Source organism: Engystomops pustulosus, unplaced genomic scaffold, assembly GCF_040894005.1.
Source record: "Engystomops pustulosus unplaced genomic scaffold, aEngPut4.maternal MAT_SCAFFOLD_152, whole genome shotgun sequence".
Lineage (NCBI taxonomy): Eukaryota > Metazoa > Chordata > Amphibia > Anura > Leptodactylidae > Engystomops > Engystomops pustulosus.
The window spans coordinates 26,881-171,059 of NW_027285032.1; the positions used below are offsets into that span (position 1 = coordinate 26,881).

Here is a 144,179-nt window from a genome sequence, read left to right on the forward strand (position 1 = left end):
CAGGGGGAGAGAATTCAGATAATGTGGTAATTCTGGCTTTATGACAATTCTTTACCCCAGGACAAAATACCATTTTTGGACCTGAGCCGGGGCAGTCCCAATACAATACTGGCAGGTAGATTAGGCAGGGTAAACAGTACAAGCTTTTCCTGGTGATCAGGCTGAAAACACTAATCAAAATTTTCCACGGAATGAGTAATGGCCTTTAATCCTCAAGGAGATTATCAATGGCCGAGATAGGAATCGGATGGATCAGCTCTTTTAACTCCAAAGAGCCGTCACGTGCAAATTTAGTATCAATGAGGTTCAAGGCCGAACCACAGTCAATCACAACATTAATCTCCTCCCTGTTACTTCACAGGTGAGATCTGGCAGAAAACAGAACTCCAGAAGATTTTATAAATCCCAATATAACCGGATTACATCCAGAGTCCTGCTGGGAAGAGGTCCAACATTCCCTCCGTGACTGCGATTGGGACGCCTCTTGTAATGTTCTATAAAGTGACCGAATTTCCCACAATAGAAACACTGGGGCAGATTTACTTACCTGGTCCTGTCGCGATCCAGCGGCGCGTTCTGTGTAGAGGATTCGGGTCTTCCGGCGATTCACTAAGGTAGTGCGCCTGATGTCCACCAGTTCACTGAAGTTCCCCAAGCCAGGCCGGGTTAAGGTAAGCGCGTGTCAAGAGACAAATTTTTTTTTTAAATGCGGCGGTTTCTCAGAATCCGTTGGGTTTTCGTACGGCCACGCATGCCCGATTTCCGTCGCGTGCATGCCGGCACCGATGCGCCACAATCTGATCGCGTGCGCCAAAATCCCGGGGCAATTCAGGGAAAATCAGCAAAAAACGGTAAAATTCAGGTAAAACTACGGAAAAACATGATTCAGGCCCTCCAAGCTGCATGGGCTCATCAATCAGCTGGACAGGTTGGTTTAGCTACACAGAAACGCCTGTGAGACTCCTCTGCCCGTCTCTCTCGCCCGAATAGCAGACGTAATGGTGTCCTCCAAAGATATCGGCTTAGGAAAACCAACCATAAGATTTTTAATTTTATTACTTAAACCTCTCAGGAAAAAACTTTTTAGTGCAGAGGAATTCCAAGCTGTATCTACCGACCACCTACGGAATTCAGCACAATAGGTTTCCGCACCCATTTTACCCTGACGCAAGGACCATAACTTACCCTCTGCCGTGGACTCCCGGTCTCAGGGATCTCATACAACAAACCAAGAGCTTTAAAGAAGTCCTCCACAGACTGTAGGCACAGGAAAATGCCCAAATCTGTGCTGAACCTCTCAACAAAGTCATAACTGTTCCATTACCTGATGACTGAGGTCTGATCCAAAAATACAGATTACAAGAACATTCAAACCAGAAAAAATCCTCAGTAAAATGTTCCGGCCGTCCTACTTTAGGATCCGTTTTCTGCGTTTTCTAGTTTTTTCCATCTGAGCGACCAGAACCTCCAGGATGGCCATGGTGTAACGGCCAGGTAGTAACTTTTTTTGGGCTGACGCCTTCTCCCGTGCTTCCCATGTTATGGGGGAGAACTCTTCCCCAAGACATATCGTTCCTCCAGAGAGGCTTGTGCTGCAAGTGCCGGGGGACCTCTGACAACTACCTCAAAGCAAGATTTATGTACGACCTGGTCTTCAAAAGAGGATCCTGACTGGGGACATTCTTCTCGTGTGGCTGGGCAACCTGGGGACATTCGAGATTTTGTGGGTTCCTGTGCCTCTTGTGCTTGCAATAAAAAACCTCACGACAAAAATGCTGGTCTTCTGTTGCCGTTACCGGTGCCTACCTGTCGTGGTCCCATGTGGCTATGGACTATTACGGATCTACCGACATCATCTGGCAATACCGACATGTGGGTGGTGACCGACAGCTTTTCCAAAATGTCCCATTTTGTCCCCCTACCAGGTTTGTTCCACGTCTTCCAAGTCTCTTCTTTCAGCACATCTTCCTGCTTCATGGCCTTCCCCGGCACATCGTTTCGGTTCGTGGTGTTCAGTTTGTGTCAAAGTGGTGAAGGTGAATCAAACTTTGGGTTGTTACCTCCTCCACTATTGGGGACATTTACTTACCCGTCCGAGTCGCGATCCACGATACGGACTCTCCGACGATGATGCACTGTGCCGCGACCCACGTAGATCCTGCGCCCAATATCCTGCATGTGTCGCTCCCCGCTCAGGTCCACCGGTATTCGCCTTCTTCTTCCTGGTGCATGTAAGTGCTTGGCTTGTGACACAAATATAAATGTTAAATTCTGCGGTTAGTTTGAATCCATCGGATCGCCCGCCCCCCCGATTTGTGTCGCGTGAAAAATGCGGCCGTGGGACCCTTAGTAAATAAGCCCCTTTGTGTCCGCCTATCAGGACGACTGGGTTTCTCTTCTAACATGGGCGTAATTCTCCTACAATTCCCTGGACTCCACTTCTGCCGGTTCCGCTCTCTTCTTTATTAATTATGGACTGCACCCATGGCCTCCTCTTCCGTTACCTGTGTCTGCTGATGTTCCTGCAGTGGAGGACTTGGTATAGGATCTACAAGCCATCTGGGAACATGTCCGTACCTCATTGCTCCAAGCTTCAGCTCAGACCAAGCATCAAGCGGACAAAAGACGCAGAGCCTCTCCTGTCTTAGCTCCCGGTGTCCTCCAGATACGTCCGGCTGAAGATCCCTGGCTACAAATTGGGACCCTGGTTCTTGGGTCCATTTGAAGTCCTCAGTCGCATCAACCCGGTGGCTTACAAATTGCGACTGCCTCCTAGCATGCGCCTACCCAACTCCTTCTACGTTTCTCTCGTCAAACCAATCATCTTCAACCGCTTCGCCGGGCAAGTTCCTCCTCCTCTGGTGCCACAGGCTGATTCCACCAATGTCTTCGAGGTGAAGGAGATCCTGGATATGAAGACGGTGAGAGGTAGACGGTTCTTTCTTGTAGACTGGAAAGGATTTGGTCCTGAGGAGAGTCTTCTTCAACGTTTTCTCAGGCCCAGGTAGAGGCCAAGGGTGGGGGGGGGGGGGTTGGAGTGTCCCCTTTCAGCAAATATTATTATCATCTTATTACCTTATAATTTACATTATTATAACATTACAGCCGTATGATATAATAATACAGGACTTGCATAACATACAGAGCTACAAACAAGCACTTACAAACATAACAAAAGCCATAAGTCAAAATGTCCTCCATTCCCCAACCCCATCTCTACTTTTCCTAATACCCTAATACGTATAATAAAGTCATAACAATTAACAATACAAAATCAAATAACAATACAGAACCATAACCATAAAGCCCAGGGTCGGCGCCTGTAAGACCCACATCTCTATGTACTGATAACACAAAACAAAAATCTACTGTGCAGCTTCAGCCCAACACCAGGAGAGGAGATGACAGACTAAGGGACACTAAAGGAGAACCCCCTCCAAAGGAGAGAGGTCCTCCCCGTGCCCAGCCTCTCATACTCCAGAGAGCGCACCTTCACCAGGAGGAAGAGGACAGACTAAGGGACACTAAGGAGAGAGGCCCTCCCCGTGCCCAGCCTCTCATACTCCAGAGAGCGCACCTTCACCAGGAGGGGAGAGTACAGACTAAGGGACACTAAGGAGAGAGGTCCTCCCCGTGCCCAGCCTCTCATACTCCAGAGAGTGCACCTTCACCAGGAGGGGAGAGGACAGACTAAGGGACACTAAGGAGAGAGGCCCTCCCCGTGCCCAGCCTCTCATACTCCAGAGAGCGCACCTTCACCAGGAGGGGAGAGTACAGACTAAGGGACACTAAGGAGAGAGGTCCTCCCCGTGCCCAGCCTCTCATACTCCAGAGAGCGCACCTTCACCAGGAGGGGAGAGTACAGACTAAGGGACACTAAGGAGAGAGGTCCTCCCCGTGCCCAGCCTCACATACTCCAGAGAGCGCACCTTCACCAGGAGGGAGAGGACAGACTAAGGAGAGAGGTCCTCCCTGTGCCCAGCCTCTCATACTCCAGAGAGCGCACCTTCACCAGGAGGAAGAGGACAGACTAAGGGACACTAAAGGAGAAGCCCCTCCAAAGGAGAGAGGTCCTCCCCGTGCCCAGCCTCTCATACTCCAGAGAGCGCACCTTCACCAGGAGGAAGAGGACAGACTAAGGGGCACTAAGGAGAGAGGTCCTCCCCGTGCCCAGCCTCTCATACTCCAGAGAGTGCACCTTCACCAGGAGGGGAGAGGACAGACTGAGGGACACTAAGGAGAGAGGCCCTCCCCATGCCCAGCCTCTCATACTCCAGAGAGCGCACCTTCACCAGGAGGGGAGAGGGCAGACTAAGGGGCACTAAGGAGAGAGGTCCTCCCCGTGCCCAGCCCCTCATACTCCAGAGAGAAGCACCTTCACCAGGAGAGGAGAGGACAGACTAAAGGGCACTAAGGAGAACCCCCTCCCCGTGCCCAGCCTCTCATACTCCAGAGAGTGCACCTTCACCAGGAGGGGAGAGGACAGACTAAGGGACACTAAGGAGAGAGGCCCTCCCCATGCCCAGCCTCTCATACTCCAGAGAGCGCACCTTCACCAGGAGGGGAGAGGACAGACTAAGGGGCACTAAGGAGAGAGGTCCTCCCCGTGCCCAGCCCCTCATACTCCAGAGAGAAGCACCTTCACCAGGAGAGGAGAGGACAGACTAAGGGGCACTAAGGAGAACCCCCTCCCCGTGCCCAGCCTCTCATACTCCAGAGAGCGCACCTTCACCAGGAGGAAGAGGACAGACTAAGGGACACTAAGGAGAGAGGTCCTCCCCGTGCCCAGCCTCTCATACTCCAGAGAGTGCACCTTCACCAGGAGGGGAGAGGACAGACTAAGGGACACTAAGGAGAGAGGCCCTCCCCGTGCCCAGCCTCTCATACTCCAGAGAGCGCACCTTCACCAGGAGGGGAGAGTACAGACTAAGGGACACTAAGGAGAGAGGTCCTCCCCGTGCCCAGCCTCTCATACTCCAGAGAGTGCACCTTCACCAGGAGGGGAGAGGACAGACTAAGGGACACTAAGGAGAGAGGCCCTCCCCGTGCCCAGCCTCTCATACTCCAGAGAGCGCACCTTCACCAGGAGGGGAGAGTACAGACTAAGGGACACTAAGGAGAGAGGTCCTCCCCGTGCCCAGCCTCTCATACTCCAGAGAGCGCACCTTCACCAGGAGGGGAGAGTACAGACTAAGGGACACTAAGGAGAGAGGCCCTCCCCGTGCCCAGCCTCTTATACTCCAGAGAGTGCACATTCACCAGGGGGGAGAGGACAGACTAAGGGACACTAAGGAGAGAGGTCCTCCCCGTGCCCAGCCTCTCATACTCCAGAGAACGCACCTTCACCAGGAGGGAGAGGACAGACTAAGAGACACTAAGGAGAGAGGCCCTCCCCATGCCCAGCCTCTCATACTCCAGAGAGCGCACCTTCACCAGGAGGGGAGAGGACAGACTAAGGGGCACTAAGGAGAGAGGTCCTCCCCGTGCCCAGCCCCTCATACTCCAGAGAGAAGCACCTTCACCAGGAGAGGAGAGGACAGACTAAGGGGCACTAAGGAGAACCCCCTCCCCGTGCCCAGCCTCTCATACTCCAGAGAGCGCACCTTCACCAGGAGGGGAGAGGACAGACTAAGGGGCACTAAAGAGAGAGGTCCTCCCCGTGCCAAGCCTCTCATACTCCAGAGAGCGCACCTTCACCAGGAGGGAGAGGACAGACTAAGGGACACTAAGGAGAGAGGTCCTCCCCGTGCCCAGCCTCTCATACTCCAGAGAGCGCACCTTCACCAGGAGGGGAGACGACAGACTAAGCGACACTAAGGAGAGAGGCCCTCCCCGTGCCCAGCCTCTCATACTCCAGAGAGCGCACCTTCACCAGGAGGGGAGAGGACAGACTAAGGGGCACTAGGGAGAGAGGCCCTCCCCGTGCCCAGCCTCTCATACTCCAGAGAGCGCACCTTCACCAGGGGTTGAGGACAGACTAAGGGACACTAAGGAGAGAGGCCCTCCCCATGCCCAGCCTCTCATACTCCAGAAAGCGCACCATCACCAGGAGGGAGAGGAAAGACTAAGGGACACTAAGGAGAGAGGTCCTCCCCGTGCCCAGCCTCTCAAACTCCAGAGAGCGCACCTTCACCAGGGGGGAGAGGACAGACTAAGGGACCCTAAGGAGAGAGGTCCTCCCCGTGCCCAGCCTCTCATACTCCAGAGAGCGCACCTTCACCAGGAGGGGGGAGGACAGACTAAGGAGCACTAAGGAGAGAGGTCCTCCCCGTGCCCAGCCTCTCATACTCCAGAGAGCGCACCTTCACCAGGAGGGAGAGGACAGACTAAGGGGCACTAAGGAGAGAGGCCCTCCCCGTGCCCAGCCTCTCATACTCCAGAGAGCGCACCTTCACCAGGGGGGAGAGGACAGACTAAGGGATACTAAGGAGAGAGGTCCTCCCCGTGCCGAGCCTTTCATACTACAGAGAGCGCACCTTCACCAGGAGGGAGAGGACAGACTAAGGGACACTAAGGAGAGAGGTCCTCCCCGTGCCCAGCCTCTCATACTCCAGAGAGCGCACCTTCGCCAGGGGCGGGGGAGGACAGACTAAGGGACACTAAGGAGAGAGGTCCTCCCCGTGCCCAGCCTCTCATACTCCAGAGAGCGCACCTTCACCAGGAGGGAGAGGACAGACTAAGGGGCACTAAGGAGAGAGGTCCTCCCCGTGCCCAGCCCCTCATACTCCAGAGAGCACACCTTCACCAGGAGCGGAGAGGACAGACTAAGGGACACTAAGGAGAGAGGTCCTCCCCGTGCCCAGCCTCTCATACTCCAGAGAGCGCACCTTCACCAGGAGGGGAGAGGACAGACTAAGGGACACTAAGGAGAGAGGTCCTCCCCGTGCCCAGCCTCTCATACTCCAGAGAGCGCACCTTCACCAGGAGGAGAGAGGACAGACTAAGGGACACTAAGGAGAGAGGTCCTCCCCGTGCCCAGCCTCTCATACTCCAGAGAGCGCACATTCACCAGGGGGGAGAGGACAGACTAAGGGGCACTAAGGAGAGATGTCCTCCCCGTGCCCAGCCCCTCATACTCCAGAGAGCGCACCTTCACCAGGAGGAAGAGGACAGACTAAGGGACACTAAGGAGAGAGGCCCTCCCCGTGCCCAGCCTCTCATACTCCAGAGAGCGCACCTTCACCAGGAGGGGGGAGAGGACAGACTAAGGGGCACTAAGGAGAGAGGTCCTCCCCGTGCCCAGCCTCTCATACTCCAGAGAGCGCACCTTCACCAAGAGGGAGAGGACAGACTAAGGGGCACTAAGGAGAGAGGCCCTCCCCATGCCCAGACTCTCATACTCCAGAGAGCGCACCTTCACCAGGAGGAGAAAGGACAGACTAAGAGACACTAAGGAGAAAGGCCCTCCCCGTGCCCAGCCTCTCATACTCCAGAGAGCGCACCTTCACCAGGAGGAGAGAGGACAGACTAAGGGACACTAAGGAGAAAGGCCCTCCCCGTGCCCAGCCTCTCATACTCCAGAGAGCGCACCTTCGCCAGGAGGGAGAGGACAGACTAAGGGACACTAAGGAGAGAGGTCCTCCCCGTGCCCAGCCTCTCATACTCCAGAGAGCGCACCTTCACCAGGAGGGGAGAGGACAGAATAAGGGACACTAAGGAGAGAGGCCCTCCCCGTGCCCAGCCTCTCATACTCCAGAGAGCGCACCTTCACCAGGAGGGGAGAGGACAGACTAAGCGACACTAAGAAGAGAGGTCCTCCCCGTGCCCAGCCTCTCATACTCCAGAGAGCGCACCTTCACCAGGTCACCCAGAATGTTCCTAACCACCTCATCCACCGGGAGGATTTTACGCTGCGTCGACACTAAGCACCGTGCGTTCCACGTGTGGTACCTAACCACTAGACTAACTAGGAATAACGTGCAGCGGTCCCGGCCACCCAGGCCTCTGAATGCTCCATAGGCCCACTCCGCATAGGAGAGACCGGCCAACCCGGGCCAATGGATGGAAGCGCCCACCCGGTTGTACACCTCTGTGTTATAGGGGCAATGAAGTAGGAAGTGGTCCATGGGGCAGCAGGGGGAGAGGCTGATTGGGCAGCAGGGGGAGAGGCTGATTGGGCAGCAGGGGGAGAGGCTGATGGGGCAGCAGGGGGAGAGACTGATGGGGCAGCAGGGGGAGAGGCTGATCGGGCAGCAGGGGCATAGACTGATGGGGCAGCAGAGGGAGAGACTGATGGGGCAGCAGGGGGAGAGGCTGATGGGGCAGCAGGGGGAGAGACTGATGGGGCAGCAGGGGGAGAGGCTGATCGGGCAGCAGGGCCATAGACTGATGGGGCAGCAGAGGGAGAGACTGATGGGGCAGCAGGGGAGAGACTGATGGGGCATCAGCGGGAGAGGCTGAGGGGGCAAAAGAGGGAGAGACTGATGAGGCAGCAGCAGGGGGAGAGACTGATGGGGGAGCAGGGGGAGAGACTGTTGGGGCAGCAGGGGGAGAGACTGATGGGGCAGCAGGGGGAGAGGCTGATGGGGCAGCAGGGGGAGAGGCTGATGGGGCAGCAGGGGGAGAGGCTGATGGGGCAGCAGGGGGAGAGGCTGATGGGGCAGCAAGGGGAGAGACTGATGGGGCAGCCGAGGGAGAGACTGATGGGGCAGCAGGGGGAGAGGCTGATGGAGTAGCAGAAGGAGAGACTGATGGGGCAGCAGAGGGAGAGACTGATGGGGCAGCAGGGGGATAGACTGATGGGGCAGCAGGAGGAGAGACTGATGGGGCAGCAGAGGGAGAGACTGATGGGGCAGCAGGGGGAGAGGCTGATCGGGCAGCAGGGGCATAGACTGATGGGGCAGCAGAGGGAGAGACTGATGGGGCAGCAGGGGAGAGACTAATGGGGCATCAGCGGGAGAGGCGGAGGGGGCAGCAGGGGGAGAGACTGATGGGGCAAAAGAGGGAGAGACTGATGAGGCAGCAGCAGGGGGAGAGACTGATGGGGGAGCAGGGGAAGAGACTGTTGGGGCAGCAGGGGGAGAGACTGATGGGGCAGCAGGGGGAGAGGCTGATGGGGCAGCAGGGGGAGAGGCTGATGGGGCAGCAGGGGGAGAGGCTGATGGGGCAGCAGGAGGAGAGGCTGATGGGGCAGCAAGGGGAGAGACTGATGGGGCAGCAGAGGGAGAGACTGATGGGGCAGCAGGGGGAGAGGCTGATGGAGTAGCAGAAGGAGAGACTGATGGGGCAGCAGAGGGAGAGACTGATGGGGCAGCAGGGGGATAGACTGATGGGGCAGCAGGAGGAGAGACTGATGGGGCAGCAAGGGGAGAGACTGATGGGGCAGCAAGGGAAGAGACTGATGGGGCAGCAGAGGGAGAGACTGATGGGGCAGCAGAGGGAGAGACTGATGGGGCAGCAGGGGGAGAGGCTGATGGAGCAGCAGAAGGAGAGACTGATGGGGCAGCAGAGGGAGAGACTGATGAGGCAGCAGCAGGGGAGAGGCTGATGGGGCAGCAGGGGGAGAGGCTGATGGGGCAGCAGGGGGAGAGGCTGATGGGGCAGCAGCAGGGCGAGAGACTGATGGGGCAGCAGGGGGAGAGGCTGATGGGGCAGCAAGGGGAGAGACTGATGGGGCAACAGAGGGAGAGACTGATGGAGCAGCAGAAGGAGAGACTGATGGGGCAGCAGAGGGAGAGACTGATGGGGCAGCAGGGGGAGAGACTGATGGGGCAGCAGGAGGAGAGACTGATGGGGCAGCAGGGGGAGAGGCTGATGGGGCAGCAAGGGGAGAGACTGATGGGGCAGCAGGGGGAGAGGCTGATGGGGCAGCAGAGGGAGAGACTGATGGGGCAGCAGAAGGAGAGACTGATGGGGCAGCAGGGGGAGAGACTGATGGGGCAGCAGGAGGAGAGGCTGATGGGGCAGCAGGGGGGAGAGACTGATGGGGCAGCAGGGGGAGAGACTGATGGGGCAGCAGGAGGAGAGACTGATGGTGCAGCAGGGGGAGAGGCTGATGGGGCAGCAGGAGGAGAGGCTGATGGGGCAGCAAGGGGGAGAGACTAATGGGGCAGCAGGAGGAGAGACTGATGGGGCAGCAGGGGGAGAGACTGATGGGGCAGCAGGGGGAGAGACTGATGGGGCAGCAGGGGGAGAGACTGATGGGGCAGCAGGGGGAGAGGCTGATGGGGCAGCAGAGGGAGAGGCTAATCGGGCAGCAGGGGGAGGGGCTGATGGGGCCTCAAGATGAAAGGCCTGGTGAGTACTGAAGCAGAGGCAAAAGCAGACTTCAACTTGGAGAAGGCCTCTTCAGCTGTAAGAGACCAGGCACATGGATTGGCACCCTTTTTCGTGAGTGCCACAATGGGAGACATCAGAGTTGAAAAATGCGGAATAAACTGCCGGTAATAGTTCGTAAAACCCATGAATCTCTGTATGGCTGTCGGAAATTATATAACCAAGGAATGGAAGGCTGTGCTGGTGAATTTCTCCAGTTTGGCGTACAGATGATTGGCAAAGTCGACCAAGAACTTGACGTACGTGTGTCTGGTGGGATTCAAGGTCTGGAGTACACCAAGATGTCATCTAGGTAGACCGCGACACACGTATAGAGAAGGTCCCGGAAAATGTCAATAACCAATTCCTGAAAGACTGCAGAGGCGTTACACAGTCCAAAGGACATTACTAAATATTCAAAATGCCCGTCATGGGTATTAAACGCCGTCTTCCACTCGTCACCTTTGCGGATCGGGAAGAGATTGTAAGCCCCACAGAGACCCAGCTTGGAGAACACCCTGGAACCGCATGGCGATCAAAAAGTTCCTTAATCAACTGCAGGGGGTAGCGGTTTTTAACCGTGATATTATTCAGCCCACGATATTCTATACAGGGACATAAGGAGCCTCCTTCTTGGTGACAAAGAAGAAACCTATGCCAGCCGGAGAGGAGGACTTGCGTATAAAAACCCTTCGGCAGGTTCTCCTTGATGTATTTGGACATGGCAGCCGTCTCAGGAACAGAAAGTGGATAGACACGACCTCTGGGAGTGGCACCTGAAAGGAGATCCACAGGGCAAAGTCTCTGCTTGTTTTTTAGAGAAGACATTCACAAAGTCCCAGTAACAAGCTGGCAGACCCTCCGGAGACTTGGAAGACACAGAAGAGGTCAGGACCGGGAATTGGTGCCACCATGCATCAAGATTGGCATTCACGGCCTAAACGCAGGATCTCACCAGTCTTCCAATTGAGGACCGGAGCATGGAGTTAAAGCCAAGGAAGACCCAGCAGAAGATCTGATGTGGAGTGAGGCAGGACATAGAAGACCAGTCTTTCTTGATGTAGGAGTCCAACTTGAAGGCGGATGGGTTACGTGCGGTTCCGGACTGGATCGCAAAGAAGCTGTCCACTTACAGAGGAAATTACCAGGGGTGACTTGAGGGGAACCACCGGAATGTGATGCCCGGAGACCAGAGCGGCATCTACAAAGTTCCCGGCGCAACCAGCATCCAGGAATGCGGAAACTTGCTCAGAAGGGCCGGTGCTGACACAGAGGAGCACGGGAACAGTCAGGCGTGGAGAAGCTGAATTCACATCTAAGGACGCTTCTCCCAGAAGCCCTAGGTGCTGGTGTTTCCCAGACGTTGGGGACGGACTGGGAAAGTCCGTTTGGGACTGGCAGAGTACAAGCAGAGATTTTCTTGGAAACGTCTGGAACGTTCCCAAGGCATAAGTCGGGTTCTGTCAACCTGCATAATGTTCATCTGCTGACTGTACGACCAGAGGCAGGAAAGGCTTCTGGAAGACCGGAGCCAATCGAGGTAGACGTGGAAGCCGGACTAGAGGCCGCTCGTGCCGTAACTCTTCAGCTCATTCCAAGAACCGCACGTCTATCCAGGTGGCCAAGGTGATGAGACCACTCAGAGTAGCCAGCAGATCACGGGCAGCCAAAGTATCTTTAACTTGTGAGAATAGTCTTTCTTAAAAGTCGCAGTCACAGAGTTCAGATGCTACGGTGCAGAACTGGACAGTGTATTCACTGTGAGAAAGTGTGAGGTGTTGTGTGGGAGAACCGCACAGGCAGGCAGATAAACTGCAGGTGGTAAAAGCCCTGGATTTGTCTGCAGTAACCCAAGGGTTAATACAGACATGTGGTAAGCAGGAGTAGTCTGTTTGGTCCATGTTGGCCTAGCTAACATGGACACATTGGTAATGTTTGTACTGGGCGGCTTATTATGGAGTAGGGGTAGGCTGGTAGTGGGACTCCTACTCCACCCGGGCTTCGGTCCTGGGTTTCTGTATAGCCCACAGGTGCGGGTCACAGGGGCAGGGTCACAGTTGCGGGTCACAGGGGCAGGGTCACAGGGGCAGGGTCACAGGGGCAGGGTCACAGGGGCAGGTCACAGGGGCAGGGTCACAGTTGCGGGTCACAGGGGCAGGGTCACAGGGGCAGGGTCACAGGGGCAGGTCACAGGGGCAGGTCACAGGGGCAGGGTCACAGGGGCAGGGTCACAAGTGCGGGTCACAGGGGCAGGGTCACAGGGGCGGGTCACAGGGGCAGTGTCACAGGTGCGGGTCACAGGGGCAGGGTCACAGGGGCAGGGTCACAGGTGCGGGTCACAGGGGCAGGGTCACAGGTGCGGGTCACGGGTGCGGGTCACAGGCCTCGTTAGAGCCTGATTTAGTCTGCAGGCCAGAAGCAGTAGGAGAGGCACTACCTGGAGAGCTGAAGGCTGGACCGTGTTCACACAGCAAAGGTAACTGAGTGCCTCCTGTACTACTGCTGGCCAAGAGCGTGTGCCCGGCAGCCTGGTACCCGTATAGCAAGGACCTGATATTGTATTAGGCAGAGCCCGCCACAAAGCGGGATGGTCTTGCTGCGGCAGGGTACCACCAGGTCGTTCCACAGGTGCGACTAGGCCCGCAGTGGCAGCCGAGGTAGTAATACAGGAGACAGTCTGTGTCCGGGGTGATAGCGGGATAACAGCACAAGCATGCACACTAGGACTCATGTCAAGAATCACAGGAGCTGGCACATGGATCAGGAACGGACTGGCACACGGATCAGGAACACAGGAACAGACTGGCACACGGGACAACAGGCTACACAGGAACGCAGGATACACAGAGGAGCTTTCTCTTCAGGGGATGGCTTGAAGATCCGGCAAGGGTCACAGGGAGGGGAAGGAATTTATATCAGGCCAGCGCAAATTATCGGAGAGACAGTGTTCAGTCCACCTTCAGTACTGACACAGAACCCAGAGTCCGGAGACTCCAATCCAGAGCTGCAGCTACCACAGTTTGGACACAGCTCCATCCCAGCGTCTACTACCGGGCTGCACCTACTACCGGGCCGCATCTACTACCGGGCCGCATCTACCACCGGGCCGCATCTACCACCGGGCCGCATCTACTACCGGGCTGCACCTACTACCGGGCCGTGTCTACTACCAGACTCCATCTACTACCAGACTCCATCTACTACCGGTCCGCATCTACTACCGGGCCGCGTCTACTACCGGGCCGCATCTACTACCAGACTCCATCTACTACCGGGCCGTATCTACTACCAGACTCCATCTACTACCGGGCCGCGTCTACCACCGGGCCGCGTCTACCACCGGGCCGCGTCTACCACCGGGCCGCGTCTACCACCGGGCCGCGTCTACCACCGGGCCGCGTCTACCACCGGGCCGCGTCTACTACCAGACTTCCATCTACTACCGGGCCGCGTCTACTACCGGGCCGCGTCTACTACCGGGCCGCGTCTACTACCGGGCCGCGTCTACTACCAGGCCGCGTCTACTACCGGGCCGCGTCTACTACCAGACTCCATCTACTACCGGGCCGCATCTACTACCAGACTCCATCTACTAGCAGACTCCATCTACTAGCAGACTCCATCTACTAGCAGACTCCATCTACTACCGGGCTGCATCTACTACCGGGCTGCATCTACTACCGGGCTGCATCTACTACCAGACTCCATCTACTACCGGGCCGCATCTACTACCAGACTCCATCTACTACCGGTCCGCATCTACTACCGGGCCGCGTCTACTACCGGGCCGCATCTACTATCGGGCCGTGTCTACTACCAGACTCCATCTACTACCGGGCCGCATCTACTACCAGACTCCATCTACTACCGGGCTGCGTCTACCACCGGGCCGCGTCTACCACCGGGCGGGGTCTACCACCGGGCCGCGTCTACCACCGGGCCGCGTCTACCACCGGGCCGCATCTACCACCGGGCCGCATCTACCACCGGGCCGCATCTACTACCGGGCCGTGTCTACTACCAGACTCCATCTACTACCGGGCCGCATCTACTACCAGACTCCATCTACTACCAGACTCCATCTACTACCAGACTCCATCTACTACCAGACTCCATCTACTACCAGACTGCATCTACTACCAGACTGCATCTACTACCGGGCCGCATCTACTACCAGACTCCATCTACTACCAGACTCCATCTACTACCGGGCTGCATCTACTACCAGACTCCATCTACTACCAGACTCCATCTACTACCGGGCTGCATCTACTACCAGACTCCATCTACTACCGGGCCGCGTCTACTACCAGACTCCATCTACTACCGGGCCGCATCTACTACCAGACTCCATCTACTACCAGATTCCATCTACTACCGGGCTGCATCTACTACCAGACTCCATCTACTACCAGACTCCATCTACTACCAGACTCCATCTACTACCAGACTCCATCTACTACCAGACTCCATCTACTACCAGACTCCATCTACTACCAGACTCCATCTACTACCAGACTCCATCTACTACCGGGCTGCATCTACTACCGGGCTGCATCTACTACCAGACTCCATCTACTACCAGACTCCATCTACTACCAGACTCCATCTACTACCAGACTCCATCTACTACCAGACTCCATCTACTACCAGACTCCATCTACTACCAGACTCCATCTACTACCAGACTCCATCTACTACCAGACTCCATCTACTACCAGACTCCATCTACTACCAGACTCCATCTACTACCAGACTCCATCTACTACCAGACTCCATCTACTACCGGGCTGCATCTACTACCAGACTCCATCTACTACCAGACTCCATCTACTACCGGGCTGCATCTACTACCAGACTCCATCTACTACCGGGCTGCATCTACTACCGGGCTGCATCTACTACCAGACTCCATCTACTACCGGGCTGCATCTACTACCAGACTCCATCTACTACCAGACTCCATCTACTACCGGGCTGCATCTACTACCAGACTCCATCTACTACCAGACTCCATCTACTACCAGACTCCATCTACTACCAGACTCCATCTACTACCAGACTCCATCTACTACCAGACTCCATCTACTACCGGGCCGCATCTACTACCAGACTCCATCTACTACCAGACTCCATCTACTACCGGGCCGCATCTACTACCAGACTCCATCTACTACCGGGCCGCGTCTACTACCGGGCCGCGTCTACCACCGGGCCGCGTCTACCACCGGGCCGCGTCTACCACCGGGCCGCGTCTACCACCGGGCCGCGTCTACCACCGGGCTGCATCTACTATCGAGCTGCGTCTACTACCGGGCCGCGTCTACTACCGGGCCGCGTCTACTACCAGACTCCATCTACTACCGGGCCGCGTCTACCACCGGGCCGCGTCTACTACCGGGCCACGTCTACTACCGGGCCGCGTCTACTACCAGACTCCATCTAGTACCGGGCCGCGTCTACTACCGGCCGGCGTCTACTACCGAGCTGCGTCTACTACCGGGCCGCGTCTACTACCGGGCCGCGTCTACTACCGGGCCGCGTCTACTACCGGGCCGCGTCTACCACCGGGCCGCGTCTACCACCGGGCCGCGTCTACCACCGGGCCGCGTCTACCACCGGGCCGCGTCTACCACCGGGCCGCGTCTACCACCGGGCCGCGTCTACCACCGGGCCGCGTCTACCACCGGGCCGCGCCTACTACCGGGCCGCGCCTACCACCGGGCCGCGTCTACCACCGGGCCGCGTCTACTACCGAGCTGCGTCTACTACCGGGCTGCGTCTACTACCGGGCTGCGTCTACTACCGGGCGCTCTCATGTTTCAGGTAGGTAGTTCTGTCTGTTGCTTTGTGGTATACTGAAGAACCACCTCCTGGTCAGCCCTGACTCTCTTCTGCCATCTTGTGGTAGTGTGCCAGTACTGCATCAATTCCATATTACACAGAGGGAATGTGGGGTACAAGGGGAAGGAGCAGGACCATCTTCTGGGCCGCTGGAGGCCGGAGGTCTCTGGAGATAGCAGTGACCAGTAGCCATGGGCCTCAGGGGTAACGTCTGCAGATGTCCCCTCAGTGGGGGGATTCATGAATGGCCAGTGGCTACACAGGGTCAGCCTGTGCCTCATGTGGGGTCACTAGACATCCCTGCTGTGTTATTTGGGGTTCTCCCTGTACCTGCCCTTCCCCCCGGAGTGGACACCATCAGTGAGAGGCCAGGAAGACGTCTAAGAAACACAATTGTGACATTTCCTGATGAGAAAGGAGAAGTGATGAGAGAACAATGGAGAACGCGGCTCTCACACTCATCCTCGTCCTGGCGCCCTGTCTGACACACGGTAACGTATCCTCAGCATCAGAGAAGACGCTAAGAGATCCATATACAAGGCCCAAGATGGTGCCTAGATGCCCTGTATATAAGACGCCCCGATAATAGCACTACAAATCAGACGATAGAGACTGTCCTGTACTGGGGAGATGATAGAGGCTGTCCTGTACTGAGGAGGTGATAGAGACTGTCCTGTACTGAGGAGATGATAGAGACTGTCCTGTAGTGAGGAGATGATAGAGACTGTCCTGTACTGAGGAGGTGATGTGATAGAGATTGTCCTGTACTGAGGAGGTGATGTGATAGAGACTGTCCTGTACTGAGGAGGTGATGTGATAGAGATTGTCCTGTACTGAGGAGGTGATGTGATAGAGACTGTCCTGTACTGAGGAGATGATAGAGACTGTCCTGTACTGAGGAAATGATAGAGACTGTCCTGTACTGAGCAGGTGATGTGATAGAGACTGTCCTGTATTGAGGAGGTGAGGTGATAGAGACTGTCCTGTACTGAGGAGGTGATAGAGACTGTCCTGTACTGAGGAGGTGATAGAGACTGTCCTGTACTGAGGAGGTGATGTGATAGAGACTGTCCTGTACTGAGGAGGTGAGGTGATAGAGACTGTCCTGTACTGGGGAGGTGATGTGATAGAGGCTGTCCTGTACTGAGGAGGTGATAGAGACTGTCCTGTACTGAGGAGGTGAGGTGATAGAGACTGTCCTGTACTGGGGAGGTGATGTGATAGAGGCTGTCCTGTACTGAGGAGGTGATAGAGACTGTCCTGTACTGAGGAGGTGATAGAGGCTGTCCTGTACTGAGGAGGTGAGGTGATAGAGACTGTCCTGTACTGAGGAGGTGAGGTGATAGAGACTGTCCTGTACTGAGGAGGTGATAGAGACTGTCCTGTACTGAGGAGGTGATAGAGACTGTCCTGTACTGAGGAGGTGAGGTGATAGAGACTGTCCTGTACTGAGGAGGTGAGGTGATAGAGACTGTCCTGTACTGAGGAGGTGAGGTGATAGAGACTGTCCTGTACTGAGAAGGTGATAGAGACTGTCCTGTACTGAGGAGGGGAGATGATAGAGACTGTCCTGTACTGAGGAGGTGAGGTGATAGAGACTGTCCTGTACTGAGGAGGTGATAGAGACTGTCCTGTACTGAGGAGGGGAGATGATAGAGACTGTCCTGTACTGAGGAGGTGATAGAGACTGTCCTGTACTGAGGAGGTGAGATGATAGAGACTGTCCTGTACTGAGGAGGTGAGATGATAGAGACTGTCCTGTACTGAGGAGGTGAGGTGATAGAGACTGTCCTGTACTGAGGAGGTGATAGAGACTGTCCTGTACTGAGGAGGTGATAGAGACTGTCCTGTACTGAGGAGGGGAGATGATAGAGACTGTCCTGTACTGAGGAGGTGATAGAGACTGTCCTGTACTGAGGAGGGAAGATGATAGAGACTGTCCTGTACTGAGGAGATGATAGAGACTGTCCTGTACTGAGGAGATGATAGAGACTGTCCTGTACTGAGGAGATGATAGAGACTGTCCTGTACTGAGCAGGTGATGTGATAGACCAACATGGGAAGAGAAAAAGAACTGGGCCGCACATCCACACATCACACAATGATCTCCTGCCGCTAGGCTACATTATATAACGAACTCGAGGTTCTTAGTTACATTTTGATCAAATTGTATAAGCCACTAACCCCTTCACGGTGACCTCTTTATGGTGGGTCCCTACGCTATTTTGTGTATGTGATGTGATAGAGGCTGTCCTGTACTGAGGAGGTGATGTGATAGAGACTGTCCTGTACTGAGGAGGTGAGGTGATAGAGACTGTCCTGTACTGGGGAGGTGAGGTGATAGAGACTGTCCTGTACTGAGGAGGTGATGTGATAGAGACTGTCCTGTACTGAGGAGGTGATGTGATAGAGACTGTCCTGTATTGAGGAGGTGAGGTGATAGAGACTGTCCTGTACTGAGGAGGTGATGTGATAGAGACTGTCCTGTATTGAGGAGGTGAGGTGATAGAGACTGTCCTGTACTGAGGAGGTGATGTGATAGAGACTGTCCTGTACTGAGGAGGTGAGGTGATAGAGACTGTCCTGTACTGAGGAGGTGATGTGATAGAGACTGTCCTGTATTGAGGAGGTGAGGTGATAGAGACTGTCCTGTACTGGGGAGGTGAGGTGATAGAGACTGTCCTGTACTGAGGAGGTGATGTGATAGAGACTGTCCTGTACTGAGGAGGTGAGGTGATAGAGACTGTCCTGTACTGAGGAGGTGATGTGATAGAGACTGTCCTGTACTGAGGAGGTGAGGTGATAGAGACTGTCCTGTACTGGGGAGGTGATGTGATAGAGGCTGTCCTGTACTGAGGAGGTGATAGAGACTGTCCTGTACTGAGGAGGTGAGGTGATAGAGACTGTCCTGTACTGGGGAGGTGATGTGATAGAGGCTGTCCTGTACTGAGGAGGTGATAGAGACTGTCCTGTACTGAGGAGGTGATAGAGGCTGTCCTGTACTGAGGAGGTGAGGTGATAGAGACTGTCCTGTACTGAGGAGGTGAGGTGATAGAGACTGTCCTGTACTGAGGAGGTGATAGAGACTGTCCTGTACTGAGGAGGTGATAGAGACTGTCCTGTACTGAGGAGGTGAGGTGATAGAGACTGTCCTGTACTGAGGAGGTGAGGTGATAGAGACTGTCCTGTACTGAGGAGGTGAGGTGATAGAGACTGTCCTGTACTGAGAAGGTGATAGAGACTGTCCTGTACTGAGGAGGGGAGATGATAGAGACTGTCCTGTACTGAGGAGGTGAGGTGATAGAGACTGTCCTGTACTGAGGAGGTGAGGTGATAGAGACTGTCCTGTACTGAGGAGGTGATAGAGACTGTCCTGTACTGAGGAGGGGAGATGATAGAGACTGTCCTGTACTGAGGAGGTGATAGAGACTGTCCTGTACTGAGGAGGTGAGATGATAGAGACTGTCCTGTACTGAGGAGGTGAGATGATAGAGACTGTCCTGTACTGAGGAGGTGAGGTGATAGAGACTGTCCTGTACTGAGGAGGTGATAGAGACTGTCCTGTACTGAGGAGGTGATAGAGACTGTCCTGTACTGAGGAGGTGATAGAGACTGTCCTGTACTGAGGAGGGGAGATGATAGAGACTGTCCTGTACTGAGGAGGTGATAGAGACTGTCCTGTACTGAGGAGGGGAGATGATAGAGACTGTCCTGTACTGAGGAGATGATAGAGACTGTCCTGTACTGAGGAGATGATAGAGACTGTCCTGTACTGAGGAGATGATAGAGACTGTCCTGTACTGAGCAGGTGATGTGATAGACCAACATGGGAAGAGAAAAAGAACTGGGCCGCACATCCACACATCACACAATGATCTCCTGCCGCTAGGCTACATTATATAACGAACTCGAGGTTCTTAGTTACATTTTGATCAAATTGTATAAGCCACTAACCCCTTCACGGTGACCTCTTTATGGTGGGTCCCTACGCTATTTTGTGTATGTGATGTGATAGAGGCTGTCCTGTACTGAGGAGGTGATGTGATAGAGACTGTCCTGTACTGAGGAGGTGAGGTGATAGAGACTGTCCTGTACTGGGGAGGTGAGGTGATAGAGACTGTCCTGTACTGAGGAGGTGATGTGATAGAGACTGTCCTGTACTGAGGAGGTGATGTGATAGAGACTGTCCTGTATTGAGGAGGTGAGGTGATAGAGACTGTCCTGTACTGAGGAGGTGATGTGATAGAGACTGTCCTGTATTGAGGAGGTGAGGTGATAGAGACTGTCCTGTACTGAGGAGGTGATGTGATAGAGACTGTCCTGTACTGAGGAGGTGAGGTGATAGAGACTGTCCTGTACTGAGGAGGTGATGTGATAGAGACTGTCCTGTATTGAGGAGGTGAGGTGATAGAGACTGTCCTGTACTGGGGAGGTGAGGTGATAGAGACTGTCCTGTACTGAGGAGGTGATGTGATAGAGACTGTCCTGTATTGAGGAGGTGAGGTGATAGAGACTGTCCTGTACTGAGGAGGTGATGTGATAGAGACTGTCCTGTACTGAGGAGGTGAGGTGATAGAGACTGTCCTGTACTGAGGAGGTGATGTGATAGAGACTGTCCTGTATTGAGGAGGTGAGGTGATAGAGACTGTCCTGTATTGAGGAGGTGAGGTGATAGAGACTGTCCTGTACTGAGGAGGTGATGTGATAGAGACTGTCCTGTATTGAGGAGGTGAGGTGATAGAGACTGTCCTGTACTGGGGAGGTGAGGTGATAGAGACTGTCCTGTACTGAGGAGGTGATGTGATAGAGACTGTCCTGTACTGAGGAGGTGATGTGATAGAGACTGTCCTGTACTGAGGAGGTGATGTGATAGAGACTGTCCTGTATTGAGGAGGTGAGGTGATAGAGACTGTCCTGTACTGAGGAGGTGATGTGATAGAGACTGTCCTGTATTGAGGAGGTGAGGTGATAGAGACTGTCCTGTACTGAGGAGGTGATAGAGACTGTCCTGTACTGGGTCCTGTATGTGGTGTCCGGTCCCGTGGGGTCGGGGCTATTTGGGGATAAGTTGTGGTGACCCCTCTCGCCCGTCTCGCCCGTCTCTCCTGCAGCCTGCACCTTGCTGTCTGTTACCCAGAAGCCCCTGGTTCCTGCACTGACTGAGAATCAGGTGAAGATAGAGTGTGCGATCCGGCTCCAGAGTGACGCCCCAATATGGGTCACCTCCACCCTGCACCGTGCCGGAGCTCCGGAGACACTGGACCTGCTGTCACACCCCGCTGAGAACACAACCCTGACCCATGAGATCACAGTCACCCGGGGGACGGGCGTGTACATCTGCAGGGCGAGGTGTGGAGCCCACCAGAAGGAGGGAGACGGAACCTACATATATGTACGAGGTGAGAGAGACTCGTACATCAGTCTATCTACAACACCCCCCACCGGGGCCTGGAGGCAGCTGGTGGTTGCGGCCTAAGCACGCTTGTGTCACGGTGCTTGGTATGGGGACCGGAGGGCTGTCCTACAGCCTGGCAGCTCTCCAGCAGGTGGTGTGTGCAAGAAATATGGAGGGAGAGGCTGCTATAGCGGTTCTCCCTGGGGCAACCCCTGAGGTGTCTGTAGGATGAGTCCCTGGGTAATGGATGGGGAGCCCGTGGTGGTAACAGCTGTATCCAGGGATCATACGGAGGCAAAGTTGTGCAAATCAACTTACAGTTCTTTATTCGAACAACAGCAGCAACAGGCCAAACGATTCTGTACAAATGGCCGGATTACTGGGAAGGATCCGGATTACTGGAGTGGTCATGGAGAGGATCCTCAGGAGTTGTGTCACCACCCTGGTAGTAGGTGCAGGCTGGGATGTAGCTGTGTCCAATCCTGGAAGCTGCAGCTTTGTCCTGGGTGTTCTGTGTGTATCTCACCATCTCTCTGTATATGCTCTGATAGATGATCTCCTAGATCCTAGGAGCTTGCGCTCAGTAGCAAGGCTTGGGCCTAAGAGACCTGTTCCTTCCTGTCCAGGGGGCTTTGTTATTCCCTGGTCAGATGATCTCACTCTCCAATCACACTCTATTTACAAAGGTGGAACATCATTGGATAATAAACATTAAATAGAATTAACCCTTGCCTGTTCAGGCAGAATCTACCGCTGCTGAGTGCCTGAGGGCGCGGTCACACGTTGCGCTTTGGTTGCGTTTTCATTGCGTTATAAAACAGCTGACGAGAGGTGATTTGGCTAATTAAATTACTATTTACCCTTGTTAACGCTATATTAACGCACACGTTAACATCGCGTTTACAATGCGTTTTGTAAACGGAAATGTTAACAGTAATGTCATTAGGCAAATCCCCTCTCCTCAGCTGTTGTAATGCGTTTTAAAACGCAATGAAAACGCAACCAAAGCGCAACGTGTGAACGCGCCCTAAGACCTATGGCATTCTTCTGATGAGCTGATCAGACTCACTTGAGGGGTCCTATAGGCAGAGGTTCATTCACAAGCACTCTCTTGCCTATACATCGGCAGGGGTGTTGCATATCTATATCAGCCTGCAGGGGGCGGGGCTGGCTCATAGCTCCTCCTTCTGTCCGTATCACCCTGAAAGGAGTCTAGCAGGCTAATAGTTTCTCCTTCTGTGTGTATCACCCTGAAAGGGGTGTAACAGGCTCATAGCTCCTCCTTCTGTGTGTGTGTAACAGGCTCATAGCTCCTCCTTCTGTGTGTGTGTAACAGGCTCATAGCTCCTCCTTCTGTGTATATCACCCTAAAGGGGGTGTGGCAGGCTCATAGCTCCTCCTTCTGTGTATATCACTCTGAAGGAGGCGTGGCAAGCTCACAGCTCATCCTTCTGTGTGTATCACTCTGAAGGGGGCATGGCAAGCTCATAGCTCCTCCTTCTGTGTATTTCACCCAGAAGGGGGTGTGGCAGGCTCATAGCTCCTCCTTCTCTGTCTGTGTATCACCCTGCTTGGGGCGGGAAAGGCCAATAGCTCCTCCTTCAGCCTGTATCACCTTGCAGGGGAAGGGGTGAGTTCATAGCTCCTCTTTCTGACTGTGCAACACCCCTGCCAGTGCATAGGCAGGCTGGTAATTGCGAATAGTGCCCTCTCTAGGTGAGGAGCTGTTAGGGGGAGTCATGAACCATCTAAGAAGGTTCTAGAACCTGGGTATTGTGTAATTGCAGCTGGAGATAATGCCTGGCAAGGTAACAATTAACTGGTGTATGTAATCATCAATGATGTGGGTGTTATGTCAGCTGGAATGTGATTGGAGAGGTGCTACCACCTGACCAGGGGGAGTATAAAACCCCTTCTGGGCGAGAGCACATGGTGTAATCACAAGGAGAGTGAGCAGCACACCTTCAGTGTTACCACCACGACTAATCCTATTAGAACTACTAGTGCCTCAGGCCCACTGCCTGGCACCAAGGGCAAGTCTGGAGACTTAAGCCCAGAACTGCAGCTTCCACCTCATGAACTCCGTTCCACCTGAATCAACCCAGTCTGCATTTACTATCAGGCTGCGTGCACCTTTCCTGTGGACCGGCTCTTCATGACTCTTCCAGCATCCAAGAATCTGCTGTTTTATCGTGTTCGGCCCTTGCCTGCTTTTCTATAAAGAACTGTAAGTTGATTTGCACAACGTTGCCTCTGTCTGATCCCTGGATACGGCTGTTAACACCACAGGCTTCCCCGTCCATTACCCAGGGACCTATCTTACAGACAGCAGCCTCTCCCTCCATATTTCTTGCACACACCACCCATGGAGAGCTGCCAGGTTGTAGGACAGCCCTCCGCTCCCCATACCAAGCTCCATGACCACAGCGTGCCCTAGGCCGCAACCGCCAGCCACTTCGGTATTCTGGGCCCCGGCTGTCTCCAGGCCCCAACAAAAGGCCCCGGTAGCAACTGTATCACCCAGCAGGGGAAGGGGTAAGCTCAAAGCTCCTCCTCCTGTCTGTATCATTGTGAAAGGGGCGGAGCAGGTTCATGGCTCCTCCTTCTGTCTGTCTTATTACATCTTCCTGTGTATAAGAACATTAAAATTCAAGTCTTTATTAATACAATTAAAATATATGGGCAAAGGCTACAAATTCAGATAAGCCCAAAGTAGGCACAGACCAAGTGCCAATACGGAGCTTTAGGTGTTGATCCAGACATTGGGGGTTGTTTATCATACACCGGCGCTCATGCGCAGCCCGGTACATCAGGAGCCTTCCGGGTCCTGCGCGGCGTTTATGTGAAAATTCGCCATCAGCAGCGAGTGCACAGGTGTGGGGTCAGTAACGCCCCGCGCCGGCCCACCCCCCGCTCGCCTGATTGCGCCCCCCTTCATGCCCCACTGGCGGAGGTGGTGCACTAGGGAAAATAATCGAGTGCTAGCAATAAGCCATAAGTTAGAATTTGCGATTAGCTCAAGACTTCTCCGCCACTGACCTGATAAATATCCCCCGGGGTGATTTCACACGTTATACAATGTTAATAACTAATGAACGGGGGACACGTGGCTGCACTTCAGCCGTGGTCATAGGGGCTTATTTATCAGATTTAAAGTCAGAATATTCCTAGTTGCCCATGGCAACCAATCACAGCGCAGCTTTCATTTTACCAGCCCCTTATGAATATTTTAAAGCGAAGCTGTGATTAGTTGCCATGGGCAACTAGGAATATTCTGACTTTCAGACCGCTTGATAAATCTGCCCCATACACTCCTACTCCAGGGTTCCGTGGACCGCACTTTCATCAGGTATTCCACATTTAAAAGGGGATTGTGTCACACGCAATCAGATTTTTATCACGCCGGCTTTCATGTGACAGAAATCAGGGGGTGTGGCCGTCGGATGATCCGACTGATTCGGACTGAGCACAGGATTTAATTTTAAATTGTGTCGCAAGACAATGCACTTACATGCACCAGGAAGAAGAAGGTGAACTCCGGGGACCTGAGCGGGGAAGCGACACATGCAGGATATCGGGTGCAGGATCTTAGTGACTCTCCGCACAGCGCATTATACACGGACAATGCACTTACATGCACCAGGAAGAAGAAGGTGAACTCCAGGGACCTGAGCGGGGAAGCGACACATGCAGGATATCAGGTGCACGATCTTACTGACTCCCCGCACAGCACATTATACACGGACAATGCACTTACATGCACCAGGAAGAAGAAGGTGAACTCCAGGGACCTGAGCGGGGAGCGACACATGCAGGATATCGGGTGCACGATCTTAGTGACTCCCCGCACAGCGCATTATACACGGACAATGCACTTACATGCACCAGGAAGAAGAAGGTGAACTCCGGGGAACCTGAGCGGGAAGCGACACATGCAGGATATTGGGTGCAGGATCTTAGTGACTCCCCGCACAGCGCATTATACACGGACAATGCACTTACATGCACCAGGAAGAAGACGGTGAACTCCGGGGACCTGAGCGGGGAAGCGACACATGCAGGATATCGGGCGCAGGATCTTAGTGACTCCCCGCACAGCACATTATACACGGACAATGCACTTACATGCACCAGGAAGAAGAAGGTGAACTCCAGGGACCTGAGTGGGGAAGCGACACATGCAGGATATCGGGCGGCACCATCTTAGTGACTCCCCGCACAGCGCATTATACACGGACAATGCACTTACATGCACCAGGAAGAAGAAGGTGAACTCCGGGGACCTGAGCGGGGAAGCGACACATGCAGGATATTGGGCGCAGGATCTTTGTGACTCCCCGCACAGCACATTATACACGGACAATGCACTTACATGCACCAGGAAGAAGAAGGTGAACTCCAGGGACCTGAGCGGGGAAGCGACACATGCAGGATATCAGGTGCAGGATCTTAGTGACTCCCCGCACAGCGCATTATACACGGACAATGCACTTACATGCACCAGGAAGAAGAAGGTGAACTCCGGGGAACCTGAGCGGGAAGCGACACATGCAGGATATTGGGTGCAGGATCTTAGTGACTCCCCGCACAGCGCATTATACACGGACAATGCACTTACATGCACCAGGAAGAAGACGGTGAACTCCGGGGACCTGAGCGGGGAAGCGACACATGCAGGATATCGGGCGCAGGATCTTAGTGACTCCCCGCACAGCACATTATACACGGACAATGCACTTACATGCACCAGGAAGAAGAAGGTGAACTCCAGGGACCTGAGTGGGGAAGCGACACATGCAGGATATCGGGCGGCACCATCTTAGTGACTCCCCGCACAGCGCATTATACACGGACAATGCACTTACATGCACCAGGAAGAAGAAGGTGAACTCCGGGGACCTGAGCGGGGAAGCGACACATGCAGGATATTGGGCGCAGGATCTTTGTGACTCCCCGCACAGCACATTATACACGGACAATGCACTTACATGCACCAGGAAGAAGAAGGTGAACTCCAGGGACCTGAGCGGGGAAGCGACACATGCAGGATATCGGGTGCAGGATCTTAGTGACTCCCTGCACAGCGCATTATACACGGACAATGCACTTACATGCACCAGGAAGAAGAAGGTGAACTCCAGGGACCTGAGCGGGGAAGCGACACATGCAGGATATCGGGCGCACGATCTTAGTGACTCCCCGCACAGCGCATTATACACGGACAATGCACTTACATGCACCAGGAAGAAGAAGGTGAACTCCGGGGACCTGAGCGGGGAAGCGACACATGCAGGATATCGGGCGCAGGATCTTAGTGACGCCCCGCACAGTGCATTATACACGGACAATGCACTTACATGCACGGGGAAGAAGAAGGTGAACTCCGGGGACCTGAGCGGGGAAGCGACACATGCAGGATATCGGGTGCAGGATCTTAGTGACTCCCTGCACAGCGCATTATACAAGGACAATGCACTTACATGCACCAGGAAAAAGAAGGTGAACTCCGGGGACCTGAGCGGGGAAGCGACACATGCAGGATATCGGGAGCAGGATCTTAGTGACTCCCCGCACAGCACATTATACACAGACAATGCACTTACATGCACCAGGAAGAAGAAGGTGAACTCCAGGGACCTGAGCGGGGAAGCGACACATGCAGGATATCGGGTGCAGGATCTTAGTGACTCCCAGCACAGCGCATTATACACGGACAATGCACTTACATGCACCAGGAAGAAGAAGGTGAACTCCAGGGACCTGAGCGGGGAAGCGACACATGCAGGATATCAGACGCACGATCTTAGTGTCTCCCCGCACAGCGCATTATACATGGACAATGCACTTACATGCACCAGGAAGAAGAAGGTGAACTCCGGGGACCTGAGCGAGGAAGCGACACATGCAGGATATCGGTTGCAGGATCTTAGTGACTCCCCACACAGCGCATTATACATGGACAATGCACTTATATGCACCAGGAAGAAGAAGGTGAACTCCGGGGACCTGAGCGGGGAAGCGACACATGCAGGATATCAGACGCACGATCTTAGTGTCTCCCCGCACAGCGCATTATACAAGGACAATGCACTTACATGCACCAGGAAGAAGAAGGTGAACTCCGGGGACCTGAGCGGGGAAGCGACACATGCAGGATACCGGGCGCAGGATCTTAGGGACTCCCCGCACAGCGCATTATACACGGACAATGCACTTACATGCACCAGGAAGAAGAAGGTGAACTCCGGGGACCTGAGCGGGGAAGCGACACATGCAGGATATCGGGTGCAGGATCTTAGTGACTCCCCGCACAGCGCATTATACATGGACAATGCACTTATATGCACCAGGAAGAAGAAGGTGAACTCCGGGGACCTGAGCGGGGAAGCGACACATGCAGGATACCGGGCGCAGGATCTTAGGGACTCCCCGCACAGCGCATTATACACGGACAATGCACTTACATGCACCAGGAAGAAGAAGGTGAACTCCGGGGACCTGAGCGGGGAAGCGACACATGCAGGATACCGGGCGCAGGATCTTAGGGACTCCCCGCACAGCGCATTATACACGGACAATGCACTTACATGCACCAGGAAGAAAGTGAACTCCGGGGACCTGAGCGGGGAAGCGACACATGCAGGATATCGGGTGCAGGATCTTAGTGACTCCCCGCACAGCGCATTATACACGGACAATGCACTTACATGCACCAGGAAGAAGAAGGTGAACTCCGGGGACCTGAGCGGGGAAGCGACACATGCAGGATATCGGGCGCAGGATCTTAGTGACTCCCCACACAGCGCATTATACACGGACAATGCACTTACATGCACCAGGAAGAAGAAGGAGAACTCCGGGGACCTGAGCGGGGAAGCGACACATGCAGGATATCGGTTGCAGGATCTTAGTGACTCCCCACACAGCGCATTATACATGGACAATGCACTTATATGCACCAGGAAGAAGAAGGTGAACTCCGGGGACCTGAGCGGGGAAGCGACACATGCAGGATATCGGGTGCAGGATCTTAGTGACTCCCCGCACAGCGCATTATACACGGACAATGCACTTACATGCACCAGGAAGAAGAAGGTGAACTCCGGGGACCTGAGCGGGGAAGCGACACATGCAGGATATCGGGCGCAGGATCTTAGTGACTCCCCACACAGCGCATTATACACGGACAATGCACTTACATGCACCAGGAAGAAGAAGGAGAACTCCGGGGACCTGAGCGGGGAAGCGACACATGCAGGATATCGGTTGCAGGATCTTAGTGACTCCCCGCACAGTGCATTATACATGGACAATGCACTTATATGCACCAGGAAGAAGAAGGTGAACTCCGGGGACCTGAGCGGGGAAGCGACACATGCAGGATATCGGGTGCAGGATCTTAGTGACTCCCCGCACAGCGCATTATACACGGACAATGCACTTACATGCACCAGGAAGAAGAAGGTGAACTCCGGGGACCTGAGCGGGGAAGCGACACATGCAGGATATCATGCACACGATCTTAGTGACTCCCCACACAGCGCATTATACACGGACAATGCACTTACATGCACCAGGAAGAAGAAGGAGAACTCCGGGGACCTGAGCGGGGAAGCGACACATGCAGGATATCGGGTGCATGATCTTAGTGACTCCCCGCACAGCGCATTATACACGGACAATGCACTTACATGCACCAGGAAGAAGAAGGTGAACTCCGGGGACCTGAGCGGGGAAGCGACACATGCAGGATATCGGGCGCAGGATCTTAGTGACTCCCCACACAGCGCATTATACACGGACAATGCACTTACATGCACCAGGAAGAAGAAGGTGAACTCCAGGGACCTGAGCGGGGAAGCGACACATGCAGGATATCGGGTGCAGGATCTTAGTGACTCCCCGCACAGCACATTATACACGGACAATGCACTTACATGCACCAGGAAGAAGAAGGAGAACTCCGGGGACCTGAGCGGGGAAGCGACACATGCAGGATATCGGGTGCATGATCTTAGTGACTCCCCGCACAGCGCATTATACACGGACAATGCACTTACATGCACCAGGAAGAAGAAGGTGAACTCCGGGGACCTGAGCGGGGAAGCGACACATGCAGGATATCGGGCGCAGGATCTTAGTGACTCCCCACACAGCGCATTATACACGGACAATGCACTTACATGCACCAGGAAGAAGAAGGTGAACTCCAGGGACCTGAGCGGGGAAGCGACACATGCAGGATATCGGGGGCAGGATCTTAGTGACTCCCCGCACAGCGCATTATACATGGACAATGCACTTACATGCACCAGGAAGAAGAAGGTGAACTCCGGGGACCTGAGCGGGGAAGCGACACATGCAGGATATCGGGCGCAGGATCTTAGTGACTCCCCGCACAGCGCATTATACACGGACAATGCACTTACATGCACCAGGAAGAAGAAGGTGAACTCCAGGGACCTGAGCGGGGAAGCGACACATGCAGGATATCGGGTGCAGGATCTTAGTGACTCCCCGCACAGCACATTATACACGGACAATGCACTTACATGCATCGGGAAGAAGAAGGTGAACTCCGGGGACCTGAGCGGGGAAGCGACACATGCAGGATATCGGGTGCAGGATCTTAGTGACTCCCCGCACAGCTCATTATACACGGACAATGCACTTACATGCATCAGGAAGAAGAAGGTGAACTCCGGGGACCTGAGCGGGGAAGCGACACATGCAGGATATCGGGTGCAGGATCTTAGTGACTCCCCGCACAGCGCATTATACACGGACAATGCACTTACATGCACCAGGAAGAAGGAGGTGAACTCCGGGGACCTGAGCGGGGAAGCGACACATGCAGGATATCGGGTGCACGATCTTAGTGACTCCCCGCACAGAGCATTATACACGGACAATGCACTTACATGCACCAGGAAGAAGGTGAACTCCAGGGACCTGAGCGGGGAAGTGACACATGCAGGATATCGGGCGCAGGATCTTAGTGACTCCCCGCACAGCACATTATACACGGACAATGCACTTACATGCACCAGGAAGAAGAGGGTGAACTCCGGGGACCTGAGCGGGGAAGTGACACATGCAGGATATCGGGCGCAGGATCTTAGTGACTCCCCGCACCGCGCATTATACACGGACAATGCACTTACATGCACCAGGAAGAAGAAGGTGAACTCCAGGGACCTGAGCGGGGAAGTGACACATGCAGGATATCGGGGGCACGATCTTAGTGACTCCCCGCACAGCACATTATACACGGACAATGCACTTACATGCACCAGGAAGAAGAAGGTGAACTCCGGGGACCTGAGCGGGGAAGCGTCACATGCAGGATATCGGGGGCAGGATCTTAGTGACTCCCCGCACAGCGCATTATACACGGACAATGCACTTACATGCACCAGGAAGAAGAAGGTCAACTCCGGGGACCTGAGCGGGGAAGTGACACATGCAGGATATCGGGGAAGGGATCTTAGTGACTCCCCGCACAGCGCATTATACACGGACAATGCACTTACATGCACCAGGAAGAAGAAGGTGAACTCCGGGGACCTGAGCGGGGAAGTGACACATGCAGGATATCGGGGGCATGATCTACGTGGATTGTGGCACAGGGCATCATCGTTGGAGACTCCGGATTGGGGATAAGTAAATGTGCCCCTATGTTGTAAATGATCCCTGGGAGGGAATTCACCCACTAAGCCTGTATTCAGACTACTTTGAGCTTAACTGGATTTGTAGCCTTTGCCTATATATTTTAATTGTATTAATAAAGATATGAAATTGATTTTATATACAGGCAGATTTACAAAAACATAAATTGCAGTACTATAGTGTTATTTTTTGATTCCCCTGTAGATTCCCTGTATGTGGCCCCCTCCAGCTCTTCCTATAAGCTCTGCTGTGCCCTCATCATACTGTTCATCCTCCTTCTCCTCCTGGCCGGATCTGGGACTTACCTGGTGCTGACATTCTTCTGGAAAAGAGAAGTAAGACAATATCATTGTACAGTACTACTACTCCTATCCTGTATCTATGGGCACAGCACAGTACTACTACTCCTATCCTGTATATATGGGCACAGCACAGTACTACTACTCCTATCCTGTATATATGGGCACAGCACAGTACTACTACTCCTATCCTGTATATATGAGCACAGCACAGTACTACTACTCCTATCCTGTATATATGGGCACAGTGCAGTACTACTACTCCTATCCTGTATATATGGGCACAGCACAGTACTACTACTCCTATCCTGTATATATGGGCACAGTGCAGTACTACTACTCCTATCCTTTATATATGGGCACAGCACAGTACTACTACTCCTATCCTTTATATATGGGCACTGCACAGAACTGCTACTCCTATCCTGTATATATGGGCACAGCACAGTACTACTACTCCTATCCAGTATATATGGGTACAGCACAGCACTACTACTCCTATCCTGTATATATGGGCACAGCACAGTACTACTACTCCTATCCTGTATATATGGGCACAGCACAGTACTACTACTCCTATCCTGTATATATGGGCACAGCACAGTACTACTACTCCTATCCTGTATATATGGACACAGCACAGTACTACTACTCCTATCCTGTATATATGGGCACAGCACAGTACTACTACTCCTATTCTGTATATATGGGCACAGCACAGTACTACTACTCCTATCCTGTATATATGGGCACAGCACAGTACTGCTACTCCTATCCTGTATATATGAGCACAGCACAGTACTACTACTCCTATTCTGTATATATGGGCACAGCACAGTACTACTACTCCTATCCTGTACATATGGGCACAGCACAGTACTACTATTCCTATCCTGTATATATGGGCACAGCACAGTACTACTACTCCTATCCTGTATATATGAGCACAGCACAGTACTACTACTCCTATCCTGTATATATGGGTACAGCACAGTACTACTACTCCTATCCTGTATATATGAGCACAGCACAGTACTACTACTCCTATCCTGTATATATGGGCACAGCACAGTACTACTACTCCTATCCTGTATATATGGGCACAGCACAGTACTACTACTCCTATCCTGTATATATGGACACAGCACAGTACTACTACTCCTATCCTGTATATATGGGCACAGCACAGTACTACTACTCCTATCCTGTACATATGGGCACAGCACAGTACTACTACTCCTATCCTGTATATATGGACACAGCTACATATGGGCACAGCACAGTACTACTACTCCTATCCTGTATATATGGGCACAGCACAGCACCACTACTCCTATCCTGTATATATGGGCACAGCGCAGTACTACTACTTCTATCCTGTATATATGAGCACAGCACAGTACTACTACTCCTATCCTGTATATATAGGCACAGCACAGTACTACTACTCCTATCCTGTATATATGGGCACAGCACAGTACTACTACTCCTATCCTGTATATATGTGCACAGCACAGTACTACTACTCCTATCCTGTATATATGGGCACAGCACAGTACTACTATTCCTATCCTGTATATATGGGCACAGCACAGTACTACTACTCCTATCCTGTATATATGAGCACAGCACAGTACTACTACTCCTATCCTGTATATATGGGCACAGCACAGTACTACTACTCCTATCCTGTATATATGAGCACAGCACAGTACTACTACTCCTATCCTGTATATATGGGCACAGCACAGTACTACTACTCCTATCCTGTATATATGAGCACAGCACAGTACTACTACTCCTATCCTGTATATATGGGCACAGCACAGTACTACTACTCCTATCCTGTACATATGGGCACAGCACAGTACTACTATTCCTATCCTGTATATATGGGCACAGCACAGTACTACTACTCCTATCCTGTATATATGGGCACAGCACAGTACTACTACTCCTATCCTGTATATATGGGTACAGCACAGTACTACTACTCCTATCCTGTATATATAGGCACAGCACAGCACTACTACTCTTATCCTGTATATATGGGCACAGCACAGCACTAGTACTCCTATCCTGTATATATGGGTACAGCACAGTACTACTACTCCTATCCTGTATATATAGGCACAGCACAGTACTACTACTCCTATCCTGTATATATGGGCACAGCACAGTACTACTACTCCTATCCTGTATATATGGGTATAGCACAGTACTACTACTCCTATCCTGTATATATAGGCACAGCACAGTACTACTACTCCTATCCTGTATATATGGGCACAGCACAGTACTACTACTCCTATCCTGTATATATGGGCACAGCACAGTACTACTACTCCTATCCTGTATATATAGGCACAGCACAGCACTACTACTCCTATCCTGTATATATGGGCACAGCACAGCACTAGTACTCCTATCCTGTATATATGGGCACAGCACAGTACTACTACTCCTATCCTGTATATATGGACACAGCACAGTACTACTACTCCTATCCTGTATATATGGGCACAGCACAGTACTACTACTCCTATCCTGTATATATGGGCACAGCACAGTACTACTACTCCTATCCTGTATATATGGGCACAGCACAGTACTACTACTCCTATCCTGTATATATGGACACAGCACAGTACTACTACTCCTATCCTGTATATATGGGCATAGTACTACTACTCTTATCCTGTATATATGGGCATAGTACTACTACTCCTATCCTGTATATATGGGCACAGCACAGTACTACTACTCCTATCCAGTATATATGGGTACAGCACAGTACTACTACTCCTATCCTGTATATATAGGCACAGCACAGCACTACTACTCCTGTATATATGGGCACAGCACAGCACTACTACTCCTATCCTGTATATATGGGCACAGCACAGTACTACTACTCCTATCCTGTATATATGGGCACAGCACAGTACTACTACTCCTATCCTGTATATATGGGCACAGCACAGTACTACTACTCCTATCCAGTATATATGGGCACAGCGCAGTACTACTACTCCTATCCTGTATATACAGGCACACTACTACTACTCCTGTCCTATTCTATCTTGCAGAGCTCTGAGGTCGTGGAGTCAGCAAGGTCGGGGGCAGCGGTGGAGGATGCGGGCAGCTCTCTGTACACGGTGAGGGGCTTCTCTGGGGGGCTCCTGTGTGTATAGGGCAGGGGCGGACTGGGAATTTAAAATGGCCCTGGAAAAAAATATAAAAGTGGCCCCATCTTATGGGCGGAGTCAAAACAAGTGGGTGTGGTCAGATAATGTGGGTGGGGTTATAACAGACAAATTGTTGGTAGATGGCCTTAATGCAAAACAAGAACATCTTTTGCTAGTAAGTGAATCTAATGTGACTTGTCGATCAGTAAATTATGCCTTAATTACCTTTCCCCTGTGCCATACATGTAGAATTCAGAGAAAGAATATATTGATACTGCCTCCTATGTACAGGAATAATGCTACAATAGCACATTCAATCCTGCCTTCTATATACAAAATAAAACTACTACAATACCTTCTCCCATATACAAGCCAACTACTATATATATATAACTACTATAATACTGCCCCAATGTACAAGAATATAACTACTATAATACTGCCCCAATGTACAAGAATATAACTACTATAATACTGTCCCCTATGTACAAGAATATAACTACTATAATACTGCCTCCTATGTACAGGAATATAACTCCTATAATACTGCCCCCCATGTACAGGAATATAACTGCTATAATACTGCTCCCTATGTACAAGAATATAACTACTATAATACTGCTCCCTATGTACAAGAATATAACTACTATAATACTGCCCCCTATGTACAGGAATATAACTACTATAATACTGCCCCCTATGTACAAGAATATAACTACTATAATACTGCCCCCTATGTACAAGAATATAACTACTATAATACTGCCCCTATGTACAAGAATATAACTACTATAATACTGCCCCCTATGTACAAGAATATAACTACTATAATACTGCCCCCTATGTACAGGAATATAACTACTATAATACTGCCCCCCTATGTACAAGAATATAACTACTATAATACTGCCCCTATGTACAAGAATATAACTACTATAATACTGCCCCCTATGTACAGGAATATAACTACTATAATACTGCCCCCTATGTACAGGAATATAACTACTATAATACTGCCCCCTATGTACAAGAATATAACTACTATAATACTACCACCTATGTACAGGAATATAACTACTATAATACTGCCCCCTATGTACAAGAATATAACTACTATAATACTGCCCCCTATGTACAAGAATATAACTACTATAATACTGCCCCCTATGTACAGGAATATAACTACTATAATACTGCCCTCTATGTACAAGAATATAACTACTATAATACTGCCCTCTATGTACAAGAATATAACTACTATAATACTGCCCCCTATGTACAAGAATATAACTACTATAATACTACCACCTATGTACAGGAATATAACTACTATAATACTGCCCCCTATGTACAAGAATATAACTACTATAATACTGCCCGCTATGTACAAGAATATAACTACTATAATACTGCCCCTATGTACAAGAATATAACTACTATAATACTGCCCCCTATGTACAAGAATATAACTACTATAATACTGCCCCCTATGTACAGGAATATAACTACTATAATACTACATATATACACAGAAGCGAACATGAAAAAAATCAGTATTTACCATATACAACTACAGAAAACACATGAGATCCTCACCTATTGCATCCAGTGACCTCAGGTGACGTCTCCTCGGATTGTATTCGTTCCTCATCTTCTCCATTAGTTCCACCATCACCTTGTTTCTTCCTCCAGGTACACAGCGTTCCTGCAGAGTTTACCACACAGACGTCTTATGTACTGCACTTTCCCATTGTCCCTTCTTCTGCTACCACCAATACTGTGCCCCAAATACTGTAATAGAGCCCCCTACAATATTAATACCACACAAATAGTGCCCCATAATGTAACTGTAATGGTAAGGGTAATTTATTTCTTCTTTCTCTCCTTTAACCCCCCCCCCCCCCCGCCCCACCCCAGTATTGATAGAGCTCCTACTATGACCCAGGCATAAAAATAATGGCCCCAGCCAGCCCCAGATATATAATTAATTCCCCCCGGCCCCAGACATATAATTAATGCCCCCTGCCAGCCCTAGATATAGAATAATGCCCCCCGCCCCAGACATATAATTAATGCCCACTGCCAGCCCTAGATATAGAATAATCCCCCCCCCCACCCCAGACATATAATTAATGCCCACTGCCAGCCCCATTTATACAATAATCCCCCCCCACCCAAGACATATAATTTATGCCCACTGCCAGCCCCATATATACAATAATCCCCCCCCACCCAAGACATATAATTTATGCCCACTGCCAGCCCCATATATACAATAATCCCCCCCACCCCAGACATATAATTAATGCCCCCTGCCAGCCCTAGATATAGAATAATGCCCCCCCCCCTGCCCCAGACATATAATTAATGCCCCCTGCCAGCCCTAGATATAGAATAATGCCCCCCCCCTGCCCCAGACATATAATTAATGCCCACTGCCAGCCCCATATATACAATAATGCCCCCCCCCTGCCCCAGACATATAATTAATGCCCCCTGCCTCCCCCCACCCCAGATATATAATTTATGCCCACTGCCAGCCCCATATATACAATAATCCCCCCCCCCCCGACATATAATTTATGCCCACTGCCATTCCCAAATATAGAATAATGCAGCCCCCCTCCCCAGACATATAAATAATGCCCCCCGTTCTGTAATTTAAAAAAAAAACATCATACTCACCCCTTTGGTGCAGTTTCTTCCCGTCTTCCTCGGTGGCTTGGTGTAGAGGCGCGGGATAGTGACGTCACTGCTCCGCGCCTCCACACCAAGCCGCGGAGCTACACGGAGGCCGGCGACAGCTGACAGCTGGTAAGTCAGCCTACTCCACGCTACACAGGTCGCGCAATGACGTCGATTGCACAACCTGTGTAGCTGGGTGTATACACAGACGCAGAAGCAGCGGTGCTGCGCTGCGTCTGTGTACTAATCAATAGTAACGGCATCGTACGATCGTACGATGCAGGTACTATGGATTATGTGAAAAGTTTTAGGGAGTGCGGACCGGCCCCGCACCAGCTCCGGACCGGCCCCAGACCGGCCCAGGACCGACCGGCCCACCGGGAAAATTCCCGGTGGGTACAATGGCCAGTCCGCCCCTGGTATAGGGGGCGCTGCTCACCTCATGGATGTGGGTGGACAGTCTAGTAGACACAATGGAGTCCCCTTTATGAGAGTCTTATGGATACGTTATAGATGGGGGGGGTCATAGGGACAGGTTAGGGTGGGGGTCCCCACGTCATATCACCCCCTCACTGACTATCACTCCCACCATGTTATCACAGAGCCTGGAGCCCAGGACAGAAGACGTCTACAATATCCTGGGGGACAAGAGCCGAGGGAAGGAGCGGCCCAAGGTAAGTGATGTTCTGCAGCAGAGGAGATGTAAATTGTGAGGTTCTGCAGCAGCTGAGGCGTGTCATTCATCTGGTTATTTTCTATAAATCCTCAGCAGCACCAGGTGCAGGTCCATGACAGCAGAGATTACACCGTGACCCTGACATTGACCTTTCACAGTGTGACCCTGACCCCTGGTATAACCCTGCCCCTTATATTATAGGGAATGGGCACATACACGCTGGATAAGCCCCCAAGCAGACCCCCGGGGAGAGATTAGTCATGAGGCTCCTTGTCATTGTTCTATCTCGGCCTTTGGAGCTTTGCTGATTTTGGGGGGCCTGGAGGCAGCCGGGGCCCGGAATACCGGAGTGGCTGGCGGTTGCGGCCTAGGGCACGCTGTGGTCACGGTGCTTGGTATGGCGACCGGAGGGCTGTCCTACAGCCTGGCAGCTCTCCAGCAGGTGGTGTGTGCAAGAAATTATATGGAAGAGAGGCTGTGGTACTGGTTCTCCCTGGGGCAACCCCTGAGGTGTCTGTAGGATGAGTCCCTGGGTAATGGATGGGGAGCCCGTGGTGGTAACAGCCGTATCCAGGGATCAGACGAAGACAACGTTGTGCAAAATAACTCACAGTTCTTTATTGAACAACAGGCAACGGCCAAACAATAACAGCAGATTCTTAAGCTGGAAGAGTCATGGAGAGCTGGTCCGCAGGAAGGTTACATGTAGCCTGGTAGTAGCTTCAGGCTGAGTCCGGGTGGTGGATCTCAGTTCTGGGCTCGAGTCTCCGGACTTGCCCTGGGTGCTAGGCACTGGCCTGAGGCACCTGTGGTTCCTGGAATTAGGACACTGGCTGTGGCAGACAGACCATGAGGTCTGGTTCTGTCTGCAGACTAAACAGACTGAAAAACATGTGCTTCCCCCCAGCAGGGGTTTATGTACTCCCCTGGTCAGGTGGTAGCCCCTCTCCAATCACCTTCCAGCTTGTATTCCAAGAACATCATTGGACAGTCACATATCACAGTGTTGACTGTTGCCTTACCAGGCAGTGGCTGCAGCTGAAATGACTCAATATTCCAAGTTCTAGAAACATCCTAGAGAGATGATCAGTCCCCCTAAAAGCTCTTGACCTGGAGAGGGCGCTATTCGCAACTACCACCTTGCCCATGCATTGGCAGGGGTGTTGCATATACATGCTCCTTGTCAGTAAAACCCCCGACAGCTCCAGGACCTGCAGTGATGTCTTAAGCATGTGACTGATCACATGCTTCAGGTCATCTAATTACATACCAGGAATGGGATGTAGCAGAGTTCTTTGTGTTTGAATATAGTAGAACTGTGTATGTATGAAAGTGTGAGGGCACAAATAAAGCCACAGCTTAGGCTCCCATCACTGGCTCTAATGAGTGGGTCCGATCCTGCACACACAGCGCAGGGTATATACAGTGACACCTTTTTGTACAGGTAACAGGTGATCCGTTGTCTCTTCAGCTGTGCTAAAAGTATTTTTTTATCAAGTGCCACCTGACCAGTGGAGTATAAAAACCCGTGGCGGGCACGAGCACATGGTCAGTCAGAGCAGAAAGTCACACCTCTTGGTCTGAAGTTCTAGTACATTCCAGGAGCAGAGAGAGAAGCAGGTCTAGTGGGCGGCTCCTGCAGAGCTGCCATCCAGACCCACTACCAGGAAGCAGAGGATGCTCAGGCCACTGCCTGACACCTTGGGCAAATCAGGAGACTAAGTCCCAGAGCAGAGGTCCACTGTCCGGACTTGGCTCCATCTACCAGCCCAGCCTGAGGTTACTACCAGGCTGTGAGCAATCCTTCCTGCGGATCAGCTATCTCCCACCAGCATTCCAGCTCTGCTGATTCTGCTGCTGATCAGGTTAGGCCGTTGCCTGCAGTTTGAAGTTGAATATAGAACCATGAGTTGATTTGCACAACGTGCCTCTGTGTGATCCCTGGATCAGGCTGCTTCACCATCACCGGCTCCCCTTCCTCCATCACACAGGGATTCCCATACACACCTCAGGGGTCGCTCCAGGGAGAAAACTCTTCCATCAGCCTCTCCCCCATATTTCTTGCACTCCTCTGGACCGGGTAAGTAAATTATCTCACATATCACCTCACATAATACCGCACACATAAGATGTCATATACGTATTGCCTTTAGTAACCAATCAAAGCTCAGAACTCATCTTAATGACCTGTAGCAAAATAGAAAATGAGCTGTGATTGGTTGTTAAAAGCCGAGCTGTGATTGGTTGCTAATTGCCACAGCAGCAGTAGACAATGGCTCCTGTATATGGGGGGTAATAAGTGGATTTTGAAAGTGCAGGGTGAAAATTTCGGCTCAAAATAGAGTCTATGATGTTCCCTGAGTCACACAGAGCAGCTGTGCAAAATTTGGCGATTGTAAACGCGACAATGCAGATTCCTATACATAAATACACACAAATATATACATATACACATACATACATACATACACACATATATACATACACATACACTCACCGGCCACTTTATTAGGTACACCTGTCCAACTGCTCGTTAACACTTAATTTCTAATCAGCCAATCACATGGCGGCAACTCAGTGCATTTAGGCATGTAGACATGGTCAAGACAATCTCCTGCAGTTCAAACCGAGCATCAGTATGGGGAAGAAAGGTGATTTGTGGCCTTTGAACGTGGCATGGTTGTTGGTGCCAGAAGGGCTGGTCTGAGTATTTCAGAAACTGCTGATCTACTGGGATTTTCACGCACAACCATCTCTAGGGTTTACAGAGAATGGTCCGAAAAAGAAAAAACATCCAGTGAGCGGTAGTTCTGTGGGTGGAAATGCCTTGTTGATGCCAGAGGTCAGAGGAGAATGGGCAGACTGGTTCGAGCTGATAGAAAGGCAACGGTGACTCAAATCGCCACCCGTTACAACCAAGGTAGGCAGAAGAGCATCTCTGAACACACAGTACGTCGGACTTTGAGGCAGATGGGCTACAGCAGCAGAAGACCACACCGGGTGCCACTCCTTTCAGCTAAGAACAGGAAACTGAGGCTACAATTTGCACAAGCTCATCGAAATTGGACAGTAGAAGATTGGAAAAACGTTGCCTGGTCTGATGAGTCGCGATTTCTGCTGCGACATTCGGATGGTAGGGTCAGAATTTGGCGTCAACTACATGAAAGCATGGATCCATCCTGCCTTGTATCAGCGGGTCAGGCTGGTGGTGGTGGTGTCATGGATCCATCCTGCCTTGTATCAGCGGGTCAGGCTGGTGGTGGTGTCATGGATCCATCCTGCCTTGTATCAGCGGGTCAGGCTGGTGGTGGTGGTGTCATGGATCCATCCTGCCTTGTATCAGCGGGTCAGGCTGGTGCTGGTGGTGTCATGGATCCATCCTGCCTTGTATCAGCGGCTCAGGCTGGTGGTGGTGGTGTCATGGATCCATCCTGCCTTGTATCAGCGGGTCAGGCTGGTGGTGGTGGTGTCATGGATCCATCCTGCCTTGTATCAGCGGGTCAGGCTGGTGGTGCTGGTGTCATGGATCCATCCTGCCTTGTATCAGCGGGTCAGGCTGGTGCTGGTGTCATGGATCCATCCTGCCTTGTATCAGCGGCTCAGGCTGGTGGTGGTGGTGTCATGGATCCATCCTGCCTTGTATCAGCGGGTCAGGCTGGTGGTGGTGGTGTCATGGATCCATCCTGCCTTGTATCAGCGGCTCAGGCTGGTGGTGGTGGTGTCATGGATCCATCCTGCCTTGTATCAGCGGCTCAGGCTGGTGCTGGTGGTGTCATGGATCCATCCTGCCTTGTATCAGCGGGTCAGGCTGGTGCTGGTGGTGTCATGGATCCATCCTGCCTTGTATCAGCGGCTCAGGCTGGTGGTGGTGGTGTCATGGATCCATTCTGCCTTGTATCAGCGGGTCAGGCTGGTGGTGGTGGTGTCATGGATCCATCCTGCCTTGTATCAGCGGCTCAGGCTGGTGGTGGTGGTGTCATGGATCCATCCTGCCTTGTATCAGCGGCTCAGGCTGGTGGTGGTGGTGTCATGGATCCATCCTGCCTTGTATCAGCGGCTCAGGCTGGTGGTGGTGTCATGGATCCATCCTGCCTTGTATCAGCGGCTCAGGCTGGTGGTGGTGGTGTCATGGATCCATCCTGCCTTGTATCAGCGGCTCAGGCTGGTGGTGGTGGTGTCATGGGTCCATCCTGCCTTGTATAAGCGGGTCAGGCTGGTGGTGGTGGTGTCATGGTGTGGGGAATATTTTCCCATGCCCATGTCCATCCCTTTATGAGCACAATGTACCCTGTAACATCTGATGGCTACTTTCAGCAGGATAATGCGCCATGTCATAAAGCTGGAAGCATCTCAGACTGGTTTCTTGAACATGACAATGAGGTCACTGGACACAAATGGCTCCACAGTCACCAGATCTCAATCCAATAGAGCATCTTTGGGATGTGGTGGAACGGGAGATTCGCATCATGGATGTGCAGCCGACAAATCTGCGGCAACTGTGTGATGCCATCATGTCAATATGGAGCAAAATCTCTGAGGAGCTTCCAGCACCTTGTTGTATCTATGCCACGAAGAATTGAGGCAGTTCTGAAGGCAAAAGGGGGTCCAACCCGTTACTAGCATGGTGTACCTAATAAAGTGGCCGGTGAGTGTATATATATACATACATACATATATACATACATACACACTTATATATACATATACACACATACATACTTATACATACACACAAGTATATACATATACACAAATACATGCATACATCCACACATATATACATACATACATATATATGCAACACCCCTGCCAATACATAGTCAGGCTGGTAGTTGCGAAGGTCAGGTGTTGTTAGGGGGAGTCGCGAACCCACTATGAAGTTTCTAGAACCTGGTCATTGTGTAATAGCAGCTGTAGATCCTGCCTGAACAGTTACATGGGTGTAAGTTATTGACCAATGATGTTTCTGCCATGTACACTGGAGTGTGATTGGAGAGAGGCTACCACCTGACCAGGGGGATAAAACATGGACAGAGTGAAGAGAGAGACAGTGTGTAGAACACCTTCAGTACTGACACTTAACCTAATCTTAGTATCATGGTTTATACGGTTGAAATAAGATACATGTCCATCAAGTTAAACCAAGGAAGGAGGAGACTCCAATCCGGAGCTGCAGCTTCCACAGTTTGGACGCATCTCCATCCCAGCCTGCATCTACTACTAGGCTGCACCTACTAACAGGCTGGTGCACTATTCCTGAGGACCCCTCTCCATGACCACTCCAAGTACCAGAATCTGCTGTTATTGTTTGGCCATTGCCTCTTGTTCAATAAAGAACCACGAGTTCATATGGATAACATTGCCTCCGTCTGATCCCTGGTTGCGGCTGTTACCACCACGGGCTTCCCCATCCATTACCCAGGGACATATCCTACAGACACTCAGGGGTTGCCCCAGGGAGATTCAGTACATCAGCCTCTCCCTCCATATTTCTTACACACACCACCTGCCATGTGGCATATATATATATATATAGTGGTAAATCTGTTTTATATATATATATATATATATATATACTGTATACACCTGATATCTTTTTATTTTTTAGACAGAGAAGACAAAGGTGACTGATAACGATGTGTACGAGAACGTGCAGCCGTGATATTCATGGATCGGGAAGCGTGGGACCTGTGGGACCAACATCTCTGATGCCTGACACTGAATGGAAATTACTATTTGTTGTTACTGTAGAGCAAGGGGGCGGGTCATTGATAAGGGGGAGGGGCTTCTTAGCATCTGAAAATGTCATGGTCCCAGTATATGTCCAATGAGGACAAAAATAGCACATGACCTCTCTCCTCTAAGACCCACATTATGGTCCAGGGGCATCTGCTACAAATGGAGATTATTGCAGCAAATAGCGGCAGCTCCTTTCTCCTCCCCTCCTGTGCCCCCTCTACTGTATATCTCCTCCCCTTCTGTGCCCCCTCTACTGTATATCTCCTCCCCTCCTGTGCCCCTATACTGTATATCTCCTCCCCTCCTGTGCCCCTATACTGTATATCTCCTCCCCTCCTGTGCCCCCTCTACTGTATATCTCCTCCCCTCCTGTGCCCCCTCTACTGTATATCTCCTCCCCTCCTGTGCCCCCTCTACTGTATATCTCCTCCCCTCCTGTGCCCCCTATACTGTATATCTCCACTCCTCCTGTGCCCCCTATACTGTATATCTCCTCTCCTCCTGTGCCCCCTATACTGTATATCTACTCTCCTCCTGTGCCCCCTCTACTGTATATCTACTCTCCTCCTGTGCCCCCTCTACTGTATATCTCCTCCCCTCCTGTGCCCCCTCTACTGTATATCTCCTCCCCTCCTGTGCCCCCTATACTGTATATCTCCTCCCCTCCTGTGCCCCCTCTACTGTATATCTCCTCTCCTCCTGTGCCCCCTCTACTGTATATCTCCTCTCCTCCTGTGCCCCCTCTACGGTATATCTCCTCCCCTCCTGTGCCCCCTCTACCGTATATCTCCTCCCCTCCTGTGCCCCTTCTACTGTATATCTCCTCCCCTCCTGTGCCCCTTCTACTGTATATCTCCTCCCCTCCTGTGCCCCCTCTACTGTATATCTCCTCCCCTCCTGTGCCCCTAAGCATGCAACCCCTATAGTTACAACAATTAGAAGTCCTATATAGGGGAAGATTGTCCCAAGTGGAGACAAAGGACACCATGTAATACCGAATCTCAGTAATAGATGGCGACACAAGCAGAGAAATGTACAGTTATAAAATCTACACTACAGGACCTATAGTATATGTATATAATCCAGATTAATAAACTTTTGTCACTATTGTACAAGCACTGTCACCTCCTGTGTCCTCCTCCTTTTATAGATTGTAAGCTCCTGTGACCATTGTACAAGCACTGTCACCTCCTGTGTCTCCTCCTTCTCATAGATTGTAAGCTCCTGTGACCATTGTACAAGCACTGTCACCTCCTGCCCCCCCTCCTCCTCATAGATTGTAAGCTCCTGTGACCATTGTACAAGTACTGTCACCTCCTGTGTCCTCCTCCTCCTCATAGATTGTAAGCTCTTGTGACCATTGTACAAGCACTGTCACCTCCTGTGTCTCCTCCTTCTCATAGATTGTAAGCTCCTGTGACCATTGTACAAGCACTGTCACCTCCTGCCCCCCCTCCTCCTCATAGATTGTAAGCTCCTGTGACCATTGTACAAGTACTGTCACCTCCTGTGTCCTCCTCCTCCTCATAGATTGTAAGCTCTTGTGACCATTGTACAAGCACTGTCACCTCCTGTGTCCTCCTACTCATGCATTGAAAGCTCCTGTGACCATTGTACAAGCACTGTCACCTCCTATGTCCCCTCCTCCTCATAGATTGTAAGCTCCTGTGATCATTGTATAAGCACTGCCATCTCCTGTGTCCTCCTCCTCATAGATTGTAAGCTCTGTGACCATTGTACAAGCACTGTCACCTCCTGTGTCTCCTCCTCATAGATTGTAAGCTCTGTGACCATTGTACCAGTACTGTCACCTCCTGCGTCCCCTCCTCCTTATAGATTGTAAGCTCTTGTGACCATTGTACAAGCACTGTCACCTCCTGTGTCCCCTCCTCATAGATTGTAAGCTCCTGTGACCATTGTACAAGCACTGTCACCTCCTGTGTCTCCTCCTCATAGATTGTAAGCTCTTGTGACCATTGTACAAGCACTGTCACCTCCTGTGTCCTCCTCCTCATAGATTGTAAGCTCCTCTGACCATTGTACAAGCACTGTCACCTCATGTGTCCTCCTCCTCATAGATTGTAAGCTCCTGTGACCATTGTACAAGCACTGTCACCTCCTGTGTCTCCTCCTACTAATGGATTGTAAGCTCTTGTGACCATTGTACAAGCACCGTCACCTTCTGTGTCCCCTCCTCATAGATTGTAAGCTCGTGTGACCATTGTACAAGCACTGTCACCTCCTGTCCCCCCTCCTCCTCGTAGATTGTAAGCTCCTGTGACCATTGTACAAGCACTGTCACCTCCTGTGTCTACTCCTCATAGATTGTAAGCTCCTGTGACCATTGTACAAGCACTGTCACCTCCTGTGTCCCCTCCTCCTCATAGATTGTAAGCTCTTGTGACCATTGTACAAGCACTGTCACCTCCTGCGTCCCCTCCTCATAGATTGTAAGCTCTTGTGACCATTGTACAAGCATTGCTACCTCCAGTGTCTCCTCCTCCTCATAGATTGTAAGCTCCTGTGACCATTGTACAAGCACTGTCACCTCCTGTGTCGTCCTCCTCATAGATTGTAAGCTCCTGTGACCATTGTACAAGCACTGTCACCTCCTATGTCTCCTCCTCCTCATAGATTGTAAACTCTTGTGACCATTGTACAAGTACTGTCACCTCCTGTGTCCTCCTCCTACTCATGGATTGTAAGCTCTTGTGACCATTGTACAAGCACCGTCACCTCCTGTGTCCCCTCCTCATAGATTGTAAGCTCCTGTGACCATTGTACAAGCACGGTCACCTCCTGTCTCCTACTCCTCATAGTCTGTAAGCTCCTGTGACCATTGTACAAGCACTGTTAACTCCTCTGTCTACTCCTCCTCATAGATTGTAAGCTCCTGTGACCATTGTACAAGCACTGTCACCTCCTGCATCCCCCCTCCTCCTCATAGATTGTAAGCTCTTGTGACCATTGTACAAGCACTGTCACCTCCTGTGTCTCCTCCTCCTCATAGATTGTAAGCTCTTGTGACCATTGTACAAGAACTGTCACCTCCTGTGTCCCCTCCTCCTCATAGATTGTAAGCTCCTGTGACCATTGTACAAGCACTGTCACCTCCTGTGTCCCCCCTTCTCCTCATAGATTGTATGCTCTTGTGACCATTGTACAAGCATTGTTACCTCCAGTGTCTCCTCCTCCTCATAGATTGTAAGCTCTTGTGACCATTGTACAGGCACTGTCACCTGCTGTGTCCTCCTCCTCATAGACTGTAATCTCCTGTGACCATTGTACAAGCACTGTCACCTCCTGTGTCCCCACCTCATAGACTGTAAGCTCTTGTAACCATTGTACAAGCACTGTCACCTCCTGCGTCCCCTCCTCATAGATTGGAAACTCCTGTGACCATTGTACAAGCACTGTCACCTCCTGTGTCCTCCTCCTCATAGATTGTAAGCTCCTGTGACCATTGTACAAGCACTGTCACCTCCTGTGTCCCCCCTCCTCATAAATTGTAAGCTCTTGTGACCACTGTACAAGCACTGTCACCTCCTGTGTCTCCTCCTCCTCATAGATTGTAAGCTCCTCTGACCATTGTACAAGCACTGTCACCTCCTGTGTCCTCCTTCTCATAGATTGTAAGCTCTTGTGATCATTGTATAAGCACTGTCACCTCCTGTGCCCCCTCCTCCTCATAGATTGTAAGCTCCTGTGACCATTGTACAAGCACTGTCACCTGTGTCCTCTCCTCCTCATAGATTGAAAGCTCCTGTGACCATTGTACAAGCACTGTCACCTCCTGTGTCCCCTCCTCCTCATAGATTGTAAGCTCCTGTGACCATTGTACAAGCACTGTCACCTCCTGTGTCCTCCTTCTCATAGATTGTAAGCTCTTGTGATCATTGTATAAGCACTGTCACCTCCTGTGTCCCCTCCTCCTCATAGATTGTAAGCTCCTGTGACCATTGTACAAGCACTGTCACCTCCTGTGTCCTCCTTCTCATAGATTGTAAGCTCTTGTGATCATTGTATAAGCACTGTCACCTCCTGTGTCCCCTCCTCCTCATAGATTGTAAGCTCCTGTGACCATTGTACAAGTACTGTCACCTCCTGTGTCCTCCTCCTCCTCATAGATTGTAAGCTCTTGTGACCATTGTACAAGCACTGTCACCTCCTGTGTCCTCCTTCTCATAGATTGTAAGCTCTTGTGATCATTGTATAAGCACTGTCACCTCCTGTGTCCCCTCCTACTCATGCATTGTAAGCTCCTTTGACCATTGTACAAGCACTGTCACCTCCTGTGTCTCCTTCTCATAGATTGTAAGCTCTGTGACCATTGTACAAGCACTGTCACTTCCTGTGTCCTCCTTCTCATAGCTTGTAAGCTCTTGTGATCATTGTATAAGCACTGTCACCTCCTGTCCCCCCTCCTCCTCATAGATTGTAAGCTCTTGTGATCATTGTATAAGCACTGTCACCTCCTGTGTCCCCTCCTACGCATGCATTGCAAGCTCCTGTGACCATTGTACAAGCACTGTCACCTCCCGTGTCTCCTCCTCATAGATTGTAAGCTCTGTGACCATTGTACAAGCACTGTCACCTCCTGTGTCTCTTCCTCATAGATTGTAAGCTCTGTGACCATTGTACAAGCACTGTCACTTCCTGTGTCCTCCTTCTCCTAGATTGTAAGCTCTTGTGATCATTGTATAAGCACTGTCACCTCCTGCCCCCCCTCCTCATAGATTGTAAGCTCTTGTGATCATTGTATAAGCACTGTCACCTCCTGTCCCCCCTCCTCCTCATAGATTGTAAGCTCCTGTGACCATTGTACAAGTACTGTCACCTCCTGCGTCCCCTCCTCCTTATAGATTGTAAGCTCTTGTGACCATTGTACAAGCACTGTCACCTCCTTTGTCCTCCTCCTCAAAGATTGTAAGCTCCTCTGACCATTGTACAAGCACTGTCACCTCCTGTGTCTCCTCCTCCTCCTCATAGATTGTAAGCTCCTGTGACCATTGTACAAGCACTGTCACCTCCTATGTCTCCTCCTCCTCATAGATTGTAAACTCTTGTGACCATTGTACAAGTACTGTCACCTCCTGTGTCCTCCTCCTCCTCATAGTCTGTAAGCTCCTGTGACCATTGTACAAGCACTGTCCCCTCCTGTCTTCCCTCCTCCTCATAGATTGTAAGCTCTTGTGACCATTGTACAAGCACTGTCACCTCCTGTGTCTCCTCCTCCTCATAGATTGTAAGCTCGTGTGACCATTGTACAAGCACTGTCACCTCCTGCGTCCCCTCCTCATAGATTGTAAGCTCTTGTGACCATTGTACAAGCATTGTCACCTCCTGTGTCCCCTCCTCATAGTTTGTAAGCTCCTGTGACCATTGTAAAAGCACTGTCACCTCCTGTCTCCTCCTCCTCATAGATTGTAAGCTCCTGTGATCATTGTATAAGCACTGTCACCTCCTGTGTCGTCCTCCTCATAGATTGTAAGCTCCTGTGACCATTGTACAAGCACTGTCACCTCCTATGTCTCCTCCTCCTCATAGATTGTAAACTCTTGTGACCATTAAACAAGTACTGTCACCTCCTGTGTCCCCTCCAACTCATGCATTGCAAGCTCCTGTGACCATTGTACAAGCCCTGTCACCTGCTGTGTCCTCCTCCTCATAGATTGTAAGCTCTGTGACCATTGCACAAGCACTGTCACCTCCTGTGTCTCCTCCTCATAGATTGTAAGCTCTGTGACCATTGTACAAGTACTGTCACCTCCTGCGTCCCCTCCTCCTTATAGATTGTAAGCTCTTGTGACCATTGTACAAGCACTGTCACCTCCTGTGTCCTCCTCCTCATAGATTGTAAACTCCTGTGACCATTGTACAAGCACTGTCACCTCCTATGTCTCCTCCTCCTCATAGATTGTAAACTCTTGTGACCATTGTACAAGTACTGTCACCTCCTGTGTCTCCTCCTCCTCATAGATTGTAAGCTCCTCTGACCATTGTACAAGCACTGTCACCTCCTGTGTCCTCCTCCTCATAGATTGTAAGCTCCTGTGACCATTGTACAAGCACTGTCACCTCCTGTGTCCTCCTCCTCCTCCTCCTAGATTGTAAGCTCCTCTGACCATTGTACAAGCACTGTCACCTCCTGTGTCCCCTCCTCATACATTGTAAGCTCCTGTGACCATTGTACAAGCACTGTCACCTCCTGTCTCCTACTCCTCATAGTCTGTAAGCTCCTGTGACCATTGTACAAGCACTGTCACCTCCTGTCCCCCCTCCTCCTCATAGATTGTAAGCTCTTGTGACCATTGTACAAGCACTGTCACCTCCTGTGTCTACTCCTCCTCATAGATTGTAAGCTCCTCTGACCATTGTACAAGCACTGTCACCTCCTGCGTCCCCCCTCCTCCTCATAGATTGTAAGCTTTGACCATTGTACAAGCACTGTCACCTCCTGTGCTCCTCCTACTCATAGATTGTAAGCTCCTGTGACCGTTGTACAAGCAGTGTCACCTCCTGTGTCCCCTCCTCCTCATAGATTGTAAGCTCCTGTGACCATTGTACAAGTACTGTCACCTCCTGTGTCCTCCTCCTCCTCATAGATTGTAAGCTCTTGTGACCATTGTACAAGCACTGTCACCTCCTGTGTCCTCCTCCTCATAGATTGTAAGCTCTTGTGATCATTGTATAAGCACTGTCACCTCCTGTGTCCCCTCCTACGCATGCATTGCAAGCTCCTGTGACCATTGTACAAGCACTGTCACCTCCTGTGTCTCCTCCTCATAGATTGTAAGCTCTGTGACCATTGTACAAGCACTGTCACCTCCTGTGTCTCCTCCTCATAGATTGTAAGCTCTGTGACCATTGTACAAGCACTGTCACTTCCTGTGTCCTCCTTCTCATAGATTGTAAGCTCTTGTGATCATTGTATAAGCACTGTCACCTCCTGCCCCCCCTCCTCATAGATTGTAAGCTCTTGTGATCATTGTATAAGCACTGTCACCTCCTGTCCCCCCTCCTCCTCATAGATTGTAAGCTCCTGTGACCATTGTACAAGTACTGTCACCTCCTGCGTCCCCTCCTCCTTATAGATTGTAAGCTCTTGTGACCATTGTACAAGCACTGTCACCTCCTTTGTCCTCCTCCTCATAGATTGTAAGCTCCTCTGACCATTGTACAAGCACTGTCACCTCCTGTGTCTCCTCCTCCTCCTCATAGATTGTAAGCTCCTGTGACCATTGTACAAGCACTGTCACCTCCTATGTCTCCTCCTCCTCATAGATTGTAAACTCTTGTGACCATTGTACAAGCACTGTCACCTCCTGTGTCCTCCTCCTCCTCCTCATAGTCTGTAAGCTCCTGTGACCATTGTACAAGCACTGTCCCCTCCTGTCTTCCCTCCTCCTCATAGATTGTAAGCTCTTGTGACCATTGTACAAGCACTGTCACCTCCTGTGTCTCCTCCTCCTCATAGATTGTAAGCGCGTGTGACCATTGTACAAGCACTGTCACCTCCTGCGTCCCCTCCTCATAGATTGTAAGCTCTTGTGACCATTGTACAAGCATTGTCACCTCCTGTGTCCCCTCCTCATAGTTTGTAAGCTCCTGTGACCATTGTAAAAGCACTGTCACCTCCTGTCTCCTCCTCCTCATAGATTGTAAGCTCCTGTGATCATTGTATAAGCACTGTCACCTCCTGTGTCGTCCTCCTCATAGATTGTAAGCTCCTGTGACCATTGTACAAGCACTGTCACCTCCTATGTCTCCTCCTCCTCATAGATTGTAAACTCTTGTGACCATTGTACAAGTACTGTCACCTCCTGTGTCCCCTCCAACTCATGCATTGCAAGCTCCTGTGACCATTGTACAAGCCCTGTCACCTGCTGTGTCCTCCTCCACATAGATTGTAAGCTCTGTGACCATTGCACAAGCACTGTCACCTCCTGTGTCTCCTCCTCATAGATTGTAAGCTCTGTGACCATTGTACAAGTACTGTCACCTCCTGCGTCCCCTCCTCCTTATAGATTGTAAGCTCTTGTGACCATTGTACAAGCACTGTCACCTCCTGTGTCCTCCTCCTCATAGATTGTAAACTCCTGTGACCATTGTACAAGCACTGTCACCTCCTATGTCTCCTCCTCCTCATAGATTGTAAACTCTTGTGACCATTGTACAAGTACTGTCACCTCCTGTGTCTCCTCCTCCTCATAGATTGTAAGCTCCTCTGACCATTGTACAAGCACTGTCACCTCCTGTGTCCTCCTCCTCATAGATTGTAAGCTCCTGTGACCATTGTACAAGCACTGTCACCTCCTGTGTCCTCCTCCTCCTCCTCCTAGATTGTAAGCTCCTCTGACCATTGTACAAGCACTGTCACCTCCTGTGTCCCCTCCTCATACATTGTAAGCTCCTGTGACCATTGTACAAGCACTGTCACCTCCTGTCTCCTACTCCTCATAGTCTGTAAGCTCCTGTGACCATTGTACAAGCACTGTCACCTCCTGTCCCCCCTCCTCCTCATAGATTGTAAGCTCTTGTGACCATTGTACAAGCACTGTCACCTCCTGTGTCTACTCCTCCTCATAGATTGTAAGCTCCTCTGACCATTGTACAAGCACTGTCACCTCCTGCGTCCCCCCTCCTCCTCATAGATTGTAAGCTTTGACCATTGTACAAGCACTGTCACCTCCTGTGCTCCTCCTACTCATAGATTGTAAGCTCCTGTGACCGTTGTACAAGCAGTGTCACCTCCTGTGTCCCCACCTCCTCATAGATTGTAAGCTCCTGTGACCATTGTACAAGTACTGTCACCTCCTGTGTCCTCCTCCTACTCATGGATTGTAAGCTCTTGTGACCATTGTACAAGCACTGTCACCTCCTGTGTCTCCTCCTCCTCATAGATTGTAAGCTCTTGTGACCATTGTACAAGCACTGTCACCTCCTGCGTCCCGTCCTCATAGATTGTAAGCTCTTGTGACCATTGTACAAGCATTGTTACCTCCAGTGTCTCCTCCTCCTCACAGATTGTAAGCTCCTGTGACCATTGTACAAGCACTGTCACCTCCTGTGTCCCCTACTCGTTCTCATAGATTGTAAGCTCTTGTGACCATTGTACAGGCAATGTCACCTCCTGCTTCTCCTGATAGTGTCCTAGGGAAGGAGAACTCCCATCATTGTGCGCTGCCTGAAGACAGGAAATGAACATTTCAGTAAGTACATTTTAGTTTCTTCTTTGTGGTGTCCCCCATGATGTGTACATGGTATAATCCACACTGCTACATTGTATATAATCAGCAATTCACAATCTATGGAAGACATGACATGAAGTGCTATATACATTACATAGCAGTATATACAGAGGGATAGAGAGAAAGAGGGGTGTATACATCAGTGTATATATAGAGGGGCGTATACAGCAGTGTATATATAGAGGGGGGTATACAGCAGTGTATATATAGAGGGGGGTATACAGCAGTATATATATAGAGGGGGGTATACAGCAGTGTATATATAGAGGGGGGTATACAGCAGTATATATATAGAGGGTGTATACAGCAGTGTATATATAGAGGGGGGTATACAGCAGTGTATATATAGAGGGGCGTATACAGCAGTGTATATATAGAGGGGGGTATACAGCAGTGTATATATAGAGGGGGGTATACAGCAGTATATATATAGAGGGTGTATACAGCAGTGTATATATAGAGGGGGGTATACAGCAGTGTATATATAGAGGGGGGTATACAGCAGTGTATATAGAGAGGGGCGTATACAGCAGTGTATATATAGAGGGGGGTATACAGCAGTGTATATATAGAGGGGGGTATACAGCAGTGTATATATAGAGGGTGTATACAGCAGTGTATATATAGAGGGGGGTATACAGCAGTGTATATATAGAGGGGGGTATACAGCAGTGTATATATATAGAGGGGGGTATTCAGCAGTGTATATATAGAGGGGGGTATACAGCAGTGTATATATAGAGGGGGGTATACAGCAGTGTATATATAGAGGGGGGTATACAGCAGTATATATATAGAGGGTGTATACAGCAGGGTATATATAGAGGGGGGTATACAGCAGTGTATATATAGAGGGGAGTATACAGCAGTATATATAGAGGGGGGTATACAGCAGTGTATATATAGTGGGGGGTATACAGCAGGCTATATATAGAGGGGGGTATACAGCAGGTTATATATAGAGGGGGGAATACAGCAGTGTATATATAGAGGGGAGTATACAGCAGTGTATATATAGAGGGGGGTATACAGCAGTATATATATATATATAGAGGGTGTATACAGCAGGGTATATATAGAGGGGGGTATACAGCAGTGTATATATAGAGGGGGTATACAGCAGTGTATATATAGAGGGGGTATACAGCAGTGTATATATAGAGCGGGTATACAGCAGTGTATATATAGAGGGGAGTATACAGCAGTGTATATATAGAGGGGGGTATACAGCAGTGTATATATAGAGGGGACTATACAGCAGTGTATATATAGAGGGGGGTATACAGCAGTGTATATATAGAGGGGGGTATACAGCAGTATATATATAGAGGGTGTATACAGCAGGGTATATATAGAGGGGGGTATACAGCAGTGTATATATAGAGGGGAGTATACAGCAGTATATATAGAGGGGGGTATACAGCAGTGTATATATAGAGGGGGGTATACAGCAGTATATATATATAGGGTGTATACAGCAGGGTATATATAGAGGGGGGTATACAGCAGTGTATATATAGAGGGGGGTATACAGCAGTGTATATATATAGAGGGTGTATACAGCAGTGTATATATATAGAGGGTGTATACAGCAGGGTATATATAGAGGGGGGTATACAGCAGTGTATATATAGAGGGGCGTATTCAGCAGTGTATATATAGAGGGGAGTATACAGCAGTGTATATATAGAGGGGAGTATACAGCAGTGTATATATAGAGGGGGGTATACAGCAGTATATATATAGAGGGTGTATACAGCAGGGTATATATAGAGGGGGGTATACAGCAGTGTATATATAGAGGGGGGTATACAGCAGTGTATATATAGAGGGGAGTATACAGCAGGGTATATATAGAGGGTGTATACAGCAGTGTATATATAGAGGGGGGTATACAGCAGTGTATATATAGAAGGGGGTATACAGCAGTGTATATATAGAGGGGAGTATACAGCAGTGTATATATAGAGGGGTGTATACAGCAGTGTATATATAGAGGGGCGTATTCAGCAGTGTATATATAGAGGGGAGTATACAGCAGTGTATATATAGAGGGGAGTATACAGCAGTGTATATATAGAGGGGAGTATACAGCAGTGTATATATAGAGGGGGGTATACAGCAGTGTATATATAGAGGGGAGTATACAGCAGTGTATATATAGAGGGGGGTATACAGCTGTGTATATATAGAGGGGGGTATACAGCAGTGTATATATAGAGGGGGGTATACAGCAGTGTATATATAGAGGGGGGTATACAGCAGTGTATATATAGAGGGGTGTATACAGCAGTGTATATATAGAGGGGGGTATACAGCAGTGTATATATAGAGGGGAGTATACAGCAGTGTATATATAGAGGGGGGTATACAGCAGTATATATATATAGAGGGTGTATACAGCAGGGTATATATAGAGGGGGGTATACAGCAGTGTATATATAGAGGGGGGTATACAGCAGTGTATATATAGAGGGGAGTATACAGCAGTGTATATATAGAGGGGAGTATACAGCAGTGTATATATAGAGGGGGGTATACAGCAGTGTATATATAGAGGGGAGTATACAGCAGTGTATATATAGAGGGGGGTATACAGCAGTGTATATATAGAGGGGAGTATACAGCAGTGTATATATAGAGGGGAGTATACAGCAGTGTATATATAGAGGGGGTTATACAGCAGTGTATATATAGAGGGGGGTATACAGCAGTGTATATATAGAGGGGAGTATACAGCAGTGTATATATAGAGGGGGGTATACAGCAGTATATATATAGAGGGTGTATACAGCAGGGTATATATAGAGGGGGGTATACAGCAGTGTATATATAGAGGGGAGTATACAGCGGTGTATATATAGAGGGGAGTATACAGCGGTGTATATATAGAGGGGAGTATACAGCAGGGTATATATAGAGGGGGGTATACAGCAGTATATATATAGGGTGTATACAGCAGGGTATATATAGAGGGGGGTATACAGCAGTATATATATAGAGGGTGTATACAGCAGGGTATATATAGAGGGGAGTATACAGCAGTGTATATATAGAGGGGGGTATACAGCAGTGTATATATAGAGGGGGGTATACAGCAGTGTATATATAGAGGGGGGTATACAGCAGTGTATATATAGAGGGGAGTATACAGCAGTGTATATATAGAGGGGGGTATACAGCAGTGTATATATAGAGGGGGGTATACAGCAGTGTATATATAGAGGGGGGTATACAGCAGTGTATATATAGAGGGGGGTATACAGCAGTGTATATATAGAGGGGGGTATACAGCAGTGTATATATAGAGGGGAGTATACAGCAGTGTATATATAGAGGGGGGTATACAGCAGTGTATATATAGAGGGGGGTATACAGCAGTGTATATATAGAGGGGAGTATACAGCAGTGTATATATAGAGGGGGGTATACAGCAGTATATATATAGAGGGTGTATACAGCAGTGTATATATAGAGGGGGTATACAGCAGGGTATATATAGAGGGGGGTATACAGCAGTGTATATATAGAGGGGAGTATACAGCGGTGTATATATAGAGGGGGGTATACAGCAGTGTATATATAGAGGGGAGTATACAGCAGTGTATATATAGAGGGGGGTATACAGCAGTGTATATATAGAGGGGAGTATACAGCAGTGTATATATAGAGGGGGGTATACAGCAGGGTATATATAGAGGGGGGTATACAGCAGTGTATATATAGAGGGGGGTATACAGCAGTATATATATAGAAGGGGGTATACAGCAGTATATATATAGAGGGGGGTATACAGCAGTGTATATATAGAGGGGAGTATACAGCAGTGTATATACAGAGGGGGGTATACAGCAGTGTATATATAGAAGGGGGTATACAGCAGTATATATAGAGGGGGTATACAGCAATGTATATATAGAGGGGGGTATACAGCAGTGTATATATAGAGGGGAGTATACAGCAGTGTATATATAGAGGGGAGTATACAGCAGTGTATATATAGAGGGGAATATACAGCAGTGTATATATAAAGGGGGGTATACAGCAGTGTATATATAGAGGGGAGTATACAGCAGGGTATATATAGAGGGGAGTATACAGCAGGGTATATATAGAGGGGGGTATACAGCAGTGTATATATAGAGGGGAGTATACAGCAGTGTATATATAGAGGGGGGTATACAGCAGGTTACATATAGAGGGGAGTATACAGCAGTGTATATATAGAGGGGGGTATACAGCAGTGTATATATAGAGGGGGGTATACAGCAGTGTATATATAGAGGGGAGTATACAGCAGTGTATATATAGAGGGGGGTATACAGCAGTGTATATATAGAGGGGAGTATACAGCAGTGTATATATAGAGGGGGGTATACAGCAGTGTATATATAGAGGGGGGTATACAGCAGTGTATATATAGAGGGGAGTATACAGCAGTGTATATATAGAAGGGAGTATACAGCAGTGTATATATAGAGGGGGGTATACAGCAGGTTACATATAGAGGGGGGTATACAGCAGTGTATATATAGAGGGGGGTATACAGCAGTGTATATATAGAGGGGAGTATACAGCAGTGTATATATAGAGGGGGGTATACAGCAGTGTATATATAGAGGGGGGTATACAGCAGTGTATATATAGAGGGGGGTATACAGCAGTGTATATATAGAGGGGGGTATACAGCAGTGTATATATAAAGGGTGTATACAGCAGGGTATATATAGAGGGGAGTATACAGCAGGGTATATATAGAGGGTGTATACAGCAGTGTATATATAGAGGGGAGTATACAGCAGGGTATATATAGAGGGGGGTATACAGCAGTGTATATATAGAGGGGAGCATACAGCAGGGTATATATAGAGGGGGGTATACAGCAGTGTATATATAGAGGGGAGTATACAGCAGGGTATATATAGAGGGGAGTATACAGCAGTGTATATATAGAGGGGGGTATACAGCAGTATATATATAGAGGGGGGTATACAGCAGTGTATATATAGAGGGGAGTATACAGCAGGGTATATATAGAGGGTGTATACAGCAGTGTATATATAGAGGGGAGTATACAGCAGGGTATATATAGAGGGGGGTATACAGCAGTGTATATATAGAGGGGGGTATACAGCAGTGTATATATAGAGGGGAGTATACAGCAGTGTATATATAGAGGGGAGTATACAGCAGGGTATATATAGAGGGGGGTATACAGCAGTGTATATATAGAGGGGAGTATACAGCAGTGTATATATAGAGGGGAGTATACAGCAGTGTATATATAGAGGGTAGTATACAGCAGTGTATATATAGAGGGGAGTATACAGCAGGGTATATACAGCGCAGGACATGGAGGAGGTGAAGGAAGTGAAATGCAGAAGGGAGGAGGAGCCAGAACCGGAAGTAAACAATCGGGGAGGAGACACCGGAGCGACACATTACACACTACACATTGTATCTTATTACACTTTGTATATTATTATACACTACACTGTATACTTATATATTACACACCACACTTATACTTATACTTAATTATTACACACCACACACCGTGTATACAGTCACCTCACCTTCTCCTGATAACCATGTAACACCCGGACCCCGCACCACAGCGAGTGTATCCAACCAGGTATCTAATCCTGCAGCCAGTCACGTGTCCTCGGGTCTGTATACACGGGAGTAATACCTCCTGTCTTACTATTAACCCTCCTTATACCCCCCTGTCTTATTATTACCCCTCCTTATACCCCCCTGTCTTACTATTACCCCTCCTTATACCCCCCTGTCTTATTATTACCCCTCCTTATATATCCCTGTCTTATTATTACCCCTCCTTATACCCCCTGTCTTATTATTACCCCTCCTTATACCCCCTGTCTTATTATTACCCCTCCTTATACCCCCTGTCTTATTATTACCCCTCCTTATACCCCCCTGTCTTATTATTACCCCTCCTTATATCCCCCTGTCTTATTATTACCCCTCCTTATATCCCCTGTCTTATTATTACCCCTCCTTATACCCCCCTGTCTTATTATTACCCCTCCTTATACCCCCTGTCTTATTATTACCCCTCCTTATACCCCCTGTCTTATTATTACCCCTCCTTATACCCCCCTGTCTTATTATTACCCCTCCTTATATCCCCCTGTCTTATTATTACCCCTCCTTATATCCCCCTGTCTTATTATTACCCCTCCTTATACCCCCCTGTCTTATTGTTACCCCTCCCTATATCCCCCTGTCTTATTATTTCCCCTCCTTATATCCCCCTGTCTTATTTTTACCCCTCCTTATATCCCCCTGTCTTATTATTACCCCTCCTTATACCCCCCCCTGTCTTATTATTACCCCTCCTTATACCCCCTGTCTTATTATTACCCCTCCTTATACCCCCTGTCTTATTATTACCCCTCCTTATACCCCCCTGTCTTATTATTACCCCTCCTTATACCCCACTGTCTTATTATTACCCCTCCTTATATCCCCCCTGTCTTATTATTACCCCTCCTTATATCCCCCCTGTCTTATTATTACCCCTCCTTATACCCCCCTGTCTTATTGTTACCCCTCCTTATATCCCCCCTGTCTTATTATTACCCCTCCTTATATCCCCCTGTCTTATTATTACCCCTCCTTATACCCCCCCCTGTCTTATTATTACCCCTCCTTATATCCCCCTGTCTTATTATTACCCCTCCTTATACCCCCCCTGTCTTATTATTACCCCTCCTTATATCCCCCTGTCTTATTATTACCCCTCCTTATATCCCCCTGTCTTATTATTACCCCTCCTTATACCCCCTGTCTTATTATTACCCCTCCTTATACCCCCCCTGTCTTATTATTACCCCTCCTTATACCCCCCTGTCTTATTGTTACCCCTCCTTATATCCCCCCTGTCTTATTGTTACCCCTCCTTATATCCCCCTGTCTTATTATTACCCCTCCTTATACCCCCCCCCTGTCTTATTATTACCCCTCCTTATACCCCCCCTGTCTTATTATTACCCCTCCTTATACCCCCTGTCTTACTATTACCCCTCCTTATATCCCCCCTGTCTTACTATTACCCCTCCTTATACCCCCCTGTCTTATTATTACCCCTCCTTATATATCCCTGTCTTATTATTACCCCTCCTTATACCCCCCTGTCTTATTATTACCCCTCCTTATATCCCGCTGTCTTACTATTACCCCTCCTTATACCCCCCTGTCTTATTATTACCCCTCCTTATACCCCCCCGTCTTATTATTACCCCTCCTTATACCCCCCCGTCTTATTATTACCCCTCCTTATACCCCCCTGTCTTATTATTACCCCTCCTTATACCCCCCTGTCTTATTATTACCCCTCCTTATACCCCCCTGTCTTATTATTACCCCTCCTTATATCCCGCTGTCTTACTATTACCCCTCCTTATACCCCCCTGTCTTATTATTACCCCTCCTTATACCCCCCCCCGTCTTATTATTACCCCTCCTTATACCCCCTGTCTTATTATTACCCCTCCTTATACCCCCCTGTCTTATTATTACCCATCCTTATATCCCGCTGTCTTATTATTACCCCTCCTTATACCCCCCTGTCTTATTATTACCCCTCCTTATATTCCCCCTGTCTTATTATTACCCCTCCTTATACCCCCCTGTCTTATTATTACCCCTCCTTTTATTCCCCCTGTCTTATTATTACCCCCCCCCTCATATCCCCCCTGTCTTATTATTACCCCTCCTTATACCCTCCTGTCTTATTATTACCCCTCCCTATATCCCCCTGTCTTATTATTGCCCCTTCCTATATCCCCCTGTCTTAATATTACCCCTCCCTATATCCCCCTGTCTTATTATTACCCCTCCTTATACCCCCTGTCTTTTTATTACCCCTCCTTATATCCCCCTGTCTTATTATTACCCCTCCTTATACCCCCTGTCTTATTATTACCCCTCCTTATATCCCCCTGTCTTATTATTACCCCTCCTTATATCCCCCTGTCTTATTATTACCCCTCCTTATACCCCCTGTCTTATTATTACCCCTCCTTATATCCCCCCTGTCTTATTGTTACCCCTCCTTATATCCCCCTGTCTTATTATTACCCCTCCTTATACCCCCCCCCTGTCTTATTATTACCCCTCCTTATACCCCCCCTGTCTTATTATTACCCCTCCTTATACCCCCTGTCTTACTATTACCCCTCCTTATATCCCCCCTGTCTTACTATTACCCCTCCTTATACCCCCCTGTCTTATTATTACCCCTCCTTATATATCCCTGTCTTATTATTACCCCTCCTTATACCCCCCTGTCTTATTATTACCCCTCCTTATATCCCGCTGTCTTACTATTACCCCTCCTTATACCCCCCTGTCTTATTATTACCCCTCCTTATACCCCCCCGTCTTATTATTACCCCTCCTTATACCCCCCCGTCTTATTATTACCCCTCCTTATACCCCCCTGTCTTATTATTACCCCTCCTTATACCCCCCTGTCTTATTATTACCCCTCCTTATACCCCCCTGTCTTATTATTACCCCTCCTTATATCCCGCTGTCTTACTATTACCCCTCCTTATACCCCCCTGTCTTATTATTACCCCTCCTTATACCCCCCCCGTCTTATTATTACCCCTCCTTATACCCCCTGTCTTATTATTACCCCTCCTTATACCCCCCTGTCTTATTATTACCCATCCTTATATCCCGCTGTCTTATTATTACCCCTCCTTATACCCCCCTGTCTTATTATTACCCCTCCTTATATTCCCCCCTGTCTTATTATTACCCCTCCTTATATTCCCCCTGTCTTATTATTACCCCTCCTTATACCCCCCTGTCTTATTATTACCCCTCCTTATACCCTCCTGTCTTATTATTACCCCTCCCTATATCCCCCTGTCTTATTATTGCCCCTTCCTATATCCCCCTGTCTTAATATTACCCCTCCCTATATCCCCCTGTCTTATTATTACCCCTCCTTATACCCCCTGTCTTTTTATTACCCCTCCTTATATCCCCCTGTCTTATTATTACCCCTCCTTATACCCCCTGTCTTATTATTACCCCTCCTTATATCCCCCTGTCTTATTATTACCCCTCCTTATACCCCCCTGTCTTATTATTACCCCTCCTTATATCCCCCTGTCTTACTATTACCCCTCTTTATACCCCCCTGTCTTATTATTACCCCTCCTTATATCCCCCTGTCTTAATACCCCCCCCTGTCTTATTATTACCCCTCCTTATACCCCCCTGTCTTATTATTACCCCTCCTTATACCCCCCTGTCTTATTATTACAGTGATATATGATGGAGATGTCTCAGTTGCTGCGGCTCCTCTTTTTCTTCCTCTCCTCGGTCGTGGTCTCAGAATCCACCATCTTTGCTGTAAGTCACTGCTGCATCTCCCCCTCCCCCGTAGTTGCCCCTGGTGCATTATCATGTTATTACATCTCGATGTCTCCTCCAGTATAAGAACACGTCCGAGGCCGAGGAGTTTGCAGATCTTCCTGCACAATTTGGTTTCCCGCTGCCCCTGGATGGACTGAGGGTATGTCAGGCACTGGACACGGGGGGGTTGGACTTAGGGTATGTCCGGCACTGTACACTGGGGGAGGGGGGGGTGGACTGAGGGTATGTTTGGCACTGTACACTTGGGGAGGGGGGTGGACTGAGCGTATGTCTGGCACTGTACACTGGGGGAGGGGGGGTATGTCCGGCACTGTACACTGGGGGAGGGGGGGTGGACTGAGGGTATGTCCGGCACTGTACACCGGGGGAGGGGGGGGTGGACTGAGGGTATGTCCGGCACTGTACACTGGGGGAAGGGGGTGGACTGAGGGTATGTCCGGCACTGTACACCGGGGGGGTTGGATCGAGGGTATACCCGGCGCTGTACACAGGGGGGGGGGGGGGTGAACTGAGGGTATGTCCGGCGCTGTACAGGGGCTGGGGCAGAGGATGGATGGATGGAGGATATGTCCGGCGCTGTACAGGGGCTGGGGCAGAGGATGGATGGATGGATGGAGGGTATGTCCGGCGCTGTACAGGGGCTGGGGCAGAGGATGGATGGATGGAGGGAGGGTATGTCCGGCGCTGTACAGGGGCTGGGGGCAGAGGATGGATGGATGGAGGGTATGTCCGGCGCTGTACAGGGGCTGGGGTAGAGGATGGATGGATGGAGGGTATGTCCGGCGCTGTACAGGGGCTGGGGCAGAGGATGGATGGATGGATGGATGGATGGATGGAGGGAGGGTATGTCCGGCGCTGTACAGGGGTTGGGGCAGAGGATGGATGGAGGGAGGATATGTCCGGCGCTGTACAGGGGCTGGGGGCAGAGGATGGATGGATGGATGGATGGAGGGAGGATATGTCCGGCGCTGTACAGGGGCTGGGGCAGAGGATGGATGGATGGAGGGTATGTCCGGCGCTGTACAGGGGCTGGGGGCAGAGGATGGATGGATGGAGGGTATGTCCTGCGCTGTACAGGGGCTGGGGCAGAGGATGGATGGAGGGAGGGTATGTCCGGTGCTGTACAGGGGCTGGGGCAGAGGATGGATGGATGGAGGGTATGTCCGGCGCTGTACAGGGGCTGGGGTAGAGGATGGATGGATGGAGGGTATGTCCGGCGCTGTACAGGGGCTGGGGCAGAGGATGGATGGATGGATGGATGGAGGGAGGGTATGTCCGGCGCTGTACAGGGGCTGGGGCAGAGGATGGATGGATGGAGGGTAGGTCCGGCGCTGTACAGGGGCTGGGGCAGAGGATGGATGGATGGAGGGTATGTCCGGCGCTGTACAGGGGCTGGGGCAGAGGATGGATGGAGGGAGGATATGTCCGGCGCTGTACAGGGGCTGGGGCAGAGGATGGATGGATGGATGGATGGAGGGTATGTCCGGCGCTGTACAGGGGCTGGGGCAGAGGATGGATGGATGAATGGAGGCTATGTCCGGCGCTGTACAGGGGCTGGGGGCAGAGGATGGATGGATGGAGGGTATGTCCGGCGCTGTACAGGGGCTGGGGCAGAGGATGGATGGATGGAGGGTATGTCCGGCGCTGTACAGGGGCTGGGACAGAGGATGGATGGAGGGAGGATATGTCCGGCGCTGTACAGGGGCTGGGGCAGAGGATGGATGGAGGGAGGATATGTCCGGCGCTGTACAGGGGCTGGGGCAGAGGATGGATGGATGGAGGGTATGTCCGGCGCTGTACAGGGGCTGGGGTAGAGGATGGATGGATGGATGGAGGGTATGTCCGGCGCTGTACAGGGGCTGGGGGCAGAGGATGGATGGAGGGTATGTCCGGCGCTGTACAGGGGCTGGGGCAGAGGATGGATGGATGGAGGGTATGTCCGGCGCTGTACAGGGGCTGGGGGCAGAGGATGGATGGATGGAGGGAGGGTATGTCCGGCGCTGTACAGGGGCTGGGGCAGAGGATGGATGGATGGAGGGTAGGTCCGGCGCTGTACATGGGCTGGGGCAGAGGATGGATGGATGGATGGAGCGTATGTCCGGCGCTGTACGGGGGCTGGGGCAGAGGATGGATGGATGGAGGGTATGTCCGGCGCTGTACAGGGGCTGGGGCAGAGGATGGATGGATGGAGGGTATGTCCGGCGCTGTACAGGGGCTGGGGCAGAGGATGGATGGATGGAGGGTATGTCCGGCACTGTACAGGGGCTGGGGCAGAGGATGGAGGGTATGTCCGGCGCTGTACAGGGGCTGGGGCAGAGGATTTATGGATGGAGGGTATGTCCGGCACTGTACGGGGGCTGGGGCAGAGGATGGATGGATGGAGGATATGTCTGGCGCTGTACAGGGGCTGGGGCAGAGGATGGATGGAGGGTATGTCCGGCGCTGTACAGGGGCTGGGGCAGAGGATGGATTTATGGAGGGTATGTCCGGCGCTGTACAGGGGCTGGGGCAGAGGATGGATGGAGGGAGGGTATGTCCGGCGCTGTACAGGGGCTGGGGCAGAGGATGGATGGAGGGAGGGTATGTCCGGCGCTGTACAGGGGCTGGCGCAGAGGATGGATGGAGGGTATGTCCGGCGCTGTACAGGGGCTGGGGCAGAGGATGGATGGAGGGTATGTCCGGCGCTGTACAGGGGCTGGGGCAGCGGATGGATGGATGGAGGGTATGTCCGGCGCTGTACTTGGGCAGAGGATGGATGTGCAACATCCCCCACCGGGGCCTAGCCTTTTCTCGGGGCCTGGAGTCAGCCGGGGCCCGCAGTACCTGAGTGGCTGGCGGTTGCGGCCTAGGCACGCTAGTGTCACGGTGCTTGGTATGGGGAACCGGAGGGCTGTCCTTCAGCCTGGCAGGTCTCCAGCAGGGTGGTGTTGGCAAGAAATGATGAGGGAGAGGCTGCTATAGCGGTTCTCCCTGGGGCAACCCTTTGGTGTCTAGAGTATAAGTCTCTGTTTAGTGGACAGGGTGCCTGTGATGATGACAGCCGTAGTAGCAGGGACCAGACGGAGGCAGAGGTTGAACAAAAACAACTTACAGTTCTTTATTGGAACCGACAGGAACCGCAGCAACGTGCCTTTAACAGAGTAGTGGAGTGCTGAGATGCAGTTGGAGGGAGCCACAGGATGTAGAGCGCCAGCCTGGATGCAGAGGCAGGCTGGGAGGTAGCTGTGTCCTAAAAGGATGCTTCAGCTTGTCCTGGGTTGCTTCAGGTATCACCCTTAAAGGTAGGATGATACCCCTTTCCTCACTAAACTAGCTATTAGTTCCACTCTTCAGGCAGGGGCTAGGCTCTTCCTGCTCTGGTCTGGTATGCTAGCTGTACAGAGTCTGTACTGGAGTAACTCCAGTCTGCTTCTGCAGACTCCTAGGGCTGACTGCTCCCTACTCTCTTCTGAGAGAACTGACTTCTAGAAGTTTCCTCAACAGGGATTTTGTTACTCCCCTGGTCAGGTGGTGGCTCCTCCTCCATTTACATCTCAGCTCACAGAAACAGTGTGTAACACATGTGATTGGCTGACACATATGACATCACACAAAACAATTAACTCCTGCCTTGCCAGGCAGAATCTACCACTGCAATGTTCCCCTGTGTCCTATAAGGACTATGTAGTGTGATGTAGTGACATGCTGTGGGGCTAATCAGACCCTACACAGGCTGCAAGCTACATGGTGGGACGTATTCGCAACCACTCCTCTGCCTTGCATCGGCGGGGGTGTTGCATACCCCCGGGGCAATTGAAAGAGCCGCCCTCGGCTCGACTACAGACTGATTGTGGCGCAGAGGGAGATAAAGGCACTTCTGTGAAATGCAGGCTACATGATCTGTAGGGACAAACCGCCCATGGTCCTGGAGACAGGCACCTGGGTAGGTGTCGGACTAAGACAAGGACATGTAAATGCGAAGTATAACAGTTGGTCGCTAACGCCATTAAACCAAACTGTACAGTAGGAAAGGTGTGGTGTCATGTACTGTAATCCACTCCTTGCACCAGGGCCTGTATATTTGTTATATAAACACTTCTTCCCTAGCGACAAATATATAGTGTGTGTATATGCATTACATTGGCATATGTGACACAACGAGACATTATACAAATGTATAAGTACCTGCCGACTGACATTCTTACCCTTGTATGAGTGGCATCCAGGTGCTATCTTTGTAACACCCCCGGTCCCCTAAGGACCCGCAGTTTACGGACTACCCCCACTTGCAAACCTCAGTTTGAGGCATAAGATAGCGGTCAGGGTTTTACATAGAGACGGTCCGACACAGCCACACTACAATCTGAAAAGTCTATAAAAGGTTAGTGCAAACTACTGACATAAATTGACAGTGTGCAAACATTTTGTAAACTCACATTGGCTTAGGAGCTCAAAGGATACACATCTTAAACGTTACATAGGAAGACTACTCAGGGTAGCAGGATAAATAAATGTCTCTTTACCTGGAAAGGAAAAGGCATAAAAGTGCATGCAGAATGTCCATACCTAAAAAGGAAGGCATTAAGTGCAAGACAATAGCAATGAAATAGCAATAGCAACTTTTCCTTTTCCTTGATGTGGGGAAAAGTGCAATAAAAGAAGCAAAGGGTCTCCTCTTTGTGTAGAGGGACAGAGTCCTTTGTAGGAATCTCTGCTGTGGCAGAGGAATGGGTGCTATCATAGCACATGACAATGGGCAGTTCAAGGAAAGTCTCTTGACTGAGATAAATAAGGGTGAGAGTCTCAGGGCAGTTTCTGGCTCTTGTGGGATAGCAGAAATAATATTTACAGTAGGCACAGTACCTGAAGAGGGCTACAGCCCATCAGGGGTTAATTAGCATCTTTGCTGGTTTCAGCAGGGACAGGATCCGGAATCAGCAGGGAATCCTGTGCATCCTCAGCGGAAGTAGGAGCCGGCTGGGGACACCCGGTGGCAGTTGCAAGTACTGCAGGCTCAGCAGCATCCTCCTGACATTCAGGGGGAGGGGCGCTGTCACCCGGGGTGTCGGCTGTTCCAGTCGGGGGCTCAACAGAGCCAGGGACCACGGAGGGGTACAGAAATAAGTAAATGGGAACCTGCGGCAGCGCCGCGGCTTCTTCCAGCTCCGATTCTTCTGGGGCCGGGTCGTCACCCCACTGGTAACCGGCAGCTGGAGATGGAGGTCTAGTTGGAGCCTCTGGATAAGGCTCACCAACCGGGGTATCCTCCCCCACGGAGGATCTGCGGGATCCGGCAACGCTCCCTGCAGGGGAGACGGCGGGGGGTGGCTCCCTGGATCATGCCCGGCCCATGGATAGCAATGGGGCCTGTACTTACGATCACCGTGGATGGAGCATTCACGTGGGTCACCGCCCGGGGACTCGCAGCCGAGGAAGAAGACGTGTTCAGAGACTCCGGCCATTCGTCGTCCTCGTACAGCTCGTCACATGATGGGTAGCGATCCTCATCAGAGTCCGGGATCCAGATCACGCCAGCTGCCCACGGCCCTCGAGGCCCCTACTGCATGGAAAACTCAATGCATTCCCCCGGCCTCAGATTATGGAGTCTCTCCAGCAAATCAGGCCTTTTGACGGACCGGCGGGGAATAAATACCTCCCATCCGGTATAGTCTTGAGTGGCAAAGCCACAGCCACGCTGCCGGTCAAAGTACCGGACCATGCCGGTGGTGCGGTTCTGCTTCACCCAGGCTCCTTCTTTAGATCGGCCGGCCATGTAGCGCTGGGCCTCCTTCTCTCGGCGTCGCTGTTCCGAGACAGTGTCTCGGAGTTGCCGGCGGAGGGCCTCACCTCGGCCTCGAGGCTGCGGAGGTGCCGGTGCTGGAGTAGGTCTCTCCGGTGCAGGTTCTTGTCTCGCAGATGGTTGGGCAGGTGCCGGAACTGGAGCAAGAGCAGCCGGAGGATCAGGAACCACAACAGCAGGTATGGCAGGCTAGTCGGCAGGAGCAGTACGCCTCGGTGCAGGTTGCACAGCAGCAGTAGGCCCAGGCGCTGGCTCGACAGGAGTCGGGGCCTCTCCACGTGGGCCGGTGGTACCAGCATGGTAGCCGGGAGAGGCACTTGGAACCGCCCGGGTGGTGCTTGGCGCTCCGTCACCGTCTGGAGGTACGTCCTCGTGACGAAGGCTCGGGTCAGTCCACGATGCAGCCGGTGCCCAGCGAAGGGCCTCCGGACCGGCTGAGCAGAGACCACAATCATAGTCTCAAGAACTTCCAGGAACTCCGGTTGTTCCACGGAGGGGAATGGCTGAGGACCCCACATGGTGTTGACCTCACTGCACAAGATCCACACGCGTTCTGGCATTTCGTTGAGGCGGGGCAGGAAGTCCGCTTTGTGCCAGAGGGAGGAGTCCAAGTCCTTCCCGCCAAGAGGTGTGGCGGGCTCTATTTTTTCCTGCGCCACAGGAGGCGGGGTTCGCGCCATTCGCGCGTGGGTGGAGCTTGGTGTGTCATCTGGATTTCCCGCCAGTGAAGGTTTTGGCGGGCTGGAATTACTTGCTGCGCCACAGCCTCTGAGGTAAAATCTTCAGGCGCGGCAGCGCCGGATGTAGCAGAGCTGACAAAGTTCAGTGTGTAACACATGTGATTGGCTGACACATATGACATCACACAAAACAATTAACTCCTGCCTTGCCAGGCAGAATCTACCACTGCAATGTTCCCCTGTGTCCTATAAGGACTATGTAGTGTGATGTAGTGACATGCTGTGGGGCTAATCAGACCCTACACAGGCTGCAAGCTACATGGTGGGACGTATTCGCAACCAGTCCTCTGCCTTGCATCGGCGAGGGTGTTGCAGATGGATCGAGGGTATGTCCGGCGCTGTACAGGGGCTGGGGCAGAGGATGGATGGATGGAGGGTATGTCCGGCGCTGTACAGGGGCTGGGGCAGAGGATGGATGGAGGGTAGGTCCGGCACTGTACAGGGGCTGGGGCAGAGGATGGATGGATGGAGGGTAGGTCCGGCGCTGTACGGGGGCTGGGGCAGAGGATGGATGGATGGATGGAGGGTATATCCGGTGCTGTAAAGGGGCTGGGGCAGAGGATGGATGGAGGGTAGGTCCGGCACTGTACAGGGGCTGGGGCAGATGATGGATGGAGGGTAGGTCCGGCGCTGTACGGGGGCTGGGGCAGAGGATGGATGGAGGGTATGTCCGGTGCTGTACGGGGGCTGGGGCAGAGGATGGATGGAGGGTAGGTCCGGCACTGTACAGGGGCTGGGGCAGAGGATGGATGGATGGAGGGTATGTCCGGTGCTGTACAGGGGCTGGGGCAGAGGATGGATGGAGGGTAGGTCCGGCGCTGTACGGGGGCTGGGGCAGAGGATGGATGGATGGAGGGTATGTCCGGCGCTGTACAGGGGCTGGGGCAGAGGATGGATGGATGGAGGGTATGTCCGGCGCTGTACAGGGGCTGGGGCAGAGGATGGATGGATGGAGGGTATGTCCGGCACTGTACAGGGGCTGGGGCAGAGGATGGCTGGATGGAGGGTAGGTCCGGCGCTGTACGGGGGCTGGGGCAGAGGATGGATGGAGCGTATGTCCGGCGCTGTACAGGGGCTGGGGCAGAGGATGGATGGATGGAGGGTAGGTCCGGCGCTGTACGGGGGCTGGGGCAGAGGATGGATGGATGGAGGGTATGTCCGGTGCTGTACAGGGGCTGGGGCAGAGGATGGATGGATGGAGGGTATGTCCGGCGCTGTACAGGGGCTGGGGCAGAGGATGGATGGATGGATGGAGGGTATGTCCGGCGCTGTACAGGGGCTGGGGCAGAGGATGGATGGAGGGTATGTCCGGCGCTGTACAGGGGCTGGGGCAGAGGATGGATGGAGGGAGGGTATGTCCGGCGCTGTACAGGGGCTGGGGCAGAGGATGGATGGATGGAGGGTATGTCCGGTGCTGTACAGGGGCTGGGGCAGAGGATGGATGGATGGATGGAGGGTATGTCCGGCGCTGTACAGGGGCTGGGGCAGAGGATGGATGGAGGGTATGTCCGGCGCTGTACAGGGGCTGGGGCAGAGGATGGATGGAGGGTATGTCCGGCGCTGTACAGGGGCTGGGGCAGAGGATGGATGGATGGAGGGTATGTCCGGTGCTGTACAGGGGCTGGGGCAGAGGATGGATGGATGGATGGAGGGTATGTCCGGCGCTGTACAGGGGCTGGGGCAGAGGATGGATGGAGGGTATGTCCGGCGCTGTACAGGGGCTGGGGCAGAGGATGGATGGAGGGTATGTCCAGCGCTGTACAGGGGCTGGGGCAGAGGATGGATGGATGGATGGAGGGAGGGTATGTCCGGCGCTGTACAGGGGCTGGGGCAGAGGATGGATGGAGGGAGGGTATGTCCGGCGCTGTACAGGGGCTGGGGCAGAGGATGGATGGATGGAGGGTATGTCCGGCGCTGTACAGGGGCTGGGGCAGAGGATGGATGGATGGAGGGTATGTCCGGCGCTGTACAGGGGCTGGGGCAGAGGATGGATGGAGGGAGGGTATGTCCGGCGCTGTACAGGGGCTGGGGCAAAGGATGGATGAAGGGTATGTCCGGCGATGTACAGGGGCTGGGGCAGAGGATGGATGGATGGAGGGTATGTCCGGCGCTGTACAGGGGCTGGGGCAGAGGATGGATGGAGGGAGGGTATGTCTGGCGCTGTACAGGGGCTGGGGCAGAGGATGGATGGAGGGTATGTCCGGCGCTGTACAGGGGCTGGGGCAGAGGATGGATGGAGGGAGGGTATGTCCGGCGCTGTACAGGGGCTGGGGCAAAGGATGGATGGATGGAGGGTATGTCCGGCGCTGTACAGGGGCTGGGGCAAAGGATGGATGGAGGGTATGTCCGGCGCTGTACAGGGGCTGGGGCAGAGGATGGATGGAGGGAGGGTATGTCCGGCGCTGTACAGGGGCTGGGGCAAAGGATGGATGGATGGAGGGTATGTCCGGCGCTGTACAGGGGCTGGGGCAAAGGATGGATGGAGGGTATGTCCGGCGATGTACAGGGAATGCTGGGTAACAGAATTTGTTTTCCTTCTGTCTCTCAGGGTTATATCATCCACGCAGAGCCAGAGAACGCCTGCACTCCCATCACCCCTCCGCCCCTCCGGGACAACACCACCGTCTTCATCGCCCTTATACGAAGATTTGAGTGCAACTTTGATGTTAAGGTGAGAAAAACAGAAAACATACATGAGCATTACCCGCCCCCTGCAAGGTGATATAGGAGGAGGAGCTATGAGCCTGACCCTCCCCCTGCAGGGTCATACAGAAGGAGGAGGAGCTATGAGCCTGTCCCTACCCCCTGCAATGTGATACAGGAGGAGGAGGAGCTATGAGCCTGACCCTCCCCCTGCAATGTGATACAGGAGGAGGAGGAGCTATGAGCCTGACCCTCCCCCTGCAATGTGATACAGGAGGAGGAGGAGCTATGAGCCTGACCCTCCCCCTGCAATGTAATACAGGAAGAGGAGGAGCTATGAGCCTGACCCTCCCCCGGCAGGGTGATGCAGGAGGAGGAGGAGCTATGAGCCTGACCCTCCCCCTGCAATGTGATACAGGAGGAGGAGGAGCTATGAGCCTGACCCTCCCCCGGCAGGGTGATGCAGAAGGAGGAGGAGCTATGAGCCTGACCCTCCCCCTGCAGGGTGTCAGTAATTCTGTGGTTTCTCCTGCAGGTCCTGCACGCTCAGCGCTCGGGTTATGATGCTGCTGTGGTGTATAATGTGGATTCGGACTTGTTGTTGAACATGGCGTGGAATGATGGTGAGTTTAGACCCCACTGCTCCTCACCCTCTGTGCTCCGTCTCCGCCCCCCGTGCCCCCCCCCCAATCCCATGTGGCTCCTCACGCCCGTTTTCTCTTCTGTCTCCACCCCCGCAGAGCGCATCCGGAGCCAGATCACCATTCCCTCTGTATTTACTGGAGCAACCGCTGGGAAGAACCTGTCGGAGAAGTTCTCCTATTATAATGGGTGAGTGTGGTTCTGGGTATGTGACGGCGCCATCTTCTGACAGCCTCAGTGTAACGCTTCTCTCTCTGTAGTGCTACGGTTATCCTGATCCCGGAGTATCCCTTTAACCTGGGCTATTACTTCATCCCCTTCATCATCGTGGTGGTGATCATCATTATCGTCATGTGCACAGTCATGGTGAGTGGTGAAGCCGCATGCGGCTGGGGGCTCCTGCGTTGCTTGTCTGGCGCTCCCCGGCTGGGGGCTCCTGCGTTGCTTGTCTGGCGCTCCCCGGCTGGGGGCTCCTGCGTTGCTTGTCTGGCGCTCCCCGGCTGGGGGCTCCTGCGTTGCTTGTCTGGCGCTCCCCGGCTGGGGGCTCCTGCGTTGCCGGTCTGGCGCTCTCCGGCTGGGGGCTCCTGCGTTGCCGGTCTGGCGCTCTCCGACTGGGGGCTCCTGCGTTGCCGGTCTGGCGCTCTCCGACTGGGGGCTCCTGCGTTGCCGGTCTGGCGCTCCCCGGCTGGGGGCTCCTGCGTTGCCGGTCTGGCGCTCTGGGGGCTCCTGCGTTGCCGGTCTGGCGCTCTGGGGGCTCCTGCGTTGCCGGTCTGGCGCTCTGGGGGCTCCTGCGTTGCCGGTCTGGCGCTCTGGGGGCTCCTGCGTTGCCGGTCTGGCGCTCTGGGGGCTCCTGCGTTGCCGCTCTGGCGCTCTGGGGACTCCTGCGTTGCCGCTCTGGCGCTCTGGGGGCTCCTGCGTTGCCGCTCTGGCGCTCTGGGGGCTCCTGCGTTGCCGCTCTGGCGCTCTGGGGGCTCCTGCGTTGCCGCTCTGGCGCTCTGGGGGCTCCTGCGTTGCCGCTCTGGCGCTCTGGGGGCTCCTGCGTTGCCGCTCTGGCGCTCTGGGGGCTCCTGCGTTGCCGCTCTGGCGCTCTGGGGGCTCCTGCGTTGCCGCTCTGCCGCTCTGGGGGCTCCTGCGTTGCCGCTCTGGGGGCTCCTGCGTTGCCGCTCTGGCCCTCTGGGGGCTCCTGCGTTGCCGCTCTGGCCCTCTGGGGGCTCCTGCGTTGCCGCTCTGGCCCTCTGGGGGCTCCTGCGTTGCCGCTCTGGCCCTCTGGGGGCTCCTGCGTTGCCGCTCTGGCCCTCTGGGGGCTCCTGCGTTGCCGCTCTGGCCCTCTGGGGGCTCCTGCGTTGCCGCTCTGGCGCTCTGGGGGCTCCTGCGTTGCCGCTCTGGGGGCTCCTGCGTTGCCGCTCTGGCGCTCTGGGGGCTCCTGCGTTGCCGCTCTGGGGGCTCCCGCGTTGCCGCTCTGGGGGATCCCGCGTTGCCGCTCTGGGGGATCCCGCGTTGCCGCTCTGGGGGCTCCCGCGTTGCCGCTCTGGGGGCTCCCGCGTTGCCGCTCTGGGGGCTCCCGCGTTGCCGCTCTGGGGGCTCCCGCGTTGCCGCTCTGGGGGCTCCCGCGTTGCCGCTCTGGCGCTCTGGGGGCTCCTGCGTTGCCGCTCTGGGGGCTCCTGCGTTGCCGCTCTGGCGCTCTGGGGGCTCCTGCGTTGCCGCTCTGGCGCTCTGGGGGCTCCTGCGTTGCCGCTCTGGCGCTCTGGGGGCTCCTGCGTTGCCGCTCTGGCGCTCTGGGGGCTCCTGCGTTGCCGCTCTGGGGGCTCCTGCGTTGCCGCTCTGGGGGCTCCTGCGTTGCCGCTCTGGTGCTCTGGGGGCTCCTGCGTTGCCGCTCTGGTGCTCTGGGGGCTCCTGCGTTGCCGCTCTGGGGGCTCCTGCGTTGCCGCTCTGGGGGCTCCTGCGTTGCCGCTCTGGGGGCTCCTGCGTTGCCGCTCTGGGGGCTCCTGCGTTGCCGCTCTGGGGGCTCCTGCGTTGCCGCTCTGGGGGCTCCTGCGTTGCCGCTCTGGCGCTCTGGGGGCTCCTGCGTTGCCGCTCTGGCGCTGTGGGGGCTCCTGCGTTGACGCTCTGGGGGCTCCTGCGTTGCCGCTCTGGCGCTGTGGGGGCTCCTGCGTTTCCGCTCTGGCGCTGTGGGGGCTCCTGCGTTGCCGCTCTGGCGCTGTGGGGGCTCCTGCGTTGCCGCTCTGGCGCTGTGGGGGCTCCTGCGTTGCCGCTCTGGCGCTGTGGGGGCTCCTGCGTTGCCGCTCTGGCGCTGTGGGGGCTCCTGCGTTGCCGCTCTGGGGGCTCCTGCGTTGCCGCTCTGGTGCTCTGGGGGCTCCTGCGTTGCCGCTCTGGCGCTCCCTCGGCTGGGGGCTCCTGCGTTGCCGCTCTGGCGCTCCCCGGCTGGGGGCTCCTGCGTTGCCGCTCTGGCGCTCCTCGGCTGGGGGCTCCTGCCTTGCCGCTCTGGCGCTCCTCGGCTGGGGGCTCCTGCGTTGCCGCTCTTGCGCTCCTCGGCTGGGGACTCCTGCGTTGCCGCTCTTGCGCTTTTCGGCTGGGGGCTCCTGCGTTGCCGGTCTGGTGCTCTGGGGGCTCCTGCGTTGCCGGTCTGGCGCTCCCTCGGCTGGGGGCTCCTGCGTTGCCGGTCTGGCGCTCCCTCGGCTGGGGGCTCCTGCGTTGCCGCTCTGGCGCTCCCTCGGCTGGGGGCTCCTGCGTTGCCGCTCTGGCGCTTCCTCGGGCTCCTGCGTTGCCGCTCTGGCGCTCCCCGGCTGGGGGCTCCTGCGTTGCCGGTCTGGTGCTCCTCGGCTGGGGGCTCCTGCGTTGCCGCTCTGGCGCTCCTCGGCTGGGGGCTCCTGCGTTGCCGGTCTGGTGCTCTGGGGGCTCCTGTGTTACCGGTCTGGCGCTCCTCGGCTGGGGGCTCCTGCGTTGCCGGTCTGGTGCTCTGGGGGCTCCTGTGTTGCCGGTCTGGAGCTCCCTCGGCTGGGGGCTCCTGCGTTGCCGCTCTGGCGCTCCTCGGCTGGGGGCTCCTGCGTTGCCGCTTTGGTGCTCCCCGGCTGGGGGCTCCTGCGTTGCCGCTCTGGCGCTCCTCGGCTGGGGGCTCCTGCGTTGCCGGTCTGGTGCTCTGGGGGCTCCTGCGTTGCCGCTCTGGCGCTCCTCGGCTGGGGGCTCCTGCGTTGCCGGTCTGGTGCTCTGGGGGCTCCTGCGTTGCCGGTCTGGCGCTCCCCGGCTGGGGGCTCCTGCGTTGCCGCTCTGGCGCTCCTCGGCTGGGGGCTCCTGCGTTGCCGCTTTGGTGCTCCCCGGCTGGGGGCTCCTGCGTTGCCGCTCTGGCGCTCCTCGGCTGGGGGCTCCTGCGTTGCCGCTCTGGGGGCTCCTGTGTTGCCGGTCTGGCGCTCCCTCGGCTGGGGGCTCCTGCGTTGCCGCTCTGGCACTCCCCGGCTGGGGGCTCCTGCGTTGCCGCTCTGGCGCTCCCCGGCTGGGGGCTCCTGCGTTGCGGCTGTGACCTGGGTCATCTCTTGTCTTGCAGATCGTACGTTGCGTGCAGCACAGGAAGAAGCTGAGGAGGAGCCGCCTGACCAAGGACCAGCTCAAGAAGATCCCCATCCACAAGTTCAAGAAGGGTGAGTGCGGGGCGGTCCTTCCCCCAGGGCGAGGTCCTTATCTGAGGTATTTACTGCTCTCTGACCGAGCCTCTCCCAGGGTGCAGTATTCCTTGCTGACCACCAGATGGCGCTCTCTACACATCCCAGAGTGTTCCAGTGATCCGGGGGTAATAAGGGAGCAAATCATGTGATTTATATCTATAATTACTGGCTCTCTTATTGATAGGTGATGAGTATGACGTGTGTGCCATCTGCCTGGAGGAGTACGAAGAGGGTGATAAGCTGCGGGTGCTGCCCTGCTCACATGGTGAGGAGCATGGAGGAGGAGGTCCTGCTGTGTGGTGGTGGGGATGAAGGTCCTGCTGTGTGGTGGGGGGTGAAGGTCCTGCTGTGTGGTGGGGGGTGAAGGTACTGCTGTGTGGTGGTGGGGATGAAGGTCCTTCTGTGTGGTGGGGGGGGTGAAGGTCCTGCTGTGTGGTGGGGGGATGAAGGTCCTGCTGGGCTGTGTGGTGGTGGGGATGAAGGTCCTGCTGTGTGGTGGTGGGGTTGAAGGTCCTTCTGTGTGGTGGGGGGGTGAAGGTCCTGCTGTGTGGTGGGGGGATGAAGGTCCTGCTGGGCTGTGTGGTGGTGGGGATGAAGGTCCTGCTGTGTGGTGGTGGGGATGAAGGTCCTTCTGTGTGGTGGGGGGGATGAAGGTCCTTCTGTGTGGTGGGGGGGATGAAGGTCCTTCTTTGTGGTGGGGGGGTGAAGGTCCTGCTGGGCTGTGTGGTGGGGGGGTGAAGGTCCTGCTGGGCTGTGTGGTGGGGGGGTGAAGGTCCTGCTGGGCTGTGTGGTGGGGGGGTGAAGGTCCTGCTGTGTGGTGGGGGGGTGAAGGTCCTGCTGTGTGGTGGTGGGGATGAAGGTCCTTCTGTGTGGTGGGGGGGTGAAGGTCCTGCTGTGTGGTGGGGGGATGAAGGTCCTGCTGGGCTGTGTGGTGGTGGGGATGAAGGTCCTGCTGTGTGGTGGTGGGGATGAAGGTCCTTCTGTGTGGTGGGGGGGATGAAGGTCCTTCTGTGTGGTGGGGGGGATGAAGGTCCTTCTTTGTGGTGGGGGGGTGAAGGTCCTGCTGGGCTGTGTGGTGGGGGGGTGAAGGTCCTGCTGGGCTGTGTGGTTGGGGGGTGAAGGTCCTGCTGGGCTGTGTGGTGGTGGGGGGGTGAAGGTCCTGCCGGGCTGTGTGGTGGTGGGGGGGTGAAGGTCCTGCCGGGCTGTGTGGTGGTGGGGGGGTGAAGGTCCTGCCGGGCTGTGTGGTGGTGGGGGGGTGAAGGTCCTGCTGGGCTGTGTGGTGGTGGGGGGTGAAGGTCCTGCTGGGCTGTGTGGTGTTGGGGGGTGAAGGTCCTGCTGGGCTGTGTGGTGGTGGGGGGGTGAAGGTCCTGCTGGGCTGTGTGGTGGTGGGGGGGTGAAGGTCCTGCTGGGCTGTGTGGTGGGGGGGGGGGTGAAGGCCCTGCTGGGCTGTGTGGTGGGGGGGTGAAGGTCCTGCTGGGCTGTGAAGGTCCTGCTGGGTGGGGGTGAGGGTGTTGCGGAGCCGCTGCGGCCTTCTGGGATATCTCTGTGGTCCTAGTGACCTCCCAGGATGCAGTGCGGCGGGGGTCTCACTGATGTCCCCTCTGTCCCCGCAGCCTATCACTGCAGCTGCATCGACCCCTGGCTGACCAAGACCAAGCGCAGCTGCCCCATCTGCAAGTGCCGGGTGCTGCGCTCCCAGGACGACTCGGACTCTGATGATGGCGGAGCGGAGGCGGGGGACGGGGAGCGGGACCAGGAGGGCGACAACGAGCGCACCCCCCTCCTCAGACCCTCCCCCACCTTCGGGAGCATGGAGGAATCGGCAGTGACACCCGGGAGGGAGGCGGGAGCCACCCCCACCACTACTACCACCGCTGTCATGGTGTGAGGCTCCTCCCATAATCCTCTGCTCTGTGACTGTCACCTCCCCCTCCCCCCTGGTGGTGGTAGTCATGGTCATCTCCCCTCTCACCATGTGATTTGGTTTCTTCCGGCTGTCATGTGACCAGTGAAGCCCCTGGGAAGCCCCGCCCCCGCGCTGTCTCCTCTGTAATTAATGTTTCTCTAATTTCCTGTACAGGTTTTATATAAATGACTTTTCCTAACGATCTGAGTGTCCCCCCCTGCGCCTCTGTACTACATGACACACATCCAAGATGGCCGCACCACGAGGAGGGTGTGACCGGACCCGGACAGAACCGGCTCCGAAACACCACTCCACCCACTCATAATAGTCATCCTCCACACACTACCAGAGCTGCATCCACACCTCTGCTCTATATACAGTCACCACCAGAGCTGCATCCACACCTCTGCTCTATACACAGTCACCACCAGAGCTGCATCCACACCTCTGCTCTATACACAGTCACCACCAGAGCTGCATCCACACCTCTGCTCTATACACAGTCACCACCAGAGCTGCATCCACACCTCTGCTCTATACAGTCACCACCAGAGCTGCAGCCACACCTCTGCTCTATACACAGTCACCACCAGAGCTGCAGCCACACCTCTGCTCTATACACAGTCACCACCAGAGCTGCATCCACACCTCTGCTCTATACACAGTCACCACCAGAGCTGCAGCCACACCTCTGCTCTATATACAGTCACCACCAGAGCTGCAGCCACACCTCTGCTCTATACACAGTCACCACCAGAGCTGCATCCACACCTCTGCTCTATACACAGTCACCACCAGAGCTGCATCCACACCTCTGCTCTATACACAGTCACCACCAGAGCTGCAGCCACACCTCTGCTCTATACAGTCACCACCAGAGCTGCATCCACACCTCTGCTCTATACACAGTCACCACCAGAGCTGCATCCACACCTCTGCTCTATACACAGTCACCACCAGAGCTGCAGCCACACCTCTGCTCTATACACAGTCACCACCAGAGCTGCAGCCACACCTCTGCTCTATACACAGTCACCACCAGAGCTGCATCCACACCTCTGCTCTATACACAGTCACCACCAGAGCTGCAGCCACACCTCTGCTCTATATACAGTCACCACCAGAGCTGCAGCCACACCTCTGCTCTATACACAGTCACCACCAGAGCTGCATCCACACCTCTGCTCTATACACAGTCACCACCAGAGCTGCATCCACACCTCTGCTCTATACACAGTCACCACCAGAGCTGCAGCCACACCTCTGCTCTATACAGTCACCACCAGAGCTGCATCCACACCTCTGCTCTATACAGTCACCACCAGAGCTGCATCCACACCTCTGCTCTATACACAATCACCACCAGAGCTGCAGCCACACCTCTGCTCTATACACAGTCACCACCAGAGCTGCAGCCACACCTCTGCTCTATACACAGTCACCACCAGAGCTGCAGCCACACCTCTGCTCTATACACAGTCACCGCCAGAGCTGCATCCACACCTCTGCTCTATACACAGTCACCGCCAGAGCTGCATCCACACCTCTGCTCTATCTACAGTCACCACCAGAGCTGCATCCACACCTCTGCTCTATCTACAGTCACCACCAGAGCTGCAGCCACACCTCTGCTCTATACACAGTCCAAATAATCTTCCATGGTTTTCCTCCTTGAGCACTGCATATGTCTCTGATGTCCTCCTCTCTGAGCTCTCCTGCATGTCTCTGATGTCCTCCTCCCTGAGCTCTCCCGCATGTCTCTGATGTCCTCCTCCCTGAGCTCTCCTGCACGTCTCTGATGTCCTCCTCCCTGAGCTCTCCTGCATGTCTCTGATGTCCTCCTCCCTGAGCTCTCCCGCACGTCTCTGATGTCCTCCTCCCTGAGCTCTCCCGCACGTCTCTGATGTCCTCCTCTCTGAGCTCTCCCGCACGTCTCTGATGTCCTCCTCCCTGAGCTCTCCTGCATGTCTCTGATGTCCTCCTCCCTGAGCTCTCCTGCATGTCTCTGATGTCCTCCTCCCTGAGCTCTCCCGCACGTCTCTGATGTCCTCCTCCCTGAGCTCTCCCGTACGTCTCTGATGTCCTCCTCTCTGAGCTCTCCCGCACGTCTCTGATGTCCTCCTCTCTGAGCTCTCCCGCACGTCTCTGATGTCCTCCTCTCTGAGCTCTCCCGCACGTCTCTGATGTCCTCCTCTCTGAGCTCTCCCGCACGTCTCTGATGTCCTCCTCTCTGAGCTCTCCCGCATGTCTCTGATGTCCTCCTCCCTGAGCTCTCCCGCACGTCTCTGATGTCCTCCTCCCTGAGCTCTCCCGCATGTCTCTGATGTCCTCCTCTCTGAGCTCTCCTGCACGTCTCTGATGTCCTCCTCCCTGAGCTCTCCTGCACGTCTCTGATGTCCTCCTCCCTGAGCTCTCCTGCACGTCTCTGATGTCCTCCTCCCTGAGCTCTCCTGCATGTCTCTGATGTCCTCCTCCATGAGCTCTCCCGCATGTCTCTGATGTCCTCCTCCCTGAGCTCTCCCGCATGTCTCTGATGTCCTCCTCTCTGAGCTCTCCCGCACGTCTCTGATGTCCTCCTCCCTGAGCTCTCCCGCATGTCTCTGATGTCCTCCTCTCTGAGCTCTCCCGCATGTCTCTGATGTCCTCCTCCCTGAGCTCTCCTGCAGGTCTCTGATGTCCTCCTCCCTGAGCTCTCCCGCACGTCTCTGATGTCCTCCTCCCTGAGCTCTCCTGCATGTCTCTGATGTCCTCCACTCTGAGCTCTCCCGCATGTCTCTGATGTCCTCCTCCCTGAGCTCTCCCGCATGTCTCTGATGTCCTCCTCCCTGAGCTCTCCTGCAGGTCTCTGATGTCCTCCACTCTGAGCTCTCCCGCATGTCTCTGATGTCCTCCTCCCTGAGCTCTCCCGCATGTCTCTGATGTCCTCCTCCCTGAGCTCTCCCGCATGTCTCTGATGTCCTCCTCCCTGAGCTCTCCCGCATGTCTCTGATGTCCTCCTCTCTGAGCTCTCCCGCATGTCTCTGATGTCCTCCTCCCTGAGCTCTCCTGCATGTCTCTGATGTCCTCCTCCCTGAGCTCTCCTGCATGTCTCTGATGTCCTCCTCCCTGAGCTCTCCTGCATGTCTCTGATGTCCTCCTCCCTGAGCTCTCCCGCACGTCTCTGATGTCCTCCTCCCTGAGCTCTCCCGCACGTCTCTGATGTCCTCCTCTCTGAGCTCTCCTGCAGGTCTCTGATGTCCTCCTCCCTGAGCTCTCCCGCATGTCTCTGATGTCCTCCTCCCTGAGCTCTCCCGCATGTCTCTGATGTCCTCCTCCCTGAGCTCTCCCGCACGTCTCTGATGTCCTCCTTTCTGAGCTCTCCCACACGTCTCTGATGTCCTCCTCTCTGAACTCTCCCGCAGGTCTCTGATGTCCTCCTCCCTGAGCTCTCCCGCATGTCTCTGATGTCCTCCTCCCTGAGCTCTCCCGCACGTCTCTGATGTCCTCCTCTCTGAGCTCTCCCTCATGTCTCTGATGTCCTCCTCTCTGAGCTCTCCCTCATGTCTCTGATGTCCTCCTCTCTGAGCTCTCCCTCATGTCTCTGATGTCCTCCTCTCTGAGCTCTCCTGCATGTCTCTGATGTCCTCCTCCCTGAGCTCTCCTGCAGGTCTCTGATGTCCTCCTTCCTGAGCTCTCCTGCAGTTCTCTGATGTCCTCCTCCCTGAGCTCTCCCGCATGTCTCTGATGTCCTCCTCCCTGAGCTCTCCCGCAGGTCTCTGATGTCCTCCTCTCTGAGCTCTCCCGCATGTCTCTGATGTCCTCCTCTCTGAGCTCTCCCTCATGTCTCTGATGTCCTCCTCCCTGAGCTCTCCCGCATGTCTCTGATGTCCTCCTCTCTGAGCTCTCCCGCATTTGTCTTTGATGTCCTCCTCTCTGAGCTCTCCCGCACTTGTCTGTGATGTCCTCCTCCCTGAGCTCTCCCGCACGTCTCTGATGTCCTCCTCCCTGAGCTCTCCTGCAGGTCTCTGATGTCCTCCTCCCTGAGCTCTCCCGCATGTCTCTGATGTCCTCCTCCCTGAGCTCTCCCGCATGTCTCTGATTTCCTCCTCCCTGAGCTCTCCCGCATGTCTCTGATGTCCTCCTCCCAGAGCTCTCCCGCACGTCTCTGATGTCCTCCTCCCTGAGCTCTCCCTCATGTCTCTGATTTCCTCCTCCCTGAGCTCTCCTGCAGGTCTCTGATGTCCTCCTCTCTGAGCTCTCCCGCACGTCTCTTATGTCCTCCTCCCTGAGCTCTCCCGCAGGTCTCTGATGTCCTCCTCCCTGAGCTCTCCCGCATTTGTCTGTGATGTCCTCCTCTCTGAGCTCTCCCGCACTTGTCTGTGATGTCCTCCTCCCTGAGCTCTCCCGCATGTCTCTGATGTCCTCCTCCCTGAGCTCTCCCGCATGTCTCTGATGTCCTCCTTTCTGAGCTCTCCCACACGTCTCTGATGTCCTCCTCTCTGAACTCTCCCGCAGGTCTCTGATGTCCTCCTCTCTGAGTTCTCCCGCACGTCTCTGATGTTCTCCTCCCTGAGCTCTCCCGCACGTCTCTGATGTCCTCCTCCCTGAGCTCTCCCGCACGTCTCTGATGTCCTCCTCCCTGAGCTCTCCCGCACGTCTCTGATGTCCTCCTCTGAGCTCTCCCGCACGTCTCTGATGTCCTCCTCCCTGAGCTCTCCCGCACGTCTCTGATGTCCTCCCTGAGCTCTCCCGCATGTCTCTGATGTCCTCCTCTCTGAGCTCTCCCGCATATGTCTCTGATGTCCTCCTCCCTGAGCTCTCCCGCATGTCTCTGATGTCCTCCTCCCTGAGCTCTCCCGCACGTCTCTGATGTCCTCCTCTCTGAGCTCTCCCGCGCGTCTCTGATGTCCTCCTCCCTGAGCTCTCCCGCATATGTCTCTGATGTCCTCCTCCCTGAGCTCTCCCGCATGTCTCTGATGTCCTCCTCCCTGAGCTCTCCCTCATGTCTCTGATGTCCTCCTCTCTGAGCTCTCCCGCATATGTCTCTGATGTCCTCCTCTCTGAGCTCTCCCTCATGTCTCTGATGTCCTCCTCTCTGAGCTCTCCCGCATATGTCTCTGATGTCCTCCTTTCTGAGGAAGCATATGTCCTCCCCAACTGGGCTCTCTTAGCCCCCATGTCTCTCGGGTCCTCCCTCCTGAGCCCTCCCCTGTCTCTGATTTCCTCCCCCCTAATAATAATAATTTTTTTTTTTTTGCGCCATCATATACCCTTAAAGGAAACCTACCATTTGATTTCATGCATTATGAAGCAAACATACCTTGAGAATGATGTAGCTACGCTGATGCAGAAACATATCTTGTTTAATCCCTGTGCTGCATGGTTTTGCTGAAGAAACAATAACATTCAGGACTTCGGGAAAGCTGGGTGCGTACATAAACACATTATACATGGAGCTTCCTGAACTATGGAGACAGAACTAATCAACCTGATGTGGATGACTGATACAGAGCAGCTGGGGAATGGTGCAGCGATTGATTACTTCTGCCTGTCAGGTGCAACACAGTGATAACATCATTCTCTGGAGCACTGGGTACTTAACCCCTTAAGGACGCAGCCATTTTGTAGCTTAAAGAGAACCCGTCATGCAAAATAACCCCCCTAAACGAAATATATTTTCATAAACTGCCATTAGAGAGCATTGCCTCTATCCCATCATTGTCCCTCTACATGCCTGTAAACCTAAGCAATGAGGTCCTAAAGCTGTATGCACATGACCTGTGAAATGTCCAATGAAGCATTAGCATATTCAAGCTGTCCACTCTATTCATGAGTGGGAGGTACAGCCACACCCCCAGTGCATGACTGACAGCCTGTATAATGACTGCGAGGCTGTATAATGATGTGCTTCCTGGTGCTGGCGCCCCCTGCAGCCTGTGTGTGCATGTGTGTGTGTATAGGAGAGATACAGCAGCTCCAGGCTGCAGCCATGTTACAGCAGAACATGTCAGATTCATGTGTAGCTGATGTCTGTGTCTCTCACCTGTATATAAGGAGGATGCAGCATGTCAGCAGATGCAGCACACACACTAGCAATGCTTTACTATACATTACACACAGACATGAGCAGGGGGAGGAGAGGGGAGGGGGAACAGAGGTGACATCACTGCCTCTGACCATGTGACCAGCCTCATTTAAATAATAAAGAAATGATGATTTTACAATGAATAATGTATGAAATAACTAGATAAAGACTGGGATGGGATCCTTGTGAGCTGCTCCAACAGGTAGAGGTGACAGGACTAGTGACACAGACCTGATGACAGGTGTCCTTTAAGGCTCAGCCCGATTTTTTGGATTCTGACTTGCTTTGCTTTATATGGTTATAACATTTGAACACTGTTACTTATCAAAGTGATTCTGAGATTGTTTTTTCCCCACATGTTGTACTTCATTTTAGTGGTAAATTTTGGCAGATAAGTTTTGCGTTTATTTACAAAAAAAAAGAAAATATGATAAATTTTTTGAAAAATTTGCCATTTTCAAAATTCTAAATCACCGCGTCTTCAGGCAGATAGATTTACCACCTAAATAAGATGCTGAATAACATTTCCCATTTGTCTACTTTACATTTTCATAATTTCTGAAATGTCTGGATAATTTATTTTGATGTCACGCGGCTTACAAATCGAATATCGGTTTTCCGGATTTTCAGAATTGACTATTTTGGGGATAAATACAGTTTTGAATGAAATTTTACATATTTAGCATAAACCCCCATAAACCAAAACATTTTCAAATCTGCCCCCCTCAAACTATCAGAAACAGATTTTACGAAGATTGTTAACCCCTTGAGATCTTCATAGTAATTGAATCAAAAGGTGGAGGTGAAATTTAGAATGGTCAAATTGTTCCCTTATACGTTCATTTAGCCCTAAAATTTACACATTTCCAAAATATAAAAAGAGAAAACCCACCATACAATTTGTTCTGCAATTTCTCCTGAGTACAAAGACCCCCCACATGTGGCCGTGACTTGTTTTGTGGGCGCACAGCGAGGCACAGAAGGGAAGAAGGGACCTGCAGCTGCCAGGATTTTAGTTTCCTCATTGGCCCCTTTTGAAGACTATAAAATTTTAGCTTTTTCGTTATTTGGGTCATGTGACGGCATTTTTTTTGCGGGATGAGATGCTTTTTCCATTGTTACCATTTTGGGGTTGGTATCACCTATTGTTGAAAATTCAGGAACTTTTTTTGAGGGCAGGAGTAGAAAAGCATCAATTCTGTACTGGATTTTTTACTTGGTGTTCACCGTATAGACTAATAATCCTGTTATCTTTATTCTATGGGTCGATACGATTACGGGGACCAGACAGGAATATTTTTTCTTATGTTTTACTAAATTTGTCAAACAAAACCCTAATGTTGGGAAAAATCTATCATTTTTGCATCGCCGTCTTCCAAGTGGCATAACATTGTTACTTTTTTGGCTACGGAGCTGGTTGATGGCTTGTTTTTTGCGGGACATGTTGTACTTTGCACCAGTATCATGTCGGAGTACATATGGTTTTTTGATCGCATTTTATAGCATTTTTTGTGGGATTGAAAAGGTAAAAATCATAATTTTTGGAGGGTTTATAACACTTTTTTTTTTACGGCGTTTATCGTGGGGGTTCAATAATGATTTACTTTTATTCTACGGGTTGTTACGGACGCGGTGATACTATATATGTGGGGTTTGTGTTATGATTTAGACTTTTTTTTGAGTTATATGTCTCTTTATATGTTTTGGGGGTTTGGGGCATTTTTAGTGATTTATGACTTTATTTTTTTATTGAATAACTTTTTTTTTTTTACTTTTTCACTTTTATACCATGGGACATGAACAAGCAATCATCTGATTGCTTGTTCATGATAATATTCTGCAATACTGATGTATTGCAGAGTATTATCAGTGTCAGCCTATACACTTGCATAGGCTGGCACTGTGCCAGTAAGATGACGTCACAGACGCCATCTTACCGGCAAGATCGGACCCCAGAGTTGCTATAGCAACGATCGGCGCCCCCCGAAAACGGTTCAGGGGGGCCGATCGTGGGGGAAAGACCCCCCAGATGCATGTTAGATGCCGCGGTTGCGCTGACCGCGGCATTCAACGGGTTAAGCACCCGCGATCGGAAGACAACTCCGATCACGGGTGTTACACTGGGGTGCCGGCTATTATTTACAGCCGGCACCCCGTCTTTCCTGATGCTGGTTCGGCTCAGATCTCGAGCCGAACCGGCATCAGCTCAGCGTCCGATATATCGGACGCTGAGCGCTAAGAGGGTAAAGGGGTTTTGCCATGAAATAAAATTCTCAAATTTCAATCCCCTAGTGATGTTACACAAAGATTTGTAACCCTCCACTTTACAATGTTACTCAGTGTTATTGCTGTTTTAGTTCCTATCACTCAATGTAAGACTCCAGAGTGTGAGCGGGGACTCTCTGAGCAGACACTTCATGATTCCTCTGTGCTCTGAGATGCTGTGTGCTGACGATGTGCTCAGATTATCCGGGTACAGGGTTATCTGTTATGTACCTTCTGAACATTGTACTAATAACTGACAGAGATGATGAGATGCTATTACACACTGTCTGCTCTGCTATTCCACAACACACAAGATCTGCTGAGTTTCCACAGATAAACAACTTAGCTGTCTGTAGCTTGTAGTTCTCCTCGTGCTGCTGCTGCCTCAGTGTGCATCAGTGAGTGAGCCCCATTCTTTGGGGAGGCTAGAGACTCGCCTTCATGGCTGTCACACAGAAATCCAAGATGTTGGAAGTTACAGGGTCGTGTATACGGGCAACTGAAATTGTGTACAGCAGGACTGATAGAGACCGGTGGGACTTGTATCTGTAAAATGCTGCATTTTTGTTAATGCCAGTGGATTAGAGAAAATGTAAGAGGAGAAGCGCCGAGCCATGGCACAGGAGCGACAGAGCCTCATTTCACAAGATATGTTTCTGCATCAGTGTAGCTACAGCAGTCTCAGGCTATGTTTGCTTCATAATGCATCAAATGATAGATTTCCTTTAATAGAGTACAGTGAGTCATATGGAACTATAGGAGTCCTCTCTCCTGAGCCCTCCACGTCTGTTGTCCCCCCCCACCCTGTCCTCTCTCCTGAGCCCTCCATGTCTGTTGTCCCCCCCCACCCTGTCCTCTCTCCTGAACCTTCCACGTCTGTTGTCCCCCCCCACCCTGTCCTCTCTCCTGAACCTTCCACGTCTGTTGTCCCCCCCCCACCCTGTCCTCTCTCCTGAGCCCTCCATGTCTGTTGTCCCCCCCCCCACCCTGTCCTCTCTCCTGAGCCCTCCACGTCTGTTGTCCTCCCCCACCCTGTCCTCTCTCCTGAGCCCTCTATGTCTGTTGTCCCCCCCCACCCTGTCCTCTCTCCTGAGCCCTCCATGTCTGTTGTCCTCCCCCACCCTGTCCTCTCTCCTGAGCCCTCCACGTCTGTTGTCCTCCCCCACCCTGTACTCTCTCCTGAGCCCTCCATGTCTGTTGTCCCCCCCCCCACCCTGTCCTCTCTCCTGAGCCCTCTATGTCTGTTGTCCCCCCCCACCCTGTCCTCTCTCCTGAGCCCTCCATGTCTGTTGTCCTCCCCCACCCTGTCCTCTCTCCTGAACCTTCCACGTCTGTTGTCCTCCCCCACCCTGTCCTCTCTCCTGAGCCCTCCCCCACCCTGTCCTCTCTCCTGAGCCCTCCACGTCTGTTGTCCTCCCCCAACCTGTCCTCTCTCCTGAGCCCTCCACGTCTGTTGTCCCCCCCCCCACCCTGTCCTCTCTCCTGAACCCTCCACGTCTGTTGTCCCCCCCCACCCTGTCCTCTCTCCTGAACCTTCCACGTCTGTTGTCCCCCCCCACCCTGTCCTCTCTCCTGAACCCTCCACGTCTGTTGTCCTCCCCCACCCTGTCCTCTCTCCTGAGCCCTCCATGTCTGTTGTCCTCCCCCACCCTGTCCTCTCTCCTGAGCCCTCCATGTCTGTTGTCCTCCCCCACCCTGTCCTCTCTCCTGAACCTTCCACGTCTGTTGTCCTCCCCCACCCTGTCCTCTCTCCTGAGCCCTCCATGTCTGTTGTCCTCCCCCACCCTGTCCTCTCTCCTGAGCCCTCCCCCACCCTGTCCTTTCTCCTGAGCCCTCCACGTCTGTTGTCCCCCCCCCCCACCCTGTCCTCTCTCCTGAGCCCTCCACGTCTGTTGTCCTCCCCCACCCTGTCCTCTCTCCTGAGCCCTCCATGTCTGTTGTCCTCCCCCACCCTGTCCTCTCTCCTGAGCCCTCCACGTCTGTTGTCCTCCCCCACCCTGTCCTCTCTCCTGAGCCCTCCACGTCTGTTGTCCTCCCCCACCCTGTCCTCTCTCCTGAGCCCTCCACGTCTGTTGTCCTCCCCCAACCTGTCCATCCTCTCCTGAGCCCTCCACGTCTGTTGTCCTCCCCCACCCTGTCCTCTCTCCTGAGCCCTCCACGTCTGTTGTCCTCCCCCACCCTGTCCTCTCTCCTGAGCCCTCCACGTCTGTTGTCCCCCCCCACCCTGTCCTCTCTCCTGAGCCCTCCACGTCTGTTGTCCTCCCCCACCCTGTCCTCTCTCCTGAGCCCTCCACGTCTGTTGTCCTCCCCCAACCTGTCCATCCTCTCCTGAGCCCTCCACGTCTGTTGTCCTCCCCCAACCTGTCCATCCTCTCCTGAGCCCTCCACGTCTGCTGTCCTCCCCCAACCTGTCCATCCTCTCCTGAGCCCTCCACATCTGACATCCAACACCCCATACCCATTAATATCCATAGCCCCTGAGGGCTCCCCATGTCCATTGATGTCCTCCACCCCTGAGACCACCATGGCTCTTGCTCTCCCTGCAGTCACCAAGCAACACGAGTCTGTTGGAAGGCGTCTCCTTACCGGCTTGTAATGTATAATTACAGATCCCTCCCTAATAACTAAATCACAGGGTGTTCAGCCTAAAAACAGTGACTATGATTCAAATGTCACATGTGCATGTGGTTTGTGACATCCTGTGATGCTCCTGTAATCCTGAATATAGGGTCACTACATCTGCCCCCTGTAGGTGCCCACTTCTACAGGTAGATTGGTGGCCCACAAGCAGGGCTCAGGCCTATGAGAGTGGCTGTAATACTCAGCTGCTGCATCAGGTGGCGCCACTGGGTGAGGGGACTGAGGTTCTATGTGCACATTGGCTGCAAACTAGACCCCTGACCCAAAGCTCACCAAATGATAGAGCCGGGACACATACAACACGGAGCTGCAGCTATTCCAGTCTCTTACCCAGGAGATGGCAGCCATGTGTGTGACCCCATAGGAATACATTGTATACTGACCCCAAATCACCCCCCGTGTGTATGGCCCCATAGGAATACATTGTATACTGACCCCAAATCACCCCCTGTGTGTGTGACCCCATAGGAATACATTGTATACTGACCCCAAATCACCCCCTGTGTGTATGACCCCATAGGAATACATTGTATACTGACCCCAAATCACCCCCTGTGTGTGTGACCCCATAGGAATACATTGTATACTGACCCCAAATCACCCCCTGTGTGTATGACCCCATAGGAATACATTGTATACTGACCCCAAATCACCCCCTGTGTGTGTGACCCCATAGGAATACATTGTATACTGACCCCAAATCACCCCCTGTGTATGACCCCATAGGAATACATTGTATACTGACCCCAAATCACCCCCTGTGTGTATGACCCCATAGGAATACATTGTATACTGACCCCAAATCACCCCCTGTGTGTATGACCCCATAGGAATACATTGTATACTGACCCCAAATCACCCTTGTGTGTGACCCCATAGGAATACATTGTATACTGACCCCAAATCACCCTTGTGTGTGACCCCATAGCAAGTCTAGAGCATGACCCACACACACCTTAAGGAAACTCCCATCATGATAAACCAGGGACATTAGATCCAGGCACCGTAACTCTGGGGGTGCCCAGAGACTTGAGCCATTTCCTTCTGTAATGTCAGTGGCTATTATGCTGGACAGTGTTGCAGCCTGTGAATCTGCAGTACAGAGGGCCTCTGGTAACCTTGGGGGCTCTGGCTCATAAGCATAATTTTAGTAGGAATGAGGACAGGGTAACCCATCATGGTGCCTGGTTTACCATGACGGGAGGTTTCCTGTACAGTTGTGGAGTGTTGGGGCGGCAGCGCAGACGTCTGTCAGGACGGGACCTTCCCTGCCCGGAGTCTATAGGGAGGCGGCCAGGTACACAAAGGGTTAATACATAGGTCACTATGTACAGCGGCCGCTCCCCCAGACAGACTGAGCCCAGAAAGCAAATACCTGCAGATAACAGGCGGCGCAGGGTAGTACATCACTCTACACCAGGTTATGACAGATTTGGGGGGCCCCTACAGGCGGCGCAGGGTAGTACATCACTCTACACCAGGTTATGACAGACTTGGGGGGGGCCCCTACAGGCGGTGCAGGGTAGTACATCACTCTACACCAGGTTATGGCAGATTTGGGGGGGCCCCTACAGGCGGCGCAGGGTAGTACATCACTCTACACCAGGTTATGGCAGATTTGGGGGGGCCCTACAGGCGGCGCAGGGTAGTACATCACTCTACACCAGGTTATGACAGACTTGGGGGGGGCCCCTACAGGCGGTGCAGGGTAGTACATCACTCTACACCAGGTTATGGCAGATTTGGGGGGGCCCCTACAGGCGGCGCAGGGTAGTACATCACTCTACACCAGGTTATGGCAGATTTGGGGGGGCCCTACAGGCGGCGCAGGGTAGTACATCACTCTACACCAGGTTATGGCAGATTTGGGGGGGCCCCTACAGGCGGCGCAGGGTAGTACATCACTCTACACCAGGTTATGGCAGATTTGGGGGGGCCCTACAGGCGGCGCAGGGTAGTACATCACTCTACACCAGGTTATGGCAGATTTGGGGGGGGCCCTACAGGCGGCGCAGGGCAGTACATCACTCTACACCAGGTTATGGAAGATTTGAGGCCCCTACAGGCGGTGCAGGGTAGTACATCACTCTACACCAGGTTATGGCAGATTTGGGGGGGCCCCTACAGGCGGCGCAGGGTAGTACATCACTCTACACCAGGTTATGGCAGATTTGGGGGGGCCCCTACAGGCGGTGCAGGGTAGTACATCACTCTACACCAGGTTATGGCAGATTTGGGGGGGGCCCTACAGGCGGCGCAGGGTAGTACATCACTCTACACCAGGTTATGGCAGATTTGGGGGGGCCCTACAGGCGGCGCAGGGTAGTACATCACTCTACACCAGGTTATGGCAGATTTGGGGGGGCCCTACAGGCGGCGCAGGGTAGTACATCACTCTACACCAGGTTATGGCAGATTTGGGGGGGCCCCTACAGGCGGCGCAGGGTAGTACATCACTCTACACCAGGTTATGGCAGATTTGGGGGGGGCCCTACAGGCGGCGCAGGGTAGTACATCACTCTACACCAGGTTATGACAGATTTGGGGGGGCCCCTACAGGCGGCGCAGGGTAGTACATCACTCTACACCAGGTTATGGCAGATTTGGGGGGGGCCCCTACAGGCGGTGCAGGGTAGTACATCACTCTACACCAGGTTATGACAGATTTGGGGGGGCCCCTACAGGCGGCGCAGGGTAGTACATCACTCTACACCAGGTTATGGCAGATTTGGGGGGGGCCCCTACAGGCGGTGCAGGGTAGTACATCACTCTACACCAGGTTATGGCAGATTGGGGGGCAGCACCCCTACAGGCGGTGCAGGGTAGTACATCACTCTACACCAGGTTATGGCAGATTGGGGGGGCGGTGCAGGGTAGTACATCACTCTACACCAGGTTATGGCAGATTTGGGGGGGCCCCTACAGGCGGCGCAGGGTAGTACATCACTCTACACCAGGTTATGGCAGATTGGGGGGGCGGCGCAGGGTAGTACATCACTCTACACCAGGTTATGGCAGATTTGGGGGGGCCCCTACAGGCGGTGCAGGGTAGTACATCACTCTACACCAGGTTATGGCAGATTTGGGGGGCCCCTACAGGCGGTGCAGGGTAGTACATCACTCTACACCAGGTTATGACAGATTTGGGGGGCCCTACAGGCGGTGCAGGGTAGTACATCACTCTACACCAGGTTATGGCAGATTTGGGGGGGGCCCTACAGGCGGCGCAGGGTAGTACATCACTCTACACCAGGTTATGGCAGATTTGGGGGGCCCCTACAGGCGGCGCAGGGTAGTACATCACTCTACACCAGGTTATGGCAGATTTGGGGGGGCCCTACAGGCGGCGCAGGGTAGTACATCACTCTACACCAGGTTATGACAGATTTGGGGGGGCCCCTACAGGCGGTGCAGGGTAGTACATCACTCTACACCAGGTTATGACAGATTTGGGGGGGGCCCCTACAGGCGGCGCAGGGCAGTACATCACTCTACACCAGGTTATGACAGATTTGGGGGGGGCCCCTACAGGCGGCGCAGGGCAGTACATCACTCTACACCAGGTTATGACAGATTTGGGGGCCCCTACAGGTGGCGCAGGGTAGTACATCACTCTACACCAGGTTATGGCAGATTTGGGGGGGCCCTACAGGCGGTGCAGGGTAGTACATCACTCTACACCAGGTTATGACAGATTTGGGGGAGCCCCTACAGGCGGCGCAGGGTAGTACATCACTCTACACCAGGTTATGACAGATTTGGGGGGGCCCCTACAGGCGGTGCAGGGTAGTACATCACTCTACACCAGGTTATGGCAGATTTGGGGGGGCCCCTACAGGCGGCGCAGGGTAGTACATCACTCTACACCAGGTTATGGCAGATTTGGGGGGCCCTACAGGCGGCGCAGGGTAGTACATCACTCTACACCAGGTTATGGCAGATTTGGGGGGGCCCCTACAGGCGGCGCAGGGTAGTACATCACTCTACACGAGGTTATGGCAGATTTGGGGGGGCCCCTACAGGCGGCGCAGGGTAGTACATCACTCTACACCAGGTTATGACAGATTTGGGGGGGGGGCCCCTACAGGCGGTGCAGGGTAGTACATCACTCTACACCAGGTTATGACAGACTTGGGGGGGCCCTACAGGCGGCGCAGGGTAGTACATCACTCTACACCAGGTTATGGCAGATTTGGGGGGGCCCCTACAGGCGGTGCAGGGTAGTACATCACTCTACACCAGGTTATGGCAGATTTGGGGGGGCCCCTACAGGCGGCGCAGGGTAGTACATCACTCTACACCAGGTTATGGCAGATTTGGGGGGGCCCCTACAGGCGGCGCAGGGTAGTACATCACTCTACACCAGGTTATGACAGATTTGGGGGGGGGCCCCTACAGGCGGTGCAGGGTAGTACATCACTCTACACCAGGTTATGACAGATTTGGGGGGCCCTACAGGCGGCGCAGGGCAGTACATCACTCTACACCAGATTATGGCAGATTGGGGGGGCGGCGCAGGGCAGTACATCACTCTACACCAGGTTATGGCAGATTTGGGGGCCCCTACAGGCGGCGCAGGGTAGTACATCACTCTACACCAGGTTATGGCAGATTTGGGGGGGCCCCTACAGGCGGCGCAGGGCAGTACATCACTCTACACCAGGTTATGGCAGATTTGGGGGGGCCCCTACAGGCGGCGCAGGGTAGTACATCACTCTACACCAGTTTGACAGATTTGGGGGGGGGCCCCTACAGGCGGCGCAGGGTAGTACATCACTCTACACCAGGTTATGGCAGATTTGGGGGCCCCTACAGGCGGCGCAGGGCAGTACATCACTCTACACCAGGTTATGGCAGATTTGGGGGGCCCCTACAGGCGGCGCACGGTAGTACATCACTCTACACCAGGTTATGACAGATTTGGGGGGGCCCTACAGGCGGTGCAGGGTAGTACATCACTCTACACCAGGTTATGGCAGATTTGGGGGGGCCCCTACAGGCGGCGCAGGGTAGTACATCACTCTACACCAGGTTATGACAGATTTGAGGGGGCCCTACAGGCGGCACAGGGTAGTACATCACTCTACACCAGGTTATGGCAGATTTGGGGGGGCCCCTACAGGCGGCGCAGGGTAGTACATTACTCTACACCAGGTTATGACAGATTTGAGGGGGCCCTACAGGCGGCACAGGGTAGTACATCACTCTACACCAGGTTATGGCAGATTTGGGGGGGCCCTACAGGCGGCGCAGGGCAGTACATCACTCTACACCAGGTTATGGCAGATTTGGGGGGGCGGTGCAGGGTAGTACATCACTCTACACCAGGTTATGGCAGATTTGGGGGGGCAGCGCCCCTACAGGCGGCGCAGGGTAGTACATCACTCTACACCAGGTTATGGCAGATTTGGGGGCCCCTACAGGCGGCGCAGGGCAGTACATCACTCTACACCAGGTTATGGCAGATTTGGGGGCCCCTACAGGCGGCGCAGGGTAGTACATCACTCTACACCAGGTTATGACAGATTTGGGGGGCCCCTACAGGCGGTGCAGGGTAGTACACCACTCTACACCAGGTTATGGCAGATTTGGGGGGGCCCCTACAGGCGGCGCAGGGTAGTACATCACTCTACACCAGGTTATGGCAGATTTGGGGGCCCTACAGGCGGCGCAGGGCAGTACATCACTCTACACCAGGTTATGACAGATTTGGGGGGGGGGCAGCGCAGGGCAGTACATCACTCTACACCAGGTTATGGCAGATTTGGGGGGGCAGCGCCTCTACAGGCGGCGCAGGGTAGTACATCACTCTACACCAGGTTATGGCAGATTTGGGGGGGCAGCGCCCCTACAGGCGGCGCAGGGTAGTACATCACTCTACACCAGGTTATGGCAGATTTGGGGGGGGGGGGCAGCGCAGGGTAGTACATCACTCTACACCAGGTTATGGCAGATTTGGGGGCCCCTACAGGCGGTGCAGGGCAGTACATCACTCTACACCAGGTTATGGCAGATTGGGGGGGGGGGGGCAGCGCAGGGTAGTACATCACTCTACACCAGGTTATGGCAGATTTGGGGGGGCGGCGCAGGGTAGTACATCACTCTACACCAGGTTATGACAGATTTGGGGGGGGGGGCAGCGCAGGGTAGTACATCACTCTACACCAGGTTATGGCAGATTTGGGGGGGGGGCAGCGCCCCTACAGGCGGCGCAGGGCAGTACATCACTCTACACCAGGTTATGGCAGATTTGGGGGGCGGCGCAGGGTAGTACATCACTCTACACCAGGTTATGGCAGATTGGGGGGGGGGGCAGCGCAGGGTAGTACATCACTCTACACCAGGTTATGGCAGATTTGGGGGCCCCTACAGGCGGTGCAGGGCAGTACACCACTCTACACCAGGTTATGGCAGATTTGGGGGGGCCCCTACAGGCGGTGCAGGGTAGTACATCACTACACCAGGTTATGGCAGATTTGGGGGGGCCCTACAGGCGGCGCAGGGCAGTACATCACTCTACACCAGGTTATGGCAGATTTGGGGGGCCTCTACAGGCGGCGCAGGGTAGTACATCACTCTACACCAGGTTATGGCAGATTTTTTTTATTTTTTTAGATCAGATATAAACTTTGTTTTCTTTCCTGAAAAAAAAAAAAAAACAAACAAAATCGTTCATTGTGATGACGGGAGCGAAACAAGTGATAAAAAACCAAAAAGGCAGAAGGGGGAGGGGCAGGGCGACAACAAATCATTGGGTTGGTCCGATGTTGGCAGCTGGATCAGTAGTTGCAGGCGCTTCACATGCCCAGGTCTCGCAGGTACTTGGCCATGCCGTGAGCTTTAGCATTCATACAGCCGCCATGTACGCCCTCCTTACCCATCACCATGACCAGAGCTGTGGAGAGAGGACAGGGGTTATAGAGGGAAGGCAGAGCCCACCAGAGAGCCCCCCAACAGAGCGAGGGAAGGCAAAGCCCACCAGAGAGCCCCCCCAACAGAGCGAGGGAAGGCAGAGCCCACCAGAGAGCCCCCCAACAGAGCGAGGGAAGGCAAAGCCCACCAGAGAGCCCCCCCAACAGAGCGAGGGAAGGCAGAGCCCACCAGAGAGCCCCCCAACAGAGCGAGGGAAGGCAAAGCCCACCAGAGAGCCCCCCCAACAGAGCGAGGGAAGGCAGAGCCCACCAGAGAGCCCCCCCAACAGAGCGAGGGAAGGCAGAGCCCACCAGAGAGCCCCCCAACAGAGCGAGGGAAGGCAGAGCCCACCAGAGAGCCCCCCCACCAGAGCGAGGGAAGGCAGAGCCCACCAGAGAGCCCCCCCAACAGAGCGAGGGAAGGCAAAGCCCACCAGAGAGCCCCCCCAACAAAGCGAGGGAAGGCAGAGCCCACCAGAGAGCCCCCCACCCCCAACAGAGGTTATAGAGGGAAGGCAGAGCCCACCAGAGAGCCCCCCAACAGAGCAAGGGAAGGCAGAGCCCACCAGAGAGCCCCCCAACAGAGCAAGGGAAGGCAGAGCCCACCAGAGAGCCCCCCAACAGAGCAAGGGAAGGCAGAGCCCACCAGAGAGCCCCCCCACCCCAATAGAGGTTATAGAGGGAGGGCAGAGCCCCCCAACAGAGCGAGGGAAGGCAAAGCCCACCAGAGAGCCCCCCAACAGAGCGAGGGAAGGCAGAGCCCACCAGAGAGCCCCCCACCCCAATAGAGGTTATAGAGGGAGGGCAGAGCCCCCCAACAGAGCGAGGGAAGGCAAAGCCCACCAGAGAGCCCCCCAACAGAGCGAGGGAAGGCAAAGCCCACCAGAGAGCCCCCCAACAGAGCGAGGGAAGGCAAAGCCCACCAGAGAGCCCCCCACCCCCAACAGAGGTTATAGAGGGAGGGCAGAGCCCACCAGAGAGCCCCCCCAACAGAGGGAGGGAAGGCAGAGCCCACCAGAGAGCCCCCCCACCCCAATAGAGGTTATAGAGGGAGGGCAGAGCCCACCAGAGAGCCCCCCACCCCCAACAGAGGTTATAGAGGGAAGGCAGAGCCCACCAGAGAGCCCCCCACCCCCAACAGAGGTTATAGAGGGTAGGCAGAGCCCACCAGAGAGCCCCCCACCCCCAACAGAGGTTATAGAGGGAAGGCAGAGCCCACCAGAGAGCCCCCCACCCCCAATAGAGGGAAGGCAGAGCCCCCCACCCCCAATAGAGGTTATAGAGGGAAGGCAGAGCCCACCAGAGAGCCCCCCACCCCCAATAGAGGTTAGGGAGGGAAGGCAGAGCCCACCAGAGAGCCCCCCACCCCCAACAGAGGTTATAGAGGGAGGGCAGAGCCCACCAGAGAGCCCCCCAACAGAGGGAGGGAAGGCAGAGCCCACCAGAGAGCCCCCCCACCCCAATAGAGGTTATAGAGGGAGGGCAGAGCCCACCAGAGAGCCCCCCACCCCCAACAGAGGTTATAGAGGGAAGGCAGAGCCCACCAGAGAGCCCCCCACCCCCAACAGAGGTTATAGAGGGAGGGCAGAGCCCACCAGAGAGCCCACCAACAGAGCGAGGGAAGGCAGAGCCCACCAGAGAGCCCCCCAACAGAGCGAGGGAAGGCAGAGCCCACCAGAGAGCCCCCCAACAGAGCGAGGGAAGGCAGAGCCCACCAGAGAGCCCGCAGAGGCAGCAGCAGGTACCTGAACGTGTTTTGGAAATGGCCACGTTGTATGTTGATGATGATCCGTCTGACTTCGTCCTCACGTCCATGGTGAATGTGTCGTCGTCCAAGTTGTCCCTGATGACGCTGCAGCGCACTCCCCCCAGCGTCAGCCCGTTTATGAAGAAGTTGGTGCGATCCTTAGCGACCAGAGCCTGGATCTCCGCTGCCTGCAGAGAACAGAAGACGTTATATCACTGCAGCTCTGGAAGGGACTAGAGGACAACTGCTGAGAGTTGTAGTTTCCCCAGGAGGGGAAGTAGTCACCCGCCACAACTTAGGCAAGTTATAGCCGTGCCCCCCAGAGGTGCCACAAGGAGAAGTGATGGCTGGCTGAGCAGGGTGGGGGCTATGCTATACCTGCCCCAGCAGAGGCTGTAGGATGGAGAAGTAGACCCCCATGTACAGGCCTAGTGGGGGCTATGCTATACCTGCCCCAGGATGGAGAAGTAGACCCCCATGTACAGGCCTAGTGGGGGCTATGCTATACCTGCCCCAGGATGGAGAAGTAGACCCCCATGTACAGGCCTAGTGGGGGCTCTGCTATACCTGCCCCAGGATGGAGAAGCAGACCCCCATGTACAGGCCTAGTGGGGACTATGCTATACCTGCCCCAGCACTGGCTGCAGGATGGAGAAGTAGACCCCCATGTACAGGCCTAGTGGGGGCTATACTATACCTGCCCCAGCAGAGGCTGCAGGATGGAGAAGTAGACCCCCCCCATGTACAGGCCTAGTGAGGGCTCTGCTATACCTGCCCCAGCACTGGCTGCAGGATGGAGAAGTAGACCCCCATGTACAGGCCTAGTGGGGGCTATGCTATACCTGCCCCAGGATGGAGAAGTAGACCCCCATGTACAGGCCTAGTGGGGGCTATGCTATACCTGCCCCAGAAGAGGCTGCAGAATGGAAAAGTAGACCCCCATGTACAGGTCTAGTGGGGGCTCCGCTATACCTGCCCCAGGAGAGGCTGCAGGATGGAGAAGTAGACCCCCCCCCCCCCCCATGTACAGGCCTAGTGGGGCTATGCTATACCTGCCCCAGCAGAGGCTGCAGGATGGAGAAGTAGACCCCCATGTACAGGCATAGTGGGGGCTATGCTATACCTGCCCCAGCAGAGGCTGCAGGATGGAGAAGTAGACCCCCATGCACAGGCATAGTGAGGGCTCTGCAATACCTGCCCCAGCACTGGCTGCAGGATGGAGAAGTAGACCCCCCATGTACAGGCCTAGTGGGGGCTATGCTATACCTGCCCCAGCAGAGGCTGCAGGATGGAGAAGTAGACCCCCATGTACAGGCCTAGTGGGGGCTATGCTATACCTGCCCCAGAAGAGGCTGCAGGATGGAGAAGTAGACCCCCATGTACAGGCCTAGTGGGGGCTATGCTACATCCTGCAGGATGGAGAAGTAGACCCCCATGTACAGGCCTAGTGGGGGCTATGCTATACCTGCCCCAGGAGAGGCTGCAGGATTGAGAAGTAGACCCCCATGTACAGGCCTAGTGGGGGCTATGCTATACCTGCCCCAGAAGAGGCTGCAGGATGGAGAAGTAGACCCCCATGTACAGGCCTAGTGGGGGCTATGCTATATCTGCCCCCAGAAGAGGCTGCAGGATGGAGAAGTAGACCCCCATGTACAGGCCTAGTGAGGGCTATGCTATACCTGCCCCAGCACTGGCTGCAGGATGGAGAAGTAGACCCCCATGTACAGGCATAGTGGGGGCTCTGCTACATCCTGCCCCAGCACAGGCTGCAGGATGGAAAAGTAGACCCCCATGTACAGGCCTAGTGGGGGCTCCGCTATACCTGCCCCAGGAGAGGCTGCAGGATGGAGAAGGAACCCCCCCCCCCATGTACAGGCCTAGTGGGGCTATGCTATACCTGCCCCAGGAGAGGCTGCAGGATGGAGAAGTAGACCCCCATGTACAGGCATAGTGGGGGCTATGCTATACCTGCCCCAGCAGAGGCTGCAGGATGGAGAAGTAGACCCCCATGTACAGGCATAGTGAGGGCTCTGCAATACCTGCCCCAGCACTGGCTGCAGGATGGAGAAGTAGACCCCCATGTACAGGCCTAGTGGGGGTTCCGCTATACCTGCCCCAGGAGAGGCTGCAGGATTGAGAAGTAGACCCCCCCCCCCCCCATGTACAGGCCTAGTGGGGGCTATGCTATATCTGCCCCCAGAAGAGGCTGCAGGATGGAGAAGTAGACCCCCATGTACAGGCCTAGTGAGGGCTCTGCTATAACCTGCCCCAGCACTGGCTGCAGGATGGAGAAGTAGACCCCCATGTACAGGCATAGTGGGGGCTCTGCTACATCCTGCAGGATGGAGAAGTAGACCCCCCATGTACAGGCCTAGTGGGGGCTCTGCTATACCTGTCCAAGCACTGGCTGCAGGATGGAGAAGTAGACCCCCCATGTACAGGCCTAGTGGGGGCTCTGCTATACCTGCCCCCAGCACTGGCTGCAGGATGGAGAAGTAGACCCCCCCCCCCCATGTACAAGCCTAGTGGGGGCTCTGCTATAACCTGCCCCAGCAGAGGCTGCAATATGAAGAAGACCCCCCCCATGTACAGGCCTAGTGGGGGCTCTGCTATACCTGCCCCAGCACTGGCTGCAGGATGGAGAAGTAGACCACCATGTACAGGCCTAGTGGGGGCTCTGCTATACCTGCCCCAGCAGAGGCTGCAATATGAAGTAGACCCCCCCCCCCATGTACAGGCCTAGTGGGGGCTCTGCTATACCTGCCCCAGCACTGGCTGCAGGATGGAGAAGTAGACCCCCCATGTACAGGCCTAGTGGGGGCTCTGCTATACCTGCCCCAGCACTGGCTGCAGGATGGAGAAGTAGACCCCCATGTACAGGCCTAGTGGGGGCTCTGCTATAACCTGCCCCAGCAGAGGGGCCGCAGGCAGTGACAGCTGATCAGTGCGGGGCCTGTCCTGTCAGGTCTCAGGAATGTGGGGTATGTGGACACCCCCTGCAGCACATCGCAGAGCCCTCCCCTCCCGGGCAGTGCCAGGACCACCACACCTGGCAGAAGGGGTGAGTCACCGCTCAGACACTGACTCATATCCTCCACCACGTGCTGCCAGCCTCCGCGTGCCACACAATGCCCTGGAGACCATGGCAGACTAGTGCTCCCTGTTATCAGCCAGGAGGGCCCTGTATAGGAATGTGAATCATCACTTACCCCCAGTGGCTGCAGTAACCCTTTACATGCCGTGCAGGAAGCCCCAGCACTTCCTGCCAGCCGAGCCGCCTGCACTTCCCTCACCACTTCCTATTACTCGCCCCGAGCCTTTTATAGGCAAAGAAGTCACAGCTGCACCGAGGAGGAGAGCGAGTATATACACCGCCCCCCCCCAATATATACAGCTCAGTGCACCGAGGAGGGCGAGTATATACACCGCCCCCCCAATATATACAGCTCAGTGCACCGAGGAGGAGAGCGAGTATATACACCGCCCCCCCCCAATATATACAGCTCAGTGCACCGAGGAGGGCGAGTATATACACCGCCCCCCCAATATATACAGCTCAGTGCACCGAGGAGGAGAGCGAGTATATACACCCCCCCCCCCAATATATACAGCTCAGTGCACCGAGGAGGAGAGCGAGTATATACACCCCCCCAATATATACAGCTCAGTGCACCGAGGAGGAGAGCGAGTATATACACCGCCCCCCCCAATATATACAGCTCAGTGCACCGAGGAGGAGAGCGAGTATATACACCGCCCCCCCCAATATATACAGCTCAGTGCACCGAGGAGGAGAGCGAGTATATACACTGCCCCCCCAATATATACAGCTCAGTGCACCGAGGAGGAGAGCGAGTATATACACCGCCCCCCCCCCAATATATACAGCTCAGTGCACCGAGGAGGAGAGCGAGTATATACACCGCCCCCCCCCCCCAATATATACAGCTCAGTGCACCGAGGAGGAGAGCGAGTATATACACCGCCCCCCCAATATATACAGCTCAGTGCACCGAGGAGGAGAGCGAGTATATACACTGCCCCCCCAATATATACAGCTCAGTGCACCGAGGAGGAGAGCGAGTATATACACTGCCCCCCCAATATATACAGCTCAGTGCACCGAGGAGGAGAGCGAGTATATACACCCCCCCCCCAATATATACAGCTCAGTGCACCGAGGAGGAGAGCGAGTATATACACCCCCCATATATACAGCTCAGTGCACCGAGGAGGAGAGCGAGTATATACACTGCCCCCCCAATATATACAGCTCAGTGCACCGAGGAGGAGAGCGAGTATATACACCGCCCCCCCCCAATATATACAGCTCAGTGCACCGAGGAGGAGAGCGAGTATATACACCGCCCCCCCCAATATATACAGCTCAGTGCACCGAGGAGGGCGAGTATATACACCGCCCCCCCAATATATACAGCTCAGTGCACCGAGGAGGAGAGCGAGTATATACACCGCCCCCCCAATATATACAGCTCAGTGCACCGAGGAGGAGAGCGAGTATATACACCGCCCCCCCCCCAATATATACAGCTCAGTGCACCGAGGAGGGCGAGTATATACACCGCCCCCCCAATATATACAGCTCAGTGCACCGAGGAGGAGAGCGAGTATATACACCCCCCCCCCCCAATATATACAGCTCAGTGCACCGAGGAGGAGAGCGAGTATATACACCCCCCCAATATATACAGCTCAGTGCACCGAGGAGGAGAGCGAGTATATACACCGCCCCCCCCAATATATACAGCTCAGTGCACCGAGGAGGAGAGCGAGTATATACACCGCCCCCCCCAATATATACAGCTCAGTGCACCGAGGAGGAGAGCGAGTATATACACTGCCCCCCCAATATATACAGCTCAGTGCACCGAGGAGGAGAGCGAGTATATACACCGCCCCCCCCAATATATACAGCTCAGTGCACCGAGGAGGAGAGCGAGTATATACACCGCCCCCCCCCCCCCAATATATACAGCTCAGTGCACCGAGGAGGAGAGCGAGTATATACACCGCCCCCCCAATATATACAGCTCAGTGCACCGAGGAGGAGAGCGAGTATATACACTGCCCCCCCAATATATACAGCTCAGTGCACCGAGGAGGAGAGCGAGTATATACACTGCCCCCCCAATATATACAGCTCAGTGCACCGAGGAGGAGAGCGAGTATATACACCCCCCCCCCAATATATATAGCTCAGTGCACCGAGGAGGAGAGCGAGTATATACACCCCCCATATATACAGCTCAGTGCACCGAGGAGGAGAGCGAGTATATACACTGCCCCCCCAATATATACAGCTCAGTGCACCGAGGAGGAGAGCGAGTATATACACCGCCCCCCCCCAATATATACAGCTCAGTGCACCGAGGAGGAGAGCGAGTATATACACCGCCCCCCCCCAATATATACAGCTCAGTGCACCGAGGAGGAGAGCGAGTATATACACCGCCCCCCCCCAATATATACAGCTCAGTGCACCGAGGAGACAGTATATACACAACCCCCCAATATATACAGATCAGTGCACCGAGGAGGAGAGCGAGTATATACACAGCTCAGTGCACCGTGGAGACAGTATATACACAACCCCCCCAATACAGCCAGACCAGTGGTGCCAAGGACCTACAGAACCACACGGCACATGAGGGGCAGATCCAAGGGAATACCTGCCCCCCAACAGAAGCACCACAAGGTGCCCAGAGCCACACCCAGGGCCACGGGACAAAGAGGAAGTGCAGCAGATGTGGCCCCTGCAGCCACAGGAGGAGGGGCAACAACTCACATACCAGAGTGTCACTACCCCCACACACTCAGCTCTGCTACATCCATCATCCCAGCACAGCAAGCAGAGGCCCCACACTACACAGCGGCCTCCTCTTACCCACAAATCCTCCCGGGGAACCCCACAACCCCCAATGTAGAGGTGCTCCTGCACCATCTGTCACCCCTATACTGCAAATGAGACAGAGTGACCCCAAAACTGCACAGCAGGTCCCCCATAGTGTAAATACATGAACTCAATTCTGCAAAGAACACCCAATTGTGACCCCAATATTGTACATATTGGCACAGCATGTTCCCCAATGCCCCTGGTAACCCCATTACTGCAGATCAGGTCCCCCTTTGCCCATGGTGACCCCATTACCACCCAGAAGGGCACTATTTGCCTCTAGTTATCCCATTCCTGCTAAGAAGAGCCCCTGCACCTTTGGTGACCCCATTACTGCCCCCACGGTCCCCCCTATGCCCCTGGTGACCCCCAGACTATATTAAACCCCTGGTGACCCCAAAAATGCACAGCAGGTCCCCCATACTGTAACTACATGAACTCAATTCAGCAAAGCACACCCAATTGTGACCCCAATATTATGGATTGCCTCCCAGGCACAGCAGGCTCCCCAATGCCTCCCCAGACTAGATTACACCCATGGTGACCCCATTACTGCCCCGCAGCCCCCCTATGCCTCCAATGACCCCATTACTGCCCCGCAGCCCCCCTATGCCTCCAGTGACCCCATTACTGCCCCGCAGTCCCCCTATGCCTCCGGTGACCCCATTACTGCCCCGCAGTCCCCCTATGCCTCCGGTGACCCCATTACTGCCCCGCAGTCCCCCTATGCCTCCAGTGACCCCATTACTGCCCCGCAGTCCCCCTATGCCTCCGGTGACCCCATTACTGCCCCGCAGTCCCCCTATGCCTCCAGTGACCCCATTAACGCCCAGCAGCACCCCCTGCGCCTGTGGTGACCCCATTACTGCCCCGCAGTCCCCCTATGCCTCCAGTGACCCCATTACCGCATAGCACCCCCTATGCCTCCAGTGACCCCATTACTGCCCCGCAGTCCCCCTATGCCTCCAGTGACCCCATTACTGCCCCGCAGTCCCCCTATGCCTCCAGTGACCCCATTACTGCCCCGCAGTCCCCCTATGCCTCCAGTGACCCCATTACTGCCCCGCAGCCCCCCCTATGCCTCCAGTGACCCCATTACCGCATAGCACCCCCTATACCCCCCACACTACACGCCTGCAGGACACTACGGAAGCCGGGAGGGGCGGGAGAAGCGCGGGGTCTCACCGTGATCTTGCCCAGGTTCATGCCGGGCTCGGAGGCCCACACTGACGCAGGCTCGAAGCCGCAGATGCAGGCGTCCTGCACCTCTGCGGTCATCAGGGTCTTGATGTAATCCTGCCAGGACATGGCGGGCTGCGGGCGGGTATTCTCGGGTGTTGGCGGGTGCGGGTGCCTCGTGTGGCTCTGGCTGGTGCGCGCGCAGGGTCTAGCACAGCCTGCCCCGCCCCTTTATATATGGCGCGATGCCGGGCCTCAATGACGTCACCGCGTTGGGCGCGCGCTGCGCCGGCGCAGACAGGAGAAATGGGCGGAGCTGCGGTCACAGGCCTCATGCGCGGGCTGCGGGGCAGGGCGCGGCCTGCTCCCAACAGCGCATGCTCCAAAGCAGCGGTGACGTAGGGCGGATGTTCCACGATCATGTGCGCAATCGCAAAGGGATAGGGAGGATCAAAAACCTCAAGTCGGCAGCCTAACGCGCATGCGCAAAATCGGTGAGGTGGCTGTCCCGAGATAAGAGTAGAAGACAGCAGACTGCCCCTAGCGGCCGAGAGGCGGAACCGCACCGTGTAATATCTATAGGCTGCGTGATATCACCCCAAGACTTACCGCCCCCCAAACACTAGGGGGACAGGACCGGGACACACTGACACTTGGGGGACAGGACCGGGACACGCTGACACTTGGGGGACAGGACAGGGACACGCTGACACTTGGGGGGACAGGACAGGGACACGCTGACACTTGGGGGGACAGGACAGGGACACGCTGACACTTGGGGGACAGGACAGGGACACGCTGACACTTGGGGGACAGGACAGGGACACGCTGACACTTGGGGGGACAGGACAGGGACACACTGACACTTGGGGGACAGGACAGGGACACGCTGACACTTGGGGGACAGGACAAGGACACGCTGACACTTGGGGGGACAGGACAGGGACACGCTGACACTTGGGGGGACAGGACAGGGACACGCTGACACTTGGGGGGACAGGACAGGGACATGCTGACACTTGGGGGGAGAGGACAGGGACACGCTGACACTTGGGGGGGACAGGACAGACACACGCTGACACTTGGGGGACAGGACAGGGACACGCTGACACTTGGGGGGGACAGGACAGGGACACGCTGACACTTGGGGGGACAGGACAGGGACACGCTGACACTTGGGGGACAGGACAGGGACACGCTGACACTTGGGGGGACAGGACAGGGACACGCTGACATTTGGGGGGACAGGACAGACACGCTGACACTTGGGGGGACAGGACAGGGACACGCTGACACTTGGGGGGACAGGGACACGCTGACACTTGGGGGACAGGATAGGGACACGCTGACACTTGGGGGGACAGGACAGGGACACGCTGACACTTGGGGGACAGGACAGGGACACGCTGACACTTGGGGGGACAGGACAGGGACACGCTGACACTTGGGGGACAGGACAGGGACACGCTGACACTTGGGGGACAGGACAGGGACACGCTGACACTTGGGGGGACAGGACAGGGACACGCTGACACTTGGGGGGACAGGGACACGCTGACACTTGGGAGGACAGGACAGGGACACGCTGACACTTGGGGGGACAGGACAGGGACACGCTGACACTTGGGGGGGACAGGACAGGGACACGCTGACACTTGGGGGACAGAACAGGACACGCTGACACTTGGGGGACAGAACAGAGACACGCTGACACTTGGGGGACAGGACAGGGACACGCTGACACTTGGGGGACAGGACAGGGACACGCTGACACTTGGGGGACAGGACAGGGACACGCTGACACTTGGGGGACAGGACAGGGACACGCTGACACTTGGGGGACAGGACGGGGACACGCTGACACTTGGGGGACAGGACAGGGACACGCTGACACTTGGGGAGACAGGACAGGGACACGCTGACACTTGGGGGGACAGTACAGGGACACGCTGACACTTGGGGGACAGGGACACGCTGACACTTGGGGGGACAGGACAGGGACACGCTGACACTTGGGGGGACAGGACAGGGACACGCTGACACTTGGGGGGACAGGACAGGGACACGCTGACACTTGGGGGGGGACAGGACAGGGACACGCTGACACTTGGGGGACAGGACAGGGACACGCTGACACTTGGGGGACAGGACAGGGACACGCTGACACTTGGGGGGACAGGACAGGGACACGCTGACACTTGGGGGACAGGACAGGGACACGCTGACACTTGGGGGGACAGGACAGGGACACGCAGACACTTGGGGGGACAGGACAGGGACACGCTGACACTTGGGGGACAGGACAGGGACACGCTGACACTTGGGGGACAGGACAGAGACACGCTGACACTAGGGGGATAGGACAGGGACACGCTGACACTTGGGGGATAGGACAGGGACACGCTGACACTTGGGGGATAGGACAGGGACACGCTGACACTTGGGGGACAGGACAGGGACACGCTGACACTTGGGGGACAGGACAGGGAGATGCTGACACTTGGGGGACAGGACAGGGACACGCTGACACTTGGGGGGACAGGGACATGCTGACACTAGGGGGACAGGACAGGGACACGCTGACACTTGGGGGGACAGGACAGGGACACGCTGACACTTGGGGGACAGGACAGGGACACGCTGACACTTGGGGGACAGGACAGGGACACCCTGACACTTGGGGGACAGGACAGGGACACGCTGACACTTGGGGGACAGGACAGGGACACGCTGACACTTGGGGGACAGGACAGGGACACACTGACACTTGGGGGACAGGACAGGGACACGCTGACACTTGGGGGACAGGACAGGGACACGCTGACACTTGGGGGACAGGACAGGGACACGCTGACACTTGGGGGACAGGACAGGGACACGCTGACACTTGGGGGGACAGGACAGGGACACGCTGACACTTGGGGGTACAGGACAGGGACACGCTGACACTTGGGGGACAGGACAGGGACACGCTGACACTTGGGGGTACAGGACAGGGACACGCTGACACTTGGGGGACAGGAGAGGGACACGCTGACACTTGGGGGGACAGGACGGGGACACTCTGACACTTGGGGGGACAGGACAGGGACACGCTGACACTTGGGGGACAGGACAGGGACATGCTGACACTTGGGGGACAGGACCAGGACACACTGACATTTGGGGGGACAGGACAGACACACGCTGACACTTGGGGGGACAGGGACACGCTGACACTTGGGAGGACAGGACAGGGACACGCTGACACTTGGGGGGACAGGACAGGGACACGCAGACACTTGGGGGACAGGACAGGGACACGCTGACACTTGGGGGACAGGATAGGGACACGCTGACACTTGGGGGGACAGGACAGGGACACGCAGACACTTGGGGGACAGGACAGGGACACGCTGACACTTGGGGGACAGGACAGGGACACGCTGACACTTGGGGGACAGGATAGGGACACGCTGACACTTGGGGGGACAGGACAGGGACACGCTGACACTTGGGGGGCAGGACAGGGACACGCTGACTCTTGGGGGACAGGACAGGGACATGCTGACACTTGGGGGACAGGACAGGGACACGCTGACACTTGGGGGACAGGACAGGGACACGCTGACACTTGGGAGACAGGACAGGGACACGCTGACACTTGGGGGGCAGGACAGGGACACGCTGACACTTGGGGGGCAGGACAGGGACACGCTGACACTTGGGGGACAGGACAGGGACACGCTGACACTTGGGAGACAGGACAGGGACACGCTGACACTTGGGAGACAGGACAGGGACACGCTGACACTTGGGGGGCAGGACAGGGACACGCTGACACTTGGGGGACAGGACAGGGACACGCTGACACTTGGGGGACAGGACAGGGACACGCTGACACTTGGGGGACAGGACAGGGACACGCTGACACTTGGGGGACAGGACAGGGACACGCTGACACTTGGGGGGACAGGACAGGGACACGCTGACACTTGAATGACAGGACAGGGACACGCTGACACTAGGGGGACAGGACAGGGACACGCTGACACTTGGGGGACAGGACAGGGACACGCTGACACTTGGGGGACAGGACAGGGACACGCTGACACTTGGGGAGACAGGACAGGGACACGCTGACACTTGGGGGGACAGTACAGGGACACGCTGACACTTGGGGGACAGGGACACGCTGACACTTGGGGGACAGGACAGGGACACGCTGACACTTGGGGGGACAGGACAGGGACACGCTGACACTTGGGGGGACAGGACAGGGACACGCTGACACTTGGGGGGACAGGACAGGGACACGCTGACACTTGGGGGGACAGGACAGGGACACGCTGACACTTGGGGGGACAGGACAGGGACACGCTGACACTTGGGGGGACAGGACAGGGACACGCTGACACTTGGGGGGACAGGGCAGGGACACACTGACACTTGGGGGACAGGACAGGGACACGCTGACACTTGGGGGACAGGACAGGGACACGCTGACACTTGGGGGACAGGACAGGGACACGCTGACACTTGGGGGACAGGACAGGGACACGCTGACACTTGGGGGACAGGACAGGGACACGCTGACACTTGGGGGGACAGGACAGGGACACGCTGACACTTGGGGGGACAGGACAGGGACACGCTGACACTTGGGGGGACAGGACAGGGACACCCTGACACTTGGGGGGACAGGACAGGCACACGCTGACACTTGGGGACAGGACAGGGACACGCTGACACTTGGGGGACAGGACAGGGACAGGCTGACACTTGGGGGGACAGGACAGGGACACGCTGACACTTGGGGGACAGGACAGGGACACGCTGACACTCGGGGGACAGGACAGGGACACGCTGACACTTGGGGGACAGGACAGGGACACGCTGACACTTGGGGGGACAGGACAGGGACAGGCTGACACTTGGGGCGACAGGACAGGGACACGCTGACACTAGGGGGACAGGACAGGGACACGCTGACACTTGGGGGGACAGGACAGGGACACGCTGACACTTGGGGACAGGACAGGGACACGCTGACACTTGGGGGGACAGGACAGGGACACGCTGACACTTGGGGACAGGACAGGGACACGCTGACACTTGGGGGACAGGGACATTTGTGGCTAAGCTTAATAATAATACTTTAGCACCCTGAGGACTGCAGGCTGGGTTGGGGTTGGGGTGTATCTAAGCCTTTGCTGTGTGATACGTGTGAAGCCGTCATTTGGCTGCTGACACTTCTGTATTTGTGATTTCCTTCCCGCTGTGTAGCGCAGGCGGCAGCCATATAAGGAGGCGCACGAGGACCCCGGATACTGCGGCTTCTGCTTCCCCTCACTCTGAGAATAACAGAGAGGAGACAGAGAAGCAAATATGCTCCCTGCACCCTGTATACTAGAGCCCTGCACCCTGTATACTAGAGCCCTGCACCCTGTATACTAGAGCCCTGCACCCTGTATACTAGAGCCCTGCACCCTGTACACTAGAGCCCTGCACCCTGTATACTAGAGCCCTGCACCCTGTATACTAGAGCCCTGCACCCTGTACACTAGAACCCTGCACCCTGTATACTAGAGCCCCGCACCCTATACTAGAGCCCTGCACCCTGTATACTAGAGCCCCGCACCCTATACTAGAGCCCTGCACCCTGTACACTAGAGCCCTGCACCCTGTACACTAGAACCCTGCACCCTGTATACTAGAGCCCTGCACCCTGTATACTAGAGCCCTGCACCCTGTATACTAGTGCCCTGCACCCTGTATACCAGAGCCCTGCACCCTGTATACTAGAGCCCTGCACCCTGTATACTAGAGCCCTGCACCCTGTACACTAGAGCCCCGCACCCTGTATACTAGAGCCCTGCACCCTGTATACTAGAGCCCTGCACCCTGTATACTAGAGCCCTGCACCCTGTACACTAGAGCCCTGCACCCTGTATACTAGAGCCCTGCACCCTGTATACTAGAGCCCTGCACCCTGTATACTAGAGCCCTGCACCCTATATACTAGAGCCCTGCACCCTGTACACTAGAGCCCCGCACCCTATACTAGAGCCCTGCACCCTGTATACTAGAGCCCCGCACCCTATACTAGAGCCCTGCACCCTGTACACTAGAGCCCTGCACCCTGTACACTAGAACCCTGCACCCTGTATACTAGAGCCCTGCACCCTGTATACTAGAGCCCTGCACCCTGTACACTAGAGCCCTGCACCCTGTATACCAGAGCCCCGCACCCTGTATACTAGAGCCCTGCACCCTGTACACTAGGGCCCTGCATCCTGTATACTAGGCCCCTGCACCCTGTATACTAGAGCCCTGCACCCTGTATACCAGAGCCCCGCACCCTGTATACCAGAGCCCCGCACCCTGTATACTAGAGCCCCGCACCCTGTATACTAGAGCCCTGCACCCTGTGCAATAGAGCCCTGCACCCTGTATACTAGAGCCCTGCACCCTGTATAGTAGAGCTCTGCACCCTGTATACGAGAGCCCTGCACCCTGTATACTAGAGCCCTGTATACTAGAACCCTGCACCCTGTATACTAGAGCCCTGCACCCTGTATACTAGAGCCCTGTATACTAGAACCCTGCACCCTGTATACTAGAGCCCTGCATTCTGTATACTAGAGCCCTGCACCCTTTATACTAGGCCCCTGCACCCTGTATAGTAGAGCCCTGCAGCCTGTATACTAGAGCCCTGCATCCTGTATACTAGGCCCCTGCACCCTGTATAGTAGAGCCCTGCACCCTGTATAGTAGAGCCCTGCACCCTGTATACTAGAGCTCTGCACCCTGTATACTAGAGCCCCGCACCCTGTATACTAGAGCCCTGCACCCTGTATAGTAGAGCTCTGCACCCTGTATACGAGAGCCCTGCACCCTGTATACTAGAGCCCTGTATACTAGAACCCTGCACCCTGTATACTAGAGCCCTGCACCCTGTATACTAGAGCCCTGTATACTAGAACCCTGCACCCTGTATACTAGAGCCCTGCATTCTGTATACTAGAGCCCTGCACCCTTTATACTAGGCCCCTGCACCCTGTATAGTAGAGCCCTGCAGCCTGTATACTAGAGCCCTGCATCCTGTATACTAGGCCCCTGCACCCTGTATAGTAGAGCCCTGCACCCTGTATAGTAGAGCCCTGCACCCTGTATACTAGAGCTCTGCACCCTGTATACTAGAGCCCCGCACCCTGTGTAGTAGAGCCCTGCACCCTGTATACCAGAGCCCTGCACCCTGTATACTAGAGCCCCGCACCCTGTATACTAGAGCCCTGTATACTAGAACCCTGCACCCTGTATACTAGAGCCCTGCACCCTGTATACTAGAGCCCTGTATACTAGAGCCCTGCACCCTGTACACTAGGGCCCTGCATCCTGTATACTAGGCCCCTGCACCCTGTATAGTAGAGCCCTGCACCCTGTACACTAGAGCCCTGCACCCTGTATACTAGAGCCCCGCACCCTGTATACTAGAGCCCTGTATACTAGAACCCTGCACCCTGTATACTAGAGCCCTGCACCCTGTATACTAGAGCCCTGCAGCCTGTATACTAGAGCCCTGCATCCTGTATACTAGGCCCCTGCACCCTGTATAGTAGAGCCCTGCACCCTGTATAGTAGAGCCCTGCACCCTGTATACTAGAGCTCTGCACCCTGTATACTAGAGCCCTGCACCCTGTATACTAGGGCCCTGCACCCTGTATAGTAGAGCCCTGCACCCTGTATAGTAGAGCTGTGCACCCTTTATACTAGAGCCCTGCACCCTGTATAGTAGAGCCCTGCACCCTGTATACTAGAGCCCTGCACCCTGTATACTAGAGCCCTGCACCCTGTACACTAGAGCCCTGCACCCTGTATACCAGAGCCCCGCACCCTGTATACCAGAGCCCCGCACCCTGTATACTAGAGCCCCGCACCCTGTACACTAGGGCCCTGCACCCTGTATACTAGGCCCCTGCACCCTGTATAATAGAGCCCTGCACCCTGTACACTAGAGCCCTGCACCCTGTATACCAGAGCCCCGCACCCTGTATACTAGGCCCCTGCACCCTGTATACTAGGCCCCTGCACCCTGTATAGTAGAGCCCTGCACCCTGTACACTAGAGCCCTGCACCCTGTATACCAGAGCCCCGCACCCTGTATACTAGAGCCCTGCACCCTGTACACTAGAGCCCCGCACCCTGTATACTAGAGCCCTGCACCCTATACTAGAGCCCTGCACCCTGTATACTAGAGCCCCGCACCCTATACTAGAGCCCTGCACCCTGTACACTAGAGCCCTGCACCCTGTATACTAGAGCCCTGCACCCTGTATATTAGATCCCTGCACCCTTTATACTAGATCCCTGCACCCTGTATACTAGAGCCCTGCACCCTGTATACTAGAGCCCTGCACCCTGTATACTAGAGCCCTGCACCCTGTACACTAGAGCCCTGCACCCTGTATACTAGAGCCCTGCACCCTGTACACTAGGGCCCTGCATCCTGTATACTAGGCCCCTGTATACTAGAGCCCTGCACCCTGTATACCAGAGCCCCGCACCCTGTATACCAGAGCCCCGCACCCTGTATACTAGAGCCCCGCACCCTGTATACTAGAGCCCTGTGCAATAGAGCCCTGCACCCTGTATACTAGAGCCCTGCACCCTGTATAGTAGAGCTCTGCACCCTGTATACGAGAGCCCTGCACCCTGTATACTAGAGCCCTGTATACTAGAACCCTGCACCCTGTATACTAGAGCCCTGCACCCTGTATACTAGAGCCCTGTATACTAGAACCCTGCACCCTGTATACTAGAGCCCTGCATTCTGTATACTAGAGCCCTGCACCCTTTATACTAGGCCCCTGCACCCTGTATAGTAGAGCCCTGCAGCCTGTATACTAGAGCCCTGCATCCTGTATACTAGGCCCCTGCACCCTGTATAGTAGAGCCCTGCACCCTGTATAGTAGAGCCCTGCACCCTGTATACTAGAGCTCTGCACCCTATACTAGAGCCCTGCACCCTGTATACTAGAGCCCCGCACCCTATACTAGAGCCCTGCACCCTGTACACTAGAGCCCTGCACCCTGTACACTAGAACCCTGCACCCTGTATACTAGAGCCCTGCACCCTGTATACTAGAGCCCTGCACCCTGTATACTAGTGCCCTGCACCCTGTATACCAGAGCCCTGCACCCTGTATACTAGAGCCCTGCACCCTGTATACTAGAGCCCTGCACCCTGTACACTAGAGCCCTGCACCCTGTATACTAGAGCCCTGCACCCTGTATACTAGAGCCCTGCACCCTGTATACTAGAGCCCTGCACCCTGTATACTAGAGCCCTGCACCCTGTACACTAGAGCCCTGCACCCTGTATACCAGAGCCCCGCACCCTGTATACTAGAGCCCCGCACCCTGTATACTAGAGCCCTGCACCCTGTATACTAGAGCCCTGCACCCTGTACACTAGAACCCTGCACCCTGTATACTAGAGCCCTGCACCCTATACTAGAGCCCTGCACCCTGTATACTAGAGCCCTGCACCCTGTATACTAGAGCCCTGCACCCTGTACACTAGAACCCTGCACCCTGTATACTAGAGCCCCGCACCCTATACTAGAGCCCTGCACCCTGTATACTAGAGCCCCGCACCCTGTATACTAGAGCCCCGCACCCTGTATACTAGAGCCCCGCACCCTGTATACTAGAGCCCTGCACCCTGTATACTAGAGCCCTGCACCCTGTACACTAGAACCCTGCACCCTGTATACTAGAGCCCTGCACCCTATACTAGAGCCCTGCACCCTGTATACTAGAGCCCTGCACCCTGTATACTAGAGCCCTGCACCCTGTACACTAGAACCCTGCACCCTGTATACTAGAGCCCCGCACCCTATACTAGAGCCCTGCACCCTGTATACTAGAGCCCCGCACCCTATACTAGAGCCCTGCACCCTGTACACTAGAGCCCTGCACCCTGTACACTAGAACCCTGCACCCTGTATACTAGAGCCCTGCACCCTGTATACTAGAGCCCTGCACCCTGTACACTAGAGCCCTGCACCCTGTATACCAGAGCCCCGCACCCTGTATACTAGAGCCCTGCACCCTGTACACTAGGGCCCTGCATCCTGTATACTAGGCCCCTGCACCCTGTATACTAGAGCCCTGCACCCTGTATACCAGAGCCCCGCACCCTGTATACCAGAGCCCCGCACCCTGTATACTAGAGCCCCGCACCCTGTATACTAGAGCCCTGCACCCTGTGCAATAGAGCCCTGCACCCTGTATACTAGAGCCCTGCACCCTGTATAGTAGAGCTCTGCACCCTGTATACGAGAGCCCTGCACCCTGTATACTAGAGCCCTGTATACTAGAACCCTGCACCCTGTATACTAGAGCCCTGCACCCTGTATACTAGAGCCCTGTATACTAGAACCCTGCACCCTGTATACTAGAGCCCTGCATTCTGTATACTAGAGCCCTGCACCCTTTATACTAGGCCCCTGCACCCTGTATAGTAGAGCCCTGCAGCCTGTATACTAGAGCCCTGCATCCTGTATTCTAGGCCCCTGCACCCTGTATAGTAGAGCCCTGCACCCTGTATAGTAGAGCCCTGCACCCTGTATACTAGAGCTCTGCACCCTGTATACTAGAGCCCCGCACCCTGTATACTAGAGCCCTGCACCCTGTATAGTAGAGCTCTGCACCCTGTATACGAGAGCCCTGCACCCTGTATACTAGAGCCCTGTATACTAGAACCCTGCACCCTGTATACTAGAGCCCTGCACCCTGTATACTAGAGCCCTGTATACTAGAACCCTGCACCCTGTATACTAGAGCCCTGCATTCTGTATACTAGAGCCCTGCACCCTTTATACTAGGCCCCTGCACCCTGTATAGTAGAGCCCTGCAGCCTGTATACTAGAGCCCTGCATCCTGTATACTAGGCCCCTGCACCCTGTATAGTAGAGCCCTGCACCCTGTATAGTAGAGCCCTGCACCCTGTATACTAGAGCTCTGCACCCTGTATACTAGAGCCCCGCACCCTGTGTAGTAGAGCCCTGCACCCTGTATACCAGAGCCCTGCACCCTGTATACTAGAGCCCCGCACCCTGTATACTAGAGCCCTGTATACTAGAACCCTGCACCCTGTATACTAGAGCCCTGCACCCTGTATACTAGAGCCCTGTATACTAGAGCCCTGCACCCTGTACACTAGGGCCCTGCATCCTGTATACTAGGCCCCTGCACCCTGTATAGTAGAGCCCTGCACCCTGTACACTAGAGCCCTGCACCCTGTATACTAGAGCCCCGCACCCTGTATACTAGAGCCCTGTATACTAGAACCCTGCACCCTGTATACTAGAGCCCTGCACCCTGTATACTAGAGCCCTGCAGCCTGTATACTAGAGCCCTGCATCCTGTATACTAGGCCCCTGCACCCTGTATAGTAGAGCCCTGCACCCTGTATAGTAGAGCCCTGCACCCTGTATACTAGAGCTCTGCACCCTGTATACTAGAGCCCTGCACCCTGTATACTAGGGCCCTGCACCCTGTATAGTAGAGCCCTGCACCCTGTATAGTAGAGCTGTGCACCCTTTATACTAGAGCCCTGCACCCTGTATAGTAGAGCCCTGCACCCTGTATACTAGAGCCCTGCACCCTGTATACTAGAGCCCTGCACCCTGTACACTAGAGCCCTGCACCCTGTATACTAGAGCCCTGCACCCTGTACACTAGAGCCCTGCATCCTGTATACTAGAGCCCCGCACCCTGTACACTAGAGCCCTGCACCCTGTATACTAGAGCCCTGCACCCTGTATAGTAGAGCCCTGCACCCTGTATAGTAGAGCCCTGCACCCTGTATAGTAGAGCTGTGCACCCTTTATACTAGAGCCCTGCACCCTGTATAGTAGAGCCCTGCACCCTGTATACTAGAGCCCTGCACCCTGTATACTAGAGCCCTGCACCCTGTACACTAGAGCCCCGCACCCTGTATACTAGAGCCCCGCACCCTGTACACTAGGGCCCTGCACCCTGTATACTAGGCCCCTGCACCCTGTATAATAGAGCCCTGCACCCTGTACACTAGAGCCCTGCACCCTGTATACCAGAGCCCCGCACCCTGTATACTAGGCCCCTGCACCCTGTATACTAGGCCCCTGCACCCTGTATAGTAGAGCCCTGCACCCTGTACACTAGAGCCCTGCACCCTGTATACCAGAGCCCCGCACCCTGTATACTAGAGCCCTGCACCCTGTACACTAGAGCCCTGCACCCTGTATACTAGAGCCCTGCACCCTGTATACTAGAACCCTGCACCCTGTATACTAGAGCCCTGCACCCTATACTAGAGCCCTGCACCCTGTATACTAGAGCCCCGCACCCTATACTAGAGCCCTGCACCCTGTACACTAGAGCCCTGCACCCTGTATACTAGAGCCCTGCACCCTGTACACTAGAACCCTGCACCCTGTATACTAGAGCCCTGCACCCTGTACACTAGAACCCTGCACCCTGTATACTAGAGCCCTGCACCCTGTATACTAGAGCCCTGCACCCTGTATATTAGATCCCTGCACCCTTTATACTAGATCCCTGCACCCTGTATACTAGAGCCCTGCACCCTGTATACTAGAGCCCTGCACCCTGTATACTAGAGCCCTGCACCCTGTACACTAGAGCCCTGCACCCTGTATACTAGAGCCCTGCACCCTGTACACTAGGGCCCTGCATCCTGTATACTAGGCCCCTGTATACTAGAGCCCTGCACCCTGTATACCAGAGCCCCGCACCCTGTATACCAGAGCCCCGCACCCTGTATACTAGAGCCCCGCACCCTGTATACTAGAGCCCTGTGCAATAGAGCCCTGCACCCTGTATACTAGAGCCCTGCACCCTGTATAGTAGAGCTCTGCACCCTGTATACGAGAGCCCTGCACCCTGTATACTAGAGCCCTGTATACTAGAACCCTGCACCCTGTATACTAGAGCCCTGCACCCTGTATACTAGAGCCCTGTATACTAGAACCCTGCACCCTGTATACTAGAGCCCTGCATTCTGTATACTAGAGCCCTGCACCCTTTATACTAGGCCCCTGCACCCTGTATAGTAGAGCCCTGCAGCCTGTATACTAGAGCCCTGCATCCTGTATACTAGGCCCCTGCACCCTGTATAGTAGAGCCCTGCACCCTGTATAGTAGAGCCCTGCACCCTGTATACTAGAGCTCTGCACCCTGTATACTAGAGCCCCGCACCCTGTGTAGTAGAGCCCTGCACCCTGTATACCAGAGCCCTGCACCCTGTATACTAGAGCCCCGCACCCTGTATACTAGAGCCCTGTATACTAGAACCCTGCACCCTGTATACTAGAACCCTGCACCCTGTATACTAGAGCCCTGCACCCTGTATACTAGAGCCCTGTATACTAGAGCCCTGCACCCTGTACACTAGGGCCCTGCATCCTGTATACTAGGCCCCTGCACCCTGTATAGTAGAGCCCTGCACCCTGTACACTAGAGCCCTGCACCCTGTATACTAGAGCCCCGCACCCTGTATACTAGAGCCCTGTATACTAGAACCCTGCACCCTGTATACTAGAGCCCTGCACCCTGTATACTAGAGCCCTGTATACTAGAACCCTGCACCCTGTATACTAGAGCCCTGCATTCTGTATACTAGAGCCCTGCACCCTTTATACTAGAGCCCTGCAGCCTGTATACTAGAGCCCTGCATCCTGTATACTAGGCCCCTGCACCCTGTATAGTAGAGCCCTGCACCCTGTATAGTAGAGCCCTGCACCCTGTATACTAGAGCTCTGCACCCTGTATACTAGAGCCCTGCACCCTGTATACTAGGGCCCTGCACCCTGTATAGTAGAGCCCTGCACCCTGTATAGTAGAGCTGTGCACCCTTTATACTAGAGCCCTGCACCCTGTATAGTAGAGCCCTGCACCCTGTATACTAGAGCCCTGCACCCTGTATACTAGAGCCCTGCACCCTGTACACTAGAGCCCTGCACCCTGTATACCAGAGCCCCGCACCCTGTATACTAGAGCCCCGCACCCTGTACACTAGGGCCCTGCATCCTGTATACTAGGCCCCTGCACCCTGTATAGTAGAGCCCTGCACCCTGTACACTAGAGCCCTGCACCCTGTATACCAGAGCCCCGCACCCTGTATACTAGGCCCCTGCACCCTGTATAGTAGAGCCCTGCACCCTGTACACTAGAGCCCTGCACCCTGTATACCAGAGCCCCGCACCCTGTATACTAGAGCCCTGCACCCTGTACACTAGGGCCCTGCATCCTGTATACTAGGCCCCTGCACCCTGTATACTAGAGCCCTGCACCCTGTATACCAGAGCCCCGCACCCTGTATACCAGAGCCCCGCACCCTGTATACTAGAGCCCCGCACCCTGTATACTAGAGCCCTGCACCCTGTGCAATAGAGCCCTGCACCCTGTATACCAGAGCCCTGCACCCTGTATACTAGAGCCCCGCACCCTGTATACGAGAGCCCTGCACCCTGTATACTAGAGCCCTGCACCCTGTATAGTAGAGCTCTGCACCCTGTATACGAGAGCCCTGCACCCTGTATACTAGAGCCCTGTATACTAGAACCCTGCACCCTGTATACTAGAGCCCTGCACCCTGTATACTAGAGCCCTGTATACTAGAACCCTGCACCCTGTATACTAGAGCCCTGCATTCTGTATACTAGAGCCCTGCACCCTTTATACTAGGCCCCTGCACCCTGTATAGTAGAGCCCTGCAGCCTGTATACTAGAGCCCTGCATCCTGTATACTAGGCCCCTGCACCCTGTATAGTAGAGCCCTGCACCCTGTATAGTAGAGCCCTGCACCCTGTATACTAGAGCCCTGCATCCTGTATACTAGGCCCCTGCACCCTGTATAGTAGAGCCCTGCACCCTGTATACTAGAGCTCTGCACCCTGTACACTAGAGCCCTGCACCCTGTATACCAGAGCCCCGCACCCTGTATACTAGAGCCCCGCACCCTGTATACTAGAGCCCTCCACCCTGTGCAATAGAGCCCTGCACCCTGTATACTAGAGCCCTGCACCCTGTATAGTGGAGCTCTGCACCCTGTATACGAGAGCCCTGCACCCTGTATACTAGAGCCCTGCACCCTGTATACTAGAGCCCTGCACCCTGTATACTAGAGCCCTGCACCCTGTATACTAGAACCCTGCACCCTGTATACTAGAGCCCTGCACCCTGTATACTAGAGCCCTGTATACTAGAGCCCTGCACCCTGTACACTAGGGCCCTGCATCCTGTATACTAGGCCCCTGCACCCTGTATACTAGAGCCCCGCACCCTGTATACTAGAGCCCTGTATACTAGAACCCTGCACCCTGTATACTAGAGCCCTGCACCCTGTATACTAGAGCCCTGTATACTAGAACCCTGCACCCTGTATACTAGAGCCCTGCATTCTGTATACTAGAGCCCTGCACCCTTTATACTAGAGCCCTGCAGCCTGTATACTAGAGCCCTGCATCCTGTATACTAGGCCCCTGCACCCTGTATAGTAGAGCCCTGCACCCTGTATAGTGGAGCCCTGCACCCTGTATACTAGAGCCCTGCATCCTGTATACTAGGCCCCTGCACCCTGTATAGTAGAGCCCTGCACCCTGTATAGTAGAGCCCTGCACCCTGTATACTAGAGCTCTGCACCCTGTATACTAGAGCCCCGCACCCTGTACACTAGAGCCCTGCACCCTGTATACCAGAGCCCCGCACCCTGTATACTAGAGCCCCGCACCCTGTATACTAGAGCCCTGCACCCTGTATACTAGAGCCCTGCACCCTGTATACTAGAGCCCTGCACCCTGTATAGTAGAGCTCTGCAACCTGTATACGAGAGCCCTGCACCCTGTATACCAGAGCCCCGCACCCTGTATACTAGAGCCCTGCATTCTGTATACTAGAGCCCTGCACCCTTTATACTAGAGCCCTGCAGCCTGTATACTAGAGCCCTGCATCCTGTATACTAGGCCCCTGCACCCTGTATAGTAGAGCCCTGCACCCTGTATAGTGGAGCCCTGCACCCTGTATACTAGAGCCCTGCATCCTGTATACTAGGCCCCTGCACCCTGTATAGTAGAGCCCTGCACCCTGTACACTAGAGCCCTGCACCCTGTATACCAGAGCCCCGCACCCTGTATACTAGAGCCCTGCACCCTGTACACTAGGGCCCTGCATCCTGTATACTAGGCCCCTGCACCCTGTATACTAGAGCCCTGCACCCTGTATACCAGAGCCCCGCACCCTGTATAGTAGAGCTCTGCACCCTGTATACGAGAGCCCTGCACCCTGTATACTAGAGCCCTGCACCCTGTATACTAGAGCCGTGCACCCTGTATACTAGAACCCTGCACCCTGTATACTAGAGCCCTGCACCCTGTATACTAGAGCCCTGTATACTAGAGCCCTGCACCCTGTACACTAGGGCCCTGCATCCTGTATACTAGGCCCCTGCACCCTGTATACTAGAGCCCCGCACCCTGTATACTAGAGCCCTGTATACTAGAACCCTGCACCCTGTATACTAGAGCCCTGCACCCTGTATACTAGAGCCCTGTATACTAGAACCCTGCACCCTGTATACTAGAGCCCTGCATTCTGTATACTAGAGCCCTGCACCCTATATACTAGAGCCCTGCAGCCTGTATACTAGAGCCCTGCATCCTGTATACTAGGCCCCTGCACCCTGTATAGTAGAGCCCTGCACCCTGTATAGTGGAGCCCTGCACCCTGTATACTAGAGCCCTGCATCCTGTATACTAGGCCCCTGCACCCTGTATAGTAGAGCCCTGCACCCTGTATAGTAGAGCCCTGCACCCTGTATACTAGAGCCCCGCACCCTGTACACTAGAGCCCTGCACCCTGTATACAAGAGCCCCGCACCCTGTATACTAGAGCCCCGCACCCTGTATACTAGAGCCCTGCACCCTGTATACTAGAGCCCTGCACCCTGTATACTAGAGCCCTGCACCCTGTATACTAGAGCCCTGCACCCTGTATAGTAGAGCTCTGCAACCTGTATACGAGAGCCCTGCACCCTGTATACTAGAGCCCTGTATACTAGAACCCTGCACCCTGTATACTAGAGCCCTGCACCCTGTATACTAGAGCCCTGTATACTAGAACCCTGCACCCTGTATACTAGAGCCCTGCATTCTGTATACTAGAGCCCTGCACCCTTTATACTAGAGCCCTGCAGCCTGTATACTAGAGCCCTGCATCCTGTATACTAGGCCCCTGCACCCTGTATAGTAGAGCCCTGCACCCTGTATAGTAGAGCCCTGCACCCTGTATACTAGAGCTCTGCACCCTGTATACTAGAGCCCTGCACCCTGTATACTAGGGCCCTGCACCCTGTATAGTAGAGCCCTGCACCCTGTATAGTAGAGCTGTGCACCCTTTATACTAGAGCCCTGCACCCTGTATAGTAGAGCTCTGCACCCTGTATACAAGAGCCCTGCACCCTGTACACTAGAGCCCTGCACCCTGTACACTAGAACCCTGCACCCTGTATACTAGAGCCCTGCACCCTGTATACTAGAGCCCTGCACCCTGTACACTAGAGCCCTGCACCCTGTATACCAGAGCCCCGCACCCTGTATACTAGAGCCCTGCACCCTGTACACTAGGGCCCTGCATCCTGTATACTAGGCCCCTGCACCCTGTATACTAGAGCCCTGCACCCTGTATACCAGAGCCCCGCACCCTGTATACCAGAGCCCCGCACCCTGTATACTAGAGCCCCGCACCCTGTGCAATAGAGCCCTGCACCCTGTGCAATAGAGCCCTGCACCCTGTATACTAGAGCCCTGCACCCTGTATAGTAGAGCTCTGCACCCTGTATACGAGAGCCCTGCACCCTGTATACTAGAGCCCTGTATACTAGAACCCTGCACCCTGTATACTAGAGCCCTGCACCCTGTATACTAGAGCCCTGTATACTAGAACCCTGCACCCTGTATACTAGAGCCCTGCATTCTGTATACTAGAGCCCTGCACCCTTTATACTAGGCCCCTGCACCCTGTATAGTAGAGCCCTGCAGCCTGTATACTAGAGCCCTGCATCCTGTATACTAGGCCCCTGCACCCTGTATAGTAGAGCCCTGCACCCTGTATAGTAGAGCCCTGCACCCTGTATACTAGAGCTCTGCACCCTGTATACTAGAGCCCCGCACCCTGTGTAGTAGAGCCCTGCACCCTGTATACCAGAGCCCTGCACCCTGTATACTAGAGCCCCGCACCCTGTATACTAGAGCCCTGTATACTAGAACCCTGCACCCTGTATACTAGAGCCCTGCACCCTGTATACTAGAGCCCTGTATACTAGAGCCCTGCACCCTGTACACTAGGGCCCTGCATCCTGTATACTAGGCCCCTGCACCCTGTATAGTAGAGCCCTGCACCCTGTACACTAGAGCCCTGCACCCTGTATACTAGAGCCCCGCACCCTGTATACTAGAGCCCTGCACCCTGTATAGTAGAGCCCTGCACCCTGTATAGTAGAGCTGTGCACCCTTTATACTAGAGCCCTGCACCCTGTATAGTAGAGCCCTGCACCCTGTATACTAGAGCCCTGCACCCTGTATACTAGAGCCCTGCACCCTGTACACTAGAGCCCTGCACCCTGTATACCAGAGCCCCGCACCCTGTATACTAGAGCCCCGCACCCTGTACACTAGGGCCCTGCATCCTGTATACTAGGCCCCTGCACCCTGTATAGTAGAGCCCTGCACCCTGTACACTAGAGCCCTGCACCCTGTATACCAGAGCCCCGCACCCTGTATACTAGGCCCCTGCACCCTGTATACTAGGCCCCTGCACCCTGTATAGTAGAGCCCTGCACCCTGTATACTAGAGCTCTGCACCCTGTATACCAGAGCCCCGCACCCTGTATACTAGAGCCCTGCACCCTGTACACTAGAGCCCCGCACCCTGTATACTAGAGCCCTGCACCCTATACTAGAGCCCTGCACCCTGTATACTAGAACCCCGCACCCTATACTAGAGCCCTGCACCCTGTACACTAGAGCCCTGCTCCCTGTATACTAGAGCCCTGCACCCTGTACACTAGAACCCTGCACCCTGTATACTAGAGCCCTGCACCCTGTACACTAGAACCCTGCACCCTGTATACTAGAGCCCTGCACCCTGTATACTAGAGCCCTGCACCCTGTATATTAGATCCCTGCACCCTTTATACTAGATCCCTGCACCCTGTATACTAGAGCCCTGCACCCTGTATACTAGAGCCCTGCACCCTGTATACTAGAGCCCTGCACCCTGTACACTAGAGCCCTGCACCCTGTATACCAGAGCCCCGCACCCTGTATACTAGAGCCCTGCACCCTGTACACTAGGGCCCTGCATCCTGTATACTAGGCCCCTGTATACTAGAGCCCTGCACCCTGTATACCAGAGCCCCGCACCCTGTATACCAGAGCCCCGCACCCTGTATACTAGAGCCCCGCACCCTGTATACTAGAGCCCTGTGCAATAGAGCCCTGCACCCTGTATACTAGAGCCCTGCACCCTGTATAGTAGAGCTCTGCACCCTGTATACGAGAGCCCTGCACCCTGTATACTAGAGCCCTGTATACTAGAACCCTGCACCCTGTATACTAGAGCCCTGCACCCTGTATACTAGAGCCCTGTATACTAGAACCCTGCACCCTGTATACTAGAGCCCTGCATTCTGTATACTAGAGCCCTGCACCCTTTATACTAGGCCCCTGCACCCTGTATAGTAGAGCCCTGCAGCCTGTATACTAGAGCCCTGCATCCTGTATACTAGGCCCCTGCACCCTGTATAGTAGAGCCCTGCACCCTGTATAGTAGAGCCCTGCACCCTGTATACTAGAGCTCTGCACCCTGTATACTAGAGCCCCGCACCCTGTGTAGTAGAGCCCTGCACCCTGTATACTAGAACCCTGCACCCTGTATACTAGAGCCCTGCACCCTGTATACTAGAGCCCTGTATACTAGAGCCCTGCACCCTGTACACTAGGGCCCTGCATCCTGTATACTAGGCCCCTGCACCCTGTACACTAGAGCCCTGCACCCTGTATACTAGAGCCCCGCACCCTGTATACTAGAGCCCTGCACCCTGTATACTAGAGCCCTGTATACTAGAGCCCTGCACCCTGTATACTAGAGCCCTGCACCCTGTATACTAGAGCCCTGTATACTAGAACCCTGCACCCTGTATACGAGAGCCCTGCACCCTGTATACTAGAGCCCTGCACCCTGTATACTAGAGCCCTGCACCCTGTATACTAGAGCCCTGCACCCTGTATACTAGAACCCTGCACCCTGTATACTAGAGCCCTGCACCCTGTATACTAGAGCCCTGTATACTAGAGCCCTGCACCCTGTACACTAGGGCCCTGCATCCTGTATACTAGGCCCCTGCACCCTGTATACTAGAGCCCCGCACCCTGTATACTAGAGCCCTGTATACTAGAACCCTGCACCCTGTATACTAGAGCCCTGCACCCTGTATACTAGAGCCCTGTATACTAGAACCCTGCACCCTGTATACTAGAGCCCTGCATTCTGTACACTAGAGCCCTGCACCCTTTATACTAGAGCCCTGCACCCTGTATACTAGGCCCCTGCACCCTGTATAGTAGAGCCCTGCACCCTGTATAGTAGAGCCCTGCACCCTGTATACTAGAGCTCTGCACCCTGTATACTAGAGCCCCGCACCCTGTACACTAGAGCCCTGCACCCTGTATACCAGAGCCCCGCACCCTGTATACTAGAGCCCCGCACCCTGTATACTAGAGCCCTGCACCCTGTATACTAGAGCCCTGCACCCTGTATACTAGAGCCCTGCACCCTGTATAGTAGAGCTCTGCAACCTGTATACGAGAGCCCTGCACCCTGTATACCAGAGCCCCGCACCCTGTATACTAGGCCCCTGCACCCTGTATAGTAGAGCCCTGCACCCTGTACACTAGAGCCCTGCACCCTGTATACCAGAGCCCCGCACCCTGTATACTAGAGCCCTGCACCCTGTACACTAGGGCCCTGCATCCTGTATACTAGGCCCCTGCACCCTGTATACTAGAGCCCTGCACCCTGTATACCAGAGCCCCGCACCCTGTATAGTAGAGCTCTGCACCCTGTATACGAGAGCCCTGCACCCTGTATACTAGAGCCCTGCACCCTGTATACTAGAGCCCTGCACCCTGTATACTAGAGCCGTGCACCCTGTATACTAGAGCCCTGCACCCTGTATACTAGAGCCCTGCACCCTGTATACTAGAGCCCTGTATACTAGAGCCCTGCACCCTGTACACTAGGGCCCTGCATCCTGTATACTAGGCCCCTGCACCCTGTATACTAGAGCCCCGCACCCTGTATACTAGAGCCCTGTATACTAGAACCCTGCACCCTGTATACTAGAGCCCTGCACCCTGTATACTAGAGCCCTGTATACTAGAACCCTGCACCCTGTATACTAGAGCCCTGCATTCTGTATACTAGAGCCCTGCACCCTTTATACTAGAGCCCTGCAGCCTGTATACTAGAGCCCTGCATCCTGTATACTAGGCCCCTGCACCCTGTATAGTAGAGCCCTGCACCCTGTATAGTGGAGCCCTGCACCCTGTATACTAGAGCCCTGCATCCTGTATACTAGGCCCCTGCACCCTGTATAGTAGAGCCCTGCACCCTGTATAGTAGAGCCCTGCACCCTGTATAGTAGAGCCCTGCACCCTGTATACTAGAGCCCCGCACCCTGTACACTAGAGCCCTGCACCCTGTATACAAGAGCCCCGCACCCTGTATACTAGAGCCCCGCACCCTGTATACTAGAGCCCTGCACCCTGTATACTAGAGCCCTGCACCCTGTATACTAGATCCCTGCACCCTGTATAGTAGAGCTCTGCAACCTGTATACGAGAGCCCTGCACCCTGTATACTAGAGCCCTGTATACTAGAACCCTGCACCCTGTATACTAGAGCCCTGCACCCTGTATACTAGAGCCCTGTATACTAGAACCCTGCACCCTGTATACTAGAGCCCTGCATTCTGTATACTAGAGCCCTGCACCCTTTATACTAGAGCCCTGCAGCCTGTATACTAGAGCCCTGCATCCTGTATACTAGGCCCCTGCACCCTGTATAGTAGAGCCCTGCACCCTGTATAGTAGAGCCCTGCACCCTGTATACTAGAGCTCTGCACCCTGTATACTAGAGCCCTGCACCCTGTATACTAGGGCCCTGCACCCTGTATAGTAGAGCCCTGCACCCTGTATAGTAGAGCTGTGCACCCTTTATACTAGAGCCCTGCACCCTGTATAGTAGAGCTCTGCACCCTGTATACAAGAGCCCTGCACCCTGTATACTATAGCCCTGCACCCTGTATACTAGAGCCCTGCAACCTGTACACTAGAGCCCTGCACCCTGTATACTAGAGCCCTGCACCCTGTATACAAGAGCCCTGCACCCTGTATACTAGAGCCCTGCACCCTGTATACTAGAGCCCTGCACCCTGTATACAAGAGTCCTGCACCCTGTATACTAGAGCCCTGCACCCTGTATACTAGAGCCCTGCACCCTGTATACTAGAGCCCTGCACCCTGTATACTAGAGCCCTGCACCCTGTATAGTAGAGCCCTGCACCCTGTATACTAGAGACCTGCACCCTGTAAATTATAGCCCTGCACCCTGTATACTAAAGCCCTGCACCCTGTATACTAGAGCCCCTCACCCTGTACACTAGGGCCCTGCACCCTGTATACTAGGGCCCTGCACCCTGTATACTAGAGCCCTGCACCCTGTATACTAGAGCCCTGCACCCTGTATACTAGAGCCCTGCACCCTGTATACAAGAGTCCTGCACCCTGTACACTAGAGCCCTGCACCCTGTATACTAGAGCCCTGCACCCTGTATACTAGAGCCCTGCACCCTGTATAGTAGAGCCCTGCACCCTGTATACTAGAGACCTGCACCCTGTAAATTATAGCCCTGCACCCTGTATACTAAAGCCCTGCACCCTGTATACTAGAGCCCCTCACCCTGTACACTAGGGCCCTGCACCCTGTATACTAGAGCCCTGCACCCTGTATATTAGATCCCTGCACCCTGTATACTAGAGCTCTGCACCCTGTATACTAGAGCCCTGCACCCTGTATACTAGAGCCCTGCACCCTGTATATTAGATCCCTGCACCCTGTATACTAGAGCCCTGCACCCTGTATACTAGAGACCTGCACCCTGTACACTAGAGCCCTGCACCCTGTATACAAGAGCCCTGCACCCTGTATACTATAGCCCTGCACCCTGTATACTAGAGCCCTGCACCCTGTATACTAGAGCCCTGCACCTTGTATACTAGAGCCCTGCACCCTGTATACTAGAGCCATGCACCCTGTATATTAGAGCCCTGCACCCTGTACACTAGAGCCCTGCACCCTGTATACTAGAGCCCTGCACCCTGTATAGTAGAGCCCTGCACCCTGTATACTAGAGACCTGCACCCTGTATATTAGATCCCTGCATCCTGTATAGTAGAGCTCTGCACCCTGTATACTAGAGCCCTGCACCCTGCATACAAGAGCCCTGCACCCTGTATACTAGAGCCCTGCACCTTGTATACTAGAGCCCTGCACCCTGTATACTAGAGCCCTGCACCCTGTATACAAGAGCCCTGCACCCTGTATACTAGAGCCCTGCACCCTGTATACTAGAGCCCTGCACCCTGTATACTAGAGCCCTGCACCCTGTATACTAGAGCCCTGCACCCTGTATACTAGAGCCCCTAACCTTGTATACTAGAGCCCTGCACCCTGTATACTAGAGCCCTGCACCCTGTATACTAGAGCCCTGCACCCTGTATACAGGAGCCCTGCACCCTGTATAATAGAGCTCTGCACCCTGTATACAAGAGCCCTGCACCCTGTATACTATAGCCCTGCACCCTGTATACTAGAGCCCTGCACCCTGTGCACTAGAGCCCTACACCCTGTATATTAGATCCCTGCACCCTGTATAGTAGAGCTCTGCACCCTGTATACTAGAGCCCTGCATTCTGTATACTAGAGCCCTGCACCCTGTATAGTAGAGCCCTGCACCCTGTATAGTAGAACCCTGCACCCTGTATAGTAGAGCCCTGCACCCTGTATACTAGAGCCCTGCACCCTGTGCACTAGAGCCCTGCACCCTGTATATTAGATCCCTGCACCCTGTATAGTAGAGCTCTGCACCCTGTATACTAGAGCCCTGCACCCTGTATACTAGAGCCCTGCACCCTGTATATTAGATCCCTGCATCCTGTATAGTAGAGCCCTTCACCCTGTATACTAGAGCCCTGCACCCTGTATAGTAGAGCTGTGCACCCTTTATACTAGAGCCCTGCACCCTGTACACTAGAGCCCTGCACCCTGTATACTAGAGCCCTGCACCCTGTGTACTAGAGCCCTGCACCCTGTATACAAGAGCCCTGCACCCTGTATACTAGAGCCCTGCACCCTGTACACTAGAGCCCTGCACCCTGTATACTAGAGCCCTGCACCCTGTATACTAGAGCCCTGCACCCTGTATTGTAGAGCCCTGCACCCTGTATACTAGAGCCCTGCACCCTGTATAGTAGAGCTCTGCACCCTGTATACAAGAGCCCTGCACCCTTTATACTAGAGCCCTGCATCCTGTATACTAGAGCCCTGCACCCTGTATACTAGAGCCCTGCACCCTGTATATTAGATCCCTGCATCCTGTATAGTAGAGCCCTTCACCCTGTATACTAGAGCCCTGCACCCTGTATAGTAGAGCTGTGCACCCTTTATACTAGAGCCCTGCACCCTGTACACTAGAGCCCTGCACCCTGTATACTAGAGCCCTGCACCCTGTGTACTAGAGCCCTGCACCCTGTATACAAGAGCCCTGCACCCTGTATACTAGAGCCCTGCACCCTGTACACTAGAGCCCTGCACCCTGTATACTAGAGCCCTGCACCCTGTATACTAGAGCCCTGCACCCTGTATAGTAGAGCCCTGCACCCTGTATACTAGAGCCCTGCACCCTGTATAGTAGAGCTCTGCACCCTGTATACAAGAGCCCTGCACCCTGTATATTAGATCCCTGCACCCTGTATACTAGATCCCTGCACCCTGTATACTAGAGCCCTGCACCCTGTATACTAGGGCGCTGCACCCTGTATATTAGATCCCTGCACCCTGTATACTAGAGCCCTGCACCCTGTATACTAGAGACCTGCACCCTGTACACTAGAGCCCTGCACCCTGTATACTATAGCCCTGCACCCTGTATACTAGAGCCCTGCATCCTGTATACTATAGCCCTGCACCTTGTATACTAGAGCCCTTCACCCTGTATACTAGAGCCCTGCACCCTGTATATTAGAGCCCTGCACCTTGTATACTAGAGCCATGCACCCTGTATACTAGAGCCCTGCACCCTGTACACTAGAGCCCTGCACCCTGTATACTAGAGCCCTGCACCCTGTGCAATAGAGCCCTCTGCCCTGTATATTAGATCCCTGCACCCTGTATACTAGAGACCTGCATTCTGTATACTAGAGCCCTGCACCCTTTATACTAGAGCCCTGCACCCTGTATATTAGATCCCTGCATCCTGTTTAGTAGAGCCCTGCACTCTGTATACTAGAGCCCTGCATCCTGTATACTGGAGCCCAGCACCCTGTATACTAGAGCCCTGCACCCTGTATACTAGAGCCCTGCACCCTGTATACTAGAGACCTGCACCCTGTACACTAGAGCCCTGCACCCTGTATACAAGAGCCCTGCACCCTGTATACTATAGCCCTGCACCCTGTATACTAGAGCCCTGCACCTTGTATACTAGAACCCTGCACCCTGTATACTAGAGCCCTGCACCTTTTATACTAGAACCCTGCACCCAGTATACTAGAGCCCTGCACCCTGTATATTAGAGCCCTGCACCCTGTATACTAGAGCCCTGCACCCTGTATACTAGAGCCCTGCACCCTGTACACTAGAGCCCTGCACCCTGTGCACTAGAGCCCTGCACCCTGTATACTAGAGCCCTGCACCCTGTACACTAGAGCCCTGCACCCTGTATACTAGAGCCCTGTATACTAGAGCCCTGCACCCTGTATACTAGAGCCCTGCACCCTGTACACTAGAGCCCTGCACCCTGTATACTAGAGCCCTGCATCCTGTATACTAGAGCCCTGCACCCTGTATACTAGAGCCCTGCACCCTGTATACTAGAGCCCTGTATACTAGAGCCCTGCACCCTGTATACTAGAGCCCTGCACCCTGTATACTAGAGCCCTGTATACTAGAGCCCTGCACCCTGTATACTAGAGCCCTGCACCCTGTACACTAGAGCCCTGCACCCTGTATACTAGAGCCCTGCATCCTGTATACTAGAGCCCTGCACCCTGTACACTAGAGCCCTGCACCCTGTATACTAGAACCCTGCACCCTGTATACTAGAGCCCTGCACCCTGTATACTAGAGCCCTGCACCCTGTAGAGCCCTGCACCCTGTATACTAGAGCCCTGCACCCTGTATACTAGAGCCCTGCACCTTGTATACTAGAGCCCTGCACCCTGTATACTAGAGCCCTGCACCCTGTATACTAGAGCCCTGCACCCTGTATACTAGAGCCCTGCACCCTGTATACTAGAGCCCTGCACCCTGTATACTAGAGCCCTGCACCCTGTATACTAGAGCCCTGCACCATTGTATCCCTGCGTCCTCTCTGAGTGTCAGCTCTGCAGCCTGCTGGCAGTGTCGAGGTTGCCGGTGGTTACAGTACATTACACCATTTCCTGCGCTCTGTATCAGTCATTGTGTAAGGAGCAGGAAATGTCTCATATACGGAGTCAGAGGGGAAGACGCTGCAAGAAGGGGACGTCCCCTCACCCTCCACATCCCGACCTGTAACATTCCTGACATAATGCTCCTGTCCTGTCCTGTACACAGCGCCAGGAATCCCCGGAATCACCCTGCTGCCCCCCGGGACCACCCGCATGTGTAATAACATGTAAGATACAGAGTAATATCACACATGTAATACACCCCCTCCCCCCATGTAATATCACACATGTAATACACCCCCTCCCCCCATGTAATATCACACATGTAATACACCCCCTCCCCCATGTAATATCACACATGTAATACACCCCCCTCCCCCCATGTAATATCACACATGTAATACACCCCCTCCCCCATGTAATATCACACATGTAATACACCCCTCTCCCCCATGTAATATCACACATGTAATACACCTCCTCCCCCGTGTAATATCACACATGTAATACACCCCTCCCCCATGTAATATCACACATGTAATACACCTCCTCCCCCGTGTAATATCACACATGTAATACACCCCTCCCTCATGTAATATCACACATGTAATACACCCCCTCCCCCCATGTAATATCACACATGTAATACACCCCCTCCCCCATGTAATATCACACATGTAATACACCCCCTCCCCCCATGTAATATCACACATGTAATACACCCCTCCCTCATGTAATATCACACATGTAATACACCCCTCCCCCATGTAATATCACACATGTAATACACCCCCCTCCCCCCATGTAATATCACACATGTAATACACCCCCTCCCCCCATGTAATATCACACATGTAATACACCCCCCTCCCCCCATGTAATATCACACATGTAATACACCCCCTCCCCCATGTAATATCACACATGTAATACACCCCCTCCCCCCATGTAATATCACACATGTAATACACCCCTCCCCCCATGTAATATCACACATGTAATACACTCCCCTCCCCCCATGTAATATCACACATGTAATACACCCCCTCCCCCCATGTAATATCACACATGTAATACACCCCTCTCCCCCATGTAATATCACACATGTAATACACTCCCCTCCCCCCATGTAATATCACACATGTAATACACCCCCTCCACCATGTAATATCACACATGTAATACATCCCCTCCCCCATGTAATATCACACATGTAATTCACCCCCTCCCCCATGTAATATCACACATGTAATACACCCTTCCCCCATGTAATATCACACATGTAATACACCCCTCCCCCCATGTAATATCACACATGTAATACACCCCCTCCCCCATGTAATATCACACATGTAATACACCCCCTCCCCCCATGTAATATCACACATGTAATACACCCCCTCCACCATGTAATATCACACATGTAATACACCCCTCCCCCATGTAATATCACACATGTAATACACCCCCCTCCCCCATGTAATATCACACATGTAATACTCCCCCTCCCCCATGTAATATCACACATGTAATACACCCCTCCCCCCATGTAATATCACACATGTAATACACCCCTCCCCCATGTAATATCACACATGTAATACACCCCTCCCCCCATGTAATATCACACATGTAATACACCCCCCTCCCCCCATGTAATATCACACATGTAATACACCCCTCCCCCATGTAATATCACACATGTAATACACCCCTCCCCCATGTAATATCACACATGTAATACACCCCCCTCCCCCATGTAATATCACACATGTAATACACCCCCCTCCCCCCATGTAATATCACACATGTAATACACCCCCTCCCCCCATGTAATATCACACATGTAATACACCCCTCCCCCCATGTAATATCATACATGTAATACACCACCTCCCCCCATGTAATATCACACATGTAATACACCCCCTCCCCCCATGTAATATCACACATGTAATACACCCCCTCCCCCCATGTAATATCACACATGTAATACACCCCCCTCCCCCCATGTAATATCACACATGTAATACACCCCTCCCCCCATGTAATATCACACATGTAATACACCCCTCCCTTATGTAATATCACACATGTAATACACCCCCCTCCCCCCCATGTAATATCACACATGTAATACACCCCCTCCCCCCATGTAATATCACACATGTAATACACCCTCTCCCCCCATGTAATATCACACATGTAATACACCCCTCCCCCCATGTAATATCACACATGTAATACACCCCTCCCCCCATGTAATATCACACATGTAATACATCTCCTCCCCCATGTAATATCACACATGTAATACACACCCTCCCCCCATGTAATATCACACATGTAATACACCCCCTCCCCCCATGTAATATCACACATGTAATACACCCCCTCCCCCCATGTAATATCACACATGTAATACACCCCCCTCCCACATGTAATATCACACATGTAATACACCCCCCTCCCCCCATGTAATATCACACATATAATACATCCCCTCCCCCATGTAATATCACACATGTAATACACCCCCTCCCCCCATGTAATATCACACATGTAATACACCCCTCCCCCATGTAATATCACACATGTAATGCACCCCTCCCCCCATGTAGTATCACACATGAAATACACCCCTCCCCCCATGTAATATCACACATGTAATACACCCCTCCCCCCATGTAATATCACACATGTAATACACCCCCCTCCCCCCATGTAATATCACACATGTAATACACCCCCTCCCCCCATGTAATATCACACATGTAATACACACCCTCCCCATGTAATATCACACATGTAATACACACCCTCCCCCCATGTAATATCACACATGTAATTCACCCCCTCCCCCATGTAATATCACACATGTAATACACCCCCTCCCCCCATGTAATATCACACATGTAATACACCCCCCTCCCCCCATGTAATATCACACATGTAATACACCCCTCCCCCATGTAATATCACACATGTAATACACCCCCTCCCCCCATGTAATATCACACATGTAATACACCCCTCCCTCCCCCATGTAATATCACACATGTAATACACCCCCCCATGTAATATCACACATGTAATACACCCCCCTCCCCCCATGTAATATCACACATGTAATACACCCCTCCCCCATGTAATATCACACATGTAATACACCCCTCCCCTCATGTAATATCACACATGTAATACACCCCTCCCCCATGTAATATCACACATGTAATACACCCCTCCCCCCATGTAATATCACACATGTAATACACCTCCTCCCCCCATGTAATATCACACATGTAATACACCCCTCCCCCATGTAATATCACACATGTAATACACCCCCCTCCCCCATGTAATATCACACATGTTATACACCCCTCCCCCCATGTAATATCACACATGTAATACACCCCCCCACCCCCATGTAATATCACACATGTAATACACCCCCTCCCCCCCATGTAATATCACACATGTAATACACCCCTCCCCCCTTGTAATGTCACACATGTAATACACCCCCTCCCCCCATATAATATCACACATGTAATATACCCCTCACATCATGTAATATCACACATGTAATACACCCCTCCCCCCATGTAATATCACACATGTAATACACCCCCCTCCCCCCATGTAATATCACACATGTAATACACCCCCCTCCCCCCATGTAATATCACACATGTAATACACCCCCTCCCCCATGTAATATCACACATGTAATACACCCCCTCCCCCCATGTAATATCACACATGTAATACACCCCTCCCCCCCATGTAATATCACACATGTAATACACCCCCTCCCCCCATGTAATATCACACATGTAATACACCCCCTCCCCCCATGTAATATCAAACATGTAATACACCCCCTCCCCCCATGTAATATCACACATGTAATACACCCCCTCCCCCCATGTAATATCACACATGTAATACACCCACTCCCCCCATGTAATATCACACATGTAATACACCCCTCCCCCCATGTAATATCACACATGTAATACACCCCTCCCCCCATGTAATATCACACATGTAATACACCTCCTCCCCCCATGTAATATCACACATGTAATACACCCCCCTCCCCCCATGTAATATCACACATGTAATACACCCCCTCCCCCCATGTAATATCACACATGTAATACACCCCCCTCCCCCCATGTAATATCACACATGTAATACACCCCTCCCCCATGTAATATCACACATGTAATACACCCCTCCCCCCATGTAATATCACACATGTAATACACCCCCTCCCCCCATGTAATATCACACATGTAATACACCCCCTCCTCCCATGTAATATCACACATGTAATACACCCCCTCCCCCCATGTAATATCACACATGTAATACACCCCTCCCCCCATGTAATATCACACATGTAATACACCCCCTCCCCCATGTAATATCACACATGTAATACACCCCCTCCCCCATGTAATATCACACATGTTATACACCCCTCCCTCCCCCATGTAATATCACACATGTAATACACTCCTCCCCCCATGTAATATCACACATGTAATACACCTCCTCCCCCCATGAAATATCACACATGTAATACACCCCCTCCCCCCATGTAATATCACACATGTAATACACCCCCTCCCCCCATGTAATATCACACATGTAATACACCCACTCCCCCCATGTAATATCACACATGTAATACACCCCTCCCCCCATGTAATATCACACATGTAATACACCCCCTCCCCCATGTAATATCACACATGTAATACACCCCTCCCCCCATGTAATATCACACATGTAATACACCCCCCTCCCCCCATGTAATATCACACATGTAATACACCCCCCTCCCCCCATGTAATATCACACATGTAATTCACCCCCTCCCCCATGTAATATCACACATGTAATACACCCCTCCCCCCATGTAATATCACACATGTAATACACCCCTCCCCCCATGTAATATCACACATGTAATACACCTCCTCCCCCCATGAAATATCACACATGTAATACACCCCTCCCCCCATGTAATATCACACATGTAATACACCCCTCCCCCCATGTAATATCACACATGTAATACACCCCCTCCCCCATGTAATATCACACATGTAATACACCCCCCTCCCCCCATGTAATATCACACATGTAATACACCCCCCTCCCCCCATGTAATATCACACATGTAATACACCCCTCCCCCCATGTAATATCACACATGTAATACACCCTTCCCCCATGTAATATCACACATGTAATACACCCCCCTCCCCCCATGTAATATCACACATGTAATACACCCCCCTCCCCCCATGTAATATCACACATGTAATAAACCCCCTCCCCTATGTAATATCACACATGTAATACACCCCTCCCCCCATGTAATATCACATATGTAATACACCCCCTCCCCCCATGTAATATCACACATGTAATACCCCCTCCCACATGTAATATCACACATGTAATACACCTCCTCCCCCCATGTAATATCACACATGTAATACACCCCCTCCCCCATGTAATATCACACATGTAATACACCTCCTCCCCCCATGTAATATCACACATGTAATACACCCCCCTCCCCCATGTAATATCACACATGTAATACACCCCTCCCTCCCCCATGTAATATCACACATGTAATACACCCCCTCCCCCCATGTAATATCACACATGTAATACACCCCCTCCCCCATGTAATATCACACATGTAATACACCCCTCCCCCCATGTAATATCACACATGTAATACACCCCCTCCCCCCATGTAATATCACACATGTAATACACCCCCCCCATGTAATATCACACATGTAATACACCCCCCCCATGTAATATCACACATGTAATACACCCCCCCCATGTAATATCACACATGTAATACACCCCCCCATGTAATATCACATATGTAATACATCTCCTCCCCCATGTAATATCACATATGTAATACACCCCCCTCCCCCATGTAATATCACACATGTAATACACCCCCTCCCCCATGTAATATCACACATGTAATACACCCCCTCCCCCATGTAATATCACACATGTAATACACCCCTCCCCCATGTAATATCACACAGTTAATACACCCCCCTCCCCCATGTAATATCACACATGTAATACACCCCCTCCCCCCATGTAATATCACACATGTAATACACCCCCTCCCCCATGTAATATCCACATGTAATACACCCCTCCCCCATGTAATATCACACATGTAATACACCCCCCTCCCCCCATGTAATATCACACATGTAATACACCCCCTCCCCCCATGTAATATCACACATGTAATACACCCCTCCCCCCATGTAATATCACACATGTAATACACCCCTCCCCCCATGTAATATCACACATGTAATACACCCCCTCCCCCATGTAATATCACACATGTAATACACCCCCTCCCCCCATGTAATATCACACATGTAATACACCCCTCCCCCATGTAATATCACACATGTAATACACCCCCCATGTAATATCACACATGTAATACACCCCCTCCCCCATGTAATATCATACATGTAATACACCCCTCCCCCCATGTAATATCATACATGTAATACACCCCTCCCCCATGTAATATCACACATGTAATACACCCCTCCCCCCATGTAATATCATACATGTAATACACCCCTCCCCCCATGTAATATCATACATGTAATACACCCCTCCCCCCATGTAATATCACACATGTAATACACCCCTTCCCCCATGTAATATCACACATGTAATACACCCCTCCCCCCATGTAATATCACACATGTAATACACCCCCCTCCCCCCATGTAATATCACACATGTAATACACCCCCTCCCCCCATGTAATATCACACATGTAATACACCCCTCCCCCCATGTAATATCACACATGTAATACACTCCCCTTCCCCCATGTAATATCACACATGTAATACACCTCCTCCCCCGTGTAATATCACACATGTAATACACCCCTCCCCCCATGTAAAATCACACATGTAATACACCCCCTCCCTTATGTAATATCACACATGTAATACACCCCCCTCCCCCCATGTAATATCACACATGTAATACACCCCTCCCCGCATGTAATATCACACATGTAATACACCCCCTCCCCCATGTAATATCACACATGTAATACACCCCCTCCCCCATGTAATATCACACATGTAATACACCCCCCTCCCCCCATGTAATATCACACATGTAATACCCCCCTCCCCCCATGTAATATCACACATGTAATACACCCCTCCCCCCATGTAATATCACACATGTAATACACCCCCCTCCCCCCATGTAATATCACACATGTAATACACCCCTCCCCCATGTAATATCACACATGTAATACACCCCTCCCCCCATGTAATATCACACATGTAATACACCCCCCCTCCCCCCATGTAATATCACACATGTAATACACCCCTCCCCCCATGTAATATCACACATGTAATACACCCCCCTCCCCCATGTAATATCACACATGTAATACACCCCTCCCCCCATGTAATATCACACATGTAATACATCCCCCTCCCCCATGTAATATCACACATGTAATACACCCCCCTCCCCCATGTAATATCACACATGTAATACACCCCTCCGCCATGTAATATCACACATGTAATACACCCCCCTCCCCCCATGTAATATCACACATGTAATACACCCCCCTCCCCCATGTAATATCACACATGTAATACACCCCCCTCCCCCATGTAATATCACACATGTAATACACCCCTCTCCCCCCATGTAATATCACACATGTAATACACCCCTCTCCCCCCATGTAATATCACACATGTAATACACCCCCTCCCCCATGTAATATCACACATGTAATACACCCCCCTCCCCCCATGTAATATCACACATGTAATACACCCCCTCCCCCCATGTAATATCACACATGTAATACACCCCCCTCCCCCCATGTAATATCACACATGTAATACACCCCCTCCCCCATGTAATATCACACATGTAATACACCCCCCTCCCCCATGTAATATTACACATGTAATACACCCCTCCCCCCATGTAATATCACACATGTAATACACCCCTCCCCCCATGTAATATCACACATGTAATACACCCCCCTCCCCCCATGTAATATCACACATGTAATACACCCCCTCCCCCATGTAATATCACACATGTAATACACCCCTCCCCCCATGTAATATCACACATGTAATACACCCCCCTCCCCCCATGTAATATCACACATGTAATACACCCCCTCCCCCATGTAATATCACACATGTAATACACCCCCCTCCCCCATGTAATATTACACATGTAATACACCCCTCCCCCCATGTAATATCACACATGTAATACACCCCCCTCCCCCCATGTAATATCACACATGTAATACACTCCTCCCCCCATGTAATATCACACATGTAATGCACCCCCTCCCCCATGTAATATCACACATGTAATACACTCCTCCCCCCATGTAATATCACACATGTAATACACCCCTCCCCCCATGTAATATCACACATGTAATACACCCCCCTCCCCCCATGTAATATCACACATGTAATACACCCCCTCCCCCATGTAATATCACACATGTAATACACCCCCCTCCCCCATGTAATATTACACATGTAATACACCCCTCCCCCCATGTAATATCACACATGTAATACACCCCCCTCCCCCCATGTAATATCACACATGTAATACACCTCTTCCCCCCATGTAATATCACACATGTAATACACTCCTCCCCCCATGTAATATCACACATTTAATGCACCCCCTCCCCCATGTAATATCACACATGTAATACACCCCTCCCCCCATGTAATATCACACATGTAATACACCCCTCCCCCATGTAATATCACACATGTAATACACCCCTCCCCCATGTAATATCACACATGTAATACACCCCTCCCCCCATGTAATATCACATATGTAATACACTCCTCCCCCCATGTAATATCACACATGTAATACACCCCCTCCCCCCATGTAATATCAAACATGTTATACACCCCCTCCCCCCATGTAATATCACACATGTAATACACCCCTCCCCCCATGTAATATCACACATGTAATACACCCCCTCCCCCATGTAATATCACACATGTAATACACCCCCTCCCCCATGTAATATCACACATGTAATACACCCCCTCCCCCCATGTAATATCACACATGTAATACACCCCCTCCCCCATGTAATATCACACATGTAATACACCCCTCCCCCCATTTAATATCACACATGTAATACACCCCCTCCCCCATGTAATATCACACATGTAATACACCCCCTCCCCCATGTAATATCACACATGTTATACACCCCTCCCTCCCCCATGTAATATCACACATGTAATACACTCCTCCCCCCATGTAATATCACACATGTAATGCACCCCCTCCCCCATGTAATATTACACATGTAATACACCCCCCTCCCCCATGTAATATCACACATGTAATACACCCCTCCCCCCATGTAATATCACACATGTAATACACCCCCTCCCCCCATGTAATATTAAACATGTAATACACCCCCCTTCCCCATGTAATATCACACATGTAATACACCCCTCCCCCCATGTAATATCACACATGTAATACACCCCCCTCTCCCCATGTAATATCACACATGTAATACACCCCTCCCCCATGTAATATCACACATTTAATACACCCCCTCCCTCATGTAATATCACACATGTAATACACCCCTCCCCCATGTAATATCACACATGTAATACACCCCCCTCCCCCCATGTAATATCACACATGTAATACACCCCTCCCCCATGTAATATCACACATGTAATACACCCCCCTCCCTCCATGTAATATCACACATGTTATACACCCCTCCCCCATGTAATATCACACATGTAATACACCCCCTCCCCCCATGTAATATCACACATGTAATACACCCCCTCCCCCCATGTAATATCACACATGTAATACACTCCTCCCCCCATGTAATATCACACATGTAATACACCCCCTCCCCCCATGTAATATCACACATGTAATACACCCCCTCCCCCCATGTAATATCACACATGTAATACACTCCTCCCCCCATGTAATATCACACATGTAATACACCCCCTCCCCCCATGTAATATCACACATGTAATACACTCCTCCCCCCATGTAATATCACACATGTAATACACCCCTCCCCCATGTAATATCACACATGTAATACACCCCTCCCCCCATGTAATATCACACATGTAATACACCCCCTGCCCCATGTAATATCACACATGTAATACACTCCTCCCCCCATGTAATATCACACATGTAATACACCCCCCTCCCCCCATGTAATATCACACATGTAATACACCCCCTCCCCCCATGTAATATCACACATGTAATACACCCCCTCCCCCCATGTAATATCACACATGTAATACACCCCCTCCCCCATGTAATATCACACATGTAATACACTCCTCCCCCCATGTAATATCACACATGTAATACACCCCTCCCCCATGTAATATCACACATGTAATACACCCCTCCCCCCATGTAATATCACACATGTAATACACTCCTCCCCCCATGTAATATCACACATGTAATACACCCCCCTCCCCCCATGTAATATCACACATGTAATACACCCCCTCCCCCCATGTAATATCACACATGTAATACACCCCTCCCCCCATGTAATATCACACATGTAATACACCCCCTCCCCCATGTAATATCACACATGTAATACACCCCCTCCCCCCATGTAATATCACACATGTAATACACCCCTCCCCCATGTAATATCACACATGTAATACACCCCTACCCCCATGTAATATCACACATGTAATACACCCCCTCCCCCTCATGTAATATCACACATGTAATACACCCCCCTCCCCCCATGTAATATCACACATGTAATACACCCCTCCCCCATGTAATATCACACATGTAATACACCCCTCCCCCATGTAATATCACACATGTAATACACCCCTCCCCCCATGTAATATCACACATGTAATACACCCCTCCCCCATGTAATATCACACATGTAATACACCTCCTCCCCCCATGTAATATCACACATGTAATACACCCCCTCCCCCCATGTAATATCACACATGTAATACACCCCTCCCCCATGTAATATCACACATGTAATACACCCCTCTCCCCCATGTAATACACCCCTCCCCCATGTAATATCACACATGTAATACACCCCTCTCCCCCATGTAATACACCCCCCTCCCCCATGTAATATCACACATGTAATACACCCCTCCCCCATGTAATATCACACATGTAATACACCCCTCTCCCCCATGTAATACACCCCCTCCCCCCATGTAATATCACACATGTAATACACCCCCTCCCCCCATGTAATATCACACATGTAATACACCCCCTCCCCCCATGTAATATCACACATCCCATGGCACACCACTGCCTGATAGTCGCCCATGTCACCCACTAGTGCTGGACCCCGATGGTGGCACATGTCACCTCTGCACCCACTGGTCACCCCAACACAGATGACATGCCAAACACAGGGTGAAAGATTCGGGTGACAAGATGGAAGCACATTCATGTGTGTCATGTGCCCGGGTCACATGTGTCGCCCTCTTTTCCCTTCTGCTGGTTACGATTGTTAATGAACAGGGCGAGACGTCAGAGATGAAAGAGGAAGAGATGGGGTGGGGGGTAATGGGGGTGAGATGTAAAGACTGATCATAGATAACACCTGCCCCACCCCAGCAACACCCCAAATCACCACCTACCCCACTACTAACACTCTGCAGAGCATCACAGCTGACATAGTGACACAACCTACAGAGGATCAACCCTGCAGAACATTGCTTCAAATCCATTATAAGCATTGGACAAAGTATAATAGTATACAAGGATCTTACATCACAGTCTAACGATCTGTGTATAAGGCCACAGCACAGTACTACTACTCCTATCCTGTATATATGGGCACAGCACAGTACTACTACTCCTATCCTGTATATATAGGGGTACAGCACAGTACTACTACTCCTATCCTGTATATATGGGCACAGCACAGTACTACTACTCCTATCCTGTATATATGGGCACAGCACAGTACTACTACTCCTATCCTGTATATATAGGGGTACAGCACAGTACTACTACTCCTATCCTGTATATATGGGCACAGTGCAGTACTACTACTCCTATCCTGTATATATGAGCACAGCACAGTACTACTACTCCTATCCTGTATATATGAGCACAGCACAGTACTACTACTCCTATCCTGTATATGTGGGCACAGCACAGTACTACTACTCCTATCCTGTATATATAGGGGTACAGCACAGTACTACTACTCCTATCCTGTATATATGGGCACAGCACAGTACTACTACTCCTATCCTGTATATATGGGCACAGCACAGTACTACTACTCCTATCCTGTATATATGGGCACAGCACAGTACTACTACTCCTATCCTGTATATATGGGCACAGCACAGTACTACTACTCCTATCCTGTATATATGGGCACAGCACAGTACTACTGCTCCTATCCTGTATATATGGACACAGCACAGTACTGCTACTCCTATACTGTATATATGGGCACAGCACAGTACTACTACTCCTATCCTGTATATATAGGGGTACAGCACAGTACTACTACTCCTATCCTGTATATATGGGCACAGCACAGTACTACTACTCCTATCCTGTATATATGGGCACAGCACAGTACTACTACTCCTATCCTGTATATATGAGCACAGCACAGTACTACTACTCCTATCCTGTATATATGG

At 53.2% G+C, this 144,179-nt stretch overlaps 3 protein-coding genes across 4 annotated transcripts; 2 read left to right on the top strand and 1 right to left on the bottom strand.

Moving 5' to 3' along the window:
* Nucleotides 1-16,516: 16,516 nt before the first annotated feature.
* LOC140108570 (uncharacterized) lies at nt 16,517-44,873 on the top strand. Its single transcript, XM_072131833.1, has 6 exons — nt 16,517-16,589; nt 21,210-21,497; nt 31,367-31,497; nt 34,551-34,619; nt 37,937-38,008; nt 43,619-44,873. The coding sequence occupies exons 1-6, from the start codon at nt 16,535-16,537 to the stop codon at nt 43,670-43,672; spliced, it is 669 nt and encodes a 222-aa protein (XP_071987934.1). The 5' UTR covers nt 16,517-16,534; the 3' UTR covers nt 43,673-44,873.
* Nucleotides 44,874-58,368: 13,495 nt separating this feature from the next.
* LOC140108568 (E3 ubiquitin-protein ligase RNF13-like) lies at nt 58,369-77,988 on the top strand. Of its 2 annotated transcripts, none has more exons than XM_072131831.1 (10): nt 58,369-58,669; nt 62,310-62,396; nt 62,479-62,559; nt 71,488-71,610; nt 72,118-72,205; nt 72,323-72,413; nt 72,485-72,590; nt 75,763-75,856; nt 76,065-76,145; nt 77,494-77,988. In XM_072131831.1, exons 2-10 carry the CDS (start codon nt 62,316-62,318, stop codon nt 77,766-77,768), a joined length of 1,020 nt encoding a protein of 339 aa, XP_071987932.1. In that variant the 5' UTR covers nt 58,369-58,669; nt 62,310-62,315; the 3' UTR covers nt 77,769-77,988. The 2 variants fall into 2 exon arrangements, with proteins under 2 accessions (XP_071987932.1, XP_071987933.1); XM_072131832.1 differs by having other exon boundaries at nt 58,369-58,635.
* A 17,354-nt stretch (nt 77,989-95,342) lies between these two features.
* On the bottom strand, nt 95,343-104,727 carry LOC140108567 (profilin-1-like). Its single transcript, XM_072131830.1, has 3 exons — nt 104,513-104,727; nt 97,412-97,601; nt 95,343-95,650 (listed from the first exon to the last, which is right to left on the bottom strand). The coding sequence occupies exons 1-3, from the start codon at nt 104,633-104,635 to the stop codon at nt 95,553-95,555; spliced, it is 411 nt and encodes a 136-aa protein (XP_071987931.1). The 5' UTR covers nt 104,636-104,727; the 3' UTR covers nt 95,343-95,552.
* Nucleotides 104,728-144,179: the final 39,452 nt, after the last annotated feature.

Excerpts from the sequence above, each read along its gene's own strand:
- LOC140108567 (XM_072131830.1), bottom strand. The coding sequence starts at position 104,635 with ATGTCCTGGCAGGATTACATCAAGACCCTGATGACCGCAGAGGTGCAG. Across the intron at positions 97,602-104,512 it reads TGAACCTGGGCAAGATCACG|GCAGCGGAGATCCAGGCTCT; the intron begins GTGAGACCCCGC and ends TGTTCTCTGCAG. Across the intron at positions 95,651-97,411 it reads CATTTCCAAAACACGTTCAG|CTCTGGTCATGGTGATGGGT; the intron begins GTACCTGCTGCT and ends CTCTCTCCACAG.
- LOC140108570 (XM_072131833.1), top strand. The coding sequence starts at position 16,535 with ATGGAGAACGCGGCTCTCACACTCATCCTCGTCCTGGCGCCCTGTCTG. Across the intron at positions 34,620-37,936 it reads CGGGCAGCTCTCTGTACACG|AGCCTGGAGCCCAGGACAGA; the intron begins GTGAGGGGCTTC and ends ATGTTATCACAG. Across the intron at positions 38,009-43,618 it reads GAGGGAAGGAGCGGCCCAAG|ACAGAGAAGACAAAGGTGAC; the intron begins GTAAGTGATGTT and ends TTTATTTTTTAG.
- LOC140108568 (XM_072131831.1), top strand. The coding sequence starts at position 62,316 with ATGATGGAGATGTCTCAGTTGCTGCGGCTCCTCTTTTTCTTCCTCTCC. Across the intron at positions 72,414-72,484 it reads AAGTTCTCCTATTATAATGG|TGCTACGGTTATCCTGATCC; the intron begins GTGAGTGTGGTT and ends CTCTCTCTGTAG. Across the intron at positions 76,146-77,493 it reads GGTGCTGCCCTGCTCACATG|CCTATCACTGCAGCTGCATC; the intron begins GTGAGGAGCATG and ends CTGTCCCCGCAG.